This window comes from Diceros bicornis, chromosome 28, assembly GCF_020826845.1.
Source record: "Diceros bicornis minor isolate mBicDic1 chromosome 28, mDicBic1.mat.cur, whole genome shotgun sequence".
Lineage (NCBI taxonomy): Eukaryota > Metazoa > Chordata > Mammalia > Perissodactyla > Rhinocerotidae > Diceros > Diceros bicornis.
Genome location: NC_080767.1, coordinates 27789267 through 27904101, shown reverse-complemented (window position 1 = coordinate 27904101; position 114835 = coordinate 27789267). Strand labels below are relative to the sequence as shown.

At 38.5% G+C, this 114835-nt stretch overlaps 1 protein-coding gene across 1 annotated transcript; it reads left to right on the top strand.

The window, feature by feature from the left end:
* Positions 1-31059: 31059 nt before the first annotated feature.
* On the top strand, positions 31060-113191 carry MEGF9 (multiple EGF like domains 9). The gene is made up of 6 exons (XM_058523897.1): positions 31060-31764; positions 72683-72884; positions 97021-97160; positions 105640-105783; positions 106329-106598; positions 108407-113191. The coding sequence occupies exons 1-6, from the start codon at positions 31170-31172 to the stop codon at positions 108856-108858; spliced, it is 1803 nt and encodes a 600-aa protein (XP_058379880.1). The 5' UTR covers positions 31060-31169; the 3' UTR covers positions 108859-113191.
* The last annotated feature ends 1644 nt before the right edge of the window (positions 113192-114835 follow it).

Here is a 114835-nt window from a genome sequence, read left to right as displayed (position 1 = left end):
ATGAGATAACCCAGACACAAAAGGGCACATGTTGTATGATTCCTCTTATATGAAATATCCAGAATAGGAAAATTCATGGAGACAGGAAGTAGATTAGAGGTTACTAGGGGCTTGGGAGGAGGGGAGAATGGGGAGTTATTGCTTAATGGATATAGAGTTTCTGTTTGGAGTGATGAAAATTTTGGAAATAGATTATGGTGATGGTTACATAACATTGTGAATGTGATTAATGCTACTGAATTTACACTTTAAAATGGCAAATTTTATCTTATACACACTTTACCACAGAAAAAATAGTACAAAAAAAAAGAAGTTGGCATCACATATAATTGCAAAGCTGGCAATAAAGGCACTTAATTCTTTTATAAAATTTTTTTAAATAAATGCTGTATAACCAGTGCTCTTGATAGCATAGAAGAAGATTTTATGTGGAAAATCACAGACAGTGACAATCTTGTTGAAAAGTGATTTAGAAGAACTGGACTCTGAATGTGCAAAAGTTTTAGGAGTATCTTAACCTATATATTTTCCTGCTGGTAAATGGATAAACAAATTGAGGTATGCCCATACAATGAAATACTACTCAGCAATAAAAAAGGAAAAACTATCAACACATATAAAAACATGGATGAACTTCAAAATTATTATGCTGAGTGAAATAAGCCATACACAGAAGAATGCAAACTATATGATTCTATTTATACAAAATTCTATATATAAAACTAACCTCTAGAGACAGAGAGCAGGTCAACGGTGGTCTGGGGATGGAGGAGGAGTTAAGGGTGGATTACAAGGGACAGGGAGAACCTTTGCGGGTGATGGAGATCTTCATTATTTGATTATAGGGATCGTTTCACAGATGTATACTTACGTCAAAACACTTTCAATATGTGCAGCGTGTAGTATGTTAATTATACATCGTTAAAGTTGTAAAAAGTGATTTCCTGTTCTTGCTTTATATTTTCAAATGCCTTATTTTCCTAAGTGTATTTACCATGCATATTCTTGGCAAGTCTCGTCCAGTCATTTCGCTTCATATGGTAGATGTTTGTCCTCCTTTTACTGTGGTTGCGCTCCTCGGGGGTCTCATTAGTTTGGTCTATGAGCTCATGTCTCCCCTGGGATATCAGCTCCTCTGTATGGTTAGTATTTTGGGGGAAGATTTGAGGACCAGGTGCTAGTCTATGTCTCTCCTGCTGGGTGTAAGGAGAGAGGAGGGAGTAAGGCCCAGGTCAGAGAACCCCAGGACCCCCAGAATCACTCTTGATCCCTCTGGTTTAATACCACCTTTCCAGGTGGGATTAATCCTCTGCTCAGGGATTTGTCCTTAAATTTATAGTAAGCAGCAGCCCTGGGAGGCGGCAGTCTCTAGGGTATAATCTCTAGCTCCATTGTATTTTCTTCTCATTAGGGCTTTTTGCTTTCCTGATAGGCTGACCCATGTGGCCTGCCTGTGCTGCTGGTTTCTGATGGGAAGGGGCAGGCTGTGGTTATCCCAAGACAATCCCAAGACAACACCGGGTGATGCAATTGCCGACCTTAAAGGCCTTTCCTCCAGCCTCTTCTCTCTCTGCTCCCTCCATCAGCTTCCCTCCAGGCTGCGGGCACCCCCCTCCTTGCTCCCAGGTACACACACCAGCTCCAGACAGATTTCTGTCTCCCCAGAGGCCTCTCCTTATATTTTGTTTTCCAAGTTCCTCAACTCCATCCTTCCATTTCACTTTAATAATTTCTCCAGAATGGATTTTGAGGGAGAGAGAGAGAAAACCCAGTGTTGGTTTACCACCTTAATAGGCACCCCATAATTTATTTGATCTGATTTAAAACCATTTAATATTCTTTGAAAGGTAGTCTAGATCTGAAAATCAGGTTCTGAACATTGTAAGAAAATACTAAAGACAATAAGAACTACAGAAAAGTGAAAAATAATTTGCAGATTCAAAAGTTCTGCTGATTTTTGCCAGAAAAATAAAGAACTTTTAGATTCATTTTGATAAATACTTTAGAACTATATCCATCTGAGTTAGCATCTCGTGAATGTGAGTGACTGACCTTACGGTGTTCTGAGTGACGGGAAAACTGAACTATAAAGAATTCTACATAAGTTAAAACGGTATCTTAATCTAGTGCGGGTTGCATTTAACAAATCCCACTGGCCTCCAGGCTGTATTCTGAGTGTACTAAGATTTTTCCTGCTTTGGGGTCTTTGAACTGACTGTTCCATTTGCCGGGAACACGCTTCTTCTAGATTGCCACAGGTCTTGCTCCTTCTCAGTACTTAGGACTATCCTCAAATTTCACCTTTCTAGGGAGTTCCATGACCACCCTATTCCCAAAAACCCCATGTCCAACCGCAATCACTTTTGAACTCCTTATGTGCCTTGTTTTTCTTCACAACACTAATCTCCATATGAAATTGTTTATCCATCAGTTTACTTATTTATTTTCTGTCTTTTCCCATACAAAGCTGGGAGCTTCTCCCATCTGGTTAACAAGGTACAGATCCCCAACACCCGGGATAATATAATACTTGGTACAGCGTAGGCCTCCGTAAATAATTGTTAAATAAATGAATAATCCCCTGTGCATTGCTGCTTCTATCAGTTATCGATTGCTGTGTAATATTCTACCATGAAACTTGGTGGCTTACAACAATGACGATCTATTATTTCTCACACTTCAGTGCATTGATTGGGTCTGCCGGGCTCACCTGGGATCACCCAGGCAGCTGCAGCCAGCTGGCGGCTGGTCTGGCGAGGCGTGGTCTAAGATGGCCTTGCCCACATGTCCGGGGCCTCAGCTGAGGCAGCTGGACCTCTCCGCATGGTCTTTCAACCTGGGCTTCAGTTCTGGACGCAGAAGCCTTCCAAGAGGGCAAAGGTAGATGCTGCAAGGTCTTGAGGTCTAGGTTCCGGAACTCCTCAATCACTTCCACCATGTTCTCTTGGTCTACGCAAGACATGAGGCCAGCCCAGGATCAAAGGGTGGGGAAATAGACTCCATCTCTTGATGGGAGAAGCTGCAAAATATTATGACCCTGCTTTTTCATCTACCACATTGCTCCAAAGTTCCTAGTTTGCAAACAGCAAGAGAGTTATAGGAATCATCCACCATCGCCCAGCCCAGCGCCAGGCACCAGTGAATGAATGAATGTCATCACTGATTCTACACCCTTCCACATGGTACTGCTCTCTAGGCACATTGGCCTATACTGCCCCCTAGTGGAATTTGACAATTGATACTTCTCGCCTGGGCTTGGGGATAGGTCCTTTTCTTGAAAGATTGAGCCGTAGGATTCCAGGTTACAGATCAGGGCAGTGGTTCCTAAACTTTAGCATAGGGCGAAGTATATAGGGATCTTATCAAGAACAGAAGATTCTGACAACCAATTTAAGAATGAATCTGACAACTGATTAAAAAAAAAAAGAACAAAAGAATCCTGGGCCCCATCCCAGTAAGCTCAGTCAGCCTGATAGGTCCAATTCACTGAGTCCTGGGCTTTTATTTAGGTTTTGTGATGCGTGGGTGTTGGAGGGTGAAGCTGCATGTAGGGAACAGGACCCTAGGTTTCAGGGCAGAGACATGCATTGGAAAACAGCTCTGCCACTATCTATGCAACTTTGGGAAATTCCCATTATCTCTTTGAGTCTCAGTTCTCTCATCTGTAAAATGGGGTTAATAATAGCTATCTCATAGGGTTGTTGTGAGATTAGAAAGAGGGGCTAGTTATGGTGCATAACAATTAGGCCCTAAGTCAATAAGTGGGGGTTAGTACTATTGGTGTGATACAACAGACAAAGTTCTGTGAAAGTGTATAGTGTCTAACAGATGTTCAGCAACCATTAGCAGAATTTACATACTATAAGCACCAGAAGAGCAAGAATCATATCTGTTCATTATTGATTACCAGGCTCTAGTGTGTTGAAAATGGCATACAGTTGGTGCTTGACAAATAATTTTTTAATGAATGAATGAAGTTCTCGTATCCTATCTCTATCAATGTGAATGTTTGCTTTCCAAGTATATATTCCCTTATCAGCACTGATCATAGCAGAAGTTTAGGGTGTGTGTGTGTGTGTGTCTTTTATTTTAAGTCTTCCAAGGACTTCCAGACACATTTTGTTTTGTGTACACCTCAACACTGACTAATCTGCCAGGGGTCAAGTTGTTTTTAGAAACGTTCTTTCTAATGTGGCATAGTGAAAAGGATACCAGCCTTGAAGACAGAAGACCTTGATTCAAATCACGGTTTTGACTAGTAGTGTTGCTTTAGGCAAGTCAATCGCTCTTTCTGAGCCTCACTTTCTCCACTTGGAGCATGAGGGAGTTGTTGCCCAGGATCCATCCTGCTGTAAGGTGTTAGGATTCTGTCCATCTAATCCAATGTTTTAAATATGCCCTTTATTATATAAGTAATAAACATCCATTGCAAAAAATTTGAAAAATACTAAAAAGAATAAATAAGAAAGTAAAAATCACTGCTAAGGGGGCCCACCCCAAGGCATAGTGGTTAAGTTTGGTGTGTTCCCCTTCGATGGCCTGGTTCACAGGTTCAGATCCCAGGCACGGACCTATACTACTCATCAGCCATGCTGTGGCAGCAACCCACATATAAAAAGTGGAGGAAGATTGGCACAAATGTAAAATCACTGCTAAGACCAATCACCCAGAAAAACCACTGTTAACATTTTGGTGAATATTCTAGTCCTTTTTATATCTCTGAATAATTTTAAGCAAAAATATTGGAATGGGGATGCATATACTGTTTTGTAGTATGCTTTTCTCACTAAATGTAATATCAGAATTTTCATATCGTTAATGTAGTAGTCTATCGTGTGGATGAATGGGTTATAATTCATTTAAACAACTCCCTGTTGTTGGATAAACAGGTTGGTTCCATTTTTTAACATTACAAATAAGGCTTTTATGGCTAGGCTTTTATATAAATCTGTACCCGCATCTCTGAATTTTCCCCCTGAAGTTAAATTTGTAAAGCTTTTGAGATGTATCACCAAATTGCCCTCCAGAAAAGTTGCACAAATTTACACCCTCATTAGCAACATTTGAAAGTGGCCATTTCCCCATTATCTCTGGGTCATTGGCTACTGTGGTTTAAAACAATCTTTGCCAATGTCACAGATGAAAAATAGTATATCATTGTTTTCATCTAATGTTATTTTTGTCATATCATTTTATTCTAGTAGAATGTAAAATTGCATGGACAATATTTTTACCACTTTGTAAAAATACATGTATGTATCAAGCGAGGGAGGAACCACAGAGAAATGTCAGTAGTTGTATGATGGGATTGTGATATAATTCTATTATTATAATTTTTGTGTGTGTATGTGAGGAAGATTGGCTCTGATCTAACATCTGTTGCTAATCCTCCTCTTTTTTTTGCCGAGGAAGATTAGCTCTGAGCTAACATCTGTACCCATTTTCCTCTATTTTATAAGTGGGACACACCACACATGGCTTGGTGAGCAGTGTGTATGTCTGTGCCTGGGATACGAACCTGTGAACCCGGGCTGCCGAAGTAGAGCACGTGAACCTAACCACTATGCCACTGGGCTGGCCCTTAAATGTTATTTAATTAAAAAAAAAATCTCTGTAGGAAATGGCTACTTGTTCCCCCAAACCCCTCCTCTTCCTCTTCCTGGGCAGAGTGGAAACTACATTTCCTAGTCTCCCTTGCAGCCTGATGTGGCCATGTGGTTAAGTCTGGACTAATAGGATATAAAGGGAAGTGATATGCACACTTTCTGTGTCACCTCTAACTTAAGCTCTTTATCTTAGATGCTGGCTCTTTCTTCTTTCCCAGGAGTAGCAACCCAGCTTTAATTAAGCAAATGATTATACCCTAGGGGATGACAGAGCAACAAGGAACCCCATACTGCAGAGTCATCTCACCCACCTAGCCTGGCTGTTCTGTTTTTTTGTTTTTTCGTGAGGAATATCGGCCCTGAGCTAACATCCATTGCCAATCTTCCTCTTTTTGCTGAGGAAGATTAGCCCCAAGCTAACATCTGTGCCCACCTTCTCTATTTTGTATGTGGGATGCTGCCACAGCATGGCTTGATGAGTGGTGCGTAGGTCCATGCCCAGGATCTGAACCTGCAAACCCCAGGCTGCTGAAGTGGAGCATGTGAATTTAACCACTACGCCACCAGGCCAGCCCCCTGTTCTGTTTTTTAAGAGAGAAATTAATTGATGATGAGGTTGGGCCACTATATTTGAGAGTCTCTTGTTACAGCAGCTTAGCTGTGACCCTAACAAATACAACTTCAAACTTTTCCCTAAGACTGAGGACATTTTGGAGACCATTTCACAGTTCATGGAACTGTGATAAGCTGATAAGAGGCTGGTAGCAGAGGATTTTACAGAATACCATAAAATATCGGTCTTTTATATTCCTTCATTTGAAGTATGATTTAACAAAAATTATATATTTAGTATATTTAAAGTTTAGAAATAATACATATAATCTAAGTGATTATTATAACTTATAGTTTAAGTTATAATAAATAATCAATATAATCTAACTGTATATAGAACCCAATACAAAAATCAGAACTATGAGCATACAAAAAAATAATCTGCCAATAAACATCCTCACCTGGGGCTAAATTATTTCCATTAATTTTTAATTTTTGTTGAAGAAGATTTGCCCTGAGCTAACATCTGTGCCAATCTTCCTCTGTTTTGTATGTGAGTAGCTGCCACAGCATGGCTGATGAGTAGTGTAGTTCTATGCCGGGGAAGCGAACCCAGGCTGCTGAAGTGGAGCATGCCAAACTTAAACACTAGGCCATGGGGCCAGCCCCTCCACTAATATTTTGAAGGCAGTATGTTCATCACTGGTTTTGCTACATTGTGGATTCTTAATGGCAATGATTGCAGTATACATGATTATGACAATAGAAAGCATACATTAAAAAAAAGAGATGCACCCATAAGGCTATCAGCTGATTTCTCAGCAGAAACCTTACAGGCTAGAAGAGAGTGGCATGATATATTTAAAGTGCTAAAAGGAAAAAACCTACAGCCAAGAATACTCTACCCAGCAAGGTTATCGTTCAAAATGGAAGGAGAGATAAAAAGTTTCCCAGACAAGCAAAAATTAAAGGAGTTTGTCACCAAGAAACCAGTACTACAAGAATTATTTAAGGGGAAAGAGAAGATCACAAATAGGAGAAATTATCTATTTCCATGATAAGAGGGTAATTATGATATCAAAAACATAAAATGTGGGAGGAGGGCAGTTAAAGAGTAGAGCTTTCAGATAGAGGTCAAACAAAAAGACCATCAATTTAGTATAGATTGCAATCTATGTAGGTTACTGTATATGAACCCCATGGTAATCACAAACCAGAAAACTATAATAAATACACAAAAAACTAAGAGAAAGGAACCCAAACATAATACTAAAGAAAGCCAACAAACCACAAGGGAAGAGAGCAAGAGAAAAAGAAAGGAACAGAGAAGAACTACTAAAACACCGGGAAAAAAACTTAAAAAATGGCAGTAAATACATACTTATCAATAGCTACTTTAAACGTCAATGGACTAAATGCTCCAATTAAAAGGCATAGGGTGGCTGATTGGATTAAAAAACAAGACTCATACATATGCTGCATAGAAAAGACACATTTCAGACCTAAAGACACTCACAAACTGAAAGTGTAGGGATGGAAAGAGATACTCCATGCAAATGGCAAGGAAAAGAAAGCTGGGGCAGCAATACTCATATCAGACAACATAGACTTTAAAACAAAAACTGTAAAAAGAGACAAAGAAGGGCATTACATAATGATCAAGGGAACAATCCAACAAGAGGATATAACACTTGTAAATATCTATGCACCCAATGTAGGTGCACCTAAATATATAAAGCAATTATTAACAGACATAAAAAGAGAAATAGACAGTAACACAATAATAGTAGGGCACTTTAACACTCCACTTACACCAACGGATAGATCATCTAAACAGAAGATCAATAAGGAAACACTGGCCTTAAATGACACACTAAAACAGATGGACCTAGTAGATATATACAGAACATTCCATCCAAAAACTGAAGAATACACATTCTTTTCAAATGCACATGGAACATTCTCCAGGACTGATCATATATTAGGCCAAACAAGTCTCCATAAATTTAAGAAGATTGAAATAATACCAAGCATCTTTTCTGACCACAACAGTGAAACTAGAATCAACTATAGGAAGAAAATAAGGGGCCAGCCAGGTGGCACAAGTGGTTAAGTACACGCGTTCCGCTGTGGCAGCCTGGGGTTCACCGGTTCGGATCCTGGGTGCGCATTGATGCACGGCTTGTCAAGCCATGCTGTGGTGGCCTCCCATATAAAGTAGAGGAAAATGGGCATGGATATTAGCCCAGGGCCAGTCTTCCTCATCGAAAAAAAAAAAAAAAGACAAGGATTGGCAGATGTTAGCTCAGGGCCAATCTTCCTCACAACAACAAAAAGAGAAAATCAGAAAAGCCACAAATATGTGGAGATTAAACAAAATGCTACTGAACAACGACTGGGTCAGTGAAGAAATCAAAGGAGAAATCAAAAAATACCTGGAGACAAATGAAAATGAAAATATGACATGCCAGAATTTATGGGATCAGCAAAAGTGGTTCTAAGAGGGAAGTTTATAGCAATACAGGCCTATCTCAACAAACAAGAAAAATCTCAAATAAACAATCTAATGACGCACCTAAAAGAACTGGAAAAAGAAGAACAAACAAACCCCCAAATCAGTAGAAGAATGGAAATAATAAAAATCAGAGCAGAAATAAATGAAATAGAGACTAAAAAACAATAGAAAAAATTAATAAAATCAAGAGCTGGTTCTTTGAAAAGATCAACAAAATTGACAAACCTTTAGCTAGACTCACCAAGAAAAGAAGAGAGAAGGCTCAAATAAGTAAAATCAGAAATGAAAGAGGAGAAATTACAACAGACACCTCAGAAATACAAAAGATTATCAGAGAATACTATGAAAAGCGCTATGCCAACAAATTGGACAATCTGAAAGAAATGGATAAATTCTTAGAATCATACAACCTTCCAAAACTGGATCAAGAAGAAATAGAGAATTTGAATAGACCAATCACCAGTAAGGAGATGGAAACAGTAATCAAAAACCTCCCCAAAAATAAAAGTCCAGGACCAGACGGCTTCCCTGGTGAATTCTACCCAACATTCAAAGAAGACTTAATACCTATCCTTCTCAAACTGTTCCAGAAAATTGAGGAGGGGAGGAAGCTCCCTAACTCATTCTATGAAGCCAACATTACCCTGATACCAAAACCAGACAAGGACAACACAAAAAAAAGAAAATTATAGGCCAATATCACTGATGAACATCACTGCAAAAATCCTCAACAAAATATTAGCAAATCGCATACAACAATACATTAAAAAGATTATACACCATGATCAGGTGGGATTTATTCCAGGGGTGCAGGACTGGTTCAACATTTGCAAACCAATCAATGTGATACACCACATTATTAAAATGAAGAATAAGAATCACATGATCATCTCAATAGATGCAGAGAAAGCATTTGACAAGATACAGCATCCATTTCTGATAAAAACTCTGAATAAAATGGGTATAGAAGGAAAGTACCTCAACATAATAAAGGCCATATATGACAAACCCACAGCTAATATCATCCTCAATGGTGAAAAACTGAAAGCTATCCCTCTAAGAACAGGAACAGACAAGGATGCCCACATTCACCACTCCTATTTAACATAGTATTGGAAGTCCTAGCCAGAGCAATCAGGCAAGATAAAGAAATAAAAGGGATCCAAATTGGAAAGGAAGAAGTGAAACTGTCACTATTTGCAGATGACATGATTTTATATATAGAAAACCCTAAAGAATCCACCAAAAAACTTTTAGAAGTAATAAATGAATATGGTAAAGTTGCAGGATACGAAATCAACATACAAAAATCAGTTGCATTTCTATACACTAACAACGAAGTAGCAGAAAGAGAAATTAAGAATACAATCCCATTAATGATTGCAACAAGAAGAATAAAATACCTAGGAATAAACTTAACCAAAGAGGTGAAAGATCTGTACACCAAAAACTATAAAACATTGCTGGAAGAAATTGAAGAAGACACAAAGAAATGGAAAGATATTCCATGCTCTTGGATTGGAAGAATAAACATAGTTAAGATGTCCATACTTCCTAAAGCAATCTATAGATTCAATGCAATCCCTATCAAAGTTCCAACAACATTTTTCACAGAAATAGAACAAAGAATCCTAAAATTTATATGGAACAACAAAAGACCCCAAATAGCTAAAGGAATCCTGAGAAAAAAGAACAAAGCTGGAGGTATCACACTCCCTGACTTCAAAATATACTACAAAGCTATAGTAACCAAAACAGCATGGTACTGGCACAAAAACAGACACACAGATCAATGGAATAGAATCGAAAGCCCAGAAATAAACCCACACATCTATGGACAGCTAAACTTCGACAAAGGAGAAAAGAACATACAATGGAGAAAGTAAAGTCTTTTTCAACAAATGGTGTTGGGAAAACTGGACAGCCACATGCAAAAAAATGAAAGTAGACCCTTACCTTACACCATACACAAAAATTAACTGCAAATAGATTAAAAACTTGAATGTAGGACCTGAAACCATTAAACTTCTAGAAGAAAACATAGGCAGTATGCTCTTTGACATTGGTCTTAGCAACATATTTTCAAGTACCACGTCTGACCGGGCAAGAGAAACAATACAAAAAATAAACAGATGGGACTACATCAAACTAAAAAGCTTCTACACAGCAAAGGAAACCATCAACAAAACGAAAAGACAACCTAACAATTGGGAGAAGATATTTGCAAACCATACATCTGATAAGGGCTTAATCTCCAAAATACATAAAGAACTCATGCATCTTAACAACAAAAAAACTAACAACCCAATTTAAAAAATGGGCAAAAGACCTGAACAGACATTTCTCCAAAGAAGATATACAGATGGCCAACAGACACATGAAGAGATGTTCAAAATCACTAACTATCAGGGAAATGCAAATCAAAACTACAATGAGATATCACCTCACGCCCGTCAGAATGGCTATAATTAACAAGACAGGAAACAACAAGTGTTGGAGAAGTTGTGGAGAGAAGGGAACTCTCATACACTGCTGGTGGGAGTGCAAACTGGTGTAGCCACTATGGACAACAGTATGGAGATTCCTCAAAAAATTAAGTATAGAACTACCATACGATCCAGGTATTCCACTGCTGGGTATTTATCCCAAGAACGTGAAAACACCAATGCATAAAGATACATGCACCCCTGTGTTCATTGCAGCGTTATTCACAATAGCCAAGACTTGGAAGCAACCCAAGTGCCCATCAAGGGACGAATGGATAAAGAAGATGTGGTATATATACACAACGGAATACTACTCAGCCATAAGAAACGATGAAATCCAGCCATTTGTGACAACATAGATGGACATTGAGGGTATTATGCAAAGTGAAATAAGTCAGAGGGAGAAGGCCAAATACTGTATGATCTCACTCATTAAGTAGTAGATAATAACAACAATAAACAAACACATAGAGATAGAGATTGGATTGGCGGTTACCAGAGGGGAAGGTTGGGGGGAGGAGGGCAAAAGGGATAGTTAGGCACACGTGTGTGGTGATGGATTGTAGTTAGTATCTGGGTGGTGAACATAAGAACATGATGTAATCCATGCAGAAATAGAAGTATAATGTTGTACACCTGAAATTTATACAATGTTATAAACCAATGTTAGCGCAATAAACAAACAAACAAGAAAAGAGGTTCACATGATGCGTTCAATTGAATGCATTCACAATTGCTGCAGTTGAGTGTATTTGCAATCACTCCTCTGGAAAGCACAGTATCAGGCAGCACTCTAAGAAGTCAGCCTTTGTCCCAGATGCTGAATGTTGGCGAGAGACTGCAGCACAGCACACAGGATGTTTGGAGGGGACCCATCACAACAAGTCACCCAAACCTTCATGAATGACTGGTTCCACAGCCCCAAGATGACCTTGGTCCGTGATTCTCATCATGGTTACACAGCCCAGCTATGACCCACCCTCTGATGACCCAAGGAGTTGCAATGTGACAGCTGCTCCCCCTTGTCACTTGGGAGGAGAGCCCTCCCTCCTCCTCTGAGTGGGTCCTCCCATGGCACCCTCAGCAGTGCAAGGCGGCAGTCATCCCCAGCATGCTCCTTAGGGAGGAAGCCCAGCTTCTGTCCATCAGGGTGATGTGACAGTGATGGGACACTCAAGGCCAGAGGGCCTGGTGGGCTTCCCAGCCCCACTTCTTACTATTGTGAGAACCAGCACACGCAAGTGATGCTGTTTTCCTTCTGTTGTATTTTTTCATTTAAGATCATATTAGCAATTCACTTGTTCCTACATTGCCTTCATAATTATCATTTTTACTGACTGTACACTATCTCATCGAATAATAGAATTTATCGAAATAGGTCCTTATTGTGGACTCTTTAAGCTGTTCCAATTTTGTGTTACTGTAAAAGTTGCTGCAATTAATATCTTGGTCAATATAATTTTTTGCTTTGGTTAGCTAATTTCCTCAGGAAACTAGGTAAGTTTTGACTACCTCTTGTGGAAGACTAGAAGGATGCTGTGGCAACATTTTTTTGCATTAGCACTTTGCATTAGCAAAAAATGAGAAAGACCAGAATCATCCTTCAGTAGGAAGTGCTTAAGTAAACTGCACTGCTCCATCCAACAAATGGAACATTCTGCCGCCATTAAAAACAATGAGGATTGTTCATAATAGTCAAAAAGTAGACAATCCCAAATGTCCATCAGCTAATGAACGGATAAGCAAAATGTGGCACAATCTCCATTCAATGGAACATCATTCACCTATAAAAAGGAATGAAGTTCTGATACACGCTACAACATGGATGAACCTTGAAAACATTACGCTAAGTGAAAGAAGTCAGGCACAGAAGGCCTCATATAACATGAAATGTCTAGAAGAAGCAAATCTGTAGAGACAGAAAATAAGTAGTTACCAGGGGTTGGCGGGAGGAGAGAATGGGGAATGATCGCTAATGGGTATGAGGTTTCTTTTTGGGATGATGAAATTGTTTTGGAATTAGATAGTAGTGATGGTTGCACAACCCCGTGAATATACTAAAAGACGCTGAACGGTATGCTTTAAAAGACTGACCTTTATGGTATGTGAATTATCTCTCAATAAAAAAGGGAATAAAGGGGCACATAATGTATGGTGATGGATAAAAACTAGACAATTGGCAGCGAACACAATGCAGTCTACACAGAAACTGAAATATAGTGATGTACACCTGAAATTCACACGATGTTATAAGCCAATATGACCACAATAAAATAATTTAAAAAAAAAAGAATGAGAAAGATCTGTATTGACATGATCTATTATTCATTGAAAAAAGCCAAGTACAGAGCAATATCTAAAATATATCATTTTGGTGAAAGTCTTTTTTTCTACCTTTAGTGGTTGAGGTTGCGAGGCTTCCCCAGACATATGTTGGTCCTGGCCTCACTCTGCAATAAGTTCAGGCCTGAGAGCAGCCCCTTTCTCTGCACAGCAGAGGCACCTGCTGTGTTGGGCACTGACAAAGTGTATAATGACTTCTACGTAGTGTGTAATTATTCCCATTGTTTCAGATAACAAAACTGAGAGATCAGAGAGAGAAATGGCTCGCCAACATTATACAGCAAGGAAAGTGGCTCCACCACGAATCACACCAAGCCTGTGCAACCCAGAGAAGGTGAATCAGAGACTTGGGTGCTTGGAGGCTAGTCCTCAGTTCATTTGTTCCTTGTGGACAGGCCGGCCAGGGGCGTGGAGGCTGCTTCGTTTCAGGGAATATAGCTTACAAGAATGCTGGTTTACGAATTTACAGAGAGGTCGTTTATGGTCCTTTATTTGAGGACAGTAGAAAGGGGATTTCAGAAAGTCACTTTGCCCCAGGTTAGTCCCTTACCACTTGATGGGAATCTTGCAATATTTCCTAATCGGTCTACGATGTTGCCTGAACATTCCATGCTCCTTCACAAAGCTGCCTTTGCTGTTGTTTCTAACTAGAAAACTCTTCCTGCCCACCAACCACTCAACAAACTCCTACTTACGTGTCAAACCCCAGCTTATATGTCCCTTATATGTTGTTTTCTCCTTAACAACACCATTTATAGATGCCCCTACTAGCCTCTTTATAATAATACTAGTAGTTTTCATTTAGTGAGCCCCCACTATGTGCTAGGCAATTTTAAATATTGACGTACTCGTTCTTTTTAATTCTCATGGGAATTATGCAATAAAAGTATAATTATTTACATTTCTTTCAGATGAAGAAACAACCTAGCAAGGTTAGGAAATTTGTCCAAAGTCGCACAACCAGGATGTGAAGAAACTGGTCTTTCTGACTCCAAAGTTCATACTTTTCCTCTTACACCACATCCCTTCTCCTGCACCAATCACCGTGAATTGCAAATGCTGCTTGTCACTGTCTTCCGCATTGCCTGTGAGCCCTGCAAGGCGAGTGGTGGCTCTGATTTCAGGACTGCGACCCCACTGCCCAGTACAGGGTCTGCCTCGAAATGCCCAATTCTAAAAGTGTAATAGGAGTGAATTATTCCATTTGCAGGGACCCAGCCTGGAAAGTAAAAGCGGTATGCTTGTCTTCTCCCTGCACGGGGGACAGGCCCGCTATCTCTCCTGGAAAGGAGATAAAGGGGCAGGTCTTGCCTCCTTGAGGACTTCCAGATGTTTCCTGAGGCCATGAGAGCATTTCTGCTTCTTGCCAGTTCATGGGAGCTGCTGGGAAAGCCGGCTTTGTGGCTCTGCTGGTGTGAATGTCAGCAACCAACTCTAGCCAGCAACCTGGAAATTGTCCTGTAATCTCAAGGCCAGCAGAGGCCCCTGGAGGATGGAGGCCCCATCACCAGCTTGTTAGCTTCTTGCTGAAGCCCAGAAGGAACCTCGTTGTTGAGACAGCAGGACAAGATGGTTGAGGCCTCCAGCTTTGCAGTCACCTCTAGCTTTGAAAATCACCTCCACCACTTACTAAATCCGGGGCCTTGGCAAGTTTCTCAACCTTTGTAAACCTCAATTACTTCATTTTTAGCAGAGAGTAATCGCCTCTTTTTCAAAGTTATGGATAAAAAGAGACAATGCATATAAAACCCTTATCACCAAGCCTCACAGAGGGCCACATACGACAATAACAGTAATGATGATAATAACAATAATTTAGTATCAAACTATCCGTAGTAGATTTTTGTTGTTTGCAACTAAGAATCCTGACTGATACAGCAAATGTTATTAGTTGGGGGAGCAGAGCAGTTTTCTAGAAAGACAGGCCACTTGGGCCAGAGGAGTGGTTTCCCCTGGTCCGGGACCGGGGCTGATGGAGTAAGTCATCCCCCGTTCTTTCGGTGTGAGCACGCGCTGCTCCTCCTCTGGATCCCATCTCCTGGAGTAACCTGAGAAGAGAGAGGCCTGGTCAAGACTGGATCCTCACTCTTCCAAATCCCAAATGGCAAACAATCCTTTCTTTGTCCCCACCACCTAATGCAGGATCGAGCAATTAGCAGTTACTAAAATTACATGCTATTTTTAGAAGAAAGTGAATAATCATTTTATATTGAACAATATTTAAAAGTTAGAAAGCATTTTCACAAGGATTGCTTTATTTCCATTATCTAAGCGGACAAATACCCACAAAAAAGAAGATGAGCTTTATTTAAATTTTATTTAAGTATCTTCCTTGAGCTGTTCCAGTTTTATCTACAGCCTCCAGGGAAGAAACTGGTAGACTTGTGCAGTTTTGGTTTGTAATCTTTTTACTGGACATTCTTTCGTCTGTATTTTCCATGTCTTGACAAGGTTTATGTTTGTCATTTTTAAGCGTGTCATAGTATTCCTTCAAATGAATGGGCCAGACAGTGTTCATCTATCTGTCATTTGGCACCTGGGTAGTTCCAGGTTTCTGCTATTATAGGTAATACTCTCAACTTTTATTAAAACAAGCTTTTAAAACAATCTTTGGAAGTATTTCCTTAGGGCAAATTCCTAAAAGCAGACTGAGGGACCAAAGGATAGGAATAGGTTTTCTTGGCCTTGTTACTGAAGGTTAGATCCTCCTGAAGAAAGATAAAACCAACTCACAGAGATTGCTCATGTGTTCTTTCCTGGTCTGAAATGGGACAGAAATACATAAGCAGTGGCAGTGAGATGACAAGACAATTTGCTAGGCCAGGCAGAATTTTCTGGAAAGGGATAGACTTTTCCGTGAGAACATCCTCAAGTGATCTCCCAGTCCTCTGTCAGCTTACTCAGGGCTACCCGACCCACAGCTCAACCACCTGTGCAGGAATTGTACATAAGCAGTTCGTATAGAGCTGGGCGCTCTCTAGAATCTCCCATGAACTCCCAAGAGTCAAATGCCTGTGGTGGGAATGAATGTCTTGCCTGAACGAGGCAACATGGTCAAGAGAGCTCTGCACCGACCGTGGAGTTAGAGGACCCGGCTCAGGCAGGGCCCTGCTGTCCACCTGCTGACTCAACAGGCGCTCCCTCCCTCCCGCCCCTCCCACCCTCCCACCCCATGGCAGATCGCTGAAATTACACAGTTCTAGATGCATTCCTTTGGCTCAGGACTTTGACTCTTGATGAAATACAGGACACCTGGGAGAGGGCACAGTGCCGTTACACCCCAGGGTGAACTACTGGATCTGAGCTGACTCTGAGAACAGGCCTGATGGGGCAAGGAGGTGAAGAGTCCCCATGAAGACTCTGAGCAAGAGAAAGAGCCCTGGGAAGGAGGGGAAGCTCAGAGGCTTTCACAAAAACTCATAAAACCTATGCTTCCTTCTCCAGTTGCCTGTGACCCATGGGGCTCCCTCGGGAGTGCAATGTGCCCAGGGGAGTCGCGGACAAGCCCTCCCGAGGTTGTTTGGTCTAGACAGAACCCCAGGAGGGATGTTTCCTATTGGATCTGAGAACAGAGCAGCGGGTCCCAGTGGAGTTGCCCCAGTGGCCCCATCCCAGCAACACGTGTGTGAGCCTCTGGCCTTCACAGCTATCCTCACAATGATGCTGTGATTCTCGCTTTGTTGTGGCTCTGTTCCTCAGACCACAACCTCCTCTCAGATTTTATCTCCCTCCCCTCCTCCCCTCACTCGCTATGTTCTACCCATTCTGGTTTTTCTCTTCCTCAAACACACTAAGCTTGTTCCTGGACAAGAGACTTGGAGGTGCTGTTCCCTCTCCTTGGATCTTCCCATGCTCGCCTCCTTGTCCTCATTCAGGCCTCAGCCCTGTGGGCACCTTTTCCAAGGTGTCAGGCTGCCCTGAGTCATTTTCTATTCCATTATCAGCACTGTGTTTTTCTTCTTAGCACTGTCATTTCCTAAAATTATCTTATTTATTTACCCATAAATTGTCTGACTTCCTAACCAGAATATCAGCTCCTTGAGGGTACTGTCAAAGGCTGTTCTGTTCTCTGCTCAGAGCTGGCACATACAGAGGAATACATTTAAGAATCCGAGGCAGAGCTGCCCTCACTCTTCCTCATTCAGTTTTATCATTTTTCTCCTAAATGGGATATGTGTATCATCTTGGCAGGGGGAGAGCCCTGGCTGGGCTGCATGCAGATTGGGGTTCCCACCCACACCTGTGGTGTGACCTGGGCCACCTCCTACCCAAGTCTGCAGAAGGAGCAGATTGGACCCAGTGGGCAGAAGTTCAGAGACAGACTTTAGTTCAATATACAAAGAACTTCTGAATAGAGCTGACAGGAGACAGAAGGTAATGCTGCTGCTTACCTGGGCTGGCTCCACACTTTGTCCAGCCCTCCCTGTCCATCCCTGGCCCACTCACCACCCTCTGTCTCTGTGGGGACTGCCCACCAACCTGCAGGCTCATTGAGCTCACTGGTTCTTGGAACTATTTTTCAACACAGAGGCCGGGGACTCTGCATTGTGAAGGGAACTAGATCAGATGATCTTGGTGGGCCATATCATCTCCAATATCAGGGCCTTGGCTAAGAACAGTTTATTTCTAATCCGTGGCCTGTGGACTGCAGGGCCACCAGGGAGAAGAGGGTGACAGACTCTGTTAAGATGCTAATTGTATGCCAGGACTAAAACTTGGTGACCCACAGTGCCAGTACATGGGTTAGTGACCACATCTGCCCCACCTGTTGTTTGCTTTGCACTGAAAGCAATCATCTGAAGCAGGAATGCAAGACCTAGAAGAAACATGAGTTCCAGGCCTGGTTCTGCTGCCAAGCAACTGTGTGAGCTTGACAAGGTCCTTTCCTTCTCTGAGCCTTGGTATTTCTTTTTTTTTTTTTTTTAATTGACGTTTTAATGGTTTCTAACATTGTGAAATTTTGGGTTGTACATTTTTGTTTGTCCATCACCACATATATGACTCCCTTCACCCCTTGTGCCCACCCCCCACCCCCACTGCCCTGGTAACCACAGTCCAGTTTTCTCTGTCCATGTGTTGGTTTATATTCCACATATGAGTGAGATCATACAGTGTTTGCCTTTCTCTTTCTGTGAGCCTTGGTATTTCTTTATGGAAAAAGGATAATGTTTGGAACAGACCTAGATGCTTTTTAAGGCCCTCTCTTCTAACGCTAACATTCTAGGAGTCTACCACTGAACCTCGGATGTGAAAAACTTAGTGCTCGTGCCCAGGCTCCAATTCTTTAGCAGGTCATCTTTCTTAGTTGACAGCCTGGCAAGGAACCAAGACCCCTGACCTCTGTCATCAGCAGCTCAAGTCTTCTCAGAGTGTCTGTGTTGATTCGCAGCTCTGGCTGAGCAGACGACATCAGTATGTGATCTGTTAGTGGGCAGAGCCAAGGGTGGCCATCATGAGAGAGAGGAGTTGAATCTAGTCCAGAGTCACCCTGGAGGCTGTCCCACCAGCACCCCTGACTGGTCTGCTCATCCAGAGGGAAGGAGAGGGACTTTGTGCCTCTGTCTTTGACAGAATAGGGACTCCTTGGGCAGCACATGTGCCAAGACCTCCCTGGATGTGGCAGCCTTGGGCAGGCCTCCCTGTGGTCCTGAACGTGGAGCGGGATGGTGGTGTCATGAAAAGGAGCCTCTTTGTGATGCCTTGTGATCATTGCATGACGTTGTGTAGTTACACTCTGCTTTCCCGAAACTCATTAGGCACAACCACATAGGAAGAACACCGGCCTAACACTGAGTTCCTGGGACCATTCTCTATCCTAAGCCAGCTCTTTCTTTCCCCCTCTAGGGGTCCCATAGGAATGAGAGGCTCAGAAAGCCGAATAGTTGAATAAACATTTACCAAGCATCTTCTCTGAGCTAACCCCAGGTTGGGAACTGGGGGTTAAAAATGAATCATTAACGTTTAATGCTCTGTGCGATATACTTACCTACAAACACAGGGTATAGATTCTCAGAGGAATAGGCTTTTCATGTCGCAAAAATCTTTCAGATCACTACTAAAGAGAGTGATACACTGGCTTTAAGGGAATATACTCATGTTTAAAAAATAAACACTAAAATTTTAAAAATAAATCATACATTGTCCCTGCTCTCAGGGAGGTTTAGATAAATCCTTTCACTCCACTAAGCCACAGTTCTACAAAATGGGGTTAATGTTCCCTGTCTAGAGTGGCTAGATTTAGCAAATAAAAGTACAGGATATCTAGTAAAATTTGAATTTCAGATAAATAAGGAATAATATTTTGGTATAAGTATGCCGTGTGCAATATTTGCTACATACTTATACTAAGAAAATTATTCCTTGTTTATCTGCAACTTAAATTTAACCAGCATCTTGTATTTTATCTGGCAATCCTACCCTTGTCCAAACTAGTTCAGGGATTTTATGAGGTGCAAAAGGAATAATATGTGAATTAATAATGTATGAAAGTGCTTTACAGTTTACAAAGCTGTGTGTCAGCAAGAAGAGTTTGGATTGAATTACTTGCATGGAAAAGGTTCTTTTGCAGGCCTATGAGTCTGTTTTCAGCATGGAAATCCCAAAACATGAGAAGAACGGGTCAATGCTGCATCTCAAAGGAACACTTTTTATTCTAGAGCAGTGGCTCCAAAACCAGTGGCACAAGGTGGACCTCGCAGCAGCACATGTGAGAAAGCCCTGAGGGTTTGGGTTCACAGAAAACTCTAAACAGGGCCCCCTAGGATGTAAACAGCATCTATGTCTTCTGCCCGCACCCTTGGAAGTACAGTTTCTAGAAGCTGTGCTGCTTAGATGCCCTTGGAGGATACAAAGGGACAGGAATAGGTTGGGCTTAAGGGGCATGGAGACCAGTGTCCTGGCAGGGACAGGAGGAATGAGAGGTGTCTAACCTGGAGATCTGTGGACTCAGGAGACATAAGCCATAGGCTTCCCATCCTGCATGGATCCTGCTTTCTGGAAGGTACCATTCCCATCCAAGGTGGCATTTTGCTTTGCTGAAGGACCCCAAGCAGATATTCTTTTTTTTGTCCAGTGGAAACTCAGAGCACCAATAGCATCAGCAATTGTTCAAAATGTGAAGGCTGGACAAGCCCTTTGAAGCCCCACTCCTTCCTTCCATCTTAGAGATGGAGAAGACTAGACACACACACATGCAATAAGTTAGGGGCAGAACCAGGATTGGAACCCATACCCATGGCTTCCCAACTCAGGATCAGGTTCACTTCAGCCCATCCTCTCTTGAGATGCCCTCTGTTTGGGCAGGCCCCCCAAGCATCACTGTCTTCCAAGGCCAACAATCCAGAGATGCTGCCAAGAAACCTTTGTTTCTCACAGAGCGGGAGGCAGATATTGCATCATAGTGATAACAATCTGCCTGGGAACAGGGCTTTACAGTTTTCAAAACACTTTCCTGTCGTTTATCTCACCTCTCATCGACGTCTACCTTCCTACACCCCACACTTACTGCACCTGTCAACCCTTCACGGGCAGTACTCTCCCCCAGAGAGGCAGTTTGTGTGGTGGCCAGAGCACGGTCTCTGGGGCCAAACTGCCTGAGATTGGAGCCTGGTCTGAGATGCGTGGCCTTGGACAAGTTATATCACAGAGGCTAACTGTGCCTCAGTTTCCTCGTCCCTAAAGTGGAGATGACAATAATAGTATCTACCTCATAGAGTTCTAATGTAAGGATTAAATAAGTTAATTTGTGTTTATAACAGTACCTAGCACATTGTTAGGGCTTAACAAATATCAGCTGCTACCGATACTATTACTATTATTGTTGTTGTTATTTCAGAACTCTGTTCCATGACTCCAAACCCCTTCTCCTCTTTATTCCTGTTCCTCTTTCAAGACTCAGCTCAAATTTCCCTTCCCTAAGACTTCTTTGATCCTTTTCCCTCAGAAGAGTTAGATGTTCTCTATCATTTACTGTACTTATTTAAATGCATAAATTTGCCTATTTTCTGGTTTATGTCCCTGACTAAGCTATGGTCTTCATCCCCATCTTTATCCACAACAACACGAATAGGGTTAGATGCTTAATTGGTTTTTGTTGAATGAATGGGTGATCACATTGATTCCCCAATCTAAGAATCATTCTTGATTTCTTTTTTTTTTCCTCACGCTACAACCCATCTAGCAGCAAGTCTTGACAGTTCCATGTCTCCAATAGATCCTGAATCTGCCTCTAGGCCAGTCCAGGCCACCATCTACTCACACGCCTGGACAACTCAGCCTTCTGACTTCTTTCCACGCTCCTGCCCCTGCTCCACTATGATCCACTCCACCCGCTCCTTAGACTCTCCCTTGACTTCTCTTTGCTTTTAGAAGAAAATCCAATCTACTTACATGGCCACAGAGCTCTGCATATTTAGCTCCTATCTCCTCTCGTACCATGCTCTCCTTCACTTCATGCTCTGCCTCTGTTCCGGTCTCCTTTCTGTTCCTTTCCCACCTCACGGGAAAGGAACTGCTCTTCCTTCTGGTTTTTGCAGAGCCAGCTTCTTCTTTTGATTTCAAGTTCAATGTTACATCCTCAAAGAGGCTTTCTCTGACCGCCCTAAGGGAATGTCTCCCAGAATGTTATGCTGTGTCACAGTGCCCTTTTAATCTCCTTTGTAGTATTTATCATAGCCACCTGGTCTAGTGGTTAAGCTTCGGTGCGGTCACCGCCACAGCCTGGGTTCATTTCCCAGTCAGGGAACCACACTATCCATCTGACAGTTGTCATTACTGTGGCAGCTACGTGTTGCTGTGATGTTTGAAAGCTATGCCACTGGTATTTCCAATACCAGCAGGGTCACCCATGGTGGACAGGTTTCAGCAGAGCTTCCAGATCAGACAAACTAGGAAGAAGGACCTGGCCACCCACTTCCGAAAAAATTGGCCATGAAAACCCTATGAGCAGCAGCAGAGCATTGATATCGTGCCAGAAGATGGGAGGATGGTGCAAAAAGACCAGGCACGGTTCTGCTCTGCTGTCCACAGGGTCTCTAGGAGTCAGAATCCACTTGAAGGCACTAACAACAAAGCATTTATCATAATTTGTAACTATCTTGCTTTTTTACCTGTTTATTTGTTAATTGATTATCTTACTCGCTATATCGTAAGCACCATGAGTGCAGGGTACCCTTTTTTTTTTTTTGTCTTTTTCCCTAGGGTATCTCTAGATCAGTGTTTAATACATTTATGCTGAATGAATGAATGAATCTACCTAGCAACACAACGAGTGGACCAGGCATATATGCTCACTTCACAGATTTCACAACAGAAGCTTCGAGAGGTTGATTTTTGCTGTAGGTAACACAGGCTGGAAGCAGTGCAGCCAGGCCCACTAGATCGTGGACTTTTCCCACCAGACCATTTCACCTTGAAGGGAGATCCCTCTGGGCTGGGAACCGAGCTTGTCTGATTCATAGTCTAATTCTCCAACATGGGACTGCATGGCAGAGATTCCAATGTTCCTGTCTCTAAAGAAGTAGTGCTGGCAGTATGTGGCTAAGGATTACATCCAACTCCAAATTCCGGGCTGCACTTGAGGCATTGCACACACCCAATAAACACCCAAGGGTTATATGAAAAGTGCAGTGATTGTTTGAGAAAGGAAATCAGACCCACAGGCCTGAGAGCAGGCCTCATCATCTCCCAGGACACTCTTCAGAGCTGTTCTAATTTAGGCCTGATGGAATGGGAAAGATGTTGTTTCTAGTTCCCTGACACTCATGTGGACTAATTTGGAAGATTTTGGTATTCCTGAGATCCCAATTGCTGCCCAAGAGTGGATCCTGATTATTGTCATCATTTAAAATACTGTCTTGGCCATTGATGAGAAGCTGGCAGCAGGGCACCATTTCTGTGATTCCAGGAGGAAAGTTTCTGGCAAAGGAGTCTGGTGACGTAAAGAGAACCTTGGACCAGAAGTCAGACGGGCAGTGCTGTGGATGGGAAGGTTCTTGCGTTTCCAGCCAGCAGACCCTAGGTCGCTGGCTGGCCCTCAGCTACCTCCTCTGTAAGGAATGATTTGGGTCTGATGGTGGCCCCAGAGTCAGCAGGCATGGATCTGATCCCGGCTCTGTTACTAATGTGCAGTGAGGGACCTTGACAAGTTCCTTTCCATCTCTGGGTCTTGGTTTATCATCTGTACAAGGACAGGTTTGGAGGGGCTGATCCCTTAGTCCCCTTCCAGCTGTGATATTTTCTCTCTCTGTGGCTTTTTCAGGGAAATATTTGTTCCTCTAGGACTGGGTTTCCTTATCATGCAGCCCTCAGAAGCCAGCATGAATTGGACACAGCTACTGCAAAATAGTTCAACAAAGAGCGTCTTAATCCTAAACGCCTGGATTTCTCAGGGGCGCCGGAAGAGTCAAGTGCCTACTCCTGCCACTCTCCCAGCCCTAGATGCTAGGTACACGTTCCAGTGACAAGTACCCACTCCAATGAAGGAGGCCCTTCAAGAGGGCTTGGGTCATAGAAACAGGTCTCAACTCCTCTGAGAGTCTAGAAGTCCTGGGCATTGAACCCTAAGGTCATTGTACTCTCCTGGCCTTGATCCACTATGTGAGAATATGAGGTTTAGGAAAATCAAATATGTTCCAATGTCTTTTGAGTGTTTACTAAGGAGCAGGCTTTGGCTCAACACTTTGTATACATTGTTTTGTTTGACCTTGAGCTCTGTGAGATAGATATTATGATCCTCATTCTACAGAGGAGGAAGTTGAGACTCAGAGCTAAAGTGACTTGTTTAAGATTATACAGCTAGAAAGACCAGGATTGAACCCAGCACTCTACTGCTAAACTCATGTCTCTTCTAATAATAATAGCAAGAAAAAATAATCAAAGTTGAGAAAGTTCAGTAAGCAGTTGTGGAAATCGCTCTGGACTTGAGGACTAAGTAAACGGCTACGAATCCTAGTTCTTCCATTGATTAGCTTGGTGACCTTGAGCAAGTCATCTGACTTCTTATAGTGACAGTATACTGACCTACAAAGTGGAGATAATCACTCCTTCTACTTCACAGTATAAGATTAAAAGGGATAATGTACATGAAGTGTTTAGCACTGATGCCTGGTACATAATAAGTATTCAGTAAATGTCCATCACTATTACTGCTGCCACTATCACCATCTTCCCTCCAGGGTGGTTGCAAAGCTCAAGTAAGATAATGACTGGGAAAGCTCTGTGTGTTCTGCACCTGTCAGTAATCCCTTTTATTACAATTATAGCAAGGGAAAGAGTTATTTGTGAAGCTTCAGCCCCATTCCTCCCCCAAATGGTTCAGATTCTTTGCTCTACAGCCAACACTGATGACGAGCGTGAGTTTGACTTGGTGCCCACTGTGAATGACGTCCTTCAGTAGGTCTCCAAGAACTGCAGCAAATGCTTTTCTGAGCTTATTTTTAGCATCAGAAGGACTTTGAAGCAGGACTTCAACATTTGGCTTCACTGTTTGGGGAAAGTGCTTTGCAATTAATGCGAGTTTACAACTTAGGTCTTTCTCCCCCTCATCATCTGAAGAAGAGATGCCATGGAGGCAGATCAAAGATGCGGTTGGCTGATATATCCAACTGAGTTCAATTGTTGGTTATTCCTGATCATTGCAGTAATGTGAGCTCACTGTAAAAAAAATTGGAAAGTGCAAAAAAGTATAAAGGAAAAAATTTAAATACCCATAACGCAATCATTCAGAGACAAAGACTGTTTACATTTTGGTGTATTTCCTTTTGGTCTTTTATTTTATACATATATTCATACATTGCTTTACATAATTGGGATCATAATATAAATAGTCATGTAACCTATTTTCTTATATGACTTTATTTTTTTAGAGCAGTTTTAGGTTCCCAAAATTGAGAGGAAGGTACAGAGATTTCCCATATACCCCTTCCCCCCACACATGCATAGCCTCCTCCATTATCAACATCCCCCACCAGAGTGGTACATTTGTTACAATTAATGAAGCTACATTGACACATCATATTCACCCAAAGTCAATAGTTTACATTATAGTTCACTCTTGATGTTATACATTCTATGAGTTTGGACAAATGTATAATGATATGTATCCATCATTATAATAACATTCATAGTATCTTCACTGCCCTAAAAATCCTTTGTGCTCCACCTGGTCATCCCTCCTCCCCTCTCCCCAAAGCCTGGCAGCTGCTGATCTTTTCATTGTCTCCACAGTTTTGTCTTTTTAAGAATGCCATATAGCTGGAAGCAGATAGTGTGTAGTCTTTTCAGATTGGCTTCTTTCACTCAGTTATATGCATTTAAATTTCCTTCCTGTCTTTTCATGGTTTGATAGCTCATTTGTTTTTAGCGCTGAATAATATTCTGTTGTCTGGATGTGCCACGGTTTATTTATCCCATTCACCTACTGAAGGACATCTTGGCTGCTTCCAAATTTTGGCAATTATGAATAAAGCTGCTGTAAACATCCGTGTGCAGGTTTTTGTGTGGACATAAGTTTTCAACTCCTTTGGGTAAATACTAAGGAGCACAATTGCTGGACCACATGGTAAGAGTAGGTTTAGTTTTATAAGAAACCACGAAACTGTCTTCCAAAGTGACTGTAGCATTTTTACATCCCCACCAGCAATGAATGCAAGTTCCCGTTGCTCCACATCCTCACCAGCTCTTGTTGTCAGTGTCCAGATTTTGACCATTCTAAGAGGTGTATAGCAGCAACCTATTTTTCCACAATTTTATATTGTAAGAATTTCCTTCATGAATATCATTCTTTATAGACATATACTGTTCCAACACAGGGAAGTCATAGAGCACAAAGTACTTAAACTATTCCTTATTGTTATCTGTTTAGATTTTTCTAATTTTCACTATTATCAATAACACTCTGATGAACATTTTTGTACATAAATCTTTATTTACATCTGATCATTTATTTCCCTTGGATATATTCTTAAAAGTGGAAATGATGAGTCAAAGACTACAAACTTCCTGCAAGGGTTTTATAACTTTTCATTCCTATCAACAGTGTGAGGCACTCCCTCGGCAGCAAAAAGTATTACCAGGTTTTTAACATTCTTGCCAGGTTAATAGGTTAAAAAAACGGTAATGTGGGGCCGGCCTGGTGGTGCAGTGGTTAAGTTCACATGCTCTGCTTCAGTGGCCTGGGGTTCACAGGGTCAGATCCTGGGCACGGACCCATGCACCACTTATAAAGCCATGCTGTGGCAGGCATCCCACATGTAAAGTGGAGGAAGATGGGTACGGATGTTAGCTCAGGGCCAATCTTCCTCAGCAAAAAGAGGAGGATTGGCAACGGATGTTAGCTCAGGGCTAATCTTCCTCACCAAAAAAAAAAAAAAAGGTAACACATTGTCTCAATTTGCAAATCTTTGATTACTTATATTGAACATACAGTATTTCACGTTTCTTAGCCATTTGTATTTCCCTTTCTGTGAGTTGTCTGTGAGAGTCCTTTGCTGGGCAGACTTTGTTAATAGTGGCCCCAATAATCCAAAAATTGTCTGCAGATGCTGCCAAACAATTTAGCCACATCTGATAGGAGGCCAGGCTCCGGCAGGATTAGAAATTGTCCATGTCAGCATTGCTGTTTCAATGAAACCAGAAAGGGGAAAGTTTCCGTGTTTCAGTGGAATCTGGGAGATGAAGTTATTTTGCTGAGCCACATCTATTATATGATTGTGCCTTCTTTTCTTTTCTTACTCCCAAAGCTTCTCTTTTCTTAAATTCCCCTCTAGCAAGAGAGTTCAATTTGGTGTGCACGTGTCCTTTCTCCGTATGTGTTCATCGGTTTCCTGCTGTAAGCGAGGCACAGTGGCCACAGGAATGGACTGTGGAGTCTAGAGAAGAACCTGGACTTTGAAGTCCGGCAGTTCTTGGGCAAGTCCCTAAACCTCTCAGAGGCTCAGTTTCCTTTTCTTTCAAGGGTGATAGCCCTACCTTTGGGGAATAAACGTGTTATGAATGCAAAACTCCTGGAATAGGGTCTGCCACATCATAAGACTCCATTTTAGCCCAACATACAATTCTTGAGGCCCATGTGTGTATTTGACACTGTGCTAGGTGCTGAGTATACAAAGAGGACTCAGACAGGTCCTTTACCTACAGGAGAAAGTTCAGGCTGCTCACCCACTCTGACACGGCCCTCTTTGACCCCTGCTGTTCTGTGGCCCCCTCATTAAGTCCTGTGGCCCCAGGTGCCATGGGTGGTTGACAGCTCTCTTTAGAGCCCTGGGCCTTAGCTGCAGTTCTGGAGCAACAGGAAAAGTGCCAGTCAACATTCCGTGACACTGACACTCACAGCTATAATTTTTATTTTCTCTCTCCTTCTTAACATTATATCATAAGCATTTTCCCTTTTTAGCATAGTTCGTAAGGATGCCAGCTAGAGCCAGCCAGCCTGACTTTGATTTCTGTCTCTAACACTTAGTAAGTGACCTTAGGCAAGTTGCTTAACCTCTCTGTGCCCTAGTTTCCTTATTGGTCAAATAGGGATAATTATAGCACCTACTTCCTGGGCTGCTTCTTAGGATTAAACAAAATATTTCATGTGTAGCTCTTAGTATAATGTCTAGCACATAGTAAGAACTCAATAGTCTATTATTAATATTTCTATACTGTCTTCATAGCCACCCTTACAATGACTTTACATGATTAAATGGAACAGATATAACTTTCTCTGTCAGATACTTAAAGTGTTTCTGATTTTTATACACAAAGTAAAATATTATTCCTAAAAGTCGTCTGTGGTTTACAGACAAAGGCAGAGCAAGAAATTTAAGAATTAAATGTTGACTGAATCAACATGAATACACTTAAATTACCTTTCAAAGAAATTCAACATTTTCTACATATATTACAGGGTAATTAACCCATCTTAGAAGCCCAGGCATGGGTGATACCTGTCTGAGGCAGAGAGCTGGCCTGGATCACTTCAGCAAGGTCTTCTAGTCTTTCTCTGTGATTCTCCAAGCAAAGAAGTTGCGTCAGCCTGTCTCCCCTACTGCCAGAGAATCTCTGATATAGCATAGCTTAGGGCCAACCCAGCATTTTTCAGCTATCACTTGGGGATATCTGGTAGGGCAACTCTCAGGCCATGTCATCTGATGGGGAAATTGTGGGACAGAGGTCCTTCAGCCAACAAGGCACCAAGTTACCACTGCTGTAAATGAAATAAGAACCTACACAGATTGAGCACCTTCTGTGTGCGGGGCTCTGTAAAAACATTCTCTACGATCCTTAGCCCAACCAAGGGAGACAGAATTTATTGCCCCATTTTACAGATGAGGAAACTGAGGCTCAGAGATGTGAAAGGCTTCCTCCAAGGTCACACAGCTGGCAGTCATGACTCAGATCTGTCTGACTCTAAAGATACAAGCTCTTCCCATGGCACCACAGGATCTCTTTTCAATTTAATTCAACTTAACCAGCATGGACTAGCACTCACATGTCTTACCCCTGCTATGCACTGAGAACAGAGAGAATAGCCTAATGGGAGAGACAGACACACAAATCACAAGCTCTAGTATTATAGCTGATGCATGTCTGTGAGAAATAATAAAGCCATGTGGGCCGTTCCATTTATCCTGTTGCATATATTTCTGAAAGCCATCCTTAATCCTTTTAGGAAGAGGCAGAGGAGAGATGGATTGATAGATCAGGGCTGTAATCAATGAATAAACAAAGGACAGTGGGAAAATGGGGAGGGAGAGATTCATTCCCACTCAGAGGTCCAGGAAAGTCTTAGAGATTATGGTATTTTGGTTGGGGTTTGAGGGCTAGGAAGAATCAGCAAGAGAATATGGAGAAAGGGCGTGACCTGTCCACCCCCTTCCCCAAGAGAAGTAAAAACAGAATCTTGATTTGTGTTTGCTAAACATTGGTCTGAAACCAGAACACCCCCAGACACCCCTCTCATTTTGCCCCCCTCCCTTACATACATAGACAGATCTACCAAGAAAAATACAAATGCAAAAACAGACAAAATATACCTAAAACACACACCAGCACACATGCAGATACTTAAAACACACAATTTACAAAAATCGATATTAGTTCCCATACTTATAAGCTCACACAAATATCTATAATACTTGTACACATAGACTCACAAAGATGTTCATGCTCTCATACAGAAGCTCTCATACATATCCTCTCCCCACCCACTACTCATGCAGGTAAAGAAATGCATTTTTTTATTAACATATAAACAGATTCACAAGCAAATCTCATCCTGCCCTTCTGGTTGGAGGCCAGTGACTAATGGGAAGCCATGCACAAAGGCAAGCATCACGTAGGGATTAAGCCCTGTCAGATGACAAGCTCGCCCCGCCTGGCTGCCCTTGGAAGCCGCTGAGGCAAGGCTGCAGCGCCTGAGCAAGCTCCGGATCCTGGGCGGCTGGTGCGAGGCTGCACGCTGGAATTCCAGCTTCATAAGGGTTTCGTGTCACCCAGGGTCAAGCGCTGCTGTCAGACCCATCCCAATCCCTGCAATAGGCAGGCAGCTCTGGGGTCACAGCAGGGCCGTGGCGTGGGGCTTGTCCTAACACAGTACACTGAGAGTTGTTAGCATTAATGAGGGTTTACTGAGGGCCAGGCACTGGGTTAAGCCCTTTCAGCACATAATTCTCACAACAGCTCTGTGAGAGACGGGTGGGGATGGGTTAGGTGTCTATCAGCCCCATTTTAGAGGTGAGAAAACTGCGCTCAGGGCAGAAAACCACTCAGCAGGAAACAGGAAGCTGAAGTTCCACCCGCCCGATCCTATTTTCCCCGGGGTTTCGGGTAAAGTGTGCACGTGAGCCTGTCTTCCCAATGCAGGAAGCTTGCACCTTCCGCTCCTGACGGGTCTCTAGCCCCCCTGTCCTGCCTGACACAGTGCCTGGCCCACAGCAGGTGCCTGGGGAGGTCGTGGGTCTTGGTTCAGCCTCAGTTTCCCTATCTCTGAAATGGGAATGGCAGCGCAGACATAGCAGGGCCCAGGCCAGGCTCTTTCGGGCAGCAGAGGCAATACTGAGCTCTACATCCTCACTACTGCCGCCCTCGCCCATCGCGGGGGTTCCAGCCCAGTCCCCACCCGAGCCCGGGTGCGGCGCCGGCGCCCCATTGTTCAAGAGGGCGGGGAAGCTCCGGAGAGAGGACTCCCCGCCCCAGGTCGCGCTCGCCGCCCAATGGAGCAGAAGACGTGGCCCGGCGTCTGCCGTGCGGGGCGCGTCCTTTGTCTGCTCCGCGGCGCCCGGTGCCCGAGGCCCGCGCCCCGTTCCCCGGGCAGACAAAGCCGGGGCTGCCGCGAGCCCGACCGGCAGGAGCGCGGCTCGCACCACCCTCCTCCAGCCTCAGCACCGCCTCCTCCCCTCGGTGCCCTCTGATTGGCCCGTGGGGCTACAAAGAGGCCGGGAAGCGGGTGTGTCACGTGGGCTAGCGTGACCTCCCATTGGCCAGACGAGGCTGCCAATCGGGGAGGGCGGGCTCTCCGCGCACGGCCCGGTCGCTCCCTCCGCGCTGGGGCCCGCCCGCGGGGCCGGCCGCCTGTCAGAGGGAGGTGGGGATGGTGCGCCCGGTGGCGGCGGCGGCTGCGGCGGCTTCCCTGGTCCGAGGGCAGGGAGGAGAAGATGACTGACCGACCGACTGCCTGAATGAATGAATGGCGGAGCCGAGCGCGCTATGAGGAGCCTGCCGAGCCTGGGCGGCCTCGCCCTGTTGTGCTGCGCCGCCGCCGCCGCCGCCGCCGCCGCCGCCTCAGCAGCCTCGGCGGGGAATGTCACCGGCGGCGGCGGGGCCGCGGGGCAGGTGGACGCGTCGCCGGGCCCGGGGCTGGGGGGCGAGCCCAGTCACCCTTTCTCTAAGGCGACGGCTCCCACGACCCAGGCCCCGAGGACCGGACCCCCGCGCGCTACCGTCCACAGACCCCTGGCTGCGTCCTCTTCAGCCCCGTCCCCGGAGACCACCCCTCCTCGGGCCACGGCTGGACCCGCGCCGACCACCCTCTCGACGACCGCTGGCCTGGCGCCGACCACCCCTCCGGCGGTAGAACGCACGCCGACCACCCCTCGGGCGACGACCAGACCCGCGCCGACCACCCTCTCGGCGACCCCTGGCCCGGCGCCGACCACCCCGGTAGCGACCACCGTTCCGGCGCCCACCACTCCGCGGACCCCGACCCGCCTCCCCCCGGGCAGCAGCAGCGTCCCGCCCACCCCACCTGCCACCGAGGCCCCCTCCTCTCCTCCCCCAGGTGAGTCCCAGCCCCTCTTCGCTCGCAGGACCCTCCCCAGCGGCTGCCCATCCTTTCCCCAGGCCCTAGTGTCGGGATCCTGGTTGGAATGGATCATTTCTCCCCGCAAAGGTTACCCAGATTTCGACTCCTAAGGGGAGGTCCAAGCTCCAGCTAGCCTGTCGCCCCTTTCCCCCCAATCTGGAAAGTCCTTTGTCCCCCCCTGGGCTGTGCTTCCTCGGGAGGGGGCGGCTGCCGTGCGGAAGGCATCACCTCCTTCCAAACAGGGCTTTCTGGCCTTTGTCAGAGACCCGGAATGGGCGCAAACTTTTGGGTTCGGTTCGCTCGCCCTGCCTCTCCGCCTGGGTTATTTGGGGAAGTTTGAAAGCCAGCACAATACCTCCTTCAACCAGTGGGTCGAAAGCTGAGTAGAAGAGATTCCTCCCAAAGCTCCAATTTCCTTGTTCATTTCTCCTTGTATACATAAATATCAGATGCGCATGTGACAGGTGGAAGAGATATTGAGAGGATTTTGTTTACAAACAGGAGTACAGATCATTTAAGGCAAAAAAAGACAAGACATTGTAATCCATGTTTGCCCTGCAAATAAGTGAATTCAGTAGGTCATTTGGGACAGGTGTGTATCTAGGTTGAGCACGTTTATAAATTAGGTTAAATCCCCCTCTTGCACCATTTTTTTTTCCCTCCCTCAATTACAAGGTCAATATGTTTGGACAAATACACGATTTCAGCAGGGATGTTCATTTTCTCCTCCTCTAAGCTAGAATGTTCAGTTTTGCTAATGCTGATAAATGCCAATTACTGTTTGAGTCCACATAGAAAACAAGGTTCTTCTTCCTGCTGATTGAAGTCTTCAAGCAAAGTTAGAGACAACTCCTGTTGTTCCCCCCTTTCAATCTAGAGTGGACCTGGAACTAAACAAATAAAACCTACCTGGTCAAGATGTTAGACAAGAGTTTCTGAATTCCTTTGCTTTGGGTTGGGGTGGAGATTTGTCCAAACCATTTGTCTAGCTGTACTTACGTTAATGGATCTCTGACCTAATTCTTGGGCTCAGTGATTTACTGTGGAGTTAGGTATGGACTTTGAATTTGAATTGTAGAGTATAATTGAATTTGTAGGGAATTTTCCCTCATGGTTATGAGTCTTAATACAGTCTTGAATCTTGGGTTGGAACTTGGCATTGACTTAAGTAGGAATGCAGATTATTCACCCATGAAAAGCTAGATTTACATCTCTTCCAGCTTCAGGGAGTGTATTAATGAGCTGGATTTTGATTGTAACCTTTTTTGGCCTTCATATGGAGAGATTGACATATTATTGAGAGACAGGAAGCATAGTGGTTGAGAGTATGGCCTCTGGGGTCCATTCTTAGGTTTGAGTCCTAGCTCTGCCCCTTAATAACTGTGTAATCTTGGGCAGGTCACTTAACCTCTCTTCAACTGTGAGATGAAGATAATAATAGTACTTGCCTCATAGGATTGCTATGAAGATTAAATAAGTTAATACATTTACAGTGTTTAGAACAGTTCCTGGTGCAGAGTAAGCACCATGTATCTGTTAGTTATCCTTATGACAAGGCTTTTTTTCGTGGGATGGAAAGCATTTGAGAAGCCTGGTAGGGACTTGTGGTGATTTTTATTTGTTCTAGTAAACTATAATAGAAAAAGGATGAATTAGATTTTCTGAGTTTGAAGCTCACGGTAGTGTTTAAGTAGCAAGATCACTTATTTTGAATGGTTAGTATATGATAAATAAGTCTGTGTAATTGATGTTATTTTACTTTTATTATTTTTGTGTTATTTTTAAATCACAAAGGCAGCCTTTACTTTAAAAAAATACAAACAACCAGAAGTCTGCAAAGGAAAAAGTGAAAGTCACTCTTACTGCCTGCTAGTTCCAGTCAGTCCCTAGAGGTTACTGCTGTTAACAGTCTGATCTTTTTTTCAGACATTTTTCTGGGCATATATGAACATATACACAAAGTTAAAAAAAATCATTTTTGAAAACTCAAAATGAAATAATTCGATATAATTGTTTTGCAACTTGCTGTATTCACTTAGCTGTGTATCATGGACTTTTTTTTTTTTCCTGTCAATACCTGAGGTCTACCTTATTCTTTAACAGTTGCATTTTTCATTGTAAGAATATTTCATGATTTATTAAACCAATCCCTTGTTTATAGATACTTAGATTGCTTCTGGGCTTCACTTTAAAAAGCACAGAGAAGGGCCGGCCCCGTGGCTTAGCGGTTGGGTGCGCGCGCTCCGCTGCTGGCGGCCCGGGTTCGGATCCCAGGCGCGCACCAACGCACCGCTTCTCCGGCCATGCTGAGGCCGCGTCCCACATACAGCAACTAGAAGGATGTGCAGCTTTGACATACAACTATCTACTGGGGCTTTGGGGGAAAAAATAAATAAATAAAATTATAAAAAAAAAAAGGCACAGAGAAGAGTGTGTTCTTGTTAAGTCCATCATGTATAGATTCTCTAATACTTTGGTTGGAGTTTCATAGAATCTAGATAAATTTTAAGTGAAGTAAAACTGGATTGATTAATATTTGCCATTCGAACTGGTCAAGGCTTTTAGTAACTTCCATGGACTAACATATACTTATATCTGTGGTGGTCTTTGGGTGACAGAAGTTTTAGAAGAATGTCCAACTTCGATAACTTTCCTGTGTTTTAAATCTTCTGTAATTTATACTTTTCTGAGAATTTACTATGGATTACCTGTGTCTAGTTCGCAGCAGCTGAACTGACTTTGTTATCCTAATGATAGGCAATTTTAGCTTTACGGTGATATAATCAGGTATGGCCTTTTTATCTGAGCATGGGTTCTAGTCTACTTCAAACAGTAAACACATCTCTTTGACGGAAGACTTCCAACTGAATTTGAGAGACCTAGTTTGGCTTGCAAAGTTGGATTCTCTGGCATTTGGGAAGATGGTTGTACAGGGTGTTTTATTGTAATGTTCCTGTAAGGACTGAGTGCCATTGATAATATATGATTGGATGGGTCTTCTAGCTGCTCTTTGAATTAATAAAAATTTCTTTCATGGAAGTCTAGCTGAGAGCTCTTGCCTGCCCCTCAATTAGGGCCCTTTTTTTGTTTACAGGGACACTGATCTGCAAACTGAAACTAATTGCCCAGCAAGCAGGCACTTTCCTCCCACAGACCTGGCAAACGTTTGGCTGATTGCTTGGCTGGATAGGACATGTTAAGAAAGGTAAAGGGAGAGGCTGTGATGCTAGAGGATAATAGTTATCAGTAGTAAGAGACTGAGGTGATAACAAATGTTGATTTGTAAAATTATGGACTTTCAGGGCTAGATAGGTAACGTGGCTCTACATTTTAAGAAGTACTCCCATAGACTTAGCTGAAATATTTCTCCCTGTAGTTAACACCGGCCGGTTCTGGTTCTGCCCTTTGGGGCCATGCAGAACAAGTCTGCTCCCTCTGTGCCATGACAGTTCTTTAGGGATTTGGAGACAGTGATCATGTTCCCTCTGAGTCTGGACTAAATAACTCCAGCTCCCTCAACTGTTCTTTATGTGACATGGTTTCAAATTCCCTCACTATCCTGGCCACCACTCTTCCGGACTTTTTCAGTCTTTCTGTGTCTCTCCCAAAGTGTGGAGCACGGAGCTGAACATAATACTCCAGCTGTGCTCTAACTAGCTCGTAGTAGGGAGGGCAGTTACCTCATTCTTTCTGGATGCCATACTACTGTTGATGCAGTCAGTTCCTAATCACAGTAGCTTTTTTGGCAACCACATTATGTTGTTGACTCATTGCGTCCATTAAGATAACTAAGTCTTTTTTTTTTTTCCAACATGTGCTAGATGAGTCTTCCTTCTTTCTGGACTTGGAAATTCTTGTTATATTCTAAAGTATAAGCTGAGAAATTTGCCAAACATATAAGATTTATTGTGCTAGATTCAAGTCGTCCTTTTAGATCCCACGTCTGTCGGTGTACCCCACCCAGTTTATTCACATTCACCTCCAGGGTGTTCCTATAGACAGAGTCTAAGGACAAGTTAGGGCAGGTTAGACTTACCTCAGAGGAGAGAGTAAATTTATGGATGATAAAACAGTTTGGAAGGGAAGGAATAAGAGTTTAGATTAGTTCTCAAGGGTCTCCTCCAGCTCTAAAGTTCTGTGATGATTTGGTATGCATGATTCAGGGCACATTAATGCCCCTCAAAGAGCCTTAATCCTTTATTTGTGATCTAAGTTAAGAGAATAGGCTTTGTTGAAGCAAGCCCTAGAATTTAGAGTTTGAAAACTCTGACTACTATGACATGTAAATAAAATACTATGAATGAATTTTATTTGAAAGGAACATTCTGGGAATGCAAGTCCCTCCTAACTGTACTGGGAAATATTTTCTTCATCCTAAAATTCTCTACTGCTAGGTTCAGGGTCTTACTTTCTTGTAGTTATTTAAGAAGATACCATTCATTTTCAGGAAATAGAAATTGTTCAGGCTCCGAAGGTAATGTCTTTTATGCAAAACGTATGGGGCTGGATGTGTTTCAGAATTTAGAACTTTTCAGATTTTAGAAAGTTGATAAATACATCCCAGTAAAGTCTGGGGCAGCATCGTGTAATCAAACACAGGAAGATATCTGCATCAAAATGCATGTACATATATTCACACTGAGTGAGATAAAGACTATAAATAGCCTTGCATTTGTTCAGGTCAGGTTTTGCTGCCAAATAAGTTACAGAAAAAATTTTGGTTTTTGCATCTTGTGGTATTTAGCATCAGATCTGAAGGACTGTGGACCACTGTAATAGTATAGTACTTACTATGTTCCAGGCAGTAAGTGTCTTATATATATTAATTTATTTAATCCTCGCAACAGGTGTAATCGAGTTAGGTACTATTATTATCCTCATTGTATAGATAAGGAAACTGAAGCTCAGAGAAGCCTAGCTATGGCAGAGCCTGGATTCAAACCTAGTCATTCTGGTTCCAAAATTCGTATTATTCGCTTTTAAAGAAACAGTTATGTAGAAGAGAAGAGAAGGAAACCGTTTTGCTAAAAATATTGGTCCTGGAATATTGATCTGAAAAAATTTATGCTGTTCTTTGGCATTTACTCCCTTCACTCCATTGTGCGCTGTTCACTCACCTCCTCGAATTCTCTGTTTTACAACTGTGATTTTAAATTATAGCTCTGATTCTTCCTTTGATTAGGTTCTAATGTGGTCTGTGATAGAGAAATTTGTCTTTAGTCTCTTTAGGGCCACGCCCAGGGACTTCTCCTATTCCCTGTATCTTATTCCTGGCCTAAGTGCCTAGATTTCTGTAGAAATTTCTTAGATTAGTTTCTGGAACAGCGTAGTTAACTATGATCATTAGTTTCAAATCTTCTGAATTATGTCCCCAGGAAGCCTTCTGGCTAGTTGAAAGTTTACACGCTGAAATAATCTGACTAGGTCTTTTTATCTTGATATATATTTTTTTAAAGACTCATAAAATTAAAGTGTGCATTACTTTTTATCTCAGCATTTGTAAACATGTGTATATTAACTTCCAGACGTCCTGGCACCCTTATAAAAAGGGAGGAAAAGTATCCCAGTGCTGTTTTCACTGATGGATAAATTATGGGTAGAGAGATCACTGCTCTAGTGCACTTAGCAGATCAGAAGAAAATAGAAATAAAGATCTTGGTTAGCTGAAAGACAGTGTTAGATGGTGTTTTTAGTTATAAATGCTTTAATTCATGCTTTTTTGCCTTGATCTTGATTTTTGTTTGTTTTCTTTAGATATGATATAAAAACCTTTATCACTAATGTTGAGATTGTGTTACCTCTTCTGTGGTCACTTAGTCTTCTTTCAAGTATGCATTTTGGTTTATCTGTTTTTCACTAGAAACAACTACCCTAACTGCACTGGTAAATTTGAGGGAGATTTTAAGAAATTGTGATGAAAAAGATAGATTATGTCTGGATACATGTGTGTTTGGATCACATATGTAAAGATTTACTCAAAATAATCATTCTTTTAATTGAGTAAAAGTTTACTCAAAATAATTGTCCTTCTAGATGTATCTATCTAAGTACATGTGGTAAATTTGTGCAGAATAATCCCTCTGGTAATGCCACTGTTTCACAGATAATTATTATTGTCAGAAGAAATCTTTCCCTATTTTTCTTCATTAAAGAAAAATCTTCCTTCTGTCCTCCTTGCTCATTTTTTCACTGGAAACGCCTCTATATGTTCCTCACTCTTGTCTCTTATTCTGAGCCCCACCCATTCTTTCATGTTCTTTAAGGAACTGAATTATCCTCTCTATTTAACAATTTACCACTCTGTGCTCCTTCAGTGCCTGCCTCCTCAAAGCCCAATTCTTCCAAGAAGTCTTTCTAGAGGAACAAAAGGTCCTTGAAGATGTCCTGGTAACAGGGTGCACAGGGTTGAACACTTGGCACTCAGAACAAAACCTGTCTTTCTCTGTAACTTTGACTTTTTTTCTGTGAATTTGTTTTTAGTCTATTTTAACTTAGATTATTAAGCCCACTTGATAAGAAAATGTCATAATTTATACAATGTTCAGGACATGTTATTAATGCTCTCTTTTTGAAAAAAATGAGAGAGAAGATTTTCTTTTTGCTCGGGGGTCTTTATTGCCCAGCTTTTTTTTTTTCTTCTTCTTCTTCTCCTGAAGAGCAACACAGAAACAACTGTCATAACAGAAGTTATCTGCCTCCAAAAAAATCAAGTACTTTGAATAAATAGCAAACTTCTTTTTCTGTTTATGAATAATATGAGCTGTTTTTATTAGGTAGGTGCATTTGGGCTGCATACCAATATAAAATGTTTAATTTGTTTGAGAAACAAATGTTTGATCTTTTAAATGATAATTTCCCTTGTAGAAATCTAATTCAAGTTAATAGTGAACAGAGTGCTTCTAATAATTAACAAGTGTGCGGTGCTTTATCTTTTACAAGGTGCTCTTAGACTCTCCAAGACATTAACATCCGTAGTTTGTTGATTTCTGGGTATTATATGAGTGAAAAAAGGCTTATTTAGCTTTTGTCCTCTGCTGGTACTTTATTGGTGAATATTGACAAAATCTTTACAGGTTTTCAGTGGGTTTCACATTTGCTATTTTATGTTTCAAACTGTTGTCTTCTAAGATTATTTTGTTGAATGTAAATCTTTGACTGGGTTAGCTGCCCATTTACAGGATGGAAAAATAGTATTTGGAGAAGAGCATTACTTACTTTATATATTTTTTTCTAGGCACTATATGGGGCTAAAGGTTATGGAAAGAGCCCAGTAGTAATTGAAAGTAAATGGTGATGGAGATAACAAGGTGAACTATAGAACTTGATTGGGAGGGCTCATGTAAATTTCATTTCTTCAGATTGAAATATTATTTACTTCTTTCCTCGTGTAGGAATCTGGAATTATCTTAACATACTATTTCAGTTGTATTGCCTCAAATCAGTGTGTTAGTAGCAAAGGGAAGTGGTACTCTCTCACCTGTCATTTCCAATCTCATATTTAACACTTTGGCAGGAAAGGTAATTAATGTTAATTGAGCACATATAATATACCTACTTATGAGGATTTTTTTTTACACACAAAATCATGTTATTTAATTCTTAAACATTGTAGTAGTTAAATATTATTATCCTTGCTTTATGGATGGCAAATACTGAGATTCAGAAAGGTAAAGTAGCTTGCTGTAACCTATCAGGCTTAGATGGTCCATGAGGGCAGGGACTTCTGTTGTTTTGTTCACAATTGTATCCCCAGTTCCAGCCCCAAATAGTCTCAATAAATATTTGATGCTTGAATGAGTGAAGAAGAAGGAATGGTTTGTAGCTACACTAGATGTGCAGTGTATTTTTGAGGAAAATAATGTAAGCTCATGGCCTTTTTCCTTAGTTTAAAAATGAACTTTTTACTTTTCCCCTTTACTCATAGGAATAGTGTGAGAACCTACTTAGGGCAAGTGGCGTTCTTTGAGATCTAGAAAATTACATTAATTATTCTTTTTTTTTTTTTGGTTACATAACTTTGTCCCTTCTATTTTTCTGAGTTAAAGGAAGTACAGCAATAGACAAATGAACATCTGATGACTTTTGCATAAAGAGTAGCTAAGTTGGAAAAGCTGAGCGCTTGTCTGTGAGACATGGGACTGTAAGTTCTTTCTCAGCTCTTTTACCAGTTCTGTGATCTTGGGCAAGTAATTTTATCTGTAAAATGGTAGAGTTAGACTGGATTTGTGGTTTTTAAACTGTATTATTTGGGGACCTAGGGTTCCTCAGATGTGTTTAGGAGCCAGTATAGGGACTGTGGAGGCCAGGTGGGTCTACTTCTGGGCCCTCCACCTCTATATCACCACCCACTCTTTAATCAGCTCCACTGTCATCTGGTTTATATACTGGGTTTGTGCTTTCAGTAAAGATTTTCAAAATAGGAATTCTTCTACTCTAAAATTCTATGATAAAGAAAGTATGGTAATCTCTGAACTATTATGCACCCATTAAAATGCTTACATTACGTTTAGTAGCACTATACAAAGGAGGAGAGAAATATACCAAAATGTTAAATGACTAAAGCTAAGTAATGGGATTATGGGTAATTTTAGTTACCTTCTTTGTATTTTTCTGAATTTTCCAAGTTTGTTTCAATGATTATATCCAATTTTAATTTTAAAGTCATAAAAATAAATGAAAAAATGAATAAAAAGTTGTGATAAGCTTGGTAAGCCTTTACTTGTATGAGATCAAGTCAGGTGATATTACCCAGGGCCTCTTAACTATGATTTCTGCCATTGGCTCAGCAATTTTGATCAGCATAAGAGATATTTGCTTAGTCTCAGTGAGTTGTGGTTCTGAAGAAAGGGGATTTCTGAAGACAATACCCAAGAAAGGAAATTGTTCCTGAGGCCTGACAAATCTTAAACATAGAGTAGGGATGACATATCTAAGATTTGGTACCTTCAGGGAAAGTTTAACTGAGACCTTAGAAGAGACTGAAAACAGAGATAGTTCTTATCCATTTCAGTCTGTCTAGGGAATTTAAAGCATGTGCTTAAAAATTAATTAAAGTAGCTTATTGAAATAGATCTTGTTTAAATTGTGCAACGTTTGAATTCGTGGCATCGTGGCATGGTTCACAGCCTTTACAGATAGAAGATCTTTGATTCTTTCCTTAAAGACATAGAGCTCCCAAAAGTTTGGTTTCAGGCTGTCCATATGTTTTGCAATTAGATCAGATGGTATTGCCTTTATATTGGTAATATAACAGCTGTTCTATATGATATCCTTGCCAGGGAGACCACTAAGCTCTGAGGGAAGGGGAAATTTATTCAATTGGAAAAAGGAATGTATTCTGACTAGTCACAGGGAAAATGATAAGGAGTAGGAATGTTTTCAACCTAGCTGGAGAATGTTAACCTTTATTTAGTAAGTTTTAGACTCTTTAGATATCTGATTTTGGAAATTTTTGTTTCAGTCTTGCATGCTTCCTAGAAACTGGCATGTTACCAGGGATCTTATTAGATATTTATTTTCAAAATCTAGTGCTTTTACTTGATGTATGTGAGCAAAAAGAAGAGGTTACCATTGTTAACTGTACAGAGAACATCATATTCTCTAGTGCCTTTTAATTTTGGAAATGGTCTTTAAAGGTGAAATTCCTTAAAAAATATTCTAGAGAAAGTTTAGATGTTGGCCTCTCTGAAGGAAATTGGATGAACTGAGTAGCTTTTAGGTTCTCTTCAGTCCTAGCTATCATTTATAGGGATGTAATGGTAGTGTGAGAAGGGTTGATGGAAATAACGGGGGCTAAGAGGAGATGGTTGGTATTCCAATATATTTATTCTGTTTTATTTGTTTATTGAGGCTTGATTAGAGTAAGGCGTTGGGCTTTTTCTGCCAGAGATTTCTCATTTGACTTTATATTCATTATAATCCTACAGTGTGTTTTGATTTATCCGTTCTATCTGAACCGCATTAACAATATAGCCCCACCCTCCATTGATGTTGTGTGGGTTAATGCATGGTTATAAAGTGTACCAAAAACTCAAAGCAATCTAGCTGTTGGGTATTATTATACTGAATTGTTGGTATATTGCCTGCAAACTTATCCTGTTCAACTGGTTTTAGTTTTTAAGTTAGTTTTTTGCTTCAACTTGTCCACAAAGTCAGAGCTGAGTGGTAATCAGTGGAATAGCAGTCAGGAGAACCAAATTCCAGTCTTTCTATTCACTTTTTGAGTTCTTGAGCTCATTTTTTTTAATGGCTCTGTGACTTAGTTTCTCTAACTATAGAATGAAGCCCATTACTTCCAGTTTCCCGAGATTTTTGAGAAGTAACACATGTAAATTATGGTAGGCTTTTCTCAAACACAAAGAGGTTTATAGAGTTCCAACTGTTTTCTGGTATTCTTCCTAATTACATGGTTTATATTAGCTTACAATGTAATGTGAACAAGATAGCTTTTGATTAAACACAGCAAAGAAATAGACACATGCATTTACAAGTGGCTTCTTTTTGCAAAATATATGTTTATGCTGTTTCGTAGTTAACATATTTCTATAATTTATAGACAATTATGTTATAGTATTTTCCAAAGTTTTAGGATCCTTCAGTATTATTTTTCTTCCTACATTACCTTGAGAAAATAAAATAATCTTTATCTCATATTAAACTCATAAAATAAATGTTGTGCTTTTGATCTTTAATCAAAGGATCTTTAATAATTTTTGACTGATTTGTTTAGAAGGGATTCTACTTAATATTTATAAAATCTTTATAAAAATAATACCTGTTCATTTTAGAAAATGTAAAGAATTGTAAAGACAAAAAATGAACCCAGAGATAACTAAAGTTAACATTTTAGTGATAACTACAGAATTTTTTTACATCAATATTTATTTTATCCCCCTCCCTACCATTGAGATAATTATGTATGGATGTATTGCTTTGAAACTGCCCTTTAATGTAATATATTTCAAATATTTTAACATTGTGAGATGGGACACTTTTCAAGTGAAGTTGAAAGTAGTACTATTGGTGCTATTACTATATGTAATTTAAATGATCAAACTCTGTGTGCTATTTTCAAGTTACTGTATTAGGTACCTCCTAATAGTTACAGAAAAGGCTATAACATAAAGCTTTTTATCACTGAGTTTAATATTTTATTACTGTATACATTGCTCCATTTCTCACAGCAATAAGTGAGATCAGTTATTTGTTATGAAAACAGGAGTGAGTTGGATTTAGCACTCTTTTGAAGTCAAGTATATGACAGATCAAGATGGGAAAAAATTCACCACATTTAAATTATTTGTCATATCACCAAAAATAACATAAATCTATTTTGAATAGATCTCAGACTCCATACGATGCTTTACTTGAGACTTGCTACTCCTTGGCAGAACCAAACCAGTGACTATTCTTCTTGTGGGTTCCAGCACAAGCATGATTTTTCCTGAGTTCAAATGGCCCCTGAAAGCCCAAAGCAGTCTGGAACTAAGCCAGACATTTAGTATTTCACATTCTGTGATGAAAGCAGTCCAGCTGCCCATCTGCCCAGCTCATACACTGCCAAAAGAGGCCTAGGTGCTGTGCTAAAGGCTATGCCAACGGGTGGCTCTGGCCTTCAGGAAACTGATATCTGCCTTACACACTGATCTCTATTCTCTGAATTTTGTGAAGAAAAGGCTGTAACTTTTAAATCAGAGCAGTAATGAACCATAGTGTTATTGAGAGAGGGTTAAATTAATTAATGCATGTAAAACACTTAATTGGGAAGTGCTTGTAATCAGCACATAGTAAACACTCAAAATTAGCTATCATTATTATTAATAGTTCTGATTACCTATTTGCAATGTTTGAAAAACTACAGAGAGAACTTGGTCAATTCTAGATTAATCAATTCACCAGCTTCCTTGGCACAGTCTGTAGACTGGCAACACATTGGTAATCAGGATGACTTGCACATTGTCACAGATCAATCTTTTCTAATAGGTGGTTCTAAGGTGTTGGATAGGACCAGTACACTTGATGCGAAAGGCTACCTCCTGTCCTATCAGAGTGGCTCAGGTCAAGCCAGAATTATCGTGTGCTGTGTTGCCAGATACAAGAGTAATGGTATTGCTCAGAACTGGACTAAATGGAAGCTATTTTCAAAAAGAAAATGCAAAGATAGGACTCTAGGGAATCCCTGAAACAGCCATTGGCCAGATGGCAAATGTATACTCCTCTGGGATGTTTTGTAGCTATCAAGCCCTAGCCATAAATGACCCAGGAAAGTGAAAATAAGACTGGGCCTATAGAAAGACACGACCATTCCATTTTATACTGGTTACACATTGATATTTTTGAAAGCATGCCAAATATAACACGCACCTACACAGTTCAAGTCATATAATCTCCCTGGGCTTCTATACCATCATCTGTAACATGAGTATAGTAGTACCAACCTAATAGAGTTCTTGAGTGTTGACCTAGAATTCAAACCCAGCTCTGTCTGCCTTAAAAGTCTGTGCTCCTCTTTTCCTTTAACTAAACTGTGCTGCATTACCAAAGCAGCTGGGAGTAGCAGAAAATGAAATAAAGCGTTCAGTGGTTACAGAGCACCTTTTGGTTTCTGTTTTTGTCGCCTTCCCTAGCCTCCCCCAGCAAGCCCATACATTGTCTTCTCAGCACTCATTCTGAATTACACAGTGACTCAGATTTGATTTCAGTAGCTACTATGAAAATCAAAATTCTATTAAGGAGTGTTTCTCCAAGGTAGATATGGGTGTGGAGTGGAAGTAGGGAGAGGAGATAATGGTGGAAATTAGATGACAGTAAACAGGTAGACAGCCATGATAAATGTGAAGCAGAACTGAATAGTAACTATGAGATTGTCTACTCAGCCAGAAGGATTGGTGATAACAGAGACAATATGATGCTTATTAGTATTTGGCAAGAAGTGCCATACACTGCAAAATGGTAGTATTGATTGTTCTTGACTTGACAATAAAACCTTTCATCTTTAACTTAATATGGACTCTAGATCAAGATGCTGATGCAAAACAATATGTTGTAAAAAGTAGCATGTGATATTTGAGTATATAAAAGTCATAGAAGAATCTCAGACTTCAAATGTGATTCATAGTTCTGCTGGTCACCTGAGGATGCATTCCCCCTCCCCATTTTATAAACTTCCCTCCTCACTCCAAGGTTACTTGTCTCTCAGATCAAACAAAGGAGAAACTATTATTTCAAATACAGACCCAGCCCCTTCTGATCCAGTTGCAAAACATATTAACGAGTGATATGGACAATTTTGGAGAGTTTGTATTTATTAGAAAGAATTAAATAGCTTCAGTTTATATGACATCAGGACTCAACAATAACAATGTATATTATTACATCCTGCAAGTGTACAAGTACCATGGTCAGTTTGAACTATACAACTATAGCTGTGGAGAATATATATACAATGCAAAACCTGGTCATATCATTCTCCTAGTTAATAATTTAATATGGTATTTATTTATTTATTTTTAATTTTATTTATTCATTTATTTTTCCCCCAAAGCCCCAGTAGATAGTTGTATGTCATAGCTGCACATCCTTCTAGTTGCTGTATGTGGGACATGGCCCCAGCATGGCCGGAGAAGCGGTGCGTTGGTGCACGCCAGGGATCTGAACCCGGGCCGCCAGCAGCGGAGCACGCGCACCCAACTGCCAAGCCACGGGGCCGGCCCTAATATGTTATTTATACTTCAGTATAATTCTCCTATTTAATCACCATAAGTGATTCCAGCCCATAATGCTCAAGTTTCTTAATATGACTTAAAACTCTCCATAATCTGTCTCTGTAATCATTTCTTAGCCCCCATCTCCTTGTGCTTTAAACTCCAGCAGAATGAGATTCCTTATATTTTCCCCCTAAACACCATGCTTATTATTATCATCATTATTAATAATAAGGCAGTCATCTGTGGAGGTCTTACTCTATGTCAGTACTGAGAGCTTTCAATGAATTAGCATGGCCTTGTTTAATTTTCAAAAGAACCTGGTAAGAAATATGTATTATTGTCCCCACTTTACTAAGCAGGAATTGAGGCTTTGAGGGTTTAAATACACTGAGCAAGGTCTTAAAGCTAGTGAAATGTAGAACCTTGATTCAAATTCAGTTCTGTCTAGCCTCAGAGCCTCCTCTCTTAATCACTAAGCTAACTGACCTCTAGTTGCTTTGCTTATGCTATTCCCTTTGCCTGGAACGCCCTTCTTTTCAGTTTTAATAGGGTCTTAATTGTAAGCAACAGAAACCAATGCTTGTTGATTTAATCAGAAATGGAATTTATTAAAAGAATATTGAAGAGTTCACAGAATCTCCAGGGGAACCCAATTCAGGACATGGAGCTAGAGATAATGCCCAGTCATGTCACAAAGAGGTCTTCTGAATATGCCACTCTCACCACCACTGAGCATTAGATGCTATAGTTTGCACCACCAACACTGCTAACACTGGGTACTGGATGCAATAGAAAATACTGCTGCCACTTGTCATGCTGCAGCTATCTCTCCCTCTGCCACCAGAGAAAGAGCCTCATGCTCACTCCTTTGAATCATTAGTTTCTAGTTTAAAGCCAGGTGAGGGTGTATGTGATTGTTGGAGCCTAAGTCACTTGCCCATGCCCTGGATGCAGGGGAGGGAGGGAAAAAAATAATCTGGCATTATGAACCTTTCTCATGGGATAGCAAGGCTTAAAAGATGGAGAATTTCCCCAAATAGGAAGGAATTCTGAAATAGTACGAAATTATGCTGTGATACTAGGCAGCCAAAGAGAATGACAGATGTCTACCACATCCCTTTCTTTCACCTGACAGACTTATTTGTCCTTGAAAAACATCATCCATGCAGCCCCCTATACTATTGTACTTTATACATTCTAATATTACTGCACATATTATATTTTTTGATTACTTGCTTTTTAAGGATTCTTGTTTTAAGTATTACTTGTTTATGTAACTGACTTCTCTCAAGGAGTTCTTAAGTAGCTTAAAGGCTATGTCTTATTGATGTTTATACTCTCTAACATCTACCTAGGATAGTGTTCAGCATATAGTAAGTATTCAATAAATAGTTGAACTGAATTGAGGCATAAATCCTCACCACCCACCACCACTAGAATGTAAGTTCCGCAAGTGCAGGGATTTTTATCTTTCTTCCCTTTGTTTTTTTTAAACCACTATATCCCCAGCACCTAGATTAATTTCCAGCATGTGGTAGGATCTCAGTAAATATTTATTGAATAAATGAATACTCCTAAATAGTAAATTATTTATCTCTGAGAATGACACTGTCAGAAAGACCTTTGATTGTGAATGGCAGATTCAAAGCACTATATCTAATTTCCAACTAGACCACGTACAATATGAAGCAGAAACTGCCTTGTTCATCTCTGGTTACCTCTTCCTCCTACCCAGAAGCATAATCAGAAAAGGGCAATTTGGAATTCTTTCCCAGACCTGCCACCGTAGTCGCTAGCCACAAAAACGGCCTAAAGTACCGTACCTGCTTGACATGAGAACTCTTTTTGTCTCCTTTTGTATACCTAGCTATATCCTGAGATTGTATCTATTCTGGGAAGAAAAGGCTGTCTTGTATCCTGTTTTAAAAAGTGTAATAACCTAGGCCAGTAGCATCTCACTTGGAAGAAATGAGGAAATGAAGCCCCATAATTGTGAAATGATTTGTACAAAGGCAGTGGAGTAGCAGAGATGTACTGTAGGTCAGAGTTCTATAGCTTTTAGAGGTTAGCTTTTTGGAGGGAACACAAGCACAATTATGTCAAGCTGAAAGAGAACTTTTGTTCAAGCTGACTAAAGAATTATTAATAGTAGGAATAACTATAATCCCTGGAGCCAGACTGCCTAGATTTGAATCATTTTCTCTACCACTTACTAGCTGTGTGACCTTGGGCTGTGCCTCAATTTCCTCATCTGTAAAATGGGCATAGTAATAGCATCTACCTCACAGGGTTATTATAAGGATTAAATGATAACATATGTGAAGTACTTAGAACACCTGGCGTAAGTAGGCCTTCTAAATGCCAGCTCTTCTTTTTATTATTATATTTTGAATACTTATTTACTTTCACTACTTCGAATCCTCTTAATTCTTCACTACCTCTAATCCTTTCAGTTATGAATTAGTAGTGTTACTGTATTTTACAGAGAACCTGAGTCTGAGATGTGGTTTGTCCAATGGTTACATAGCTGGGAAGTACTAGTTAGTTGGAATTCAAACCCAACTCTTCTTATTTTTGAAGCTCTTTCTATCATGGCAAATTAACATGCTAAAAGTAGATTGAGTTTAATGTGCTCTATTATATCCTTCTAACCACCATTGTTAGTTTTAATGCATCTTTTTTCCTCTGCCACCATCACTGTCTTTTTTTTTTTTTTTTGGTGAGGAAGATTAGCCCTGAGCTAACGTCCATTGCCAATCCTCCTCTTTTTACTGAGGAAGATTGGCCCTGAGCGAACATCTGCCCATCTTCCTCTACTTTATATGTGGGACACCTGCCACAGCATAGCTTGATAAGCAGTGCATAGGTCGTGCCGGGGATCCTACACGCCTGTGAACCCCAGGCAACCAAAGCGGAGCGCATGAACTTAACCACTACACCACCTGGCAGGCCCCTTCACTCTCTCTTCTGATTTGTAGTCATTGTTTTTGTGTCCATACCATAGATCTGTTTACCACCCTCGTTGGTTTTCCTCTTGATTTTTTGGATTTGTAGTAGAAAGTATGTACTTTACCTGAAAGAACAAAGCATATCCTCACATACTACTATGACTGTCCATTTTAATTTCACTTTCATTTTTTTGTTAGCCTAATTGATCTGTACAGTGGATTGGTTTCCAGAAGAGAAGGCTTAGATATCTGTTATGAGTCAGATAAGTAATTTTATACATTAGCTAGGATGGCATTTAAGGGCAAATAGCATACATCTAAAAACTAAGGGCCATTTCAGCCAATGTAAAAGACGAAACACAAGTTGTCAGAAATAGAGATAATATCAAAAATGATATTGAATTGCTACAAAAACCTCGCAACCTAATAAAGTACTTTTGTGTGTATTAATCATTGTTTAACTTGTGCATAAAACTTCTGTTGAGAAATTCCAAGTGACTCCAGACATTTGTTGCAAAAAAAAATGTTTACTTAAACTTACTGTTTTAGAGAATTATTTCTCTTAGCATTTGATCTTTCTTGTTAACAACGGACCTTTTAACAGTTTATCAGAAAGTAAGGATTTCTCTTTGTTATATTTCTTTTAGTTGATAATCTCATATAATAGATCACTTGTTTAGAAATACACTTAAAATCAGTGATTACGTAGTCTTCAGGACCAAAGCCACAAGTGTCAGGAAGCTAGTACTTTCTATTTCCTTATTGCTTAATCAATCTGCAATGGTATTTCCTCTTTTTTTCTTTCTTTCCTTTTCTTCCATTTTTTTTTAACCAGACAAGATTTCAGATCCTCTTTTCACCTGATTTTTTTTGTCTTGCCATGCTCAAACTGACCTTCAACTATGTTTCACTAAGATGGTTCAGCTTAAGACTGTGCCTTCATTTTTACTTAAGGGAAAAGGGTATGCGTTTGTCAGTAAGTTTACATTGGACTTTCCATGTTAACAAAATAAGATTCTTTTATTCATTTATCAGATCTTTGTTAATTACCTGCTATGTACGTAGTGCTGGGCTAGATAGATGGTAGGGAGACAAATAAGACAAGGTTTCTGTCCTTGAGAACATAGTGGAGGATACAGAAAATCAGACTACAGACTGATAAGTTCTCTCAGTGGTATGCACATACTATAAAAGCACAGAGGGGATTCATCACTGAGACTTTTGGGAGTGTATGAAGGATGATGCCAGAGAAGGCTTTCTGGAGGAAGTTTTCTCTGAGCTGAGTCTCAAGGTAGAGGAGGGGGAGGACACTCTAGGAAAAGGGAGCAGCAGCATGTATGGAGGAGAAAGCACATGCATGGCCTGTTCAGGGAGCTGAAGGCCTGAGTGGCTCAAGGAGGGAGGAGAGAATATGTGAGGGTGGAACACGGAATGGTGGGATCTGAGGCTGGAATGGTTGGCAGTCATCAAATCATGAAGTGCTTTATATGTCATGCTCAGAAATTGATTCTAAAAGCAACGATGAAGTATAAGCCCCAAAGTGACATGATAAGGTTTGTGTTTTAGGATCAGTCTGGAAACTGCAGTGTACTCCTGAAAAAGTAAATGATCCCCAGCAAAGATAATTAGAGGCCACTGACTGTCTCTCTAAATCTTTTCCAGCATTAATTTTGGATTAAAAGGTTTATATGCTAAGATAATGTAATAATAGGAGGGGGACATGAATTAGTATTGTGTCCTCTCTTGTTAAGCAAACATTTGAAACCTATTTTGTTTGTTGATATAACACACAGACTTAGATAACTAAAATTAGAGACTAGACAAATAAAGCCAGCAGTTGGTGCTGGACCTCTTAATGGATTTGGTGTTAGACTGAACAAACCCAAGTGCCTCCTGTGTGCCAGGTGCTGTGCTTGGAGCTGACGACAGAATGGTGAATGACTTAGGCATTTACGTCTGATGGAGGGACAGACTTTATGCAGATGCTTTAGGACACTTACGTGTTAGATTCCTTTTCCATCCTTACCTAAAACCTTCAAAGTATGGATGAGAAAACCGAGGATAAGAGAAGTATTTTTTCCCCAGCTTTATCGAGATATAATTGACATAACATTGTGTAAGTTTAAGATAGTACAATGTGATGATTTGATACACGTATATATTGTAAAGTGTTTACCACAATAAAGTTAGTTAACAAATCTTTCACGTCACATAATTACCATTTTTTTATTGTTGCTATGGTGAAATATTAAAGCCCTACTGAGAGAGAGATTTAACTTAGTCAAAGTCGTATATTAATGAATGGTAAATAGCTACAATTCAATATTTGATCTACCTAACTCCAAATTTTTTCCGTTTTTTTCCCCACCGTATATACTGCTTCCTCTGACAAAGCAATGCATATAAGTAGTATTCTTCCCCTCTTTTCTTAATTCTTTCCAACACTACCCAAACCAGTATCGTTAAGCCTCGAAGGATCCAGTCATTGGTGGGTAAAAGTACAGGCTGTAAAGTCATATTGTCTGGATTCAAATCCCAGCTCCATCACTTACCTCGTTAAGCCTGTCAGCCCACTTCCTAGAGCCATGAGTACTGTTATGAGACAGTGTTACTAAAGCGCCTAAAACAGCGAAAGCACAGGGAAAGAATTCAATAAATGTTAGTTGTTAAAATTGTCTTTGGAATAACAGCTCATCTATTTTCCAAACGTTCAGGAAATTTTGTTAAAATGCATTTAAACCAACCTACCTTATTCAAATCTTGGTGAAGAGCTTTTGCCTAGTATGCATATGTGAAATCTGACCTCTTGTTCAGGGGATCAGTGAATGACATTGCTATCACAAACAAAAACCTAAGAAAATATGCCTGTGAAAGTAGCATAAAGACACTTAAAAACTTTTTTGTGTGTGTGGAAAATTTTGAAAATATATAAAAGTTAACAAAAGAGTGTAATAACCTCTTTTATACCTATCACCCACCGGGACAACCATCTGGACCAATCCTGCCTTATCCATACCTCTATCCATTTACCTTGCTCCTGTATTATTTTGAAGTAAATCCTAGATATCATATCATTTCATCTATGGATATTTCAGAATGTATTTCTAAAATACAAGGCTTCTCCTATTTTTCTTAAATAGCCACAATGCTATCGTACCTAAATAGACAAAAATTGAACAATTTCATAATATCATCAAATATGGAGTCAGCAAAATGTTTTCTTTATTATTAGTGAGGAAAATCCCCCCTTTTTTTTTTTTTACCTAAATCTACAGACTTGATAGGTCATTTTTGGAAGGAGGAATGAAAATTGGTAGCTTTTTTGTTGTTTCTGACATTGCTAAATACTTCATATAGCCCAACTGAGGATGAAAACTAGCAATATAAGGACTCCTTGAATTGTTTGGGTAGAATTGGGTACAGATTATTATCCAGTTTTTACATGTGAGTAAGCTGACTCAAAGAAATGATTTGGCAATGGTCATATAAACTGCAAAAAACTTGTGCTGAAATTTATCATTTGAATGATGCTTATTCCATAAATATTTACTGAGTTCAAGAAATTTAGTATTTATGTTTCTTTTTAAATGTCTATAGCCCACATTATTTTTGTAACAAGGACATTCTTCTCTTTGCTCACCCAATTTCTTCTATCTTTTGTTGTCTTAGAATTTTAGAGTACTTTCCCCTTCCTCTGTCCTATCCTAATTCTTAGTTGGTGGAATGACTTGAGGGCTGATACAGGGGAAATTTTGGTCTCCAGCAGAGGGTCAGTTGCAACTACAAAAACAACTCAAGCAAATGGTCTATTGATAGTAGAACTTTTCATTATGAAAAGTTCTTTTCAAATTCCAGGATATTGGTTGCTTGGTCACTGAAGAGTCTGTAGTGCCATTCACTAGCACCCTGGGTGTCTGAGCAGACCTGGTTAGGAATGTACTGCTCATTTTGACTGAGAAAAAAGGGTAGAGAAGCTGCTTCAAACATTGCATCACCCAAGTCAGACATTCTTTTTTTTTTTAATTTTTTTTTAAAGATTTTATTTATTTATTTATTTTCCCCCCAAAGCCCCAGTAGATTGTTGTATGTCATAGCTGCACATCCTTCTAGTCACTGTACGTGGGACGCGGCCCCGGCATGGCCAAGGAAGCGGTGCGTCGGTGCGCGCCTGGACCCCAACCCGGGCCGCCAGCAGTGGAGCGCGCGCACTCAACCGCTAAGCCACAGGGCCGGCCCCCAAGTCAGACATTCTATATCTGATATATACTTGGTACAAATCATTAGTCTTTTAGAATATACTCACCATGCAAATAATTTTCATTTTGAGTGGAGCCATCTTGGACTATAGCCACATATCTTTTAATATACACTCACAGACTGACTTCTAGAGGGCAATGATGAAAGCTCCTTGCTCTTCTGGTCTCTGTGGGTGAGTAAAATTGTTTTGATATGTCGGGTCTGCTGTTGTCAACACAATACCCTAGTGTACCTACTTTCTTTGTTCCCATTATTTAACTTTTAAGCCCTTGGACCTAATAATTTTCCCAAAGTTTTGTGTACTGTCCACTCAACAATTAGCAGAAATGATAGTGCTAATGAAATATATCTTTGATATTGGTTCAGTTATATATCTGGAATGTTTATTTGCCTGGGCTTTCCAACTGAGGGAGCTGGGCATGAACTCCTACTTTGGAAAATATCTGAGTGGGCAGACTCGTTTGCCACATTGCCCTCATTGTCTGTCTTTGTTTATTCAGCTGAAAAGCTGTACTTGTCTCTTACACAGCCAGGCATGAATCTCAAGGTCTCAGAAGCTGTTAAAATGGGTAGAAAAATTGTTTTGAGAAGGGAAAGGATGAAAATTATCAGATATTGACATAATGTGCAATGAAGGTGCTTTCTTAGGGAAAAATGTAATAACTTTAGGTGGTTATAAAGCACAACTCTGATAACATTTTTATGGGCCTGTTTTATTACAGTCTTTGATTTTATGCAATTTCCCTACCTTCTGGGTAAGAGACATTGATTCACTGGTACATATGATTTGCTTTTGCTACAATCGAAAACTAGGTTTTTAGGACACGAGCATACCATCTGGCCCAGGTAATGATAAATTTCCTGTGGTCATAATAACATGCGCATGCTCTTGACATTTATTTTTCTGGTATCTTTATCTCTCAAGTGGACTATTTTAGCAGGCTACTGAAAGGTCTCTTTGCCTTCATTCTTTCCCAGTCGATTCTTTACTCTGCAACGAGAGTTACGTTTCTAAAATGTAGATCTGATCATGTTATTCTTTCTTGTGTAAAATTCTTCCATGGCTACCCAACTGACCTTAAGAAAGGCCTTCACTTGTTGCCACTCCTGCCTCCTATTCTATGCTGGAGCCACAGTGAACTTGTCTCAGTTCTGTTTGGTACTAAGCTCTGTCTTATCTCCAGGTCATTATACATGCTACCTGCTTGTGTTTGGGATATACTTCCCCTCTACTCTTAGCTTAGCTAAACCTGCTAATTCTCTGTGTCTCAGTTTAGACTTCTTCCTCTGGAAAGTCTTAATTAGGTGTTTCTCACTGTGCAAACACACATACCATGTTTTCCCATAACATTGTTTGCATAGTTCCATTTTAGTACTTATCACACTATATTGCTTCTTTGTTTTTCTTTCTGCTATAAGACTGTATGAGGGCAGGGACCATGCCTTTCTTCCACACTGTTGTATCTTCAATATCTAGAAATTATACTCCCCATTTCGGGTACAATGCTAACTTGTTGAATGATTGAATTGACAATCATGTGCTTTACTAAGAATCTTTTCTCTAGCAACCTCAGAGAAGAATTAGCATTCTCTATTTTCACGTTCTTGATATTTTTCTTCCAATTTTCTAGTCATATTCATTCATTCATTTATTTATTCATTAAATTATTCAACAGAACATTTCTTTGAACCTTTTAAACCCCTATACCTTGCCCAGAAGCACGTATAAAGAACATGCAAAAGGAAACCTCCTGCATGTACTTACTGTGTGCTTCCTTTGTCCATACTGTCTAAAACTGCACTCCCCAAAACACACACGTTCAGTCCCTTCTCTTCCCTTCCCTGTATTGCTTTTTCTCCTTACCATTTACCTTTTACCATACTAGATATTTGACTTAAGTTACTTATTGTATGTCTCCCCCCTGCTAAAATATAAGGTCCATGAGGTCATGAATTTTGGTCTGTTTTACTTACTGCTACATCCCTGGCACCTAATGCAATGTCTGGCACGTAGTAAGTCAATATATATTTGCTGAGTGAATGCATATATTCCTGCCCTTAGAATTGCATCTCTTCTCTTTTTTACCCTTTCAATGCGCCTGATTCAGTCCTGCTTCCAGTATTGTGCTGTTTGTTTTCTTTTCTTTCTTTCATTTTTCGGACTTTAGATTTAGTCCTATTTTGAGGCCATAATCTTGGCTACCCCAGGCAAACGTTCTGTTTATCCATTTTATTGCCTCGGATAACCATCACTCCACTTACGTCTGACCTCTACATCTCTTCACCTGGTATCCAGAAACCAAAGAGCTGTGTATGTGTGTGTTGGGGAGAGGGGAGGATGTGTTCAGAGATAAGTCAGATGTCAAACTTGTTCTTCTAGAACCTACATGGGACAAGAAGATAAATAACTATAGTACGAGGTTGAGTAGGATAATATTTACTGATAAGAAATGGGGAGAAACATATCTCATAAAAAATTATGAAGTATATCAAGTTTCTAGAAAAGTATAGAAAGTAATGTAGTGAGCATCCCGTATATACCTCTCTCTCAGCTTTGTAATATCCGAACTATCTCGTACATTTGCTTTGGATTTTTTTTTTCATTTTGAAATAAGATGCTAGATATGATTAAAGCCTCGAGTGTTCCTCCTTTATCCCATTTTCTTCCTTCCCTACTCAAATGTAATCATTATTCTGAATTTGGTCCTATGCATTTAAAAATGTTTATAGAGCCAGCCCTGGTGGCCTAGTGGTTAAAGTTCAGCACGCTCCACTTTGGCGGCCCAGGTTAGGTTCCTGGGTGTGGAACCACACCAGTCGTCTGTCAGTAGCCATGCTGTGGTAGCGGCTCATGTACAAGAACTAGGACTTACAACTAGAGTATGCAACTGTGTAGTGGGGCTTTGGGGAGAAAAAGAAAGAGAGGAAGATTGGCAACAATTTGCAACAGATGTTAGCTGAGAGCGACTCTTTCCCAGCAAAAAAAAAAAAAAGAAAATGTTTATACACACACTCACAGTAAATATAATGTTGTTTTAATGTTTTAAACTTTGCATAATGGCACCTTACCATGCTTTTTTCACTCAACATTTTTTTGTGATTTATCTTTGTTGGTTCATGTAACTCTAGATTGTGTAAGTTGCTGTATAGTTTCCTACTATATAAATACACCACAGTGTATCTATTTTCTTATTGATAGTCACTAATAATGCTTTTCTTTCCTATTTCAGGTAATGCTGCAATGAACAACCTTGCACATGTCTCTTTCTTCACATATGGGAGAGTTTCTCTAGGGCAGTGCTTTTCAATTGATGTGCATAGGAATCACCTGGGTGTCTTGTTAAGTAGGATCTTGTAGATCCTGATTCAGTTGGTCTGAAGTGGGCCTGAGAATCTGAATTTCTCACAGGTTCCCAGGTGATGTGGATCCATGGACCACACTTTGAGTTGCAAGGCACTACTAGGTTGTAGCACATCATTATCTTTCTAGATATTGCCACATTGCTCTCTGAAGATGTTGTATAAGTTTATATTTCCATCAGGAGTGTGTGAGAGATTTGATTGTTCCAGGAGGAGCCTCTTTTAGATAACTATTTCAATTCAACCTGTAACCATTCTCTTCTTAAAAGTAGATAGATTTTTGGGAGAGTAAAACATTAAAAAATAAGGCAAAATTATTTCACTGGCTAGTTAGCTTAATTTCAGCATTTCTTAGGAATTGATATAAATTAGATATATAGATTTAATAAAAATATTTTATAAAAAATTCACCTGTTTCTTTTTAAATAGTCACTCCATTTACCATTGTCATGCCAGACAGGGCTCTGGCTGTACAAGCAACTATCCCAAATTGCTAAAAGGGAAGGAGAACGTGGTGTCAGGCAACTGTGCTACATTGTTCCATTTAATCCCCACATTTGTACAGACTCACAGCTAAGAGTTAGAGCCTGAGCCCATGTTTGTAGTCCGATTTGTCTGGCTTCAAAGTTTATATGGGAAATTAGTTTACTACTCTTAGCCTCAGTTATCTGTAGAAAGGAGGTAGACCAGATAATCAGATCCTTAAGTCCCAGCACTTAAGATTTCCTACCTTCTTAGGTAACTTAAGAAATGCATACACACATACTGTATGATGATATCTTCCACCCCACCTATTTTTTTATTATGATTAAAAAACTCATAAAATTTATCATTGTAACCATCTTTAAGTATACAGTTCAGTACTGTTAAATACTGTTGTGAAACAGATCTTCAGAACTTTTTCATTTTGTAAGTTTGAAACTATACGCATTAAACAAAACTCCCCCTTACCTTCTCCACATCCCAGTCCCCAGTAACCACCGTTCTACTCTCTTTCTCTGAATTTGACTACTTTAGATACCTCATATAAGTGGATTCATGTAGTATTTGTCTTTTTGTGACTGGCCGATTTCATTTAACATAATGACTTCAAGGCTCATCCATGTTGTAGCATGTGACAGGATTTCCTTGCTTTTTAAGGCTGAATAATATTCCATTGTATGTATATCCTGCATTTTGTTAATCCATTCACTGTCAATGGACATTTGGGCTGCTTCCACATCTTGGCTATTATGAATAGTGCTGCTATGAACAGTGGTGTGCAAATATTTCTTCAAGACCCTGCTTTCAGTTCTTTTGGAAATATACTCAGAAGTGGGATTGTTGGATCATATGGTACTTCTATTTTTAATTTTTTGAGGAACCTCTATAGTGTTTTCCGTAGTGGTTGCCCCATTTTACAATCCCACCAACAGTGTGGTGATAGCTTTTAATGGTACAGAAAGTAGTGAATGGGGTACGTGCAATCAGAAGTGAAGTGAGCGCGCGCTCCGCTGCTGGCGGCCCGGGTTCGGATTCCGGGCGCGCACCAACGCACCGCTTCTCTGGCCATGCTGAGGCCACGTCCCACATACAGCAACTAGAAGGATGTGCAGCTATGACATACAACTATCTACTGGGGATTTGGGGGGAAAAAAATAAAATTAAAAAAAAAAGAAGTGAAGTGAGAAGAACAGGTAAATTCTACTGTGTGAAGATAGATTTTACTTAGGCAGAGTCTGTTTCCCTTAGATATTTTAGCTAACATTGCTTGCTTCTCTAAGACTATTACTCTAGGAGTGGAAGAGGGAGCCAAATTATTTCTTTTTTGGTTTATTATTGACCACTGGTCCCTGAGAATTTCTGAGATTGTTAACTTCCAGTAGTGCCTTAGCACCAATGATTAGGGGAAGTTTGTTAACTTCCAGTAGTGCCTTAGCACCAATGATTAGGGGAAGTTTGCAGGTTGTGTTTTGTATTGTTTGCAAACTTGAACAAAGTCTTCAATATCTTGGTGCTCGCAAATTCTCATTAAAAAAAAAATGAAGCCTCCCAGTCTATGTTTTAGAATTGTGACTTCTGACCATTTCAGTTTTCTTTAAAGGATCCTATGAGTGTGTGTGTGTGTAAGGAGGGGTAATTAGGTTCCTCTAACGATGTGTACAAGAGCAGGAGTGAGCAGTGGAGTGGGAAGAGGGGTTTCTTCTCTCTCACGCCCTTATTTTTGAATTTGAAGTGTTACCCAAATGCTTAGTCATGATGATAAAGCAAAGAACTTCACAGCTTGCAGTGTAGAACAATGTTTATACTGTATAAGTGTTTGATAATAGTGAAGAGTGGCAGGAGAGTGGGAAGAATTCATCAATGTGTTTTGAGGAGTAAGAGGATTAGAGTGGGGACACAAAGTAAAATAGCCCATTTCCAGTTCCAAGGAAAAAAGTATGTCTTTAAGCATCCTTTGGAATAACTCCAAATCTGTTAAACTTTTAGCATTGCAAACGGGTATATTTTCCACCTTGCAGTGTTTGTTTGTTCAGAAAGCAAGCAGACTTAATTAAGCTGTGTAATATACAGACAGGTATCTTGTATGTTTGCAGAAGCAATCTTTACTAATGGCACTGCCCAAATCAGGTTTTCCTATTAGACTGCTACCATAGTTTATCAATGAATCTATCTCCTCCAGTCTCCCCCCTCTAGTCCTTCCTTTACATTGCTGCTAAGGGTAATCTAATCCCAGCTGGAGGCCTTATGGCCATCTGACCTTGGGGAAATTAATTTCTCTGTGCCTCCATTTCCTTATTTTATCCCCTGAATCACCATGTACCTACCTTATGGTTCCTTGAAAGTTTTAAAACGTTCGTGCATGTGAAGTACATAAAACAGTGCCTGGCGTGTAATAAATAAATAATAAATAATAGTAGAGATAGTTACTGTTGTCATTATTATTGTTACTATTTTTGTTTTTGTTGTTTTTACTTCTGAAGCTCAACCCTGGCCATATCATTCCTTTGCTCAAGAATTTTCCACATTTCCCTCTTTTAGCAAACTTTTTGGGTACATCAGAATCACTTTTGAAGCTTGTAAAAAAAAAATGCATATTCCTGAGTCCCGCCACCTGAGATTTCTACTCAGTAGGTGTAGGATGGAACCCAGGAATCAGTGTTTCGCTGTGCTGCCCAGGTGATTTTGAAGTAGGTGGTACTTAGTTGGAGAATCAGTCCAGGTAGGATGAACTGCAAACTCAGACTGGAATCCCGGGCTCCGGTACACCTTTCTGATATGTATTTCCTCCTTCTATTCCTCCCTGTCAGTCTTTGTTGCAACCACAGTAAGTAGATTTTCTCTATACTCACTCTTCACTATATACCCCATGTATTTTCCCAGGACAGTATGGCATAATTTTGTGATCAAATACATATGTATTCCTAGTAATCCACAAACCATCCATTTAGTAATATGTTTAAATATTGGCTGAGGATGAATGTTAAATTATAATATGTGGGACCAACCTTCCCTTTTTTGAAAATTAGGAAATAGTTCCTAGGTTACCTCACTGGGAGCTTTAGGATAGTGTTTTTAAATTGACCTTGCCTCTTGCTCTGGCGCTCCTTTTCTCTGAACTAATTTTCCAGCCATTATAATGAGCAAATAGTTTTGGCCTTTAAGTTGCTCAGCTGTGCTCTGTAAACAGAGACACTAAAGCAAATCTAGTCCCAACCTCAGAAGCAATCTGCAGTACTTGGAATTGAAGTTCTCTTCTTTTTCTTACCTTTTCTATTCTATTGCTACAAAATTAAGGTGTTAATGAAATTATTTAGGGTAATTGGAGTACATTCAGAGATCTCTGATGATCCCTTTTAGTTCTCAATTCTTACAATCTGTAGTAACATCTAAGGATGCTGCTTTGCTAAAAAGATTACTTATAATAAAAGTGTAGGGTAGGGAAAGAGAAGGCCCTGTCCTAGGTTTTCTTTGCCTTGTCTCCTCTAATTCTTAGAACACCCTTGTAAGTGAGGCGTCATTATTCCAATTTTATGAAAAGTCTTTACAAAGAGATCTGAAATTTAAGATCATAGAACTCATAAACAATGGTTTCAGTATAAGAACCCAGGTCCCTTGACCTCATAGAGTGATCTCTGTCTCCTGTGCCTAGAGCCAGATTTTAAGTTGTTCAAATTCATTTTCTGTATTTGCTTCCCTCCCACCTTCCCTTAAACTCAAGGATACTGTAAAAATGCTATAAATAAAAAAGCTTATATAAATTTAAAGTTTGATAGAATAGTTATTCTTTCAAGCCGTATAGGCAGCATTTGGTCAATTCTTTCAGTGCATCCTAAATTTGATAGTGGCCTGACAGACTGAAATGCCATGAAGGGGCCGGCCCGGTGGCACAAACGGTTAAGTGCGCGCGTTCCTCTGCGGCGGCCCGGGGTTCACTGGTTCGGATCCTGGGTGCGCACCAACACACTGCTTGTAGAGCCATGCTGTGGTGGCATTCCATCTAAAGTAGGGGAAGATGGGCATGGATGTTTGCTCAGGACCAATCTTCCTCAGCAAAAAAAAAAAAAAAAGGGATTGGCATCAGATGTTAGCTCAGTGCTGATATTCCTCACACACACAAAAAATGCCATCAAAGTAAGCAACTAACTCTTATTAAATGACAAAATTAGGTTTTTTTCAAAGCCTTGAAAAATGCAAACAAATGGGAAAATGGTGGCACAAAAAGACACATTTTCTGCCTAGGTTCAGGTAGCAGTTTGGCAGTTTAACATAGTTAATATCCAGAATTTAGAGAGATACTGGAAATACCAATTAGCAGTATTATTTTAGCTATGAGAATGCATTTAAATAAAACAAACAGATCCCAAATATTAAATCATGAGCTCGTGTCTTTGGCTCTGAACAATATATTAAGACTCACCAGCCAAAGGCAAATGCAAGGTGTTCTAAGTTTCCAGTTGAGAATTATTTTATAGTTTGAACAACTGTTTCCCCTCATTCTACTGCTTGGTAATCATTTGACTTGATGTCATTTTCTTACAAAGGAAACAGATTGGAGGAAAAAAAAAAAAAAAGCCAACCACCATTAATGGTAATAGGTGGAATTTCTTTCTTTTCTTTTCTTTTTTTTTTTGGCCCCTTCTCTTTTTCCCCTCTTTTTAAAGGAAGAAAGCTCTGTGGTGAAGTCGAATGAGGAAGGGCAGTGGAGTAAGATAAGCCTAGGTGTGAGAGCTGTCTCAACCGCTTACTGTAACACGGGTCTTAGGCAAGTCCTTAGCTTCTTTAGGTTCTAGTTTTCCTGTTTATAAACAACCCTTGCAAGATTGTTGTGAAGGTAAATGTTCATGCAAGTAAAATGTCTGACAAAGGCTGAGACGTTGTAGGTGATAGTAAATGGTAATTACTTTTATTGTAATTAATAATAAAGTTGACCTAGGGATTAAGATAAGCAGTTGTGTGAAACCATTTGCTCTATTTTACCAACAAACCATTGTAGTTGAGGAAACAGAATTATGTCTATTGTTAGCCAGGTAAAATATGACCTTCAATAGAAGACCTAACTCCATGTAGCTTAAAAATAGCAGCTTTACTCAAAAGAATCAAGGGGAAAACCATTAGAAATAATAAGAAAGTTCATCAAAATGACGATGTATGTATCCCCAAAAATCTAAGTTAATAAGTAGTATTAAAAATACTGATTAGAAGAGATAATGGAAAAAGATTACAGTTCTAACCACTACTGGCCACCACTACCACTAATGATAAAAAGTTTAAGAATAATCTCACTAAGGTATGTATGAAACTCATTTACATGTATTTTTTAATTATGAACTTTAACTGAGAGGTATAAAAGAAGACTGAATAAATGGAGAGACATATCAGTGCTCATAGATGGGAAAATTGAATATTGTAAAGCTACCAGTTCTTGATACGTTAACTTTTAGAATAAATGGAATTACTGGGAAAATTACAATAGGATCTTTTTTGAAGGAAATTTGCCAACAGAATTCAGATAGAGACATAAATAACTATGAACAAATACAAGAAAATGTAAAGAAGAGGAATACATTAGTGAACCATGTTATAAAGCTGTAGTTATTAAAACTCTTTTTCACTGTACTGGTACAAGAATAGATTAATTTAATAAATCAGAAACAGATTCTGATGTGAAAAAGCATATTAATATATGATATAAAAAGGACCACAGTTTAACAATTCACCACTTCAAAGACATTTAGGTTGTTTTCAACTTTCGGTGATTGTGAATAAAACTGCTGTAAACATTCACTTACACTTATGTGTGAACATAAGTTTTCATTTCTTTTGGGTCAATAGCTAGGAGTGGAATCACTGGGTCGTATGGTAAGTGTAAATTTAACTTTACAAGAAACTACCAGATTGTTTTCCAGCCATTCTTATCAACAATATATAAGAGTTCTAGTTGCTCAGTCTCCTTTTCAGCACTTGGTATTGCCAGTTTTTTAAAATTTAGCCGTGCTCTTTGGTGTGTAGTAGTATGTCATTGTGGTTTTAATCTGCATTTTCCTAATGAAAGATGTTGAAAATCTTTTCAAGTGCTTATTTGCCATACATACATATTCTTCTGTGAAGTGTCTGTTCAGACCTTTTCTCTATTTTTAAATTGTGTTGTTTTCTTATTGTTGAGTTTTGAGAGTTCTTTGTATATTCTTGATACAAATCCTTTGACAGAAATGTGATTTGCAAATATTCTCCCAGTTGGTGGCTATGTTTTCATTCTCTAGTAGTCTTTTAAAGAGCAAAAGTTTTTAATTTTAATAAAGTCCAATTTATAAATTTTTCTTTTATGGATTTTGCTTTTGGTGTTGCATCTCAAAGTTCTTTACTTAACTCAAGGTCAATCAGATTTTCTCCTATGATTTCTTCTAGAGGTGTTATAGTTTTACATTTTACATTTGGGCCTATGGTCTATTTTGAGTTAATTTTTGTACAAGATGTGAGGTTAGGTTGAAGTTCAGTTTTTTGCCTATGGATGTCCAACTGTTCCAATACCACTTATTGAAAAAACTATCCTTTCTCCATCGAATTGCCTTTGCATCTTGTCAAAAATTAGTTGATGATATTTGTGAGGGTCTATTCCTGGGCTCTCTGTTTTGTTCCATTGACCTTTGTGTCTTTTCTTTCACCAATAACACGTTGTCTTGATTACCGTAGCTTTATAATAAGTCTTGAAATCAGTTATTGAGAGTCCTCCAATTTTGTTCTTCTTTGGCTATTCAAATTTCTTTGCTTTTTCATATTTGTTTTAGAGTCAGCTTGTGAATATCTACCAAAAAGTCCTGCTGGGATTTTGACTGGGGCTCATTGAATCTATAGATCTAATTGTTATGGTATTTATTTAGGTCTTTTTTATTTACTTTCATCAGTGTTTTATAGTTTTTAGCATAAAGATCATACACATATTACGTTAGCTTTATACCTAAGTATTTCATATAGATAAAAGGCAAGAATTATTCACATTTTATAGATTCAGACACTGAAACTCACAGCAGTTAGACTTATTGAAGGCCACAGCTCTGGTTAATTAGCAGCAAATTTAAGGTGTCTTGGGTCTGTCTAGTGATTTTTCATTGGCAGAAGCTTCTCATAGTGAAAAGACATGGACTTTGGAGTTATTCAGTTTGGGTTCCCAATCTGTTCTCCAGTACTGGTTAGTTGTGTGATTTGTTTCATCTCTCTAAGACTCAGTTTCTTCATTCACAGTATCTTATCTCACAGGATTGTGGTGAAGACTAAAGGAAGCCATATGTGTAAAGTTTCTAGTGTGGTTTGATGTACATGTAGTACATCCTCAATAACTGGTAATATCATCTCTGTTACTATTCATAGTAAAAGTTAGTTGTTACAACCTTTCCCAGAACTTGTCGTGTGGTCTCATTAATGAGATGAATTGTCATTGAATTGTGGAAAACTGGCAGTGAGCCAAGGACAAGCACTAACAACAGATCCTTAAATGTGAGACAGAAAATTTTCTATGAAACCTCTGTCATGTTACCCTCTTTTCTTATATGTCTACCATAAAGTAGAAGAAATGTTTTGCAATGGAGAGTTGTGATTGGGAATTTTAATGGATATATTTTTATTTTAAAAGGTAAAGCTTAAAGCTTTTCTTTAAAAATGGTGGCTTTAAAACTTTCCACATTTCTACAAGTCTGGTTTAACTCAGGAAACTCATCAGCTTTAATATTAAGTTTCCCAGCTTTGCAAAGATTTGTGACCCTACCCTGGCATAACATAAATGTGAAATGTAATTTGAGTATCAATGTTATGCTAGAGTAAGACCTTTTGTGAAAATAAAAATTCTGTGTTGATAGTTCCTTTCGCTAGAATGAGGCCTTTCTGAGGTTCCTTTACTCTAAATCTACAAAGGTGAAATACGGGCCTAATAAATATTACATTTTGAAGTAAATACACCATACACTTAGGAAATCAGGTCTATAGTCGAGGCAATATAATTTGTTGTTTTCTATTCTTTTGATGTACGGGCAGAGGTTTGAATTAAGTATTCCTACCCTTGATTCTGACACTTATTTTTCCTTTTTTTTCGGTTTGAAAATCAGGGAAGATGTTATTTTGTAGATACTGTCCTAGGTTTGTGAAAAAGAGTGAAGCTCTTTGTTGGATAGGCTGGATAGATTCAAAGTTACTTACATGCATTTTCCTGGTGTTTGTTTAAGTAGAGGAGGGTTTTTAAAGATGCATCTCAAAGGGAAATAAGCAATTATATGTGAAAAAAGGGATGGAAATCCTATACATCTTTATTTTTCATTTTTTCCTCTTCTCCCTCATTCTACATGGAGCAATTCTAACCCAAGACTTAAGTCGGAGCCAAAGGGAAAAGAAAAGATTCTACTTCTTTTAGTTAAACAGCATTTTAAATCCTAAAATATTCCGTAATTCCTTATGCAATAATCAGCTGAAGCATTAATCACTTTTTGCTATCTTTTTTTTTTTTTTCCAGGGGGCCGGGTGGTGGTGAGGAAGGTTGGCTCTGAGCCAACATCTGTTGCCAATCTTCCTCATTTTGCTTAAGGAAGATTGTCCCTGAGCTAACATCTGTGCCAATATTCCTCTATTTTGTATGTGGGATGCCTCCACAGCGTGTCTTGGTGAGCAGTATGTAGGTCTGTGCCCAGGATTCAAACCCATGAACCCTGGGCCGCTGAAGCAGAGTGCATGAACTTAACCACTGTGCCCTTGGGCTGGCCCCACTTTTTGCTGTTTTAATTGTAACATTAGCTTTGAAAAAGACTGAGCTATTAGTTGGGTCCCATGTTGACTTTAGTACTGCAGTCCACACCAAGGCTTCCCTCTAGCAAAATTTAAGAATCTAGTCTAGTAAAACCTCATTGCTTTTTAAAAAAGTTTTTGTTTTAAAATTTATATCCAATGAAATTTACTCATTTGGTATTCAGTTCTATTAGTTTTGACAAATACACAATCAAGATGCAAAACTGTTTTACTACCCCCTTGAAATTCCCTTGTTCTTCTCCTTTGTAGTTAGTCCTTCCTCCTTCTCGCTGACTCCTGGCAAACCCCTGATTTGTTCTCTGCTCTTGTAGTTTTGCCTTTTCCGGACTATCTTGTAAATGGAAACATACAATACATAGCTTTTGAGTCTGGCTTCTTTCATTTAACCTAATGCATTTGAGATCCATCCATGTTCTTGCATGTCAATGGTTCATTCCTTTTTATTGCTAAGTAGCATTCCATTGTAAGGATGTACCAGTCTTATCCAGTTCACTAGTTGAAGGACATTTGGGTTGTTTCTGGATTTGGGTGATTATGAATATAGCTGCTTTAAACATTTGTATACAAGTTTTTGTGTGAACATAGGTTTTCATTTTTCTTTGATAAATACCTAGGAGTGGAATTGCTGGGTCATGTGGTAAAGGTATATTTAACTTTAAGAAACTATCAAACTATTTTCCAAAGTGTCTCTACTATTTTGCATTCACACCAGTAATTTTTGAAAATTTCAATTGCTCTGCATCCTTGCCAGCAATTGATATTGTCAGGTTTTTTTTTTCTTCAACTGGAACCATTCTAGTAGGTGGGTACTCATTGTCTCTGTGTGTGCAATTTGCTCTTTGACTTCCATTCAGTGATGTTCTTTTAATGGTTGCATTGTGTGTGTAGAAAATAGAACTGCTTCTATGTACTTTTGCAAGTTAGACTGTGGTTCTAACTAGTAACTGTGATATCCATTATGCACTTAGAATTTGAATAAATAAATAAATACTATTCATCAGAGCTCTAGATAAGCTCGCTAAGTGATCATGCTCCTCTGATAAAGATACTAAAGTGTAATATGTGTATCCATGTATTAAAAATATTTATTGTTATATTGCATACCTACTTTGCACTGTATTCTGTCTCATTTAATTTTCAAATATTAGACTAGAGTTAATAGAGAAAAAAGAAGAAGGAAAGGGAGAAGGTTGAGGAATGGGAGTTTATTCCCTCAGAAATTTGAGAAGATGTGTTTTTTCTTTGGCTTTAGGGTACAATGCAGGAAATGGTAACAATTGTTCCAGTATGATGGGTGCTGTCATGACCCTGTCATATGATCTCAGTTCATAAATCTCCCCAAATATTTTATATCCTAAAATCAGCTTATTCCCGTCTAATAATAAGCCCAAGAAACTCAATTTCTCCATAATTGTAAATGACCCCAGATATTGTCTCACAAAGTAATTTTGTTTTCCTGATGAAGATAATAAAATGTAGTATGCATATCCAAATAGAGATGTAAAGTTTCTAGACATTTTGAAGTCCTGGAGGTAAATCCTTCCCCTATTTTAAGGAATATTTGGACAAATTTGAAAACTGGTAGTACTTTAAAACAACACTTTTTATAGATATTAAATAACTTAATTTAAGAACAAGAGTACACTTTAGAATGCTTATAGTCATAAAATTGATAATGTTTTAAAAGTACTTTTCAGATAAGTTTAAACTTACTAATTGAATTCTTTAGTATTTTAAATTTTAGTTATAAGATTAGGTATTGACTCTTAATGTGTTTTAAATACATATCCTCTAAGTTTTCTTACTTTGGGATTGAATAGAAGATGCCATCAGGGGGCCGGCCCCGTGACTTAGTGGTTAAGTGCGCCCACTCCGCTACTGGCGACCCGAGTTCGGATCCCCGGCGTGCACCGACGCACCACTTGTCCGGCCATGCTGAGGCGGCGTCCCCCATACAGCAACTAGAAGGATGTGCAACTATGACATACAACTATCTACTGGGCCCTTGGGGAGAAAAAGGGAAAAAAAAAAAAAAGGAGGAGGATTGGCGATAGATGTTAGCTCAGGGCTGGTTTTCTTCAGCAAAAAGAGAAGGATTGACGTGGATGTTAGCTCAGGGCTGATCTTCCTCACAAAAAAAAACAACAAAAAAACAAGATGGTGTCAAAATTGTAGTACATTTTGTATGTTTTCTGAATATGGGGAACAATGAAAAGTTTTGGAATAGCCGAGAATGGTGGTTTTTTTTTGTTGCTGTTTTTTTTTTTTGTATTATTCATAGGTAATTTTTTTGTATTCTTTCAATTTCTGAAGATATTGAAAAAGAATAGTGAAATCATTGTTGAAGGAATAAAAAGCAATCAGAAATTGAGTTTTTCAAAGATATTTCCACAATTTTTCAAGAGGCTATAGATAGAATTTCAGGCTATATTCCTGAACCAGATTCCTGTGAGTGTTCTGTTAGTTATATTTACAAATATTTTTCTAGTATCTTTGCTTAAATGCAATACTTGTTTTGTCATCATTTTAGATCAGCAGTAGTGCTGTTATCAATTAACATTTCTTTGTTTATGTGATCTGCATAATTGACTGAGGACACAATTTTTTCATTTTCTTATTCAAGTCTTTCATTTACTGCTTTTATATCTTCAAGAGGCTAACACACTATTGTACCAAACTGCCTTAGTTTCTAGACATCATAGTTAATTACAGCGCTCAGAAAGGACCTGGAAAAGAGGCACACAGAAACAGAGGACACATTAATTGGGACATACTATCACAGCTAATATGTTCTAAAAACCCCCATCAAAGCAGCTGCACAACCCTAAAACACAACTGAAATTCTCTAGAAGATATAGTGGACTTTTTACTGAGAAGGAACATGAGGTGGTTAAAAGTTGGATGCAGGGAGAAGCCTACCAGGTATATGCAAGACCTAGAAAAAGTCTTCAGTGTGTTCAGGAAGATAATCTCTTACCAGGACAGGTATCTATGCACAAAGCGGGGACTTCTAAACAAAATTATTATTATTTTTTTTTTAGTGCTGAAAACTTTTCATCTGTTGGCCCTTGGTAAGGAATGTTTGAAAAAGTGCAGTGTTTGATTTAGATGCGATGATTGCTTTGGATACTTTTACATCAAAATCATCCCATAAGTTCAAGTTCTCAGAGAAAAACGCCAATTTGTTGTCTTTTCTCTGGGCCTTTATATTTCTATTTTCAAACAGTTTGCCCCAAGATTTTAGTTTCTTCTTCTTCAGGGTTCAAATCACTGTATTTCATTGCTCTTCAGAAACCAAACAAAAAGAAAAAACATTACCAATGTTTGCAGTCTCTCTGCTAACATTTATGTTACTCTTCTCTAATTGATTTCTCTTTAGAGTTTTCCTAAGAATTATAGGGCATTGAAAGGGAACCTGCTACTCAAATGCCAGAGAGTTTATTCCACATTTACTCTTAGGCAACCAGATGAGCTTTTTGGCATTTCATTCAGACTTGTCTGTGATTAGCTTTTTGTGTCCTCTTCATATTGTTTCATTCTCATTAACATCCACACTAGTGACTTACCATTAGTCATGTCACAGACTCTTTTATGTTGCAGTCGTGTCTAAGATTCTACCTTGTTAAAAAGTCAGCACTTCATCTCTTGTCTTGGCTGTAGGTCCTTCCCACTGCTTCTATCAATTGAAATTTCCTTTCTTCTTTTTCATATTGCCAGCCTCGTCATAGTAAATTGCAGTTTCTGCATTGACTCCTATCTGGTTCTATATGAATATCAAAAACTGTGAAGGCTCTGAGATTTTACTCTACTTTCAAGCTAACAAGTTATCCATGACACAATTTCTGTGTGTCATCCTGACACAATTTAATGGATGTTCATTGTGCTTTACATTTATTACTGTTGCTTATACTTTTCATTTAACTTGGGTCATTTCATTTGAGGCCAGTCACTGGGATAGGGCCTTGGATTCTGAGCTCCAAACAGAAAAGATGTGTGTGTTGCCTGGCACTTGGTATGCTTTGGTTCAGCTTCCTTTCCTTTGGTTAATTTGGGGAGGAATGTTAACATGATAATGTATTTTTGTCTTGATACATCACCTTTTTGGTGATGGACTTCATCCTGGCACTAGGGTGGTCTCTTTGCTGAAATATTTTGCCATTCACCCATCTACTGTTAGGATGATTAGTACCAAGGGTGTATAAATAACAAATGCTCTTTTTCATCTTCTCTGAAACCATGACCTAAATCCTTGTCCTAAATCCTTCTGTTTTTGTCATTGTATTTGTAGGCACCCATATTAGTAGTGTATGGAGCCTAGCAAATGTAGGACACCCTCTTATTCTCTACCTAGATGACCCACAACTTGGATTTCTGAATGCCAAGACACTAATTATATTTCCCAGACATTGTCCAAAACTGCCATGGTAAGAAACCCAATCCCAGGCTTTTTAGGTCTTATCCATAAGGCGTAACAAAGCTGTGGCCTATGAATCTGACATCTGAATTGTGTTTATGTTATTTTATCTGGTATCTCTTTCTTCCAGCTACTGTATTATTACAGTACTCCAAGCCACTTATAGCTTATGTGCTGGGACTGAGTGTTGTGGGTACTATATTGTGCCCTGTTTACAGATGAGGAAAGGAAGGCACAGGAGGTTAACTACCTTGCCTAAGGTCATAAACTTAGTAAGTGATAGAGCTGGATTTCAACCTGTAGCTGTCTACCTCTGCAGTCTGTGCTCATAACCGCTTCACTTTGCTGCCTCTTCAAATTATTGTCACATAAGAGTTATAGGTAGTAGATGTTGTTATGGATGCAAGCTAGGGGCAATAGAGTTAGAGCTTATGGAGGAGTAAGTTTCAGCTGATTGTTGAAATAAGGGATAGGTCTGAATTTGTGGAGAGGAAAGAGCATTCTAAGGAGCACAAATGAGCAAAGGTTCAGAGATGGGACTAAAATGAGTATGCTCAGGGGACAATGAAGAGATTGAATTGGCTCTATAGAAATAATAAATAACCAATGAACTTGGTTAATACTGGAGGTTTATCCATTAGGATTTTACTGAAAAAAATACTTAGTTTTTGTCTCAAAGTTCTTAGATTAATTAGGTTCTTTTAAAAAAATACTACTAATCTTATCTCATTCATTGGGAACACTGATTCAGGTTTTAGATGGAAGTACATTAGTAAGGAAATAATAGCATAAAATTCTCAGTCTTGATTATATAATAGAATTTTTTCGTCTGTTTGGTTTTCTTGAGCTAGTCATGCCCACACCAGCATAATTTGGTTAGTTTAACTTGTGGTAAAATTGGTCTAGCAGGAGGAATTGGATATATGTTGAAATTCTACCAGATTTTGGAAGAAAAACATTATTTTAAGCGTTCTGGTCATTTTTGGTGGAATGAAGGCCTTGCCACGAAGTTGTCATTGGCAGGTTTCCAGACCACTAAACACGGCTTCCTTATTTACAAAAACCACATACACACACACACACACACATACACACACACACAGAAACTAGAAATAACGTGAAAACATGTAACTCTGTCAAAGAAATGTCGTGCTTACATAGCCTAGTAAAATTAAGAATCTCTACTGAAATGGGAAGCTGATTCCTCTCCTAAATTTGAGGCTGAAGAATCTGAACTCTTCTCTGGGTTTTGTAACTAATTCACTGCCCAAGCTTGAAATATACATAAACAAATCACTCACCAATGTATATTCATTCATTTGGTAAATTTACAAATCAGAAGAGGTGTGAAGAGCAGGGAGATCAGCCAACACCAAAGGTTAGGAACTGAAGAAGTGTGGGAGGTATAGAGTTGACCAAGTGGGAGTATCTTTGTGGAATCCTTTGTTTTGATTTGTGTGGATACATTGCTTTTGATGACATAAAGAACTTGAAGGTTAATTTCCTTTTCTAGAGTAGAGAAGCAAACTCCTTTATCACTTTCTGTTTCAGACTCTGGATTTACAGTTATCCAGTAACTGGTTGTTTTTTTTTTTTTTTTTGGTGAGGAAGATTAGCCCTGAGCTAACATCTGTTGCAAATCCTCCTCTTTTTGCTGGGGAAGGTTGGCCCTGGGCTAACATCCATGCTCATCTTCCTCTGCTTTATATGGGATGGCGCCACAGCATGGCTTGACAAGTGGTGCATCGGTGCGCACCCAGGATCCAAACCTGCGAACCCTAGGCCGCCAAAGTGAGCACATGAACTTAATCGCTATGCCACCGGGCAGGCCCCTCCAGTAACTTTTTAAAAATCATCAAAAATTACATTAAAGATTATTTTTTCAAGCTAAATTTTTATCAGTATAATGCCATTTCATATAGTGCCTTACCTCTTCAGAAATGTAATTTGTAACATAGATTTTGCTGGGCTTTTTAGAACTAGGTTCATAGCTATTTTGAAATGAAGCCTATTTCTAAAATATGTACAAGATCTTATTTTATCTGCAGTTAATTTTAACTACATGCTTTTGCACATGCTTACAAAGTCCCATGTTGTTACTGTGTCAAACTATGTTGAAAATACTTTCTTGTTGATAAAATGAGTATAAACAATAGCAAAAACCAAATCCTAACTGATCTTTAAATGTATCTGCATTAAAAGGCTAAAACCAAGGACTTCTAAATATTCTCTTCCAAAGAACTGTTTGAGATATATCTGAAGAAAATGTTTATTTTCTAAATGTTTTAATTTGGGAGATTCAAATTGTGATTGGTTTTAACCCACTGATAAGGAAGACCGTGTAAACTTTCTCATCTGGAATTTATTGTTCATCATTTCCTCATCTTAAAATTTCAATTCTCCATTAATTTCTTTCTGGGAAGAACATATTCATTTATGGTTCCAGGTGTAGCACAATCTTGTTTGACCTGTGTTAGTTACCACAGTTAATTGTCTGAACCTTACTTAGGCTTTTGCTGCTATGCAATGGGATTATCTATTATTTAACATGTTGTCATTTCCAGCATGTGCTCTCAGTGTCATGTGAATAAGCACAGGCCCTGCCTTTGGAGATTTCCAATCCAGAAAAACTAATAATATACAGACCCACATGCACATTGAAATGTAGGGTAAGAGCGCTAGAAGATGAAGAGTACTGGAAAGGAAATTGAGAATGTTAGTTTTATAATTATGAACAATACATAGTTTTATGTACTTTACTGTATATATTTCCCAATTTAAATAAACTAGGATAGAAAATGAATTTGAACTAGAATTAATTTTATCCATCCTTACAAAGTGGTCATGAACATTTATTAAGAAAAATAAAATAGAGTTGATTGTATTAAGAAAGTGTTGAATCTTAGTTAATAATGTCTCTTTTCTTCTTTCCTTTGCAGAATATATATGTAATTGCTCTGTGATCGGAAGCCTGGATGGGAACCGCTGCAACCAGACCACAGAGCAGTGTGAGTGTTACCCAGGTTATCAGGGGCTTCGCTGTGAAACCTGCAAGGAGGGCTTTTACCTGAATCATACTTCTGGGCTCTGTCTGCCATGTGACTGTCGTCCACATGGAGCCCTCAGCATACTCTGCAACAGGTAAGCAGCAGAGGGTGGAGGTGAAGTTATGTTTATTTTGCCAAGGGAAAAAGCTCCTGCCTCAAGGACCAGACGTGTTTAAATAAATGGGGAAGGGGGCATAGATTTACAAAATAGTTCAAATACTTTTGTTCTCTTATTTTATATATTGTATTCAATGTCAAGATTAAAAGCCTTCTAATTTACTGGTTTAGTTCTTCAAAAGCATCTGTGTCACCAATTTTGCTTTGTGATAGTTTCTCTAAATTTCATGGAAAAAAATTATTGAGAAAGCAGTCTGCTTTCTGGAAGCAATAACTTCCAGGCATTTCCAGTGGAAATGTTCTTGTTATGTTTATTAACATACCATTGGAGTCTTAGGAAACTTATTCTTTGGTTTATTTTTTTCTCTTATCAAAATTCTAGAACTGTGTCTTTACACATCTAAGGCTTAAACTTGGTAATATCTTCATTTCTTTAGCTAGTGGGAAAAAGACTGATTTCACTCTATATACTAGTACATTTTTGGGGACCAAAACTAGATTAAGCAAGAATTGTCTGGAAATTATCTGTAAAATAGCATGTTATTTGGAGGTGACTTAATCTAATAGAATAGTGCCCCATAATCTAAGGATTTGCTTCTACTAAACTGAAAGTAATTGTTCTTTGACCTTGTAAGAGGCACTTAGCTTTTTGTGCACCCCAGGTCAAAAAGTCAAAGAGACAATGTTATATAATGAAAAGAACACAAGCTTCAGAGTCAATATAACCTGGGTGTGGATCCAAGATCTGCTGCCGTTGAGGAGCTTTATGTTTTTGACAAGTTATTTCGTTTCTCTGAGCCTCAGTTTCTTCTCAAAGTTGTGAGGGTTAAATGAGTAGAATGTGCATAAAATGCCTGACACAGATCACTCAATAAATTCTGGTTTGTTTTAATTTCAAAGGAATATTGTTGGCTTAATGAGGGAATATTTTTAAAGAACTTTTAGCTCCTTGTCAGAAAAGATTCTTTCTGCTTAGCAGTAGCTATTTTGGATGCTTTATAAATCATGTTGTACTATTGTATCATATTGTATTTCTATTAAAAATATAGAAGTGAACTTGATTAAGAACCTTATAATTTCAAATGCAACAGTAATTAATGTTTGTGATGCTTGGTATTTTAAAATAGTTATTTGTCTTAATCCTCACAACAACTCCTTTTATGCAGGTTATTGAATCACAGAGATAGTAAGTGGCAGAGAAGGAATTCCAAATTAGGTATCCTTCCTAATTCTAAATCCAATATCCTTATCACTATGCCAAATGACTTCTGTAATGAGAAAACTGATAATCACTCTGTTATTTGAGGTTGAGAATATAGTAGTTGCTTACCGTTGCTAAGCATGCCCTTAAAACTCCCTTAAAAACATGCCCACGCAAGTTATCTTCAGATGTGACCACATTTCTTACCATTTTAAAAGATGAGATTTGGATAAGTTTCTTCATTCTGGTATCTAATGGTATGTCCACTACTTGTTTTAGAAGATTCTGCAAACACATTTGCTTTGAGTACCGTTGGAGAGAGAGAAAGGTTGTTACTGCTAGGCCAAACTACCTTATTAGAGAAGAAAGAAATGAGAGGATTGAGAGAGAGTTTTGAAGCTGGAGAAGAGCGGGGGGGAAAAGTAATACTATATTTATGTAATATCTTACTGTTTTCATAGGTCTTTACAAACTTTCTGATTTATCTTTTCCCTGCCAGTTAATGTCATTAAGTGACATGGGCTGAAACACCATTCTGAAAATAGATAGCAACTATAAAGTGGTAGAAAAGGGCATTGGACTAATAATTCAAAGGTCTAAGGCAGGGGTCTGTAAACCAAATCCATGAACCAAATCCAGCCCACTACCTGTTTTTGTAAATAAAGTGTCATTGGAACACATATATACCCATTTGTTTACTCATTATTTATGGCTGCTTTTGTGCTGCAGTGGCAGACTTGACAAGTTGTGACAGAGACCGTATGGCCTCCAAGCCTAAAATATTTACTATCTGACTCTTTAAGAATAAGTTCACCAGCTGCTGGTTTAGGGTTCCAGTCATGGTGGGTATTGCCAGGTAACCATATAGCTTTGGGTAAGTCACTTTACTTCTTTCAAGCATTTGTCTTTTCATTTGTGAAGTGAAGGGAATAATCCATGTCCTGTCTCTCTCTTGTATAGAGCTGTTTTGTCTTAAGGATCAAGCAAGATAATGCATGTATAAACTTTCACAATCTGTACTTGCTAGACAGACAATAAAAATAATAATAGGAACCATTTATTGAGCATGTACTCTATGCTGGAGCACTGTGGTTAACTGCTTTATGTGCATTATCTCCTTTAATCTTCACAAAAACTTCTTTGAGGAAAGAACTATTATTTTCCCACTTTGAATATTAGAATTTTGATGTCTAGAGGATGTAGTTAACTTGCCTAAGTTTATATACTAAAGCTGCCATTCAATCCAATTGAACAAATGTAATAAGCAAATGCTTATTCTGTGAAGCAGAATGATTTCACAATTAATATTTTTCCTAGTAGAAAGCCTGTTGGTATTTAACACCCGAATATCCCAGAATGTACTTATCTCTCAATTCAGAGTGTTTTGGCTGATGATTATGTAAGAAAAATTTGTATTTATGTCCCAGAAACTCAATAAAGCCATATACAATGTTTTAAACAAAATAATATGTGGGAAATCTTGTGTTAAACTCCAAATATAATTGATAGAATGTCAGAATCACATGTGGAAGATTTATAAAGTGCACCACATGTCAACAAAGAGAATGTGCAGTGTGTTACTGCACATGAAGCAACTGTTAACAGCCATAAGAATTGTTTTTAATCAGGAAGTGATTTTGTAAGCATTTTATATCTTAATGTGGGAGTTTGTTACTTATTTGTGCTTTACTGTGTTTTAGTTACACTCTAGGAAGTTGGTTGGTGGTTTGGGGTTGCCATGTAATGCATTGTAATTTTTTTTTTTTTTTTGGTGAGGAAGATCGGCCCTGAGCTAACATCTGCCAATCCTTCTCTTTTTGCTGAGGAAGACTGGCCATGGGCTAACATCCATGCCCATCCTCCTCTACTTTATATGGGACACCGCCACAGCATGGCTTGCCAAGCGGTGCGTTGGTGTGCGCCTGGGATCCGAACCGGCGAACCCCGGGCCGCCGCAGCAGAGCGCGCACACTTCACCGCTTGCGCCACCGGGCCGGCCCCTGCATTGTAATTTTTTTCATTTAAAATATTGGAAAAGAGGTTCTTTGTTAGCATTTCATGCAGAATATCTTATTTTTTTGTAATGGATGGTTGATGCTAGGCAGGAGGTGGAAGATAGTATTATTATTACCTGGTCTACGTGGACTATATTCTATGTACCTGATAGATTCTATTATTCTTAGTAGGTCTTTTTTTAACATGAGTAACATGTGACTTCATATGATCTGCATAATATCAAAGCATGTTGACTTTTCACACCCTTTACCATCATCTTCTAATTGAAATCTGGAAGGACCTTGCTTCCCTGCAGCCTTTTCAAGTGATGACTGTTTTCCCTCTCTTACCTCTCAACCTGGAGTTGGAATGGATATCTTCCTTGCTCCTCATTGCTGCTCCCAGAGTGCCTTCCCTTCTGACTCGCTATTATCTCTCCAGCACTACGTCTGTCGTAATTCTGGATGATTTCAATATCTATAGATGTTCCTAACAATGCTTTGGCCTTTCGGTTTCTTGACCTCTCTTCCAATAAGATTTCCTCCATACTTCTTCTCATCTTTATTTCTTTTACTTGCCCTATTTCTTGATTGTCTTTGTCCCCAAGGATAGACATATTAAATTTTTGAGATAAATCCATAATTCTTTTCTATGGGTTACTGCAGAATAATATTTAATTAAAAATTTTTTAACAGTATTATTTCAGAATGTCAGGCAATTTGTCAGAACAAGCAATACATCACAAAAGTCATTTAAAAGCCTGTACTTAAAGTCATTAAAAGGAAGGTATGGGAGCTCTAAATCCAGCTCTAAGCACTCTGTTTCTCACTGCCGGAAAGGAAGTTAAATCGACATGAGAATAGAGGAACAGAAATAGGAAGTTTCAGGGCTATGTGTTTTGGCAAGAACGTATGGGTAAACTATGATGAAACACCTCTATGTTCTGCTCAGCTATAAATTTGTGTGGGTGAGTTAAGAGAAAAAGGAAATCTTAGGCAAGTAGTGTGATATGTAGTAGAAAGGAGGTGGAATCTGAAATTAGTAGACTTTGATTCCGTTTTTGGTTAGGCACTTATTAACTCTACGACCTTGGTTAAGACGTTTGATCTCTCTGAGCCTCAGTGTTTTTGTCTGTAAAATAGGATTAATATATGTAACATGAAGGATTTTTGTGAGAATTAAATTATGTGTATGTGTGTGTATGTGTGTGTATATATCTGCTAACATTGTGACTGGCACATAGATTCAGCTCAATAACTCCCTTGGAGTTGAATCTGTTTTTTTAAAAAAAAAAGCAAAGAATAGAATTGGTGACTCACAAAAGAGGAAGATTAAGTCAACCAGACTTGGGTTAGAGTAGGGATTGGGATATTTGTTTCTGTTGGTAGGCTAAAAAAGAAATTGTTCATTATATCAGGGAAAAAAAACAGTTTCGCTAATTTTGTTCCATTTTCATAAAGAAATCTATTATACCTTTTAAAATTGGACATTCTGTGTTTTAGAATAATAATAATAGCTGAAATTAGTTGAATACATGCTAGGCACTATCCTAAGCCCTTTGCATGTAGTAATACATTTAATCCTCACAGCAACCATATCAGGTAGGCACTGTTATTATTCTCATTTGTACAGGGAAATAATGGCAAAATAGAATGGCAAACTTATGAGGTAGTAGCCAGTGAGTAAGAGTTGGGATTTGAAACATATACAATCTGGATCTAGAGTATATGTTCCTATCCACTATGTTGGTACAGCCTTTCTCAAAATCTCAGATATTGAGCAAAGTGAGTGAGTATTGTAAGAAACTCTGATGCTGTGGTGCAGACCACTTGATGTTTTATAGGAATTTCTTCTGATTGTCCTCTGGTAATGAGACCCTGACCCAGGTGTGATGTAGCTCATGCTATATAAATAACTCTTTTGGGAAGGACTAATCCCCATTTTAGCTTAGTAGAAATTGAGAACATCAGAGGATCAGCCCTTCAAGGCATAATTATCACTTATTATATCCATTATACTGCAATCTCTTTATGTTGAGTGTTTTTTCTAAAAAAGTGAGGAATAGAATTGATAACTCACAAAAAAGAAGTAAAAACTTAAGAGTAAAATCAATATTGCTTTTGCTCTTGCCAAGAAACGTATAATCTATGCAAGACTAAAGGACACGAAACTACTAGGAGCTGATACAAAACAGTTTATATATATATGCCACATTTCTAAGTAGAGTAATTTAGAGTGGGAAAAGAGCAGGAATAAGCTGAAGTAATAAGGAAAGGCTTTTCAGAGGAGGTGGAGACTGAGATGTGCCTGACAGGTTATGATTTGGGAAGGCAGAGAGATGAGAAGATGACCTTATCAGGAGGAAAAAAAACACAAGAATTCCAGAGGATTTCCTAAGATTACACAATGAGATGAGAAACCCTATCTCCTAACACCTACTCAAATTCTCTTCTGTCTTGACCTCCTTGTTTTCTTTTTAAAAATAAATAAAAGTAGAAAAGTGGACTCAATTCTGTCCTGATTCTCTCATACATCTAATGTCGATGGAACAAACAGCTGGCTTTTAAAAAATTCATTCTCTGCTCTTTATGCCCATACATTTCAGTGGGAGTTGCCCCAGTGAGGGTAGAGTTGGGCTGCAGGAGCCAGATGTGGGTTGAGCAATGTCTTTGTGTGCAAACACAAAGTCCTTTATGTACTGACAGATGGCCACTGCCTCACATCACCATTGGTGTTCCAACCTGTTTAATTGGGAAGGAATTGGTCTGCAATATCTTAACTTTTCATTTTTGCTTTTGGAATCCATTTCTAATATTTTCCTGATTCACATTTGGACATATGTTCAATAAATGAATGGAGAAATCAGTAGCATTTTATCTCAAAAAGCAGTATGCCTAGTAAGAGCCTGAATCTCTTAATACATCCCTTAAAATATTGTCAGGGCTGACTTTATGTGTAGGCAATTATGTACTGATTTGAGATTTTTTAAATATATTCATAGTAGGTTAGCATACAAGGCGCATCATTTTAAACTGTCTCTGTAAGACAACAAAGAAGTTCTGTAGTGGTATAATATCCTTTTGCATAAAATCTGTGGTTGCTACTATACAATGTATTTTGCAAGATTTACTGTTTTGCATTTTAAATTATGGGAATGTGCCTCAGGACAGAGGGAAAATTTTTACTCATGAAGTAAACTTATGCTGAAATAAATGTCAAATAGAAAGATCATAAAATCTCCATGGCTCACATTCGTATGAGGCTCTGAAAATCATCTCCTGTGTAATAATTGGAAGTAACAGCTGTTTTGTAAGCTCTTATTTATTACATTGCCTATAATTGTGGGAGATCAAGAAAAAGTTATGTGATCACTAAAAACAATTAACAGTTGAGGAAAGCTTGTCATTTTATTCACTCGTTTCATTTAATAAAGACATTGCATTTGCTAACTCTATGTCAAAAGACATTATACCTGTGCTCAAGGAACTTACTGTCCAGTGGCAAGATAGAAATGCAAACAAAATATGAGTATTCATAAAGTACGTAGGAGATTCAAGGAGGTCTTGAAAGAGGAAGTTGCTTTTAAATAGAGATTTGAAGGATAAGTGGAAGTTTGTGTGAAAGAACGAGGCATCTTTAGTAGATTGCAAGTGGCTCACTATTTCTTGAAGGCAGGATACACTTGGTGGTGGTGGAGAGGAATGGTTGAAGAGATGCGACTTTTGTCTGTTTGTTTACTGTTCTATCTCTAACACCTAGAACAGTGCCTGGCACAAAGTAGACTCAGTAAATACCTGATGAATGAACAGAATGAATGAAGAATAAACAGGGCCAGACCATGAAGGGCCTGATATGCCATGCAAATTAGTTTATTCATTGGAGAATACTGAGTAAGAAGTGACATTGGATTTGCTTTTTAGATAAATTACTCTATCAGCAGCCTGGTGGATAGAGAGTGAGCTCAGGTAAGGAGCCAGTGAGAAGGCTGTTGTAACAATCCAAGCAAGAGAAGTTAAAGGCCTAATCTAAGGCGTTGACATTGGCATTGGCAATGGGAGAGGAGGGAACCAATGTAAGATATATTTGGAAGATAAAATCTACAGGACTAGATGGTTGATCGTGTATGTATAGACTAAGGGGGAGAGAGAGAGATGACTCCCATGTTTCTTTCTGGCTCGAGCACATGAATGAAGAGATAGTCCATTAACTAGATAAAGAATACAGGTAGATAAGGAAGTTGGAGGGAGATGGTGATGATGTTAGCTTTCAAACATGTTCATTTTGAAGTGACTGTGGGACATTCAGATAGAGATGTCTTGTAGACAGTTGCATATACGTTGTGCACCAAACTTAAGAAATTTTCTAAACTAGCATGTTTTTATGCTAGTTTAGAGGAAAACAGAATAAAGCCTCATAGCTTTAATTTTATTTAAAAATAACTTTATTCTATATCCCAATTATTATTCTTGCAATTATACCAATCTCTAGTTTGTTACCTTTTTTTTTTTTTGTACACATCAATATTTTTTTCCTTGAAGGTAGAATTTTACAAGGTAACCATCTTGGTCAAAAGCAGGTGACTGATCTCAGCCTTTATCCTATCCTGGTTCATTTGTTTCAATAAATGTTTGTTCAGTGCCAAATCGTTTCTGTCTTAGAAGATATTTTAAGCACATTAGCAAGTATCGTGTTAAGCTCATGGTAAGACAAATTAGACTAAAGTTTGAATGTTAATAAATGGCCGGACAGGGGCTTCTTCAGAAAAAGGCACTGAGGGTGTTGAGGTTTAAGTATAAATAATGCATGTCTATTACAGTTTGGAAAGCTCTGTGTGTTTTTCAGTACATCTCTATCTTAAATCTTCCACTCAATACAGGGCGTGTTCTGCCCTCCTGATCTTCTAATTAAGTAGATATCAGCTGTAGTCAAATGAATGAAAAAAAACCAAAGGTTTGTCTCCCCCCAGCTATTGGTGACCTTTCTGAACATTAACATAACATGTCACAGTGAATTGACATAGTTGCTATTGATCAAACATGTTACTTTCCCTAAACCATATTGCAGACTCCTCTACTTGTTCCATTTTATTAAACTACTTTTAGTCCAGTTTGGAATTTTTAAAACAAATATTTTAAAGTAAAGTTTTGTTATTGATTATATTTTAAGATCATTTATTTTACTTCTGAAAGGCTCCTCCAAATCTGTAATTATACATATGCTAATAGTACAAATAATCGAGTTCAGAGAAATGCTGTATTTGGTACCAAGATATTTATTTGTTCAACAAATTATGTACAGGATACTTTAATAGACCTTGTGGAAAATAAATAAGACAGTGGGAAGACCAAAGGAACTTCTGGTCTAGTAAGGTCACTAAGAAATACATATAAATAATTATAATGCAAAGTAAAAATTGACCCACATCCTAAAATATAAAGGTAAATGTTAAGTGGGTTAAGAAACTGGGAGATATCACTTATAGCTGGAAAAATCAGAGATGGTTTCGTTGAGGAGATAGCTTTTGACCTCAGTTTTGAAGAAAGGAAAGGATTTAGATATACAGAAGTGGAAAAGGTGGGAAAGGACATTACAGGACAGGAAACAGCAAGATTAACGTCTCAGGGATGTGCTTACATAGGATGTAAGGTGGAAGAGGAGTGGGAGCAGAGCAGATGAATCTGGCAAGGCCTGCTGGGGTCAGGTCACAGAGGGCCTTAAGGGCCAGACATGGTTTGGATTTTATTCATGAAGCAATTTTTAAGCAGAAGGAAGATCAGCACTGTGTTCTAGCAGTAGTAGAATGGGTGGATGTATGCAGGGGGAGATTAGAGACAGAGTGAAAACTAGTGAGGACCAAAATTGGAGTAATAATAGTGAGAATGGAGAGAATGTTGAGAGAATGGAGAAGAGTGAGAATGGTGATATGCCCCATGATAGCAATGTTTCTGTGCATAATTCCCTAGGAAGTTTGTGATTTTTGCATTGATACACACATACATATCTAAAAGTAGTTTGTATTTCTAAGTTGAATTTAGAGAATTGCTCAGTCCCAGGGTTCCTTCTCAGGCCCATCCCTCTCCCTGTGCTTCCCATTCTTTCTTTGTTGCAGGCTGCAGGAATTGAATCTGCTTTCCTGTGCTTCGGTAGTTGCTACCACCCACTGTATCCCATGGGACTTTTATTCCCCCATAAGCCTTGCTGCTGAGTGTCAAGCAGTATCCCCATCCCCATGTTCTTTTTGTGTTGCTAAAAATAACTCCAAGGGCTCTTTACCTTTTGAGGTTTAAAAACTATGTATCTTTATAGAGAGGCCTGTCTGGGTAGCAAATATAATAGATATGGGGAAGTTTAAAGCTTATATAACTGACAAACTTTTCCACAAACAAATATAGGCATACCTCTTTTATTTTTCCAATTAATTACTCTGACACTCATATGCCTCAATAACATAAATCCAGTGCCCTCCTTTTGATGCAACCCATTCTCCAACAATTAATTACTAATTTTCCAATAATTCAAGAGGCAATCCTCCTCTGATGCAAGGGAATGTGATTTTGATCAGTTCAGTGATATCGTTGTTTCTCACTCTTACATGGAATTGCTGGATTGAGGCCTCGCCCTGAACAGCCTGACAGATGATGCTTGCTCACTACTGTGATGATGCTTTTACTGGTCCAGAATTATTAACAGCAATGGTTCTTTGGGAGGATGAACCCACTCCCTTACTGCCAAGGTCTTTCAAGGATACTCTAAATTGGGGCTACAAAGTTATAGATCTTAACAATGAGTTTGTTCAGTTTATGCGTGATTTATCAGTTTAACTGATTGAAGTGATATTATTCTCATTTTATAGATAAAGAAACAGACTTGAATAATTTGCCCCCAACAGACAATTAGTAAGTGGCAAAAACGGACTCAAACTGACACCTGTCTGACTATACTGCCTTCAGTAGGTCCCAGGGTTTGTTAATTGAGTGGCTGAACCTCTGCTTATTTTCCAAATAAGCATGATAACCATCCCAAGTTTAGCTACCATACAGACAGATTCCTAGCATGAAAAGTTATCATTTGAGTGATCAAGATAACATCATCAGTAATAAGTCTTGTGTGTATCATGTGCTCTCTAATATGATGAGACAAGGAGGGCACGTTACCTCTGTGATATTCTTCCTCAGAATTTATAACCTCAATCTAATCATCACAAGACATCAGACAAACCCAAATTGAGGAGCATTTTACAAAATACTTGACTATTATTCTTCAAAAGCTTCAAAGTCATAAAAGACAAGGAAAGACCAAGAAACTGTCAGATTGGAGGAGGCTAAGGAGACATGACAGGTACATGTAAAGTGATATCCTGAATTGTATCCTGGAACAGAAAAAGGATCTGTTAGTGTAAAAATTAGGGAAATCTTATAAAGTCTATAGTTTAATTAATAGTATTTAAGCAATGTTAATTTTCAGTTTTGATGAATATACCATGGTTATATGAGAAGTTAACATTAGGAGAAGTTGGGTGAATGGTATACAAGAACTCTCTGTACTATCTTTACAAGTTTTCTTTAAATCTAATATTGTTTCAAAATCAAAAGTTTATAGAATTGTTATTTGGAGTAGTCAGTCAAGGGAATATGGATAGTATTACTGTCTTATTATGAGGGCAGCATTGGTCCTGGTGATAATTCTTAGCCTTAGTCCCAAAGAGGAATCAGGATAAGGAAATAAACTTACTTTGCTGGCCTGAGGACCTGCCATTTTGCAGGTATGATATTGTGGTTAGAATATACAATCAAATACATAGCCTATTTTAATGTTTTAAATATCTTTTTTTCTAAAGTTTTAAAAAAATAGCTTCTAAAACTGATGTTAGTAGACTTAGGCTGAAATAGAAGGATGCTTGTTCCCACAGAGAAGGCTTTGTTTACCCCTGTGTCCCTTGAAAGAAAATTAAATCAGCATAACTTTTTCCATCTCAGATGGTTTTTTTCATAACAAGAAATATGTTTCCTAGAGGGTAGAGAGAAATATGGGACTGTTCATCTTTTCTTTCTCCTTCAATTTGATTTCCACTCAAAATATCTAAAGTCGTCAATCCCAAAGAGAGATTTGGGCTTGAAGTTTCTCCAACTTTCTTATAAAAATGGACATAAGTGCTTCAGCCATGATTATTTTTGACATTCAAAGTGTGTAGGACTACTTTAAAAATTATTAATTTCATTACTATGGTTCTTTGTATATTAAATGAATTCTGTGGTATTATATGTTCCATGTGTTTCAACAATTCGGGTTTTTCAACCTTGCTTCTGTGTTTATAAATTTAATAGTTTTCCAGGGACTGAAAATAACTAATATTTGTAAAGTCATTTACAATCACTAGCATACTTTTCTCCTGTACATTTTCTCATTTGATTCTAACAACAACACTGAGAGGTAGGTAAGGATGATTATCCACCAAATTACAGATGAAAAGTAATAATCGAAAGATTTCATGATAAGCCCAAGCTTGGATATTTATTAAATACCAGGCGAGAAGAGTTAATTCATGCTTTTCTGACACCGTATCCCAGGTTCTTTCTGTTACATTAAGCTCCCATGGCATTCAGTTCTTGGTTATTAAATGCTGCTATACTCGAGGTTGGGAGTTCTTAACCTACCAGGGGAGAAGCACGTGAAATGTATGGTGAATGTGTACATTTCTCTGTTGAGAAGGTCTATAACATTCAACAGATTTCTCAAAGAGATCTGAGATACCATCAAGTTTAAGAAGTTTTATTCTAAATACCATAAAGGAAGGACATAGACACTCTTCTCACATTGCCAAAAGCAGTAATGAAAATATGGCTTATATTGTCAATAACAGAATCCCTTCCATCTCTTCTGCTAATTCCTAACACATACACTATGACCATTCTTTGTTTTATTTTTGCTGGTCTTGAATTGATTTTTTAAAGAGTTTTAGAGTTGAGTAGAATGTCCAGTAAAACAGATATTACAGATATTTGAAAGTTTTTGCAGGGAAATATATTAGCTTTCTTGACTAAACTGTTCACCTAAGGAAGCTGCATAATCCAGGTGAGGCAACAGGAGGAACAGAAGGAAATTAACATTTAATGAACACTGTTAAACGTCTATGCTTGATGTTTTACACATATAACCTCTCTGACTTCTCAGAACGACTTAGCTATCTTACCCTTAGAGGCTGAGTTACTTAGCAATATGGCATAACTAATAAATGGCAGAGCTTGGATTTGAGCCCAGGTCTGTCTGACTGCAAAGCTCTCCCTACTGTACCCTGAAATAGAATGGGCAAGATTGGCTATGGCAGTGGGAGTCTCCATGTAAATTCAGGTCTGGGTGTGGGTGAGCATGATTCATACACCTAGGGACTGGCCCATGGAGACATAAATCCAGAAAACAGATCTGGGCTACAATGAAAATAAATATTGCATGAAGAAGGCAACATGAAGTAATGAGAGTACCTACAGAGAATCATTTGAAAGGCAGGAATTAGGACATTATAAATATCAAAGGGGAGGGGCCGGCCCAGTGGCGCAAGCGGTTAAGTGCGCGCGCTCCGCTGCGGCGGCCCGGGGTTCGCTGGTTCGGATCCCGGGCGCGCACCGAAGTACTGCTTGGTAAGCCATGCTGTGGCGGCGTCCCATATAAAGTGGAGGAAGATAGGCACCGATGTTAGCCCAGGGCCGTCTTCCTCAGCCAAAAAAAAAAAAAGAGGAGGATTGGCGGATGTTAGCTCAGGGCTGATCTCCTCACAAAAAAAAAAAAAAAAAAAAAAATCAAAGGGGAGTCCACCTGACTTGCTGGGGCTTAACTGGCAGGCATTTGACATGTGGGAGATCGGAAAGCAGGTGTCATGGACCTAACCATGGGACTGGGAAGTGGAGAGGCAGGGCAACTGAGACCAGGAGCCAGACATTGAGAAACTAGGGACAGTAGTTGTAATTCAGTCATTGAGAATATAGGGGACTAAGGTCAAAGAAACCAGTAGCAAATGGGACTTAACAACAGACAGATCACTAAGGTAAGGTTGATTGCCTTAAGTACTCTCTTCTTAGGTCAGAAATGATACCAAATTAAGGATTCAGCACTAAGCCCAGAAGTGGAAATTAAGCAGCTTTACCAGTCAGGGTTAGGAGTGTAAATAGTAGAGAGTAAAGTAAGTACAGTGGTATTTTTCCAGTTAATTTAATGCAGTAATTCTCCAAGGATGGTCTCCAGACCAATATCAGCATAACCTGGGAATTAGTTAGAAATACAAATTCTCAGGTCAACCCCACGCCTATTGAATCAGATATTCTATGATAGGGCCCAGCAATCAGTGTTATAACAAGCCCTCCAGATGATTCTGATCAATGCTAAAGTTTAAGAACCACTGATCTAGTGGACAGTGTGTTTCCCCAAAACACTTAAGGTCAACCTATATACAGGAGAAAACTAGAACTAATAAAGAGTAGGCTTGTTTGAGATCTTCAAGCCTCTGTTCTTTGTTTATATGAGGATTGTGTAAACTAAAGAAGCCCTTTTAACAGGGTCATAATACAATACTGGGTTAAGCAACATAGACTTTTCTTTGAGGGCTGGTAAATTTTTTTTTTGTCTGCTATTCTTTGTCCTACTTTAAAGGACAAACCCAAGGGATCAATGTCTTACAATGTTGATTGGACCATCATGGACTAGTCATTAAATGTCTCATTTTGATCACCTAGAATGAACATCCTATCTCCAAGATTCTAAGAAGTTTATTTAAATGTAACATAAAGTATCAGGATTAGGTGCTTTGGAAACATTAAGTGGACCACACTGAAGGCAAATATTGCACTCAGAAGGCATCATGAGTTAATGAAGACAGCACACATAGATTTTGGAGCCAGATTACAGAATGATTAAACAAGAAAGTTTGAGTGTCTATCATGTGCCAGGCACTGTGCTAGGCCCTGGGAATACATCAGTGGAAAAAAACAGATAAAATCCCTGATTTCATAGAGCTGACTGTCTGGATGCAGAGAAAGATAATAAACAAGAAAATAAAATATACAGTATGTTAAATAGTAAGAGATATTATAATTTTCAATAGCGTGGCTAGCCAAGGCCTTGTTAAGAATACGATATTTGAATAGATAACAAAAAGAAGTAAGGGAGCATGCCATGTGGACTCCCTGGGGGAAGGGTATTGCTAATAGAGGGAACAGCAAGCACAGGGTCCCTGACGCAGAAGCATGCCTGGCGTAGTTGAGCAAAAGCGACATGAGAGTAGCTAAAGTGATGAAGGGAGCAGGGGTCAGGGGAGTCCTAGGTAAAGCAAAATACATACGCAGAGATTCAGAATACTGTTCTTTCAACATATCTATATTTATGAACATTTTTATATGAAAAATTTGGGGGGAAAAATAAAGCTATAGTAATTAAGACAGTGTGGTATTGGTTCAGAGATAGACAATACATAAATAGAACCAAAAAGAAAGCCCAGAACAACCCATGTGTATAAAGACATTTGACATATGGCAGAGGAGGTACTAAAGCTTAGAGATAAAAGGATGGACTTTTCAATGAATTGTACTAGAGCTTTGATTATCTATAAGGAAGAAAATGAGATTGGACCTCTAACTTACGTCATATGCAAATATAAAGTTCTGGTGGATTAAAGACCTAAATGTGAAAGACAAAACATAAAGCTTTTAGGAAAGCATCTTAATGACCTTGAGGTGGAGAAAGATTTCTTCAACAATATTACTCTAATAGCAATACTTATATAGCTTTTCACCATGTGTCAGGCACTGTTCTACATGCTTAACGCATATTAACTAAGTTAATCTTCACAGCAAACCTAGAAGAGAGATACTATTATTTTCTCCATTTTACAAGTGAAGGAACTGAGGCATAAAGAGTTTAAGTAATTTACTTAAGGTCACATGACTAGTAAGTGATAAAGCCAGGGTTTGAATCCAGGTAGTCGAGCTCCAGAGTTCATATCTTAACACTTTGTTAAACTATAAAACTTATAAAAAGAGTGGAAAAACAAGCCACAAACTGAGAGAAAATAATTGTAGCACATTAAACTGAAAAAGGATTGCTTTTCCAGGAATATATAAAGAATGTCTACAAATTAATGTCGAAAATACTTGTGCAGACTCTATAGAAGAGGAAACTCAAATGGCCAATAAGCATGAAAACATGTTCCATCACATTAATAATCAGGGAGAATGCAATTTAAAACCACATTGTGCTCCAAATTGCAAGGAGAATGCAATTTAAAACCACACAGTTGTACATTGTGATACCACTTCAAGCTGCCAGATTGGCAAAAACTTAAAAAGCTGATGATATCAAGTGTTGGTGAGGATATAGAGCAAAGAGACCGTTATACCGGTGGTAATAGGAGTGTAAATTGTTACCACCACTTTGGAAAAGGTAGATATTGCCTGGTAAAGTTGATCATACACAAACTGTATTACCAGCAGTTCCATTCCTTGGTATATACTCTAGGGAGAAGCGTACTCATGTGTACTAGAAGACATGTATAAGAAATGCTTCACAAAAGCATTATCTATAATACCAAATGAAGCCAACCCAAATGTCCAGAAGAATGAATGAATGAATAAATAAATAGGGTTATATTCATAGAATGAAATATAATATAGCAGTGAAAAATGAATGACTACAGCTATACAGATTTACACTGATGAATCTCAAAAACAATAGTCTTGGCCAAAAATGTAAATCAAAGAATACATAATGATTTTTATTAATATAAAATTTAAGAGCAGGAAAAACTATATGATATATTACTTAGAAACACATACAGAGATGATAAAACTCTTAAAGAGCTAAAGAATGATTAAAACTTAGTTGCTTCTGGGGCAAGAGAAGGAGATGCCATTGAGGAGGGCCACACAAGGGGCTTCAAATGTCTTGCTAGCGGGTATCAAAGTGTTGAGTTTATTGTTCTTTAAATTGTATTGCCTTTAAATTTATCTACTTCTAAATGAATGATATATTTCACAATTTAAAAATGAAGATTAAAAAAGCTTTGCAAGGTTACATCAATAAACCTGTTGGAGGGTGGGGAAGCTTTGCCAGAAACTGGCGGGAATAGGTGCCTTTGCAAATTGCTAGATACAGGTAGGAAACTAGATCTCCCAAGTCTTAGAATTGTATTGAAACAGATCAGAAGCAGTATCTTGTTTCTTTGGCAATTATTTTAAAATTCCATTTGTCAGAGGAGATATTTAAATGACTGTCAATTGAGCCAGGAGAAGATTAACATAAAAAGTTTCTTCTAGGAGTGTTGCAAGTCTATTAAGATGAGCACATTAAATCTTTCTGGCTTGCTTTCGTTAAGTACATAGAGGTAATCTGTAATATAGGAGAGAGAGAAAAAAAAACATTAGTAGGCAGAAGACCTAGGTTCTAATTCTGATTCCTCTCTGGCTGTGTGATTTTGAAAATTGCGTCAGTTCACAATCACTGAAGCTCTGCCAATTGGGGATGTTGAGAGTATTAATATTTTACCATATATGAAGCTACTAATATTTGGAAGAAACTTAAATATGTAATTTTAGCTAATTTTCAAAATCTTTTGAAACAGAGATTATTATTATTTTTCAGATGTGAAAACAACTTGCCCAATAATGGAACAGCTAGAAAGTGGCAAAGCTGAGACTAATGAATGTCATAGAATTATTGTAAAGACTAAGTTCAGTAATGCATATATATTCTTTTTGTGTGTGTGTGTGTGTGTGAGGAAGATTAGCCCTGAGCTAACATCCGAAGCCAATCCTTCTCTTTTTTTGCTGAGGAAGATTGGCCCTGAGCTAACATCCATGCCCATCTTCCTCTACTTTATATGGGACGCCACCACAGCATGGCTTGACAAGCGGTGCGTCAGTGCGCACCAGGATCGGAACCTGCGAACCCCGGATCACAGCGGAGCGCAGGCACTTAACTGCTTGTGCCACTGGCCGGCCCCAATGCATATATAAATGTTGCTCCATGCACCTTATTTATAACCTCATAGTAGGAACTCAGTAAATGTTAATATTGCCTCCTGACCACTCTACCCCCTATGGGGTTCAGAACACAGAGGCTTAGTACTTGGGTATAAAGGGTCTGGTCCTTAGCACTGTCAATATCAACATTTTGAGTTAAAACAGGTTTTTGTTTGCTCATCTGAAAACTAAGCCACCACTTGTGCTATCATTTCTGTGAGAAAATGAATTCTCAATTCTAGGAACTGCAAGTCAATTTTCAGAACACAGCATATACACAAATCCAGTATTAATAATTACCCTTTCACTAAGCAAACCTTTTACAATGGTTACACAAGAATACAAATGTTAACATATTTGAGAGGCATCTTCTTTTCAAGATGATACTGGAATGTCATGCTTTTTCTCTTTTCAAAATGACTTCTGAAATGCAAAAATCTCTATCAAATAGTGGAGTAATTGTGTGGGTTTGAGAATTCTTATGGCTGTATTTCTTCCATTAAAAAAAAGTGAAGATGGGCCGGCCCCATGGCTTAGCGGTTAAGTGCGTGCGCTCCACTGCTGGCAGCCCAGGTTCAGACCCCGGGTTCGCACTGACGCACCGCTTCTCCGGCCATGCTGAGACCACGTCCCACATACAGCAACTAGAAGAATGTGCAACTATGACATACAACTATCTACTGGGGCTTTGGGGGAAAAAAATAAATAAATAAAAAATTATTAAAAAAAAAAGTGAAGAAAATAAGAAATAACTTTCCTACTTGAGTTAAGTTAGCCTTCCCAAGTTGTGGCTTTGGAAATATGATACTTTTTATTTTTTGCGAGTAAGTGTTACTTCTGACTTTTCAAATAAACTTGTAAATTTGATTTTGGTAAGATCCGCTGTCAGAAAATATTTTTGCACTTAGGCAATACCCTTTTTGAGTATTAAGAATTTCTGTCTGAATATGTATTTCCTCTAAAAGTATTTTAGACTATTTGCCCTCAAAAATACAAGGAATGTTTAGCATAATAGCCCAATGTTTTCAACAATAAAGCTATCTTTTTTTTCCTCCAGAAAAGGAGCTTTGCTCATTGCATAATGGTCTTTTCCATGATTGTAGAAAGACAGAGAAACACTAAATGCAGATGGTCTTTTGCCAAAATATCCAATTATTCGGTTGCTTTCATAACAAAGGAGAAGCTATTTTTTTCATTACCTTTGCAAAAACATGACCCCAACATGAAATTAAGAATTTTTAAAAACTTTTCATTTTATTCATTTCCCATGTAAAAGCTTTTTCTGGTTAGAAAAACTTTTTCTAGCTGCCTTTTAATATTATTTTTAATATATTGAGACAGCTTATAATCAGTAACTTTCTGTTAATTTCAGACCCTATTTTAACTAGTAGTTTCAGTCTCTTCATAAACTAAGTTGTTTTTAGTTATTAAAAAAAGAGGAAGAATAAGAAAATTGATACATTTAATTATCTATTTTTTCTGTTTCTTGTTCTTTCCATGTCAGATTGCCAACATGTAAACTGTTTGAGGAAGAAGGCAGGAGGAAAAGCAAGGCTTCTGAGTTAATTAATTAGAACTCAATCTTTTTAGTTATCCTGTGACTCCTTGAGTTAAAATTGATAACCTGATATCGAAATGTATGCCATGCACATTTTATATATATATATATAAGATATATGTTGTAACTCTTAGGAAGAAAACAGACAATGTTTTTGGTAACACAAAACATGCCAAGACATTTGACAATTTAGAAAAAAGTTAAATCAATTAGCTAGTTGGTAGAAAAGCACGTCAGGTCTCGCTGGCTTTGGTCTCACCTAATGTAGGACTTTGCTGATCATTTCCCTTCTCAATATTTGTTTTCTTTCCAAAAACTCTTTCTACCATGTGTCCATAACGTGCTCTCTTTTCCTAGCCACGTTTTTGCTCCAAACTAGTAATTACCCCATAAATTCTTGCCATTTTTCTAGGTTTGTTAACAGAATTTTAAAAGTAAATAACTTAGTCTTGTCTGTCTTTGCCTACTAAAGATTCTAACCCATTCTTCTTTAAATTCTCAGAAAAAATTCAAGATCTAGGACCATTATCATCATCTTCATCGTTCTTTCATTTTTGATACTGATTATGTCCTGGACACTATGCTAAGTACCCTGCATATGCAGTCTTTAATTCTCACAACTACTACTACAAAGTTTGATATAACTGTCTTCATTTTACAAATGAGAATACTGAGTCTAAGAGAGAATAAGTACTTGGTCCCAGCTAGTTACTAACAGAACTGGAATTTGAACCAAGCTCTGTCTGTCTCCTCAAGCTATGAATTTTCCATAGACCCTGATACCTCCCTCCCTGTGTTCCACCCTTCCCACCCTAGTCAATGTGATTATAAAATAGTGGAAATTCTGAAGATTCTCCTCCTGCTCATCTTTATTGAAACAAAACCTTTAAAAAGACATTTTGGTTAGTACTTGTATGACATGAATATGTACGATATCTTGAGATGATACACTGCTGAATTTCCTTTTGAAAAAAATAACTTCATGCCAAAAATGTATTATTTGTTTACATTTTAAAAGATAATTTTTTAAGGGTTCAAACCTTGTGATAATTGTACACACCTGTGAGTGCGATAAATTCTATGACTAAGCACTGACACCTTAAGAAAATCTGAGAATTCTATTTGGGATAATTTAAGAAATGTGTAGTATATGCTTAGTTATACTTAGTGCAGCTTAGTTCCACAATGCTTGTGCTTCCTTTATAAGTAATTCTATATTCTTCTTTCTGATATAATTCTACATTATCTAATTCATACTACATTAGTACTTTACTAGCAACTAACTCATGTCTATAAAAAGCAACACCAGATGAGCAAATTCTATCTTAAATTTCTTTGTTGATTGATCTCAGTAGTATAGATTTCTGACTTCTATTCAAAATCCAGATCTGTGTCCTTATTCTCCAGATATGAACCTGCGAGTCTTTGATTCTTTCATTCAAACCTATGATAAGCATAAGTGGTCTGTTAACAGGCCTTTTCTTTCCTTTTTTTAAAAATTTCATTGCATTTATATCATTGACCTTTGCTTCAAAAAGCATTCAACAGTCTTTAACAGAAGGAGACCATGAAAGGGGGTGTTGTAAAGGCTTTATTCTAAAAAGAAGTCACACAGGGAAAGCTTTATATTTGCTGAGTGGTTTAATTCTTATACATGCAGAAATTGGCGATGGGCCATGAGTAACAGGATGGAAAAGCACTTCTAGTGCAGCCTCACAACCAAACTTCCCTCCTCCATTCTATAGTTTTTAAAAAAGAGAAAAAAAGCGCCTTCTTTCCTGTTTTAAAATCTACCTGGGAAAAGTGGAGCATGGTATCCAGACTAGTCAACCACTTTATCAGGATTCAAAAAGCCACATGTGGATTTTTTTTTTTTAAATCAGCAACTAAGGATCATATTCTCCAGGGAGAAAGATCCCTGCTTAAATCAATCTTTTGAGTGCCCAGAGCAGAATTCTGAAGGGAAAGTCCCCTTACAGGAATAGCAACTACTTTGAGAGCACTGGCTATATTATGATTGTGAGATACTATTAAATGATTAGGTATTCCGAGATAATACCATTTTCTTGTAGGTGGTGGGTTGGGCAAACACTGTCATTAAAAGTAACTATTTATTCTTCTCCATACCAAATAATCTAATGTCTGTAGAGAAATGAGGAGCAAGCATATTTTGATTAACATTTTAAAAGCCTTGGAAATTGGTAAATGAACTGTTGTTAGCCATTCTTTGAAAGGTACGTTATATCCTTTATAATTTTCTGATAGTATAGTGAGACTTAAATTGACTGGTTTCTTATTGTGGTCATAAGATATTCTTGAACTTCATATTTGATGAATACAGATTTACTTTGCTAGATCTTTACGTACCTTGGGGTATTCTTTTGTAAGACTGTGCATATTTATGTTTGTGAGATTTTTTCTTTTGTTTCCTTTTTTGCAAAGTTACTTAAGAGATAGGCCTGGTAATGTAAATTTCTGTTGCATATTTAAAATCAATGCTCATCTTCTATGATCAGTACAAATTTTAATTAAGCTTTAACTAAGCATCAGAATATTTAGGCTTGAATCTCTGAGAACCTTAGACTTTGCTATGCTGCAGTTTCTCTTCAAGCAGTTAAGAACTCGCAGCTTTTGTTAAGGAAGACCTGAAATTTACTGACAGTGAGAAAAGAGACCAGGGTTTATTCTGGGCAAGGCAGAAACAGCTCATAATAAATAAATGGTGAATTGTGGTGCTTGGAATCTACAGAATGAAGCTGGATACCCAAGTAGGTCTCAAGTTATTTGGCAGGCAAATTTCTTGTGCAAATGTGGAGTCACACTTAGGGAGAGGTAGGTAGCGTGGTACAGAGGTAATAGTCTGGCTTTGTATAAAGAAACCTGACTTACTAGGTGTGGACAGTAACTTTAACCCCTCTGAAATCCCTCAATGGAAAACTGAGGATTATGACCTCTACCCAGTAGAATTATTTTAAGGATTGGAATATATGTTATTGACATAGGCCCTCAATAAATGGTGGCTCATTGTTTTTATCACCATCATCATCATCATCATCACTCCTGCTTTCAGATGCCTCCATTTTACATTTTCTGTAAAACTATTTGTTAGTCAAGAAATTGCATAAGCTAATACACTAGACAGCTTTAAGATAGGAATACAGAGTTTGATAGGTGACTTCTCAGGATACAAGGCTTTGAGATATGTAAAGTATATATTATTTACGTAAGCCTGACTTTCTTTCCCCTCTAGACTGGTTTGGTTTGAGTAAAGCCCTAAAAATATCCCATGTAAAACTGTTTTTCTACTTTTCTACTCCTTTTTGGCATACCCTGGGATAGTGCAGAGAATCGTAAGTGGGAGAGAGAAGTAAACTTCAACTCTAGCTGCTCAAAATAGTTTTTAGGAATAGAGGGCAAAAGCCTCATTATTTAGCCCAGGGGATGCTGATGAACAGAGAGGCACATCTCAAATAATCAAAAAAATAATCTTTAGGTTTGTATACCACAAGTAGAATACACATAGTTGAAAGTTCCTTTACTTCCATTCTGCAAAGTTCAACCCAGAGTTCCAATAACTCTCAAATTTAGAACTTCTATTTTTATTACAGAAATAGGAATATGGGAAGTAGTAGGGGGTTACTTCAGCTGGTATATGTAAGAGCTGTGTAAGTATTAGCAATTTTAGCTTGGGCTCCTGAACTAAAATTAACAACCCCACAGAGACTCATTATTAAGAGCTGAGTCTCTAAAAAAAAAAAAAAACATTAAAAAGAAGTTCTATCTTATATTGTCTACCATCCAATATGACTGGTACCAAAATCTACTCAGATGAAGTCTAAAAATTTGAGGTTCAGAATGAGCAAATAAAGAAGGGTCACGTTGTTTGAAAAAAGGGAAAGTACTTTAGCTGTTCTAAGAACCCTAGTGATTAGTGTAGCCTTTCATCTTTCTTTTTCCCTCCCAGTGCTTAACTCTAAAATTCAGTTTGTGTATTTACTGAGCATTTATTTATCAAGCGTATATTAAGTACCTACAACAAACTGGTACTATACTAGACTCGGAGGATACCACGATGGCTAAGATGTGGTCCCTGGACTCAGGAAACTTAGCAAGTAAGATGTATGAAATTAAAATAGTTATAGTACACTATCCCTAGGCTTGTGCTAGGTCTTGAGGATAATTAAAAAATTGCATGATTTGGCCTTCCTCAGATCTTTAACAATCTAACTAGAGAAGCAAGGCTTACGTGTATGAAAAAATATAGAACAGATCATAATTAAGATTAAAATGTATGGTACAGAGAATGTGAAGTCAAGAAGCCAAAAGATCTCTGCAGACCAGTCAGGGAAAAGTTTCATGGAACAAGATGAATCTGAAAGTAGGAGAATTTTTGAGAGGTGAAGAGGAGGAAAGACATTTTCAGAGGGATGATTGTAGGAGAAATAACAATACTAACATATATTTTGAAAGAAAATTTGACAGAAATTGGTGATATATTGGATATGAATGAATATATTGGATATGAATATGTAAGAGCCTGGGGTAGAGAGTGAGGAGTTGAAAATCACAACAAAGATTTAAGTTTCACTGATTGGAGAGAGATGATATTGTTGATGTAATGGACATCTGAGAAAAGAAAATAGGTTAAAAGGAAGAGATGGGTTACTAAATAAAATATTTTTCTTACTTGATACTTTTAGTCTTCTTTTTGGGTTAGCAATCTAGAATTTTTATGTGAATTTAATCCAGAAAGCAATAGAGGTCTCCGTTATAGTCTTATTTACTTAATTGTGAATTCTAGTTTCATTACCAGAAATATGATTTAAAAAAAGCCTGAACCTAAAGTAGAAAATTATATCAAGTTTTCAGCATCTAAATGGGTATTAGTTTTCACATTCATTAAGATCTTGGTATTCATATTCTTCAGCCAGAGGCTAGGTTGGATGAAGGCTAGGTGGTGTTTCTTCTCTTCTCCAGATTGGGCAGGGTGGATGCTGATGAAACTATGGAATGAGATATAGAAGTGGTACCAGTTCTATGCCCCAGTGCTTAGTAAACAAAGATTTCTAAGCACTGGGAACTTATATTCTCCATGGCTCCAGTATCATTTGTTTTAAACTACCCAAGTGCAGAGGATTAAATTGTCGCGAATGAATAGTGTTAGTACCATGTTAATTGAATTTATATAGTTGTGAAGTTGTTCAACTTCCAATTCAAAATAAAAATCCCTCAATACTTCTAGTTACTAGAATATAGTTGAAACTATTTCTACGTTAAGATCATCTATGATAGAATGTTAGGCAACGAAACTTTAAACTGATTTACTTTTGTTCATTGTCTTTGCCTTTATTTGCAGTTCTGGGAAATGCCAGTGTAAAGTGGGTGTCACTGGCTCTACATGTGATCGATGCCAAGATGGATATTATGACTTTAGTGAGAGTGGCTGCTTGCCCTGCCAATGCAATAATCGGTCTGCCAGTTGTGATGCTGTCACAGGTACACACTTTCCTTAACTTTGTTGTGTAATTAGTCCATTGTTCTTTTCATTTTGAAGTCCTTCATCTATAGGTTGATTCTTCCCAAATAGTTTGTAGGGGTCTTTCTCTTCTAAGTAGGGTGTAATAGTTCATAGCAAGCCAAACTCCTACTACAATAACCTGAGAAAAAATACATAAATTTCAAAAATAAAATTGGTTGGAGAGCTATGGAAGCAAGGAGGACTATATGAACTAAAATTCCAGAAAGGGTGGAACTCTTCCTAAGTAAGCTGATGATCACCAGCCATTTTCTTTCCAGAGGACGTTTGCTGGTTCTGGGTACAGGCTAAGGAGCAGGCTTGGCCCAAGCAAAGGAATTCTTCTTGAGAAAAGAAATACAAGACGAGCTTTTGGCAATTGTTTGGGGCTTGCATGATTGACTGGAAACTAGAGGAGCCCTATACACAAGGCCAGTTTTCCTATGGGACCTTAGCTGACTGTGCAGGAGATGGGAGGCTGACCCAAAAGGTATAAAGAAATATCTCAGTATTGTGGTGCTTAGAAGACAAAATCTCTTTAGAGTGAGACCACTACAACACATGACCATGTCTCTCTCAAGACGTTACCAGATTCTGAAGGTGCAGAGAGTGGGACCTAGCCTCAAACCACCAAAGAGCAGTACTGAATCTGTTGCAGTTTTTCAGGGCTGAGGAGACACAGGCCTGCTAGCTCTCAGTCAAAAACTTTAGAAGGCCTTAACCAACAAATAGTGATGAACCATAGGTGAACTGACTCTTACTAAAATTGCAGTCCATCCTTAACCCATCTCAATTTCTAATTGGATTGAGGTGATCCTCTCATTGTATCTGCCTAACAGAAGAAAGAGAAATCATCTGTGGTTTTTTTATACATTGTGTCTGGCATACAATCAAAAATACTAGACAATCCTGAGATAGGAAAATGTGACCATTAATAAAGAGAAAAAGTAAACAATAGAAGCAGACCCAGAGATGATCCAGATGTTGGAGATAGCAAACAATGCCTTTAAAATAACTAAAATTAATATTTTAAGAAAATAAAGGAAAAACCAGATGATATGTAAAAAGAGGCAAAATTTCAAGACACTTGGAATCTATAAAAAAATCAAAATGACAACCTAGAACTCAAAAATACAACATCTAAAATTAATAACTAATTGTATGGGTTTAACAGCAGATTGTACACACTTAAGACAAAGTTAGTAGACTTGAATACAGCTCAGTTAAAAATATCCAAACTGGGGCCGGCCCCGTGGCCTAGTGGTCAAGTTCAGTGTACTCCACTTTGGCAGCCTGGTTTTGGTTCCCAGGCGTGGACCTACACCACTTGGCGTTGGCCATGCTGTGGCAGTGACCCATATACAAAATAGGGGAAGATTGGCACAGATGTTAGCTCAGAGCAAATCTTCTTGAGTACAAAAAAAAAAAAAAAATCCACACTAAAGCACAGAGAAAAAAATGCAATGGAAAGAACAGAGCAGGAAAGGCATGAGGGACACAGCCAAAAGGTCTAACGTAAGTGTAATTAGAGATTCAGAAAAGAGAGAGATGTTGAGGCAGAAGCAATATCTGAAGAGATGATGGCCAAGAATTTTCCAAGTTGATGAAAGACATTAACCCACAGATTCAGAAAGTTCAGTAAACCCAGGCAGTATAAAAACAAAGAAAAACACATCTAGGCAAACTATTAAAAACTAAAGACAATTAACTTTTCTGATCTTCAGTTTTCCTAAATGTAAGGATTAGAGATACTCCCTTGGAAATTTTTTGTTCCCAACAAAAAAATCAGGGCACACTAGTCTGACAAGTATAAGTGTTTTTATGAGTGCAGGGTAGCAATTTGAAATTGAAAGTACCCTGGAAAAATCTGTATTGAAAACTTATTCTTCATTATAATCCTCTGCTCTATGGTGAAACAAACTGATTTAGAAGAAATTGTGTTTTTTTCTATTACGTCGTCTGTTCCTTGCCTACCTGCCAGTTCTGTCTTGTGTTATTCTTGTTTTTTTTTTTTACTGTCTGTGATCCAGTCATACTGGCTTCTATTCCTAAAACAAGCTATGTTCTCTTGTCCTAAGGTTCTCATACATGATCTTTCCTCTGCTTAGAATGGTCTTTCTAATATACTCTACCCCGACCCCTGGCCCCTTTACCTTATTAGACCATATTGTTCCCTCAGGCCTTCAATTAAAGGTTACTCCATTAGAAAGCAGTTCCTGATGCCTCAGGCTAAAGGATGATTCCCGATTATACACTCTCATATACACTTGTATTTTTTTTTCATAGTACATATCACAGTTTGTAATTGTATATTTACTTGTGATTATGGGTCGTATTTGGCTTGCTCACTACATTGTAAGTTCCATGAGGGCAGGAGCGATATCAGTTTTGTTCACCATTGTACACAATCTCGAGCATGGAGCTTGGCACATAGTAAGTGCTCACTAAATGTTTGTTGAGTAAATGAACAAATGAATGGAAAAACATACAGGAGGAAGATGAATTTCAATCTTGGGTAACGACAGAAATGCTTCATCATACTGAGTTGATTTAAATTGCTCCCTACATCTTTTATGGTACCAGAAAGCAGTCTACACTGCTGGTTCTCACTTCTGATTGTCCTTGCAGCAGTGAGGTAGCTCTCTTTAACGTCAGGTAAATCCCAGCCTGTCCTTGCTCTGGAGATAATTTAAGACAAAAGAAATCCTTTTGACGGTTACAATTTCTAAAAACAGCTAGTAGTAGGAGAAATACATGGTTTCTCTGTTTGGAAATATAATGAAAGTGGAATCCAACATGAAGGAGTGCAAATACTTGATTTAAAACTGCAAGCTTCATATAAAATCAGTCTTTCCTTTTGTCTCAAATGAGATTTTTTTCAACAGTGCTGTGATACGGTTGCCCTCTAGTGGCCACTTACTGTTTTCACAGTCCTTATTTTTTCTCACCTCTAATCCTTTTCTATACCTTGTGTTTTAGATTGAAGATTTTTAAAGTAACCTTTTTGTGATAAAACATATTGGGAAAGACATTTTGGAAAGCAATTTGCAATGTGTATCAGAAATCTTAAAAATACTTCCTTGATCCAGTAATTCTGTTTCCAGGAATCTATTCTGAGGAAATAATTCTAAACTCATCAAAAGCTTTATGTTCAAAGATGCTCACCAAGGTGGTAGTTATAATTCTAAAAAATTAGACAACCCTATTTCTAACACCAGGGCATGAAGTAAATTATGTTATCTAGGCAATACATGTGTAAGAGCACAGAAAGTGAACACTTTGTACAAGTTACTTATCCTGTTTTTCTCCTAGAAATTTGGGATAATAACGGTAACTGCCTAATAGATTGTTGTGAAGATTTAATGCAATATATTTATAAAGTGCTTAATACAATGCCTGGCTCATTATAAGCAATCAATAATTGGCAACTATTATTATGTTGTCATTAATATTTTTAAGAGCAATATATAACAACATGAAAGAGTGAAAGAGGCAGGGTATAAAATGACATGTGCCGTTATGTTTAGACTATTTGAAAAGCAAAACCCAAACCTCTACGTATAAGGAAAGAGTTAAAGGAAAAGTATTCAAAATCTTAATGACAGATTTCTTAGGGTGATTATTTTTTTCTTTTTTCTACTCTCCTATATTTTTCTAGATTTTCTTTATTGGACACACTTTTCCCTTAAAATGGAGATGGGGGGACTGTTATTTTTTAAACTAGAGCTTTATGTTCATATAGTCTACTTTTTTAAAAGAATCAAGGCACCTTCATGTATTCATGGTGTCCCATGGAGAGTAACAGCCTCAGCTGCTCGACTGAGTTGACCACTCCTTCACTCCTCCGTGACTTTCTTCACTTTAGGATGTCACACACTTTCCTGGGTGTTTTTTTCCCTCCTCAGTCAGCTCTGCTGGATCTTCTTCTGTTCAACTATAAGCACTGGAGTACCTCAGACCTCAGTCCTTGACCTGTTTGTCTTCTCCATTTATACTCTCCCTAAGTGATCTCACTCTGTCCCCTGGATTTAATTTAAATGCTGCCTGTATATGGGCTGATTATCAGATTTACATTTCCCCCTTGATCTTCACACTCAAAGATCTAACAGTGCCCTTGACATCTTCATTTGAATGCTTTAAAATGCTTTAAAATTGGCATCATAACCCTAACACATCCAAAACAACTCTTTACTTTATCCTATAAGCCAAGCATGCTGTACTCCTAGTGTTCATTTTGGTGACTGGCACCGTTCACCCATTTGCCCAGTCCAATAGCCTAGGAGTCATATTTGATTCCTTCCTGTTCCTTACTGCAAATATCCAATCCATCAGCAAATTCTATCAGCCTAACATTCAACATACACCCTAAATCTGACCACTATTCATGTCTTTCATTTGTGTCATCCTTGTCTAAGCCACTGTCATCTCTCCAAGCTACTTTGGCACTCTCTGATCTGATCTCTCTGTCTCCTCTCTTGTCTTCTCATCCCCCGACCCCCACCCCACCACAGTCCAGTCTCCACATAACAACCAGAGTGATCTTTTAAAAATGTAAAACCTGATCATGTCATTCCCATGCTTAAACTCTCCAATGGCTTCCCATTCCTCTTGGAATAAAATTCAAACTTCTTTCCATGGCCTACATGACTTGACATTTTTTGGCCCTTGCCTTTCTCTCTGACCTTATTTCCTGTTATTCTCTCCCTTGTTCACTTAGGCTGGCCTTCTTTCTGTTTGACAGGTTAAGATTTGCCTTCTGTCCTGTAGAGAGGACCAGGCATTTCTTCCTACAACAAAGTACCTTGCTGTATTGCTGACAGGTTTATATGTAAACTATGAAATGGCAAAATAAACAAGGAAAAGGCTTTTTACAGGTGGCGATTTATGTTTTCAAAGCTTTGTCACTGAATTTGGTTGGAAAGGAGCCCTACATTCTTTTCTTTGACCAGTGATTTTCTTGGTTACCCTTACCAGATTTTTTTGATGCTTAGCCAAGGAGCGTGAGATCATCTTCAGGAAACACTCATTCCTTTTTTTCTTTTTTCTTTTGGATCCACTCCTTTGGCCATCTTTCAGCAAAGAGAATGTGAATTTTAAGGCAGTATTGTTATATTTGGGAGGTTCAGGCAGAGCATAATGGACCAAGTGAAACTTGAGCTAGTTTTTGTATATCGTTTATCATAAAAGAAAGATCCTCAAATTTTAGATTTTAAAGAGAACTTAGATCTCATCTAGTTGAACTTTCTTAATTTATAAATGAGGAAATTGAGGCATAAAGAGAAAACATTATATCCTACGGAATAGACTTTCACCCTTTGAAATGTTTACATTACGTTAAATCATTAGCCAGCGCATTACTATCCCATTTTACAGATGAGAAAAGTGAAATTCAGAGAAACTATTTCCTGAAGGTCACGTAGCTGGGAAGAGGTTCAGCTGGGAGTGGGACTCAGATCTGACATTAAACACAATACCATTTTTCTTATGCTGTGTTGCCTCCCAGAGAGGAGCTATAGGCTGTTAGAAAAGTAAATTCACATTATTAATTCCTACTGTATACGGATTTTAAAGATTATGATCTTTATTTTTATTATAAAAAACAATCTTCAAGTGTCTACATGAAATGTTTTAAAATTGCTTGAGTTCTTGAAATATTTTAAAATATGCATGGTGATATATTTTACAGTGTATTTGTTTTGTAATCAGAAAAAAATCAAGATAATAAAAATAAAAGTGATACCTGCGCACCAGAGACAATTTGAAAATTAGAGGGGAAAGAAACGCTGAAAGGACTGTTGCCCCTCACAACTGTTGTTAGCATTCTGGTGTGTTTATGTCTGCTCTGTCTTATTTCATTAATTTTCTCTATGGCTATGTTCCAGGTGCGTGCTGTTTTTAAAGCAGTGTAGAGTGATGAGTTTTTGAGAACTGATGAGTTTTATTGTCATACTTGTTTTCATCTTTACTTTTGAGATAAGATATTTACCGTATAGGGTTATTTTTTTCTCATTGACTTCTCATTGCAGAGTATGGCATAAAACAAATAGAAATGAGAAATTCTTCTTGAAAAAAATTTTAAATATTCTAATATAAATAGTTTAAGAGAGGGAAATTATATTGTGATAAGCACAAAGCAAAGGCTTAGGGTCTTATCTAGAACAATAAAAGGCCCCAAAATAATAAGCATGTAGGCCCAGTAGCATTGTAGGAGCAAAGTATTAAAAGTGTATATATACATATACACTTATACATACATATATATGTATATATACACACACACAGACAAACACCATTTTTTAATAAGAGTAGCAATATGACCTTTTCTTGCCACATTGCAAATGGCAAATGGCATGTTGTTGGAATGCCTCTTGCCCTAAACATCCATATACTGTTACAGAACTATTAACTTTTTTGAGGTATTTTTATACTAAAGTTTAGAACTTTATGATGACTTTTTTCTTAAAAATTATTTCCATTGGGCATTTTTAATAGGGAGAGAGCAGATATATATTATACATAATGCAGGTTTTAGCGATTCCAACCTGCAGAGCACTTTGACATTTAAGATTATTTTATTTTTTGAGCCAAAATCTACAGTTTCTTAGCGTGTATTTTTCATCTGTTTTTATTGTCACAAAGATACATAGCTAAAGAGGGATCAGGATATAAGAAGATATGGAAAGAAATCAGTACTTAAAGTCTTTATCACTGTATAAGGAAATACTGCTTTGTTATATATATGAAAAATATCATTATCAGGCCTTACAAAATTATGTGATTAGAAGTGATGATATTTACATGCAAGTTTGATTTAATTCAAAGTTAAGTGTTCTGATGAACTTTTTTTTTTTTTTTTGGTGAGGAAGATCAGCCCTGAGCTAACATCCATGCCAGTCCTCCTCTTTTTTTTTTTTTTGTGCTGAGGAAGACTGGCCCTGAGCTAACATCCGTGCTGATCTTCCTCCACTTTATGTGGGATGCCACCACAGCATGGCCTGACAAGCGGTGCGTCGGTGCGCGCCCAGGATCCGAACCCCTGGCCGCTAGCAGGGGAGCGTGTGCACTTAACCACTACACCAGGGGGCCAACCCCTAGATGAACTTTTGAAGATATCTTTCCCAATAAGTTTGTGAAGTTTTGGGGAATTCTGCTGTAATCACTTAAAAATTGAGATTTGACATGCATGTTAACATCATTTCCATTCTTTGGTTTTTCAAACCTTGTTCCAATAGTCAGACCATTTTATTTCACAGCCTCCTTCTCTTTCCCCTTTTTTGTAATTATTTTACTAGTAAGGGAAAGAAATCAAATAAAACCGCTTATGAATAGTTTTAACACTGAGCTGTATTTAGTTCATCATGTAAAATTTCATTGTCTTCCTAGATTTCTATGTGGAGTTTACTCAATTATTTTTGTAACAGTTTTGAGTGTCCCTTTGAATCTCTGTGCCCCCTAAAGAAGGAATGTAAATTACACTGCACTTTTTCATTTCCCGTTTCAGACGTTATGCTGCTTCAGTGCCTGCGGAATATCCTTACTACTAGGGTACCAAAGGAGTATTATTACAAAACACATAACTTTGCTTGCCTTCTTTCTTTTTATTTTCTTTATTAATTAATTGTTTTCATTCTTATTTTGAATTTTTAAATATAAAAATATATGGAGAATAATATAACAAATACCCATGTACCCACACCTAGAATTAATAAATATTAACATTTTGATATTTTGCTTAATATTTATACATATACATATATAGTTATATATTTGAAATAGAAAATTTCAAATGTAGTTGGAGTTCTCTCTGTTTTCTTCCCTAGTCTTGTTTTTCTCCCTCCCTCCACAGAGACAAACAGAGCATAAAATTCGCCTGTACCCTCTCAGTCCACATTTAATTTTTATGCATCCATGTGCTTAGTGTATTATGTATCTATTTGCTTAGTATTGTGTAGTGTTGTTTTTTAAATTTTACAAAATAAGTAAGTACTCTTTCTGTATGTATCATTCTGCAACTTGGTTTTTTCAACCAATGTTGCTTTTAAGATTTATGTTTGTTTGTACATATAGGTCTAGTTCACTTATTTAACTACAGGATCCCAACTATGAAAATAGTACAATTTTTCTTTTCTTACTAATCTAGGTCTTTAGATTTTTTTTTAATTTTTTCTTTGCAAATAGTGCCCTGCTTTCAGTAGGTAGTCAATCAACAAGGGCTTAGTGCAACTCTACTCATGTACCCAACCTTTCCCTGAACAGCTGACAATCTAGTAGGGGACACAGAACTTGTAGACGTTGCCAGTGTAGAAGTACGACGGGGGAGAAACTGAACTCTGTTCGATTCCTATTGGATAACTTTCTGGTTAACTCGTTAAGGTCTTTTGGTTGCAGGTATGATTTATTTAAAATTACTGTGCTTTCAGAGTAAACCTTTAACTTCTTAAAATAATTTGCTTCTTTTAGGTGCTTGTTTAAACTGCCAGGAAAATAGCAAAGGGGATCACTGTGAAGAATGCGAAGAAGGATTTTATCAGAGTCCTAATGTCACTAAAGAATGTCTTCGCTGCCCTTGTTCAGCAGTGACGTCTACAGGCAGTTGTATCATAGGTAAGGCCTTTCTCTTAATCTTCATTTTTAGAGGAAAAATCAGTGAATCAGTTATCAATAGGTATAAAGTGTGTTGATAAATAAAGTTCTGGATGCTGTAAGTGAAAGGGAGTTATAAAAACAGCAAAGGTTTTTCTTACTAGGAATTTACAATGAAATCCAAATACGTATGTGAAATGAGACTTGAGAGAGGGATGAGGAAGATTTTGTTCAAGTCCTGTTTTGTTCCCTCTGTCATGACTAAAGATGAAGGAATAAAAAAATTATAGGAGTGCCTGACCGTCACAATTATTCAGATTCCTTATATAAGCGTATTCCTTTTCTTCTCTACCTGAATCAGTTCTCTGGATGGCCTCATCGTTCTCACAGTAAACAGGACAAGTAATAATTAAGGTGTAGATTATTAGTTTGATTCTATATGTCTCTTAAAGTTGAGAGGAGATACTAGGGAGAGTTTATTAACCTTTTTGAGAACTAGTAGTTGTTTTGCATTTTTAATTGTAGCTTCAGACTGTACTAAATTTTATTGGTGTTCTCTCTTTTAGAATTGGGTGAATTGGAACCTAAATGTGTCCAATGTAAAGATGGTTACACAGGCCAGAACTGCAATAAATGTGAAAATGGCTATTACAATTCTGACAGCATCTGTACAGAATGCCAGTGTCATGGCCACGTGGACCCAATTAAAACTCCAAAGATTTGCAAGCCTGAGAGTGGTGAGTGCATCAACTGCCTCAATAACACCACTGGGTTTCGGTGTGAGAACTGCCTAGAAGGTTATGTTCAAGACTACGAGGGAAATTGCATCAAGAAAGGTAAAACTTCACCTGAGGTTGTAAATTAATATCTAAGCCTAGCAGTGAAAATTTCAGGACAGCTACCTTTAGCTCTGTAAAACCTTCCAATCCCACCAGGGGAGTTTTCTGGAAATAGATTTTGATAGATATTTGCCTAAAGAGATTTCCTTCCGTTCCTGCTGCTCTCCTGATACTCCAAAGCCAGCTCAAGAAATTTGAGGACCAAGACAAAGCCATTGCAGTGTTCTCACATGTTCTCCTCATCTATTTTTATTTTTATGTTAATAATTTAAAAGTCCTACCATTTCTTTTATCCTTTGCTTCCTGTATTCTCATCAATTCCAGTGACCATCACAGGTCTTTTTAAGTAGGGACCTATAATCTGGTTAGAAGTTCCAGCTGAGAAACAAGAGTTCATTCTAGCATCTCCCCTAACTTTGGGCCTAGGTTTTCCCATGTGTGATGGAGGAAATGGTAATAATATTCCTTTTTATTTTTAAAAGAAAATGTTATTCCTATGGCAAAATATTTCTTACAAGGAAGTTCCATAAGGGTTTAGATAAAAATTAAGGATTAGAAATTCAGGATGAGTTAGGGATATTTAGGCCTTATTAGGTCACAGAGAGATTAGACCATGCTCTTCTGCAAACCATTCTTTGATATTCTGACAGATGCTGAGTACTGGGCTGATGGACAGTTAGTCTGTGCCAAGTGTCATCCTTCTGCCATTTTCTTGATATCCTTATTCTGTTGTGATCAAGGCTAGAAGACTCAGACTGAACCCTGTCACTAGCCTAGAGATTCTGTCACTCAATTCTCTGTCCCATTTGGAGGCATACCTTGTCCTACTTGACTGATAGGACTGTGAAGATTTTTCTGATTAGTTATTATGTAGTGTAAAACATGCCTCTTTTTAGGATAGATTGATGTGGCTGACTATAGTGATGAAGTATAAGGATAAGACTAATCAGTTTAATGGAGTGCCTACGATGTGCCAAGCACTGTAAACATTAAATGTGATGATTGTGTACAGTACATTATCTCATTTAATCCTTCCCAAGAACTCTGCAAAGTAGATATTATTATTGCCATTTTATAGATGAGGAACCTCAGTTTTAAAAAGATTGACTTACTTTTCTATAGCCACACAGTTATACTTGATTCCAAAGCCTTTGGTATTTCCACTGAGCTATGCTACATTAGAAGTACAAAGTATAGTACCTTAATTATAAAATAGCTATAATCTACACAAAGGAAGAATTACTGCACATGAAATTAAAGGAAGGCTGTTTTCTCTCTTGGCTGACATCAACTTTGGACATTTAAATTGTGTTTTTCAGAAGTAACTATAAATATAATTTTTCCTAGTTTGTGTTTGCCTCCTTTGAAGAGAATTTTACCCTTATGAAATGCCATCAAACATGTTGAACTTATTTTAGTTCAAATGATTGTCATCTATCCCTGTCACTTTTAACCAAGTGATTTAGAACTCAGTAGTGACATACTTAACTGACTTTGCAGGAATTTGTATGAATCTATCCAAGAGTGAAAAAGGATGGAAAACTCCAGCGTTAGAATTTTCCCAAAGATTTTAATATAGATATATACATTTTGGAGAACAGCCATGGATGTAATAATCTAGCCTTCTAGATTCTGATTCTTTTCACCATATTTCTTTAAAAATTATTTTCAACTTGCATTACTTTAAAGCAGAATATCATGTCAACATCCCATATCAACTTCCACTCCCATGTGTATTTCTTTTATTATTTCTTAAAACTAGATAATTTTGTCTTTTACATTTCATTCTCTGTTTTTATTTTCAGAAGTTATTGTTCCAACACCTGAAGGTTCTACCATTTTGGTTTCCAATGCCTCTTTGACCACATCAGTGCCCACCCCTGTTATAAATAGTACATTTACCCCCGCAACCCTGCAGACTATCTTATCAGTAAGCTCTGCTGAAAACAGCACATCAGCTTTAGCTGATGTATCATGGACCCAATTTAACATCATCATTTTGACAGTCATCATCATTGTGGTGGTGTTGCTGATGGGATTTGTGGGAGCTGTATATATGTACCGGGAGTATCAAAACCGGAAACTCAATGCCCCATTTTGGACCATCGAGCTGAAAGAAGACAATATCAGTTTCAGCAGCTACCATGACAGCATTCCCAATGCAGATGTGTCAGGATTGTTGGAAGATGATGGCAATGAAGTGGCTCCCAATGGGCAGCTGACCCTGACGACACCCATACATAACTACAAAGCCTGAGGAGCTGGAACTGTTCTCCTGGATTGTTAGACCACAGTGCTTACTAAGACAGCATCAGCCCCTGGGCCGGGAAAAGCCTGGGTAGAGTTTGCTGAGAAAGCAAAGACATATAGCGCATCTGAAATTTTCAGGTACAAATTTGTAATGCACTTAGCCTGTTACTCTTAGTTTTCCCGTGAAGATCTGAAGCAGTCACTGTCAATAAGGACTTGAAGTAAAGTGTATTTTTGTACCAAACCACATGGGAGTATAGAAAGGCTGAACCCACAGTGCAGCCCAAATCCACTTTGACATCCAATTAGACTCTTGGGGAAGTGTTCACCTAACCAGCGGAAACAGGATGATGGATGTGGAGGGGGAAAGGACTGCCAGAAGACTTCATCTCCATTCCTGAAACACATTTTTTTTAAAGAAAGGTCAGGGATGATATTCATTTTACTGTACTAAAAGACATCATTGAGGAAAAGCTGATGTCTGGGCCATATCACATTAAACAATCTTTATTGTTTCTAGAATAAGGACAGAAAAGTTCTACGAAGATCTTTAGAAGGATTTGAATTTTCCTTCCAGAATTCTTGCTCAATGATAGGATTAAAGCACAGGATAAGCTTCTAATGTTAGAGGAAGGCAACATTTGGGAGCAGGAAGCTGGTGGTCCTCCTTAGGGACTCAGTGTAAATGATCAATTGTCTAAAAATAAGGAATATTCCTGCCTCTAGAGAGATAAGGTGTATATAGTTAATGTAGCATATCTGGTCAACATTGTTATTTGTATCTATTTGTAAAAAAAATCATGTCATATTTTATCATCTAGAATTTATTTGTACAGCAGTTAATGGCGTTGTAAAAAGAGAATATGGGGATTGGTTAAAATACTGTACAATAGATGACAATATTGCTGGAGCTGGGACTCTGGTGAGCATCAGTCGTTTTTAGTCCCTCTTTGGACATTGTTGAAATTTATAAGGGGTTGAATGTTTCTAATCTTTCTTTCCCTTTCTCAATCTAAAAGTAGAGTTGTATGTTCTTTGACTTACTATAGATTCAAGCAATAGATTTTGAAGTCAGTGATTGTTAAGCTGGGACACAGGCTCTGCTTTCCAAACTACTCACCTAATTAGACATTAGCCACTCTATACATTTTACATAGGTTAATGCAGAACATATCCTCAGTTAAAAATGTGTTTTTTTAATGTAAAAGATAGTCTTCCAAAGGAATTAGAAATATTTTAGTTCCAAAAGAAAAGCCATCATATCACTTGGGATCCCCAGTTTTCATGCCTGTGAAATATTTATATTCTCCCCTCCCCTCCCCACAATACATCCTGTGTTTGACATTGCCTCTCACTCATATGCCATGAGGTCTGCACCATCTCTCTGCAGTGCTACAGTTCTCCTGTTTGCTTCTTGTCTGGTTAGAGGGTAGCTCTGTAGTTGAGTGGGTATAGGTAGTCCTTGCTTTTAGACACAGTTTTTTCCTAGAGGCCATCTACTGTTGCTCTCATCTGTTATGATATTGACAGATTGTGGATTAAGCAAGCCAGGAAAAGCGGCTAGAAGTCACATACAGATATTTATTAGGAGGAAAAGCAAACTTTGAAGTGGTTAGGAAAAAGACAAAGACCTATTAGATTAGACCTAGGAAATGCACGTTGACAACTTTGCCTAACTTCCCCAGAGAAAAACCTAGAATTTGGTCATACCTCTGTAGGAGACCACTAAGTTGTTCTCAAGATTTGGAGATGATGCTCTGGAGGATGTACAGGCAGCTAATCTACTTCTGGTAACCTGAAGTGCTCCGAATATTTGGCCATTGCTCATGAGAGTAGATATTTACATTATACGATATTAAAATTAGTTAATATTTCTGTAACCTTTTGCAGCTTGCAAAGTGTCTTTCCGTATGTGTATCCTTTGTTTCTCACCATAGCCCCCTGAGGAAGTAATTGTCGTCCCCATTTTATAGATAAGGTTAAATGCCTTGTTCAAGGCTACACAATATGTCATTATTAGGCTTGGAATCAGGACTCCTAATACTGAAGCACATGTTCTTTCAACTATGTACCAGTGCAGAAATTGCCTAGCCATGGACACAAGAAGGCTGGAAGGAAGAGGCCCATCTGTGAATGTTTCTAATTTTTGTAAGTGCAAGGTGCAATCCAGGGCCATACAGCTATGAAGGACTTTGTGGAAAGAACACAGGAGGAGTACTATCTGAAGGTAGGACTGGTGATAAGAAAATAGAAATACCAGTTTGTGCTTCATTAAAGTGAACTAATCCTTCCAAGCAGGGAGGGAAAACCTGCTTTCCCTAGCAGCTGCCACTTATGTGTGTTAAACTGTGCACTGCATATTCCAAGGAATTCTGCAAAGTGGCATGCCTGCCTTTCTTCCAGATTACAAGCTCCTCAAAGCCAGGGATTGAGGATGTTGAGAAATAAACTCTTGTTAAACAGAAGTTAACCCAGTAGAGAAAGAAGGAGTATTTGTTGGGGTCTTAGAGCCAAAGCCAAATCGTCCAGATTCTGGCCATGTAGAGATTCTTTGAAGTAGACCTTAAAGATATTGCAAAAATTAAATCACAAAGAATGTTTACCTTTAAATACTTATGAACAGTTCCTAGCTCGTGTTCTTAATTTTTCCCAATGGAAAAAAAAATTAAGGTCTTCATATTTGTTTTAAATGGTATTCTTTTGTGTCCCCTGCTTTCTGCTGGTGGAAATAATTTTGCTCTAAAATATAAATCAATCGTGACGTGATCTACCACCAAAATCAGACTAGGAAACTGATATGAAATGCACTACACACCACTCATTCCTCTAAAGGCACGATCCCCGTGAATTATGGCATTCATCCCCAGGATCCCATCAGTCCTTTAGAATGACTAATATTGGAAGAATTTTTGTCTAAGGGTTATAAATGTGTTTATTTTCAGATAAGATGAGTGTGAATCTTATTGATAAATGACAGATACTGCTATTAAGTGATACGTTTATCTTCATTAATTCATTTTAGTAAGCCCTAATGCATTTCTGATGTTTACATGCTCTAGGTAGTGTTGTTAAGTAAGCCTGTCCTCTCTTATTTTCCCCTTCCTCCCTCCACCTTCTAGCTCCGAGGAGTCTCCTATTAATGGAATTTCTCCAGTTACAGAGAAAAATGATAATAAAAACTAACCTCATTTATACACATTAAGTCCATAGGACCTACTCTTGGGGATACCTGAATTTTAAGAGAGGAGAACAGAGCAGACATGAGATGGGAGGAGAGAGATTTTTGGGAGCGGATTTGTAGAAGATTCGAATTATATGGCTACTCTCTAGCCCCAAATTCCCAGGAAAATAGACTTTTAAAGCAATACTCACTGACCGGCTAGTTCATTTTAGTCAGCTGAGTGCCTTCAGGACATTTAGCCCTTCTTTGCTGTTTTGGAGGCAGAGAGCTAAAGCATCAGTCCTTCCTCCTGACAGTCTCAGTTGGGACTGGGCCATAAGGTCACTCACCTTGGTCCTATGTTTTCTGTAGGACACGTGGTTAACATAACACCACTTATCATGAACGTTCCCTGGTTCTTATATTTTGAGGTATGTGGGTAGCAGTTGAATTTACACATCTCAAGAAAAGCTCTCTGACAGAAGGTTCAGAGAAGTAAAAAGCAACCCAATATAAGCTGTTAGAGCAAGGAAACCATTTCTGGCCTCATCCACAAAGAACCTTTGGTCTGTTATGATCTTCTTGATAGTAAGGAGTTTGGGAGCTAAAATGAGTTTGGTGTGTGCAGGGGAGTAATGGAAAGTTAATGCAAGTTTTCTCTTTAACCCTGAGCCAGTGACTATGCCAAGGGGAAAAGCAGGAAGAATACACTGATTCATTTGAAGAAGTCAAATAACATCAAATGGTTTAAAGGTTATGGATCATTAAAATGTCAGTGGTTGAATGATGCTTTTTCAAAGGCAATTGGGAATCTTTCTTACTTGTTAACTTATGCATACACAGTACCAGAGACAGCAGCCCTAGAATGTGAGCCAGGGCTTCAGATCTCAGTTAGTCCAAAAGCTAAATGGTTTAAAGTTAAGTTTAATGCTAGGCACAAGCACTCTGTAATACATTAAATTTCAGCACAAGCAATTAGGGAATGTTTCTGAAACATTAAACTTGTATTTATGTCACTAAAATTCTAACAAATTTTAAAAACATGTCTCATACATATGCTGTACTAGGCTTCATGATGCATTTCTAAATTTGTGTATGATTTGAATATATGAAAGAATTTATACAAGAGTGTTATTTAAAATTATTAAAAAATAAATGTATATAATTTGTACCTATTGTAGATTTATTGTTTTACTTTTTTATGTGGTCAGAGTTGTTGGAAGTCTTTTAATATATGTCACAGATCATTTATTTTCAAACCACTTCATGAAAATCTTTGAACCTTTCATTTATTGACCACGTGTTTATTTTAAGTTCCTTTAAAGAGTGTTTTCCATTTAGGAAAAAAATATCACATGAAGAAGATTCCCCCTCTTAGAACAAAACAAAACACTCTGAGGAAAAAAAGCATATAGTAACATATATTCTTGTTTGTGTGTTGATTGTCCCCTATAAGATCCATTGGGATTTCCATGAAAATATTATAGGAAAAACTTGCTGCTTCTGGATTTCTTTTTCATGCATGTACAAAATTTCCTTCCTTTAGTATAAATCTGAAGGGAATTGTGTTCTGTGTGTTTATTAGATAACCCGGAATGATAGTATATCTTTGATTATTTGGGGGTACCCTTGAAGATCCTCTGTGTTGACAAAGGTCAGTGGTGGTTAATGGGATGCCATCTAGAGATCCAAGGATTACTTTGAAAAAGAAAAAATGAGTCAGGCCTTTTTTTGTGCTGAGAGCTTTACAAACCTCAATTGGTTTATTCAAATTCAGTTGGTTGATATTTAAACTTTAAAACCCTGTTTTTCCCTTATTTTCCAGTCACACGAGAAAACAAGTTTTATTATTTATAATCCCACCGTATTTATATATATGGTTCTATACATGTAGTTCTATGATGTATATGAATTGGGTGTTATTTTAAGGAAATGATAACAGAAATCTAACTAAACAAATTAAAGTTTCAAGAGAAAGTGCTACCAGCTGAAGACAGGGTTGACATAAGGGAAGCCATATTGTAGAAAAGAAGTGCTATTGTAACTGTGAATGACCTCTTACTAACTGACCCAGCTGGATCTGCACCCTCCTGGAGATCTAACTGCTCTGTAAATTTTATGACCCCTGCTTATGCATATACCTCCCAGCTGCGATAAGATGACAAGTTTGTTCTTTTGAGTTCTTTAGGAATATGATGACTCCCAAACAGAGTCTATGCTGATAGCCATCATCAAGGACAACTAAAGATGAGGGTATAGAGCATTGCTTCGATCTCTGATGCATATCCAGTAAAACCAAAGACTATCAGGAACTAACACCAGATATCGGCCCTCACCCAGAGACCAGATGCCTCCCCGACCCAGAGACCAGCCCCCTATATAACTGGTCTATAATCTTTGTTCTGTAAGATGGTTTTTTCAGACATTAGTTGGCCATATTCCCTCTTGCTAGCAAGCTGTAATAAAAAGTCCTTTCTCTCCTACCTCCTTGCCTCTTGACTGTTGGCATGTCTTGCAGCAGGCAGATGAACCCTCTTTTTTGGGTGGTAACAATTGTAAATATATATACCAACTTACCACAGCAAAAGGAAATATTGTCAAAAACATTACTTTTATAGTATTCATACTTTTGATGAAAGTCTATCAAGTAAAGACATTTACTAGACTGCATTATCAAAATTGGTTGTATTCATTTTCCATAGGAGTATAAGATGCGTATGTTTTTAAAAATTCCACATGCTCCATTATAATTAAATCAGTAACTTCAAAGTAACAATTGTGCTTAGTTACATTAAAAAAGTTAAGCTAAAGTCAAAACAACAAA

What these genes read in the sequence shown, in the direction of transcription:
- MEGF9 (XM_058523897.1), top strand. Translation starts at nt 31,170, where the DNA reads ATGAATGGCGGAGCCGAGCGCGCTATGAGGAGCCTGCCGAGCCTGGGC. An exon ending in TACAGGCAGTTGTATCATAG is followed by an intron (nt 105,784 to 106,328) that starts GTAAGGCCTTTC and finishes TCTCTCTTTTAG; the next exon opens with AATTGGGTGAATTGGAACCT. An exon ending in GGGAAATTGCATCAAGAAAG is followed by an intron (nt 106,599 to 108,406) that starts GTAAAACTTCAC and finishes TTTTATTTTCAG; the next exon opens with AAGTTATTGTTCCAACACCT.